This window comes from Patella vulgata, chromosome 2 (assembly GCF_932274485.2).
Source record: "Patella vulgata chromosome 2, xgPatVulg1.2, whole genome shotgun sequence".
NCBI classification, from domain to species: Eukaryota; Metazoa; Mollusca; class Gastropoda; family Patellidae; genus Patella; species Patella vulgata.
In genome coordinates, this window is record NC_065880.2 from 81,193,173 (window position 1) to 81,332,620 (window position 139,448).

Here is a 139,448-nt window from a genome sequence, read left to right on the forward strand (position 1 = left end):
GGTTTCCATAGATTACAGTAAGTAACAAGCCAACAGTGAGGCTGATGTCCCCCGCCGAAATAGGAAAATAATTAGAGGACACATATAAATTTATCACAAATTATCTTTTACAAAGTATTGAACAATCAAACAGTATATCTTTACTTATAGTCTAACAATCAAAGTAGGAGAGTTATTGTTTTCCAAAGTCTCGACCAATCAAATTGCGTATCGCTCTGCTTACCCTGAGCAGAAAATGCTCATTATCAAACTTAGTCAAGGTATTACTGTAATGAAACTATACACCAAGTTTCATCAATCTCACTTAATTAGAACTAAAGTTATCGTGTCCCAAAGCATCAACCAATCAAATTGCTTATCTCTGCTTACCCTAAGCGGAAAATGCTCATCTTCGAACTCCATCAAGGCATTGACCTAATCAACACATACACCAAGTTTGAACATTCTAGCTCAATTAGGAAGAGAGTTATCGTGCCCCAAAGTATCAACCAATCAAATTGCTTATCTCTGCTTACCCTAAGCGGAAAATGCTCATCTTCGAACTCCATCAAGGCATTGACCTAATAAACACATACACCAAGTTTGAACATTCTAGCTCAATTAAAAGTTATCGTGTCCCAAAGCATCAACCAATCAAATTGCTTATCTCTGCTTACCCTAAGCGGAAAATGCTCATCTTCGAACTCCATCAAGGCATTGACCTAATCAACACATACACCAAGTTTGAACATTCTAGCCCAATTAGGAAGAGAGTTATCGTGTCCCAAAGCATCAACCAATCAAATTGCTTATCTCTGCTTACCCTAAGCGGAAAATGCTCATCTTCGAACTCCATCAAGGCATTGACCTAATAAACACATACACCAAGTTTGAACATTCTAGCTCAATTAGGAAGAGAGTTATTGTGTCCCAAAAAGTGTGACGGACAGACAGACGGACGGACAGACAGACGGACGAACCCATTTTAATAGTCCCCTGCTTTCTTCGAAAGGCGGGGGACAACAATATAGCCAGATTAACAATGGACATTATTCAAGAAGATTTCAAGTACCAGAACTTAAACTGTTGGATTTTCTAAATTCAACAATTAGTACCCTCCACTGAAAACTGATTTATGATGACAAATTATTCTGGTTTGCATAGACTTAAAATTACTGCTTTAAATTGAAGAATATTACACTAAATACTGCTTTAAGTTGGGGGATATTACACTAAATACTCCTTTAAATTGGGGGATATTACACTAAATACTGCTTTAAGTTGGGGGATATTACACTAAATCCTAAAGTATGTAATTCAATTTCTGAGAAACACATTTCTTAGAAATGAAATGAAATGGGGTTTAACGTCCTACTTTTCTGCTCCTAAACTGGGCTAATGAAGACGGGCATACGCCATACGGTGTGCTATGAGGGAAATTTTGCCCGGTCAGCGGCGCTACGGCCTACTCTTATATCGAATTCCAACTGCCAAGGGATATTTTACGTGCACGCCAATATGTATGCGGAACTCGGTTTTTCGTCCCATCCAAACGACTAGACAGCTGTCCTTTTCCACATTTCTTAGATTGTAACACGAAAATGAAAATACAATATTGACTGGAGTAAGACCACTACTGTGTCGTTATGTTTTTAAAATAAAGTTTTTTCGTCCCATAGCATTAAAATAATACTTATGGAGTTTTATAAACCTGTCAATGGGTTTGGAATTATCTCTGGTGAAAAAAATTCCGTTTAAAGCACACTGCGATACTGTATACCGACAAACAACAAAAAGGGTACTATATACCGAAACATACAATAAATCAATACCGAATAAAACTGACCTAACCTACAAAAAGTGGGGGAAAAAATACATATTTTTAAAAAGAAAATTGAAATTAACATTTATTTTAGATATTATCCTAACCTTTCTTTCCCACTTTCCCAGATTAAGTTTTCAGATTTATTAATCTTTATTTTAATGTATACATATTGGCAGAATAACACAGGCTATAAATATTTTAGAAACAACTTCCGGCTTTTGTTTGTCTCTGTTTACCGTAGTTTGCAACTTCATCCACCAGAAATACATTGGCAATTTTATTTATTTCCATCTCAATTTCGATGGGCCAACATTTTTATAACTATAAATCGTATTACGAACCAAATTCGTAATGTTAAAAACAAATTAAAACTGGTTTGGTTTCAAGCATATACACTTAAAAAATAACCATACTGTTTATTTACGACCTATTTGTTAATTGAGAATGTTTATGCACATATTGTGACAACGCAACATTTTGCTTAAGACAGAAGGATGGGTTATTGATTGTAGGTTTAAAAGTCTGTATTTGAGTGCTTCGTGATGTTTCAATTCCGCGTCTTTCCCGGCCCTATGGTTTTCTCAAATTCTCTAGCTATAGTCTGCTGGAGTATATATATAAAGAATAAAGATATACACTTAAAATACAGATGTGATGTCATCCTTTGATGTTGGCGTATCATTATTTCAAATAATTGTACGGGCAATGTGCCAAGCGTACATTATTTATACTAGTTAAAATTTTGGACCCATGTGGCGTATTTTGACAGTTGATCAAGTACACAGTTTTGAAAGGTAGCTAAGGTTACCTTGATCCAGGTTCTGTTTCCTGAGAAGTTGTTATGTGAGACTGTAAACGGATATGCCCAATCTCTTTGCAAGAGATGGATAGAGAACAACCTAAAAACAAACAGGATTTTTTTGTACAATCAGGGGCAATAATCCATAAAGTTATGGTCTGAAATGCCCAAATATCAAAAGAGACTGAGATCTTTGGGATATAAAGATATGTTTTAAGTTTCATCAAAATCGGATAAAAATTGTGACCTCTACAGGGCCCACAACCATCGTAGCATACTTTTACACAATTTGCGTACAAAGTGCTACCATTTTGTCCGGCAGTTTCATTTCGATTTTCCCGAAATTCTAATTCAACCTTCATTATGGTGGAATGGTGATATATTTAAACGGTTTTTAAAATCGGAAAAAAAATTGTAACCTCTAGAGAATCCGCATGCTAAAAATGCGATTTTTCGAACAATCAGGAGCCATAATCCAGGAAGTAACGGTGTAACGTTGATATATTCGAACGTTTTGTTTTTAAATCGGATAATAATTGTGACCTCTAGAGGGACCACAAGCTAAAAACGCGACTTTTCGTAAATCAGGGGTCATAATTCAGGAAGTTACGATTCGATATGTAAAAAAATAGACAGGGACCAAGATATTTGGGTTATAAACATGCATTTCAAATTTCATCAAAATCAGATGAAAATTGTAACCTCCAGATGATCCACAACCCTGATACACAATATTTTGACACTATTTGCGAACGAGGGGCGGCCATTTTGTCAGTCAGTTTCTGTCCGATTTTTACGAAATTCGAACTCAGTCATCCTTAGGGTGTAACGGTGATATATTCAAACGGTTTTGTAAAACGGATAAAAATTGTGACCTCTATGTGGTCCACAAGCTAAAAACGTGATTTTTCGTACTATCAGGGGCCATAATTCAGGAAGTTATAGTCCGATATGCGTTAATATCGAAAGGAACCGAGCTCTGTGGGTTATAAACATACATTTCAAGTTTAAACCAAATCGGATAATTGTGACCTCTACATTGTTCACAAGCTAAAACGTGATTTTTCGTACAATCAGGGGCCATAATCCATGAAGTTATAGTCCAATACATGCCAATATCAAAGGGAACCGAGGTCTTAGGGTGATAAACCTATATTTGAAGTTTCATTGAAATCGGATAAAAGTTGCTATCTGTAGAGTGTTCACAAACTATTGTGGACAGGCGGGCGGACAGCCAGGGGCGACGACAATATACGTCCACATGAAAATTGACTGTAACTAGATAAGAGAAAAATAGCAAAAGTCCGTGCATTACCATGTTTTTATCAGGTATAGAATGAATAAAAACAACCGAACGTATGGACTATTTCTATTTTCCCTTATCTAGTGACATTTAATTACTTTTTTGAATTATCAGATATCCTCTGACAGCCTCACATAAACACCGTTTGGTCTTCGAAGAAATTATTAGTGAGCAGAAACTCGCCCGTGCATCTGTTATCACTCGTCACTTCAGTAACACGTGGTATTGCTGTGTACAAGAACTACGACTACCTACAGCTAACGCAGCAATAACACGGGGTATTGATGTGTACATGAACTAAAGCAGAAGTAACACGGGGTATTGCTGTGTACATGAACTGTGACTAAAACTCAACCAAGGGGTTGGATGGTTATAGCGTGTGCGTTGTAACGTAAGATCTGTCATTGAGTCAACTGGCGTGGTTTCGATTTCCCGGTTGTACCTGACAAGGAGTAGTGTCGTCTGTTCAACCCCGTGAGTTTTCTCCGGGTCCTCCGGTTTCCTCCCACTGCTAACGTCCCCTACGCGAAAGTGAATTAAAATGAACCATATGTTAGTCCCGAAATGACCTAGTTTGTGTCGAGTGGATGTTAAGCCCAATTTCTCTTTCTTACAATTCAAGCAGCAGTTACACGTGGTATTGTTGTTTACAGGAACTTGAGGCCAAATCACTGTTTTATCTCTTGATATCTTCAATTAATTAGATTAGTACAATATTTTGTATTTGAAATACACATTGGCGTGCACGTAAAAGATCCCTTGACAGTTGGAATACGCAAGGAACAGTTTAATACCCATTTTGTGCTTATATCGAGAGTGTAGTGCGATATGCCTTTGAACTATTCAAAAGTGGTTTAATCCCAAAAATTGATTACTCACAAGGATATATATTTTCATTGGGAATCCTAAGACACATCTTGACACAATTTTGGCGGTAATGTAAACACCCCCCCCCCCCCCCAGGTTGTGTCCCCAAAATCAAATATCTACCAATTACAGTCCTCAAACCTTTTGTGCTCGAGATTTTAATTAAGTCTTTGCTATCTCTTGGACCATTACTGTTTTGTTCATTTAATGTATTTTACCTTAAATAAATAGTAAACACAGTTATGTTTCAGCTGAGGTAACACGTGGCGACAATTCAAGAGACTAGAGCAACCAAGATGATACGCATAACAATATAATTAGGATAGCCACACAATGCGCGGAAATACATTCAAACAAGTTTGCCACGATAGTTATAGACTATTATCACCCAATAACACATTCTACAGTAGATGTCGCTTGTGTGATATATTTCATAATCTACTGCGATATCTCCTAAGGAGATATCGCTTTACATGAATTTGATTGGTCAGTTGAAAAGGAACTATTGTTATTCAGTTGACCTTGATGGAAACACTGGGTCAATATAAAAGACTTTGCAATGGTTGAATTGCTGTCAAAGTGAAAGTGAAATCTACAGCAAAGAATTATATTTATCTATTTGTGCATGTAAGAAGGGATTGGGTGATAAATAAAATCTCCTACTAGTCTTTTTTTTATATATAAAAAAAACTGGTAGGAGATTCTCTATTTATCCGAAAGCGAAACTTGGTTGGTCAGCATTTTAATTCATTAAAAAACTGCAGATTATATCGCGTTTAGAAGACTTATGGCAAAGCGTGGAAAACGTCTTAACCTCCACAACGAAAGGTCGCTGAAAATCGCCCGGGCTCGTCTCTATTGCTATGAACCAAATCCGGAACCAGAGTCTTAATTAAGAAGGTTTGGGGGCAAAACGTCATTTAAGGCGAAATGAGATAATACAAAAATAAAAAAAGCAAATATATTTTTATGTATTTAAAATCAAAACAGTTTTAAAAAAAATTCAAGAGTAATACAATTATTCTAAAATGTGAAATGGAAAAAGTAATTAAGCAAATGTGAAAAAGAAACAATAACAATGTTATGTACAACTAAGCTTCTAATTGATTCTGTGTGGTTATATATGAATTGATAAAAGAGATATTGCCCGGGCAGCGGCGTTTCGGCAAACGTCTTACTCACTGTGCAATTATAAAATTGTACGAAACCATCACTCGAAAACTAAATGAGAGCTGTATTATCACCATATGTATAGTAGAGTATATCTGTGTTCAGACTGCTATAAAATGTTTAATTAGAAATTCTATACTATTTAGACTTTATTTAAAGAAGCAAGTTGAGTTTCTTCAGGTAACACAGGGGCAATGTTTCAACCACAAAATAACAGCACACATTTTCTAGCAACATAAACTCCTTAATTGAGAAGTAACATATAAGTAAATGATGATCTATTACACACACGATAATAAAAGATGTACTGTTGATCCTAGCCTGGATAACCTGATCTAATACGTCAGATCCACCCAAAGTCACGGTTATAAAGTCTTTAGTAGTCAGACGAATCATAATAGTTGTCAGAATAGTAGTCCGGTTCATAATAATAATTCCCATCATAGCTGTCATCAGAATCGTATCCACCATAAATGGGAAAAGCACTGGATGCCATCAATGCAAACATTAGTCCAGCAATATTATCGGTCCTGTCGTCGTCATCGTTTATTACAAGAGTAAAGTATTTCTCGGGTATCAAGTCTTTCATGACGACATAATCTTGTAGATATTTTGGTAAACCAACTTGAGATATTTTACTGCTAATTCCTGGTCCGATACAGTTTCTGATTTCTCTTCTACATCTTGACTTCAAACTTCTGGATTTACAGAAACCACGGAATTCATCAAGTTGTTTATCTTCAGATTCTCCCAGTATCGGATTATATGTGGAACACGAAAAACCAGTATTTAAAACTGATAACAAAATAATGGTCTCTATTTCACTCTTCGGTGCACCACTTTCAAAAAGAATTTTAGAAAGCATCAAGACATCGGGAAATTGAAATTTATCTTTGACCTTTGAAAGATCCAAACCTTTGAGAGAACAATTTTCTGTAACAAGATACCATATGAGATCTTCATTGTTTTTTTCCAGTAACCATTGGAATAACGTTTTTCCGTCCTCTCCTGGAGTATCAAGAGAGACGTGACATTTTTTGATCAAAAGTAATTTTAGACAGTTTATCCATTTCTGACCCCTACCACGACCAACCATTAAACCATGTATAGCTGATCTTCCATGTGTATCAGTTTTATTAACATCCGCTCCAGCTTGTAGTAAACATTCTAAAATAGATCTATTACAGTTTCGTGCTGCAGTCATCAAAGCCGTCCTTCCATTGTTATCACGCTGATTAATATCAGCTCCAGCCTTCATCAAACTTTCGAAAATCGATCGATTGTTTACATTCATAAGTGGTGTTACTCCAATATTGTCACCGTGATTAACATCTGCTCCAGCTTTCAGTAAACTATTTACAATCTTTTCGTTATTCATTTTGACGGCAATCGCCAATGCTGTATTTCCATTATTATCAACATGGTTTACAGATGCATCAAATGTCAACAAATTTTCACACTGAATTTCTTTTTGTTTTTCAACCGCCACCATCAACGCCGTTTGGCCATTGTTATCACAAATATTATAGTCGGCACTATTCTGTAATAGAAGTGATAAAATAGTTTCATCCTTGTTGTCAATAGCAAACATCAACGCCGTTTTACCACCCTGGTCTTGTAGGTTGATATTACAGCCAGCTCTGAGCAGTTCTTTTACCATAGCTCTAGGTCTTCTTTCTGCTGCCACCATCAAAGATGTTTTACCATATAAATCTGTGGCATTCAGGGTACTCTCTGCTTCACTTCTCAAATTTGAATATTTAAGTAAAACATCTAAATTCAGTGTAACATCTAAGAGTGCCACAAGGTGTATCGCATTTCTACCAGATCCATCCCTCGGTTTCAGATCGGCACCAGCTTTTAGCAAAATATTTGCCATAACAGTATCATTATTCGTAACTGCTATTATCAATGGGGTTTGATGTCGAATCGTATCGCAGTGGTCTATATCGGCACCAGCTTTCAATAAATCTTCGGTAATAGACCTTTCTCCATTACGTACTGCCATGGTCAAGGCGGTTTGTCCATGGACGTCACTAAGATTCACGTTCATTCCATTCTGTAGTAACAACGTTTGTATTATTTTCTCCTTGTCGTGATAATAAGTATGATATCTCGAATCTTCTATAGCTTTGTGCAACGCTGTTTTTCCTCGTAGATTTTGGTGATTTATATCACAGTCTTTTGTCGTCAACAATTTCACTAATTCTAATTTACCTTTTTCGGAAGCAAGAGCGAGGGGATTATCCCCATTTCCGCCAACCTTATTGACATTGATGCCGTGTTCAATAAGCATCGAAGCCGATTCATAATCTTCAGCAATTATTGCTGTGCACAACAGCTTATTACATTTATGTATATCAGCCCCAGCATCTATCATTATCTTAACAATATCTGCTGAACTAGATCGACCTTTCTGATGGTAGTAAAAACCCAAATACTCTAATACAAAACATCCTTTGTTATCCTTAGCGTTCACAAATGCACCGTGGTCAATAAGTTGTTTGACTAAAACTTGGTTATCAGTTTGTATGCATTCCATTAAAGGTGTAACACCGTTTTTATCAGGGGTGTTAACATCACACCCAGCTTGAATCAGTATTTCAGCAATAGTCGTATTACGGCTTCTTATTGACACAATTAATACAGATTCCATGTCGTCGTCTACTTTAATATTGACATCACAACCTGATTTAATTAACGACTTCACCATCTCTTCATTTTCTTTACAAACTGCTAAATACAGCGGAGTTTTATTGGATAAGTTCAGTTTGTTTATATCAACCCCTTTCGTTATTAATAGCTGAACACATTCATCGTACGAATCTGACATATGGCCACTTTCTGCAAGACAATGAAAAAGAGTACCTTGATGGCTTCCAATATTAATTTCTGCTCCTCTTTCTGCCAAATATATTACCGTTGTCACCATACCCCTTTCAGCAGCCAGTTGGATGGGCGTTTTCCCATCAATATCTTCTAGATTAACATCCGCCCCTGACTCCACCAATAATTTTACACAATCAAGAACTCTCTCCGGCTTCCTTTTATCTAAACCATATTTCCACAAACTGTCCTTTCTGCCTATACAATAATGTAGGGCAGAATATCCACGATGTGTTGTCTGTTCATTTATTGTATTTATTAGTTCGCTCTTCAACAAAATCTTCAAACTGTCGATGGTTAGTTCATGGCAACATAACATTAATAACGTTTCCTCTTTTTCGGGGTTTTGATCTGGATATTTGAGTTCAAGAAGATATTTTAACACCTCGACACTATTGTTTAGGACGCACTTAGTGAGGGCACTCCAGTTGTATCTTGATGTTGAATGTGCAAAATACGGAGGTATTCCTTTGGATTGGAGATATTTAACACCCTCAATAAAATCAGATTTTATTGCCGCCTCTATCAGTTTTATATTGGTCTCAACATCTACAAAGTTGTTAGAAATTCTGACTGACGTCAGCAAGAATTCAACCATAGGCAGACATCTGTTCTTAAGAGCAGCCTCACAGAGTTCTACCCATATCCAATTTGGCAAACGGTCGTACCCCCATTTCATATACTCCTGAAGAATTCTTTCTGCCTCAACTGTATCATTTGTATTTACAGCCTCTCTTAACCTGCAATTACAATCAATGTTAAAGATAGGTTACCATGCAACAAAACACCAACACAAGAGAGCTTTCTGAAAAACGAAAGAAGGCGATTAATGTTATCCAGATTAGAACAAGCCAGCTGTGAGGCTAGTGTCATACGCCGAAATAGCAAAATAATTAGATGACACATATTAATTAATCGCACATTTATTTTTTTCTAAAGTATCGAGCAATCAAACTGATTATCAACTATACACTAAGTTTCGTTACTCTCTATCAAATAGAATCAGAGTTATCTTGTCCCAAAGCATCGACCAATGAAATTGCTTAGGTCTGCTTAGCTTTAGCTCGAAATGTTTATCATTGAACTCAGTCAAGACATTCAACTAATGAACATCTACATCAAGTTTAAACATTCTACCTTAATTAGAAGCAGAGTTGTTATGTTCCAAAGCCTTGACAAATCAAATTGCGTATCGCTCCTTAGCCTAAGCAGTAAATTCTCATCATCGAGCTTAGACAGGGTAATGATATAATGAGTTTCATCGCTCTCACTTAATTATAACTGAAGTTATCGTGCCCCTAAGCATCAAATAATACCATAAGCAGACTTATCTCTGCTTACCATAAGCAGACAATGTTCCTCATCGAACTCCCATCAAGTCATCTCTCTGCTTACCCTAAGCAGAAAATGCTCATCTTCGCACTCCACCAAGGCATTGACCTAACAAACACCTACACCTAGGTTGCATATTCTAGCTCAATTAAAAGGAGAGTTATTATGTCCCAAAAAGTGTGACGGACAGACAGACGGACGAACCCATTTTAATAGTCCCTGCTTTCTTTGAAAGGCGGGGTACAATAAGAGTTAAAGAAATAAAATGGTGAAATACGGGGTCGACTCCACAAAATAATAAACCGAATCTTAGTCGAGGAAAGACTGACATTAAATAGCATGTCATGACCGTATGATCATACATGGTACCAATTATATATATCACGTGATAGGATAATCTCATGCTAATGACAATTGGACCCAGCTTACAAAATATTCAGACGCTGTCACCCACGAATGAATGTTAAGAGGTTTGTTAGGTTGAAATCTAGGGCGGAAATTTCATTTTTATTGGTCTCTACTTCCAGTTTGTGTATCTAAAGTTTTCCATGAATAACATCATACGTGCTTTTCAGCAAGGGGTTGCCAAATGTTGCTCCATCTGTGGTAGAAAGTGTTCTACCCAACGAAAATTTAGGACAAAGTTAGGGCCGGCCTAAGAGACGGGAACTAACATTAAAGTCAATGTGGAAATCAATGGTGATCTATGGCCAAATAGAATGTACCACCATAGCAATTTTGCGATCATATGTTATAGTCGTGTTACAAGCCTAACACATAATCACAAAACAGTTCTGTTTCAGAGATATTAGCATTATTATTTCTTGTGTATGTTGTGTTAATAGCATTATTATTTGATGTGTATATGTGTTGTGTCATTTGATGTATGGCAGGGGCTTAGAGCAGTTCATATGTTTACATTATATGTACATGTATACAGTATAATCGAATGGTACAATTGGTATATGTATAATAGAATATTTTAAGTGATACAATTGGTACATGTTTAACATTAATGACCAACTTACTGTTGACTGTATCTCTGTGATTTGCGCCAATATTCCTCTGGTTCACATCCACTCATTGTAACACGTTAAACTGAACACAATGTAAATAAGTCAAATTATACCGTGGTAAATTGGTTACAGCAAATCTTGTTTAGACCTACCAGTAGTCTCGTATTACCTACCATAAACAGTCACCTGTAACACCTGGTTACGACATAACATATAGTCTCGTATAACCAAACACACATGATTTCATAAAATTCTATTCATAACCATATAATTAATACTATGTACTTCAATTTCTAGGAAACACTATTCTTAGAATGTAAAGTGAAAATGAAAGTATAATATTGACTGATCATTTTATAACGTGGATTCATACATGCTACAATTGTATTAGCTGGTTTCCTTTTTTTTTGTTTTTTTGTTTATATATCAAGCTAAATAGATCTACAGAGTGTTCATTAAACTTTGAACTTAAAGTAAGTTGAACACCCCAGTCAGAACAAAGGGGTCAGTGTGTAAATCTATTTTGTTCAGCTCTGGGTCTTGCTTTATAACTGTAAACGCCAGGGAAAATGTTTCAGTCAAACATAGGGACAAAATTGAAATACGTCGTACATTCCGCGAAAGGAACAATAAGATCGGCAATTCGGTCAAAATTATAAATTCGACATTAATTAACTCTCGATGCCATCTTTAGCCTATGAAAATAGTCTCGTATAACAATATGCATTTAAAATGAAGAGTGTAACATGCCTGTGTGATTAGGTAAACGAAATGTATATTTACAGCTAAAGTATGTAATTTAATATACACTGAAAAAACACTTGTGTTGGATGTCAACACAAGTACTTGTGTTAAAACTAATCTACACAAGTTATGTGTTGTTTTGCATTGTATTAACACAAACTTGTGTCGATTTATAAAATCTTGTGTTTTTTTCATATCATTAACACAAGTAATGTGTACCTTCCAAGATTTGTTTTCTTTTTAAAAAAAAAACTCCATACAAAGTCTGAATTCGGGAGTCGTCAAGTTTTAAGAAAAGTAATAAAGGGCTTAATTCACATCTCGAAAATCACATGCTGTTCTTCACTGGAAGGGTGTGAGTACCAATTAATCAGACAATTGCCAGACAGACTTGAATGTTAATTGATGTTAAGTTGTCTGTAAAGTTAAAATGTCTGTCTTTTTTTATTGACCCAATAAACTGATAGATCAAATGAATATATAGTGTACATGTGATTTTCAGCACCCTGGTGTTTTCAAAAATTGATTCAATGTACAATGAACAAAAAAAATGAGTAAAACTCTTAATAATGTAATTGGTTGATGTAATCGAAATTGGACAGTATTGGTTAACTGAAAAGTAACCAATCAAATTTAATTGATCATCCACGTGTATCTCATAATCGACTTATTGATATAATGGTTCTCCAAGTTATCTATACTTTTTGTCTGCGATATCACTTCGGTGGAAGCGGACGTAAAATACAACTAACTAAGAAGAAGTATCTATACTTTAGTCATTGCGATAACTTCTTTCTTTGATATTATATCAGCGACATTCGGTTAGATAGATGTAGTGAAGTTAGCATCAACAGCTAGGGTGCTTTAGCCGTGATATTTTAAAAAAAATTATAATGGTCACATAGAATACCAGACCGCAGGTTTGTAAATTTTTACAAAAAATAAAACCGTGTATTTAATTTAGCATGTATATATTGCTTCTATGTATATAATAATTCGTTCGGTTAAAACAGTCAGATTTAGAACTACTGCCACTGACTGCACCGGAAGTCTATTTATATAATGGCGCCACAAAGAAAATTTTTTTGATGTGTTCTAAAAGTGTTCCGCTAATTCAGCAATCTAATGAATCTGTCTTAATTTTTCTGAAATCGTGCTTAATTATTATTAGGTAATCGGCGCTACACCGTTGTTCAAATACTTATAATTGAAAGAAACCCCCGACTAGGACCAGCAGGTAAGAATCTGTCTTGATTTTATAGTAATACCCGGTTGCAATTATTGGCCGCCATCTTTGATTTTTATAGACGTTCGGGCAAAAGGAGAAATGTATATCCAGACATGGACTATAGCTAGATACTAACTTTTGTGTTAGTTGTTTAGTTGAAATGTAATCTTATTTCTGTAAAAGAAAAAAACAACAACAAACAAATCAGCCTTTTTTTTATATCAATGTCATCAATGTGTAGGCCTAATATTAGACTTTCAATGTTAGCATGTACTACACAAAGAAAAACAGGTAACAGAATTTCATTTCCTTTTAATATATTTTTTTAATAATGGCCAATAATTGTTATTGTATGTAACACGAAAAGTATTTATCTCTGTAGAGAGAGGGCGCCGGGCGAGTAAATGGGGTTTAAAGTTCACTAAATTCACTTGACACAAACTATGCCATTCATTTCCTTGTATTAAATTGGTCGAATCAAGTAGGTCCATGATATATATATGTCCTAGAATCAAGTAGGACAGGTAGTCTTCTTCCGCCCTTTTCTGAACACTGTCTCATTCTATTGCCATCTGTGTATGTTGTGTTATATTAATTCTGCATAATTAACTCTAGTTAACCTAGTTAACTCTATAATAATAAATGAATTTAATATATAAATAAATAAATAAAATATAAATAAACCAATAATATATTTGTAGTTTAATATGTTTTATCTTATCATTACAGGCAAAGCATGAAGCCAAAGGAAATGTTTTTACCAAGGCATGTTCCTCAATAGCGGAGAGAGTTTTATCCAGTGTCGGTTCTGCAGAAGAACCCATTCATAGCAGACCAAACATTGCAGCACTTGTAAGGTCGCTATAAAGAACCCGACAGACTCTGCGACCAAAAGATCCCACTGACGTGTCGTCAAGCGTAAGTACTCATGCAATTAAATACCCATGTATATAAGAATTTATTAACATGTAATTAAATGTACAATTTTATTTATTTATTAACATGTACTTAAATGTACTTTTTTATTTATTTTTTGTTTTAGCTTGACGAAGATTTCATCGATCATAGTGCACCGGGATTTTATCAAAAAAGAGTAAAAGTTGGGGAAAGGTGCCATCACATTTTTTGTACTGATAGACAGATGCAACTACTCGCACGCGCAAAAACTTGGTATATGGATGCAACTTTTCGGGTGGTGAACAAGCCATGGTCTCAGCTGTTTTCCATACACGCCTTCATTAAGACTGGAGAGACCACCCGACAGTTACCATTGGTGTTTTGTGTAATGTCGGGTAAAAGCCAAGACGACTATTATAAGGTAAATAGCACTTACTGATTGAATTACTATTAATAGTAAAAAAGGACTATTATTTGGGACCTTGAAATTGTCACAAATGGGTCGCACTAACAGCGACATTTGTTTCAGGCATATTTGTTTCATCGGTGACACGTCTGAATGCAACGACAACAGCCTGGTTGATTGATTTGTTGATTGGAGTTCAGATGTCTACATTAAAATCGACCACTTTCAGGTTGCCGTATTCACGGCCAGGCAAGACCGACTTGAAATTTTTCTGGGGGAGACAGGCCCCAACAAATCCCCCGACGGTGCGTTTCACGACTTTGGCGCAAGACGGTGACCTTGAAGAGACGTCGAAAACCATTTAATAGACATAGTAAAAGTCATATCTTACGAGATTATCGCTGGTCTTGTCAGAAAATGCTATTTTATATATGACCAGTTTGTGTTTGAAAAATTTAATTATTTATTCTCCCACCATTAAAGCACACTAATTACGAAATATCGCTCTCAGAAACTTCATGGTTTCTTTTGCAATTTGTTTGGGGTAAGACGTTATATAAATAATATCAATCTGTCTACCACACAAATTTAACAGATACAAATGCATGTTATTCCACAGGTAGACAGACAGGGCCTCCTTTGAAGGGACTCAGTGAAGGGAACGCGGTTGGTTTAGAGTTTGTCTGACCCCTTTGAATATTTGCGTCTCATCTCCAATGAAAACAATCATGTTGCTCTCATGCTGTTCTCAACCAGAATCAAACATATATCGTACCTGAGATTTGTTAGCATGTTCCACACAACCCAACATTTATCGGCACCGGGATTAAGGGTGTATATCTTTGTTTCTAACGCTTATTGGGAATACGCCACGGAAACTACAATAAAAACTTATTTACAAAAACATTCTAAAGAGGGAAAACTGACATATTTCAAGCTTTACTGTATTTAAAGAAATAATTTAAATCAGCCGGCTGAAACCCCGTCTCCGCTATTTGTTCAGTCATTCTTTAGGTACAGTGCCAGTTTCCACCGACAATGATATTGCAAACAAGTGTCCAATCTATAAAAGCATACATTCCTACAAAATGTTTCTTTAGTCAAGTGAAACAATAAATACATAACTATGCGAGGGTGTGGTGAGTAAATTCGTGGTAACGTGAATAGGCTAATGTGACATAGAACAAGGTCACATTGATGTTGACAAATACGTAAGACGATATGAACATCAACTAAAAAGATATGTAATGTGATTCAGCTGCAAGGTGATATATGCATATATGCAGCATAGATAATTAAAACTTCTATTCAAGTTAAACCAACTGTATCTATTTATTTAAGTCTTACGTCGAGCTGAATACATTTTATGATTTATTTTCATCTATTGGTGGTTAACAGTGTGTAACTAAAAACTAAAATTGGATCTTATTATTGCCAATGATATAATGTACATGTAATAGCAAGTGTATATATATTTTTTGTTCAGTCTGTACACAGTAACATATCTGAGAACCATATTATTATCATTTCTGCCCAAGGCTCCCTGTGCCTTATAGTTAGCAGTGATACAAGGCAATTACCAATTTTCCATGTTCTTGGCCTGAAGAAATAAAATAATAAAAGTCAAGTTTTTATTATTATGCAAGTGGAAAAATACAATTATTCATAGTATGATTTGAATAAATACAACTGATTTGAAGTTGGAATTATTATTTGTCTAAGATGACTGGGCATTTACAAATTGAAATAGCTACTCTTCAATAAGAAAATACATTAATATTTTTCCCAATTCACCTGGATTTTATTGTAGGTCTTTGTACGTGAAATAGCTTTATTTAACGTCCGCTACCACCGAAGTGATATTGCAGAAAATTAACAAATTCGGATTCCCTTTTAAAGGAAATTGACTGCACTATTGCTGGATTGTATTATATAGGTCATGTCAGTTTTTTTCAAAATGGCGCCCAGAACACAAAACAAACATTGCAATTCAGGGCTGACTGGTGTCGAGGCTGTATCCTAAGAATGATTTTTTGAATATTTAATCACACAGAAACACAAGTATGCACATGCAGTTATGATATAATATTAAATTAGCTTACCTCAAATACCTCGAAATATACTGTTTGGTCAGTTTGTCCGCCCGCCATATTTCTATTAGTCGCACATTCTTCGGCCAATTAAAATGGACGTATATTTTGTTTTAACCGAAACGAAAAATTTGCGTTATAAATAGTAAACGAGCTTGATTGACAGACCACTGCTAATGTTTTTTCGTGAAACGGTATAACACACGGCCGCCATTCTCGATGATTGACAACTCACATATTTCCTCATCCACCAAAGAACCGTTAGGTTTCTTTGAACATACTGTAATAACATTGGGATTATCAGTTAATCAGCTTTAATTATCCCGCTTTGATCGTTGCCATTTCTTATATTTTCCACAAAAAAACTTTGCCTTGTACGCACTAATTTATCAATTGGTATTGCCATCTACGACAAGCATGTCAACGTGCAGCTCACGGATTATCGTTAACAATTTCTAGGGGCTTGTAAAAAAAGATTGCATGTCGTGTAAATATTTATTTTGTTTTTTGTGTAGGTCATTTTCAAATAAATTCATCAGCATATTATTCGTTTTAAATAAATATAAAACTTTTATGAGGAACGATGATTATCAAAGAACCGTAAGTGCAACTAATGTTTTATCGTTTGGTTGAGCCTTTTACTAACCACGTGTTTCATGTTAATAAATATTTTCTTTCGTGTTTTGTTTGAATTGGCCTATTTCTAATAAATTATCCCGAGTCCCAAACGTCGTTAACCCGAGTCCCAAACGACGTATACCAGAGTCCCAAATGTCGTGGTCATATTTTTTTGAGTCCCAAATGACGCGAGTCCCAAATGATGTGAGTCCCAAATGACATGTAATCAACCTAGAGTTGTTGTTAGTGTTTGTCGGATAGATCCTTTATACTTACTGGCGCTAGGTAATTTCGAGGCTAATATTGTTCAATTTTATTTGAATGATTTGCTTGCGCGTACCGTAGGAGTGTATTAGAAACAGTGTTTGCGCAGGTTCGAGAACGGCTGAAGAACATGAAAACACTTTCATGAGTCTCGAACATGAGAGAACGGTATCCATGGTAACAAGATGAATTAAATTCATACAATCTGTTACGATAACTTGTTTAGTATTTACTTCGCTATTAAGCATAATTTTGATAAATTATGACACCGTTTTACTCCTTTTCAATTCTTTGGATGACGATTACATCACCTTTTGATACGCTCTCGTCCGTAGGTTTGTCCATTGTCTACAGAACTGATTATTTTAAAATTGATATGTTGTTTATTTTAATGAGATGAATCCTATTTAATTTCAATAATTTCTGTTAGTTTCTTCTGGAGTTATGGCCCTTGTTTCACTTTGTGAAATTCATTTGAATCTTTTAAATTAGTGAAACGAAGACATCTATTAAATTTCTGCGATTTCTGTGAATTATGTCTAGAGTTGTGGCCCTTGTTTCACTTTTTCGAACCTTGTGAAGGCACGAACAACAAAATTATCATCCGATTTGTATGAAAATTGTATGCATTATTTAAATTAGTAAAACACAAAACAAAAAAATCTGTCAAATTTCAACAATTAAGGCCCTTGTTTCAGTTTGTAGAACCTTTGTAAACCCACAAACGACAAAAATTATAATCTTGTATGAAATTTTCGTGTAAATGCCCAAATTACCTACAAAAGAATGAATATGCGACAATCCCTGTTGACTGCGCAAACGATTAAACTGCTGTGGGCATATGTTTCGTTGCCTGGCAACCTAACTTACTTCATGTTATACTGGCCACATACTACATCCAATTTTCGAACGGTATTAAACTTCTAAATTAATAAATGCACCCATGATGCTGTTTTCTCAGCAGTTATCGATGCGTCGACCTTTGTAAACCCACAAACGACGAAAATTATAATCTTGTATGAAATTTTCTTGTAAATGCCCACATTACCTACAAAAGAATGAATATGCGACAATCCCTGTTGACTGCGCAAACGATTAAACTGCTGTGGGCATATGTTTCGTTGCCTGGCAACCTAACTTACTTGATGTTATACTGGCCACATACTACATCTAATTTTCGAACGGTATTAAACTATTAAATTAATAAATGCACCCATGATGCTGTTTTCTCAGCAGTTATCGATACGTCGACCATGTTTGTTCTCCCTCACACTAGCTATGAAGTAGTGTGGGATTTGAGAACGGGAATGTGTTCGTGAACGTTCTCTGCACCGGAACACTGTTTCGAATACACCCTAGGGGTATTTAGGAAAGGGAGGAAACCGGAGGACCCGGAGAAAACCCACAAGGCTGGACAGGCGACCCTTTTCCTAGTCACATTCAAGTGGGGAATCACATAATAATGGTCTATTTCAAATAAGATATTTGCATATAAAGAAAGAAGGCTTACAGCCTCTTTCAAATGTGATATTTGCATATAAAGAAAGTACAAACTTAAATCGTCAGTGCTGGATAAACTAGCCAAAGGATTTGGCTGAATCAATTGGCGCTAAACTTCACCTAGTTTATCCACTGACATACGCCCGAATCAAACATGTTTGATATATTTGGCCGAATTGTATTTGAGTGGTGTGTCCGCTTCGCCGAAGCATTCGTCTGATTTTAGAATTCATTAGCCAATCACCACTCATTCATATCGAGTGGGTATCGCAAACTAGCAGTCGAACTGTGACACGGGTGCTACAGCCAACAAATTCCAACTACCATACTATCGGCTTAAATGCACGCCAATGGGACCTCAGGTTTTGTGTTCCATTGAAACGACTAGAAATGAAATGAAATGGGGTTTAACGTCCTACTGTTTTGCTCCGAACTGGGCTAATGAAGACAGGCATACACCACACAGTGTGCTATGAGGGAAATTTTGCCCGGACAGCGGCACTGCGGTGTATCGAATTCCAACTGTCAAGGGATCTTTTACGTGCACGCCAACGTGTACACGGGACCTCGTTTTTTCATTTCATCCGAATGACTAGACAGCTGTCCTTGTCAGGCCCTCCGTCCTGCATCACTGACAAGGGGGAACCACGCCGGGAAATCTGGGTGAACTTTCTCGGCCAATGCAGGGATCGAACACCCGACCTCCAGGCTAGCGAGCCAGCGTCTTACCCACTTAGCCACCATGACGACTAGGCATGGAATCCATGCTGAAAAATTCAAATGAGCTTTCTCGGTCAACACTGGGAGCGAACCCGCAACCTCCCGGGTACCAAGCCAGTGCCTTACACACTAAGCCACATGACTCTCTTCTAATTACTGTGACAGTCCAGTCACATGACAATCAAGGGTTATTAAAACAGATTTTCAAGGCTTGGGTAAGATCTTCGGGATTCAAATGGTTTTAGATATCACACAGTTTGTATATGGTAAGGTATCTTAAACAGTTTATTACATGTCACATATTCATATTTTTCAGTTTCCATATTAGATGCCATAGCAAATCAAAGATCATATAATAAAATAAGTCAAAAAACCCAAATCTGGAAAAAGAAAGAGCTGAAGAAATGGTGATTTGAGCACCTATGCTTTCTCATAGGTGTTTTTGGAGGGTGAGTGTTCAATTCTAATAGAAAAGATTGTTGTTATGGTATTTTAGAATCTCACCATAATGTGTTTGGCACAATATATCCCGGTTGGAGCTGATGTGACATAAACCTCCATTTCATTTCATTGTTTTGAAATTTAAAATTCAGTTTAGTATAGTAAATTTGTACACGTACATGTATGTACACAAACAGAATCTTACTTGTGTCCAGATACATGTAGATATGACTGTCTCATCTGTGGGGGACCACGGTGGCCAAGTGGGTTAGACACTGGCTCGCATATTTTAAGGTCGCGGGTTTGCAGTAAGACATTGCAGTACGGAGGACTGGGCTAATGAAGTTGGGCATATGCCATACAGTGTGCTACGAGAGAAATTTTGCCGGGTACCGTGACCTTAAGGCCTTCTCTTGTATCAAATTCTAACTGCCAGGGGATCTTTTACATGCACACCAATGTGTACACGGGACCACGTTTTTTTGTTCAATCTGAATGACTAGACAGCTGTCCTTGTCAGGCCCTCCGTCCTGCATCACTAACAAGAGGAAACCACGCCGGAAAATCTGGGTGAACTTTCTCGGCCAATGCAGGGATCGAACACCCGACCACCAGGCTAGCGAGCCAGCGTCTTACCCACTTAGCCACCATGACGACTAGACAGGGAATCCATGCTGAAAAATCCAAATGAGCTTTCTCGGTCAACACTGGGAGCGAACCCGCAACCTCCCGGGTAGCAAGCCAGTGCCTTACACACTAAGCCACATGGCTCTCTTTTAATTACTGTGACTCTCCAGTCACATGACAAACAAGGGTTATTAAAACAGATTTTCACGGTTTAGGTAAGATCTTCGGGATTAAAATGGTTTTAGATATCACACAGTTTGTATATGGTAAGGTATCTTAAACAGTTAATTACATGTCACATATTCATATTTTTCAGTTTCCATATTAGATGCCATAGCAAATCAAAGATCATATAATAAAATAAGTCAAAAAACCCAAATATGGGAAAAGAAAGAGCTGAAGAAATGGTGATTTGAGCACCTATGATTTCTCATAGGTGTTTTTGGAGGGTGAGTGTTCAATTCTAATAGAAAAGATTGTTGTTGTGGTATTTTAGAATCTCACCATAATGTGTTTGGCACAATATAGCCCGGTTGGAGCTGATGTGACATAAACCTCGATTTCATTTTAATATTTTGAAATTTAAAATTCAGTTTAGTATAGTAAAACTGTACACGTACATGTATGTGCACAGACAGAATCTTACTTATGTCCAGATACATGTAGATATGACTATCTCATCTGTGGGGACCCATGGTGACCAAGTGGGTTAGACACTGGTTTGCATATTTTAAGGTCGCTGGTTTGCAGTAAGACGATGCAGTACGGGGGGCCTTACAAGGACAGCTGTCTAGTCGTTCAGATTGAACAAAAAAACGTGGTCCCGTGTACACATTGGTGTGCATGTAAAAGAACCCCTGGCAGTTAGAATTTGATACAAGAGTAGGCCTTAGGGTCACGGTACCCGGCAAAATTTCTCTCGTGGCACACTGTATGGCATATGCCCAACCTCATTAGCCCAGTCGAAGCTGAACAGTAGGACGCCAAACCCCATTTCATTTTATTTTTTTCATTTTGTCTCATCTGTGACAAAGCAAACCAACACATTACAATACAATTTAATTAAATTAAAACTTTCGTCTATTTAAATATTGAATCGATTTAAGTCAACTAAAACATAGTATGTTTTTTTTTCTCAGTTAACTACATCAGAAAGATCAAGACAGTTGGAAATGGCTATTCATATTATGGAAACTTTTTCTCACAGAGCTTGATAATCAGGTAAAATGTAAGTAACATACATATTTGTATTTTTAATCATCAACTAGTTCTATACACTTGATTGGTAATCTAGTTATTCTTCTTGGGGCAATGCCTAGGACTCTCCTATTCAAGTCTTGGCATTCTTGATTTTTGACAATCACATCCATTGATTTTCTTCAAGTTGTGATAGACCCTATGTGTATTTTTACAGTAAATAGCAGTATAAAAATGGACAATATTTTACTTTTCAAATAGATTTTAATAGGTAATATCCAATTTGTTGTCGATGGAAATAAAATATAATAATCTGCCTGGGTCTTACTGGACAAGACACAATAAGTGTTACCCAAAGATGAAACAAAATAGAGACTCAGTCTCGATGTGGCAAAATAAATTGTTTATTTAAACATTGTGAACCATAAATAGTAAGAAAGTATTCTTATTGCCTACTTTTTATTTTTTAGGCTGGAAGATTATTTGATGTATGATAACAACAAGAGATCCCAAGCATCAATTTATTTTATAATTCTGGAAAAGAATGCATTTGACCCAATTTTTGAATATTTTTTTTTGTTTTTACTGTTAAATATTCATCCCAAACACAATTAGATTTTAATTCTCTACAGAAATTTATGTATAATATAGAATGTAAAGTGACATATAAATCACTTAGAATTTGGTCGGAAATCATAAAGTATTTAATAGGCATAGTCTAGAAACCAAATGTAGATCAAATATACCCAGAATTACAAAAAACCTTGACCTACATTAAGGTGACTTTCCCTTGCTTATGAAATGAAATAGGGTTTAATATCCTACTTTTCTGTGTTATTATGGTGATTCTGCCCTACAACCTACTCTTATATCAAATATTTCAACTGTCAAGGGTTGCTTAAAGGGAACCCAGGAGGGCCGAATGGTTAACACACGCACATTGGATCAGAAGGGTCTGTCATTGAGTCAGATAATTCAATTGTCAAGGGTTCTTTAAAGTAAACGCAGTGGGGGTAGTTTCAATTCTGGGCTTATACCCAATTATCCCTTGCCATGTCCTACACTACTGACGTGTGGGAACTATGTCGGAAAATCCAGTTGAAATTTCTCGGCCAATGCACTCACTGAACCACAGTGGCTCCTCCTTGCTTTTGACTTGTGATTATTTATATATAGTTTGTACATATTATTTAATGTTTGCGATTTTCTCTGATATTTTTTTATTTTTCAATCCTGTAATCTTGATGCTTTGCTCCTTTTATGTACAAAATATTCATTTTGTTTGAGGAAAAGGTTCTACATCATTTTATTACGCCTGCAAAATAGTGCATTTTTCTTTTGTTAGTTTTCTGTGTATGCTAGTTATTTCTAGATGCCTCACAAATCACTTGTAATATGACTTTGTAGCACTTTACAGTTTCTGAAAGTATTTCAATTTAGTGCATAATTAATCTAATTAGGGCTTGGTTTGGATGTTATTAAATTTAGATATATTTGAATTATATATTTTTGGGGTATGGGGTAGGGATCTTTCTTTTCTCAGTTCTTGTTTTCGGGTAAAGACAAAAATTAAATAGCTATTTTGTATTTTGTGATGGGGGGGGGGGGGGCAAAGTATAACAAAATTTTTATTAGTATTAGAATTATATCTCTGTTTTTCTGTTAACATTTCAAATGTACACCAAGGAACTGATGGCCATCAAAACTGCACTGGAATGGCTAGCTACGCAAACACACCAAAAAGCTGTAATCCTGTCTGACTCCCTGAGTAGCATCAAATCTAAACAGGCAGATCATAATCCACTAAGTCAGGGACCACAATAAAAAAAAATTAAAAACAGTGGGAGGGAGGTGATCCTTGCATGGATCCCTTCTCATGTCAATATCTTCGGCAACGAGCAGGCCGACAAGCTGGCGAAGGAGGGTTTGTCACTAAATGAAATAGACAATTTAGAATATAGCAGTCAGGAATTTGCAAGCATAGCAAAAGAGAAGATTAAAGATAGGTTGCCAGGCAACGAAACATACGCCCACAGCAGCTTAATCGTCCGATGGTGGTCTACAAGGGTAATGTTACACAATTGGGGGGATATATAATTGCATACCCTCACGAACTCAATTAGCAATCTTATCACAGGGCTAGCAGACAGATCACAGGTGGTCAAAAGATGGCAGTAAACATGATAAGTCTAACAGACAGACAAAGGTCGTTAGGAAGTCATTAATCATCACAGCTATCCCGAGTTACGCAAGATCTTGAATAGTAAAGCAATCTGCACGGGAAGCTTAATCTGTTATTATATAATGACCAGCTGCCAAGGGATCACTATAGGGATAGGGGTTATTATATTTTTCATAGCACGACATGTCAGTAAACACCGTTTGGCCAAACGGTATGAAAAAAGAAAGGACTACCGGGCAAAACAAATGGTGGCAAATAATGCCAATAGTGGATCTACACAAAGCAGGGAAAATTCTAACCCCTCGCCATTATCGGAACCGGAACCTGGAACAGAAGAAGTAGAAGTAAAAGAGGAAGGGCATCAATTGTACCCTTCCCTACAGTTAGCTACGACAGCGAAGTAGCGGTCAAAGAAGACGAATACTCTTTGTACTTCCCTGCAATTAGCAAGTGAAGTAGTGAATAAAGAAGCATACTTCTCCCTACAGTTGGCTTGCAGGATGGTGTTTTGCGCCTTATTCGCGCATCTATCTGCGTGTGTGAACATCAGACCAGAGTGCCTCATAATATGTGAATAATTAGAATAGTGTGTGTTCGTGGTTCCAGAGTGCAAAGTAGTTTGTGTTCGTGATTCCAGACTCCACCATATATGTGAATAATTAGAGTAGTTTGTGTTGTGTGATTCCAGGATCTCGTTTGATTTTTTGTTTTTTTGCATCGACCCACGTGTGTGACGGGTGTTGTATATATAACTTTTACGTTCGTGTGTTTATCATTTTCCTTTTGTTTATAGACAATTTTGGATATTATGACATTTTACAAATGCATATATAACTTTTAAATTTGTGTGTTTCATTTACATTTCCTTTGTTTCTTTTTAAACATTTTTGTATACATTTTACAAATGTTTATCTTCTTTTCTTTTTCTATTTTTTAGTTCCATTTTATTCATATTGTAATTAATATTGTAAACAGTTTTAAAAAGTTATGCAAAATAACTTTTCTTTGGCAATGTGAGGAATGTTACACAATTGGGGGGATATATAATTGCATACCCTCACGAACTCAATTAGCAATCTTATCACAGGGCTAGCAGACAGATCACAGGTGGTCAAAAGATGGCAGTAAACATGATAAGTCTAACAGACAGACAAAGGTCGTTAGGAAGTCATTAATCATCACAGCTATCCCGAGTTACGCAAGATCTTGAATAGTAAAGCAATCTGCACGGGAAGCTTAATCTGTTATTATATAATGACCAGCTGCCAATCCCGGTCATAATATAATCCGAAATATAATACCTGGAATTAGTTGATTGGCCAATAACTATATGTCCGTCCAGGTTATTAACCCTCCCCGACCGGATACTGACCAATCAGGTTACGGTGCATGGGTGTGGTATCGAGACTGCAAGGCTGGACATAGATTCGGCCCAGTAATTAAAAGATCAGACAAACCGTTTGAGAAGCAGTCGAGGCCAGAGAGCCGAGCTGGGAACAAGACGGCAACCAGACGAAAAACCCGGTCTATATAAGTAATGTAGTAGAACTGTTGTATATGTGAAAAAGAAGAAATAAAACCATTGTTTGAAGTTATACCAGTGTTGTCATCAAAGAACCCGATTTAAGAACCAATACTGTCACAGTTGTCACATATTTATTCTTTTGTAGGTAATTAGGGGAATTTAATAGACAATTTCATACATATGACATTATAATTTTCGTCGTTTGAGGGTTCACAAGGTTCTAAAAACTAAAACAAGGGCCGTAACTCTGGAAGTAATCTACAGAAATAGTTGAAATTCGACAAGCGTTTTCGTTTTACTAATTCAAATAATGCATATAAATTTCATACAGATCGGATGACAACTTTTGTCGCTCGAACGTTCACAAGGTTCAACAAAGTAAAACAAAGGCCATAACTCTAGAAGTAATTGACGGATATTGCTGACATTCAATAGGCTTCTTTATTTCACTAATTTAAATGATGCATATGAATTTCATACAGATTAGGTGATAACTTTTGTCGTTCAAGCGTTCACAAGATTCAACAAAGTGAAACAAGGGCCATAACTCTAGATGTAATTAACGGAAATTTGTTGAAACTCAATAGGCTTGTTCGTTTTACTAATTTAAATGATACATATAAATTTCATTCAGATCGGATAATAACTTTTGTCGCTAGAGCATTCAAAATATTAATTTCAAACAGATCGGATGATAACTGTTGTCATTAGAGCGTTCACAAGATTCAAAAAGTGAAACAAGGGCCAGAACTCTACATGTAATGAACAAAAATTGCTGAAATTCAATAGGATTCTTTGTTTTACTGATTTCAATGATGCATATAAATTTCATATAGATCGGTTGATAATTTTTGTCGTTAAAGCGTTCACAAGGTGCAAAAAAGTGAAACAAGGGCCATAACTCCAGAAGAAATTAACGGAAGTTCGTGAAATTAAATAGGCTTCTTCATCTCACTAATGCAAACAACATATATCAATTTCAAAACAATCAGATGCTAAATGTACTCTGTAGAGTGTTCACAAGAAATTGTGGACGACGGCAATATACGACCACATTTCCATGTGGGCGTATAAAAATGCATGGAAATCCCGTCTAAACAAGAATGCACCCATCGCTATCAAATAGATAGCAATCGTGTAGACAAGGTTTACATTAATCATCCTTCAATCATAATATGCAAACTCATCACGAGGCTTAAAACAATAGATTACACCTATATACCAATCAAATGGCCGTGTGGACATCTTGCAACCACTTCACATCTACTAATCGACTGCAATCAACTTAAGAAAGAACGCCAATCAATGATGGAAGAACACTCTGTCTCAATTCTCCCCTTTCTCTACCGCCAGACGATAGATACTGGACATCTCAGCTTGTCTGGGATTTCATTGAGGAAATAGGTATGACAAACACATATAATGATAAAACTAATCAATTAAAATAAACTCGTGGGGCTGAGCGCTAAAAGATTCCCAAGAGGACCTACGCCAACCGCCCTACACTACTAATAAAACTTTAACAAAACAAATAAAATGATATCCGTAAGCTAGGTAGTACGCAACATGTCTCCTACAGAGAAGCGTAACCCATCTGGCAACCAAACTAATTAATTAAAAACACAGAGCAGGGCGGGACGCAAAAAGGTCCCCACGAGGGAAACGTTCCGCCCTGCACAAACCAATTAAATTAACCTAAGCAGGGTGGTGCGCAATAATGTCCCCAAAAGAGGGTAACGCAAACAACCTTGCACCCCATATTATTATATTATATCAAATATATACTTAAATAACGATTGATTGTACATCCATGTAATTTCTTATAATGTTGTATTGTACTTACAAATGAAATTGAAATAAAGTTTTTTTTTTTAACTATTTACGATTAAGAATGCCATATTGAATTTATTACTTTAATTTACTTTACCCTATTTTATTTTTATTTTTACTTTTACTTTACCATTTTTTTATTTCTTTTTCCTAATTAGTTTATTATTAGTTTCTAATGGAAGAATGGACCAGGCCATACACTCACCAACAAGCCGCAAGGAAGAGTTGCACCGTCCTGCCATTCAACCGGACAAATCGACCAGACCGACGAAAACGACCCAAATATATATATATATATATATATATATACCGTGTCTAAATGTTCGTCCAAATTCATATCTGCTTTGTCAAATGTCCGTATTGCGTGCATGTCTGTAAATGTTTGTGCTCGTCTAAATGTTTGTCCATATTCATGTCTGTTTTGTCACAAATTCGTCTGTTTATCAATGTCTACTGGCACTTCGTTATTCTTTGCATCTGTTATCTCATGTCTCGTCCTGTTATCTATTGTCTTCTGTACGTATATATAAAAACCTAATTATCCTTTTTTCCACTAATCACATTGTAAATATTTCACTATGTATATATAACATGTAATTGTCTGCGATATCACCTCGGTGGAAGCGGACGTTAAATAAAGCTATTTCACACACATATAGTGTCGTGAATATCCTTGTTCTGGCTTATAGTGTGCCAGGTTTCCGTATATGTTAATAAGTCACGTGATATCCTACATTTGCATATGAAAGTTGATGCTGTACGAAAAATGCTATGTAGAAAGCGTGAAGGACAAATGGGATGTGGCAGAGCGCAAATGTAAAATGTAATGAGAGAAATGTTAAATGTAGACACGTCAAAAAAAAAGCATTTTCCCACAAAACATTTGTCATTTAACACTAAATATTTGACGTTTTACATTTAACTCTTGCCTTAGAGGTATTTTGTCTTCATCTTTATCGGTATTAGGACAAAACATTTGTCATTTAACACTTAACATTTGACGTTTTACATTCAACTCTTGCCTTAGAGGTATTTTGACTTCATCTTTATGGGTATTAGGACATTGTACTTTTTACATATAATCAATGGAAACGAAATTGTCGCAGAGCATTTAATATTGGCAGCGATACCCATCCATAAAACTATTGGAATTTCTAAATAAATATACGAATTCAACAATTAGTAGCCTACAATTAAAAACTGACCTGGTTTGCGTAGACTTTTTTTGCTTTAAATTGGAAGATATTACATTAAATTCTAAAATGTGTAATTTAATTTCTGAGAAACACATTTCCTGAAATGTAAAGCGAAATGAATATTGGCTGCAGTAAGACCATTACTTTCGCGTTATGGTTTAAAAATAAAGTATTTTCGTTTAATACAATTAAAATACATATTTATGGAGTTTTATAATCCTTTCACTGTGTTTGGAATTACCTGTTAAAGCACATTAAGAAACCATCAAACAACGAAAAAGTACTATATACCGAAAAGAAACTAATCTATCCTAGAAAAATGGAAATAAATTTGTATTTTAAATATGTAAATTAACATTTATTTTGGATATTTTCCTAACCCATCTTTTCCACTTTCCTAAATCATCTTTTTAGATTTATTAATCTTGATTTTCATGGTGATGTATTTAAACGGTTTTTAAATTCGGAAAAAGTTGTGACCTCTAGAGAATCGGCAAGCTAAAAATGCGATTTTTCGAACAATCAGGGGCCATAATTCAGGAAGTTAAGTTCGGGTATCCGCGATTATCAAAAGGAAATGAAATGAAATGGGGTTTAACGTCCCACTGTTCTGCTCCTAACCTAGGCTAATGAAGACGGGCGTGCTATGAGGGAAAATTTGCCCGGGCAGCGGCACTATCGCCTACTCTTATATCGAATTCCAACTGCCAAGGGATCTTTTACGTGCACGCCATTGTGTACACGGGACCTCGGTTTTTCGTCCCATCCGGACGACTAGACAGCTGTCCTTGTCAGGCCCTCCATCCTGCATCACTGACAAGGGGAAACCACGCCGGAAAATCTGGATAAACTTTCTCGGCCAATGCAGGGATCGAACACCCGACCTCCAGGCTAGCGAGCCAGCGTCTTACCAACTTAGCCACGTGGTCCCTCTATCAAAAGGAACCAAGATCTAAGTGTGTAATGGCGATATATTCACACGTTTTTTTTTTTAAATCGATAATAATGGTGAGCGACCACAAGCTAAAAACACGATTTTTCGTACGATCAGGGGCCATAATTCAAGAAGTTATGTATGAAAATGGGAAGTACCAAGATATTTTGGTTATGAACATGCATTTCAAGTTTCATCGAAATCAGATGAAAATTGTGATCTCCAGGGGGTCCACAACCCTGGTACACAATATTTTGACACAATATATTTGCGAACGAGGGGCGGCTATTTTGTGCGTCAGTTTCAGTCCGATTTTTACGAAATTCGAACTCAACCATCCTTAGGGTGTAACGGTGATATATTCAAACGGTTTTTTAAATAGATAAAAATTGTGACCTCTATAGGGTTCCACAAGCTAAAAACGCGGTTTTTTTCGTAGAATCAGGGGCCATAATTCAGGAGTTTATGGTCCGGAACCGAGATCAGTGGGTTATAAACATACAAATTTAAGTTTAAACGAAATCAGATAAAAATTGCGACCTCTACAGTGTTCACAAGCTAAAAACGTGATTGTTCGTACAATCAGGGGCGATAATCCACGAGGTTACAGTCCGACACATGCCAATATCGCAAGGAACCGAGATCTTAGGGTGGTAAACCTATATTTCAGGTTTCATTGAAATCGGATAAAAAATTGTGGCCTGTAGAGTGTTCACATGAAATTGTGGACGTATAAAAACGGTGAAAGTATTGTTCGTCTCCAAACAGCAATGTTTACATTGTAGCCGTTTTGATAGCCTCGTTTGTCACGCAATTAGTTTTTCTGCAATTTTCTGCTATGCACTAGTTAATTGGAGCTCTGTTTAAAGAATTTTGAACAGAAATTTACTTTCACTACGGCAGTGTTGAGTGGGATTAGGTCTAATAAAACGAAACACTGTGTGTAGAATGCACAAACGTGTGGTATTGGTGTGTACATGAACTACGGCTACAACTAAAGCAACGGTACTACGCGGCATTGATGTGTACAGGAACTACGACTATAACTAAAGTATCAAGAACAAGTGATATTGCTGTGTACAGGAACTACGACCACAGCTAACGCTTCAGTAACACGTGGTATTGATGTGTATAGGAACTAAAGCAGCAGTAACACACAACTACATCAGAAGTAAGACGTGGCATTGTTGTGTACATGAACTTAAGGAGAAATCAGTGTTAATAATGATTTCGTCAAAGTACAAAAAACTTTAAAACACAAAACTGGATATCTTCCATTAATCAGTATTTGTGTGTAGTATTTTAAATACGTGTTAGGAATGATTTGTTTCAAAATAAAAAAAAAACAATTTAAGTACTCACCTTCAGATATACGAAATATTTATCAGGATTATGTTTACGTGAAACCATAATGGATTCTTTAACTTTTTGCTAACAACAAACTGAGGTCGTTCGTCATTTAGTAAATTATGTTGCCCTTCTTCCATTTGGCACACTTGTCTCCATTTTTTGTTTCATACCCTATGCTATAGCAAAACCCGATGGCGTGAGCCACCAAATGGTGATATTATTGAGCTACTCAGGAATATTAATGTTGCCCCGGATGCGGTGGGGGTAAAGGTAGTTTAATACCTTGTATTGAGGGTATGTACTGAAATATGCATTTAAGGCAGATAGGGCGCGGCCCACCATTGGTGACCATTGCCCTGCTCGGAAGCCCCCGTGGCCGACCTATGGTGTCATTTCACCTACTACTATGCGGGTTAATTCATAAAATTTACCTCCCAGAAGGAATCATATTGGCTTGGTGGGTCCCACGAAACAGTTTGATACACATTTTGTGCCTGTACTAATATTTGCATTTAAGGTAAATTGTGACCTTTGAACTATTCAGAAGTGGTTTAATCCCAACAATTGACTACTCAGAAGGATATATATTTTCATTGAGAATCCTAAGACACACATTGACACAATTTTGGCGGTAATGTTAATAATGCCCCGGGTTGTGTCCCCAAAGTCATATATCTACCAATTCCAGCATTCAAACCTTTTGTACTCGAGATTTTAATTAAGTCTTTGCTAGCTCATGGAATATTACTGTTTTGTTTAATAAATGTATTTTACCTTACATAAATAGTAAACAATGTTAGGTGACCGGAGAAACCAACATGATAGACAAGACAATATATTTAAGATAGTCCATGAGCTACAGGTTTGCCACGATAGTTATAGATTTTTATCCGAAAGCGAAACTTGGTTGGTCACCATTTCAATTCATTAAACAATGCAGATTCTATCGCGTTTACAGGATTTATGGCAAAGCCGTGTAAAACTCTATAGCGGAAGGTCTAGGAAAGCTGCCTATACCCCCCACAACGAAAGGTCGCAGAGCGCTGAAAATCGATCGGGCCCGCCCCTATAATGTTATGAACCAAATCAGGAACAACAGACTGTAGCAATACTACATCAAAAGTCTTACATTTAGGGGGCAAAACAAAACCAGCGGCTGTCAGGCAGGATACGCCCACATTTTGCAAGAGATGGATAGATAACAAGCTAAACAAAGGCGATTTTTCGTACAATCAAGGGCCATAATTCAGAAAGTTACGATCCGATATACGCGAATATCGACAGGAACCAAGATCTTTGGGTTATAAAGATATATTTCAAGTTTCATCAAAATCAGATGACAATTGTGACTTCTAGAGGGTCCACAACCTTAATATATTTACACTATTTGCGTACGAGGGGAGGCTATTTTGTCCGGCAGCTTTGCGTACGAGGGGAGGCTATTTTGTCCGGCAGCTTTGGTCCGATTTTCACGAAATTCTCACGCAGCCGTCATTATTTTGTAACGGTGAAATATTCAAACGTTTTTTTAGTCGGCTAAAAATTGTGACCTCTAGAGGGACCACAAGCTAAAAACGCGATTTTTCGATCAATGAAGGGCCATAATTCAGGAAGTGACCATTTGATATGCACGATTATCACAAAGAACCAAGATCTTTGGGGTTTAAACATGTATTTCAAGTTTCATCAAAATCGGATCAATATTGTGGCCTCTAGAGGGTCCACAACCTTGATATACCATATATACACTTTGCGTACGAGGGGTGGGCATTTTGTCCGGCAGTTTTACTTCGATTTTCACGAAATTCAAACTCCACCATCATTAGCGTGTAACGGTGATATAGTCAAAAGTTGTTTTAAATCGGATAAAAAAATTGTGACTTCGAGAGGGACCACAGGCTAAAAACGAGATTTTTCATACAAACAAGAACCATAATTCAGAAAGTTATGATCCGATATGCGTGCATATTGACAGAAACCAAGACCTTTTGGGTAATAACTATGTATTTCAAATTTCATCAAAATCGGGTCAAAATTGTGGCCTCTAGAGGGTCGACAACCTGAATATACCATATATTTACACTATTTTTGTACGAGAGGCGGCCATTTTGTTCAGCCATCATTAGGGTGTCACGGTGATATTTTCAAACGGTTTTTAAATCGGATAACAATTGTGACCTCTAGAGGGACCACAATCTAAAAACATGATTTTTCGTAAATCAAGGGCCATAATTCAGGAAGTTAAAATCCGATATGCCCGAATATCGAAAGGAACCAAGATCTTTGAGTTATAAACATCAAAATCATATCAAAATTATGACCTCTAGAGGGTCCACAACCTTGATATAGCATATTTTTTAGACTATTTGCGTACGAGGGACGGCCATTTTGTCCGGCAGTTTTGGTCCGATTTTCACGAAATTCGAACTCAAGCGTCATTACAGTTTGACGGTGATATATTCAAATGTTTTTTTTTTTTAAATCGGATAATTATTGTGACCTCTGGAGGGATCATAAGCTAAAAACGTGATTTTTCATACAATCAAGGGCCATAATTCAGGAAGTTACGATCCGATATGCGCAAATATCGAAAGGAACCAAGATCTTTTGGGTTATAAAAATGCATTTCAGGTTTCATCAAAATCAGATAAAACATGTGACCCCTAGAGGTTCCACAAGCTAAAAAACGTGATTTTTGGTACAATCAGGAGCCATAATCCATGGAGTTATGGTCCGATATCGACAGCAACCGAGATCTTTGGGAGATAGACCTATATTTCAAGTTTCGTCAAAATCGGATAAAAATTGTGACCTGTAGAGTGTCCGCAAACAAATTGTGGACGGACAGGGGCGACGACAATATACGTCCACATGAAAATGTGGGTGTATAAAAAGGCGAAATGAGTTAAAAACAAATCAAAAGACAAAGAAATTATATTTTTATGTATTTGAAATTAAAACACAGTTTTAAAAAAATTCAAGCATAATACAATTATTCTAAAATGTGAAATGGAAAAAGTAATTAAGCGAATGTGCAAAAGCAACAATACCCATGTTATGTAGTCAGCACTGTTTCAATTGACAGTAAAACTAACGCAGGTAATCTATTCTGTTGTATGTATTTAAGCTGACCACCGGGTTGTAGAATCATGGACCTTATAATACATTATAGGTCCATGGTAGAATTAAGGTGGTATTGTATGTGTTCCAGCTGACCGACCAAAAGGATCGTTCCGTTACTTCGCGTAAGATGGGTGTTGGTTCTCATAAGAAATGAACCCAGAAAGTTCTAACAAGGACATGTGATTTACAAAAGTTGTTTTAAACAAATGAGGTTCGAACTATTAAAAGATGGTTGGGGCGGGGGCGTTCATTTGCCCCCAACCCCCTTCAAACTTAGCTTTTAATGGATTCTGTCCGGTTGAGCGGCGTCTCGTCTTATTCACTGTGCAGTTATAAAATCGTACGAAACTATTGCTCGAAAACTAAATGAGAGCTGTATTATCACCATATGTATAGATCTGTGTTCAGACTGTTATAAAATGTTTAATCAGAAATTCTATTCTATTTAGACTTTATTTATAAACGCAAGTTGGGTTTCTTCAAGTAAAACAGCGGCAATGTGTCAAACACAGTCTCCTTTCAAATACAAAATAACGGCACACATTTTCTAGCAACCTAAACTCCTTAATTGAGAAGTAACATATGAGTAAGTAATGATCTATTACGTACACGATAATAAAAGATGTACTGTTGATCCTAGCCTAGATAACCTGATCTAATACGTCACATCCGCTCAAAGTCACGGTTATAAAGTCTTAAGTTAGACTAATCATAATAATTGTCAGAATAGTAGTCTGGTTCATAATAATAATTTCCATCATAGCTGTCATCAGAATTGTATCCACCATAAATGGGAAAAGCACTGGATGCCATCAATGCAAACATTAGTCCATCAATATTATCGGTCCTGTCGTCGTCATCTTTATCGTTTATTGCAAGAGTAAAGTATTTCTCTGGTATCAAGTCTTTCAAGACGACATAATCTTGTAGATATTTTGGTAAACCAACTTGAGATATTTTACTGCTGATTCCTGATCCGATACAATTTCTGATTTCTCTTCTACATCTTGACTTTAAACTTCTGGATTTACAGAAACCACGGAATTCATCAAGTTGTTTATCTTTAGATTCTCCCAGATTATATGTGGAACGCGAAAAACCAGTATTTAAAACTGATAACAAAATAATGGTCTCTATTTCACTCTTCGGTGCACCACTTTCAAAAAGAATTTTAGAAAGCATCAAGACATCGGGAAATTGAAATTTATCTTTGACCTTTGAAAGATCCAAACCTTCGAGAGAACAATTTTCTGTAACAAGATACCATATGAGATCTTCATTGTTTCTTTCCAGTAACCATTGGAATAACGTTTTTCCATCCTCTCCTGGGGTATCAAGAGAGACGTGACATTTATTTATCAAAAGTAATTTTAGACTGTTTATCCATTTCCGACCCCTACCACGACCAACCATTATTGCATGTATTGCTGATCTTCCATGTGTATCAGTTTTATTAACATCAGCTCCAGCTTGTAGTAAACATTCTAAAATAGTACTATTACAGTTTCGTGCTGCAGTCATCAAAGCAGTCCTTCCATTGTTATCACGCTGATTAATATCAGCTCCAGCCTTCATCAAACTTTCGAAAATCGATCGATTGTTTACATTCATAAGTGGTGTTACTCCAATATTGTCACCGTGATTAACATCTGCTCCAGCTTTCAGTAAACTATTTACAATCTTTTCGTTGTTCATTTTGACGGCAACCGCCAATGCTGTATTTCCATTATTATCAACATGGTTTACAGATGCATCAAATGTCAACAAATTTTCACATAGAATTTCTTTTTGTTTTTCAACCGCCACCATCAACGCCGTTTGGCCATTGTTATCACAAATATTATAGTCGGCACTCTTCTGTAATAGAAGTGATAAAATAGTTTCATCCTTGTTGTCAATAGCAAACATCAACGCCGTCTTACCACCCTGGTCTTGTAGGTTGATATTACAGCCAGCTCTGAGCAGTTCTTTTACCATAGCTCTAGGTTTTCTTTCTGCTGCCACCATCAAAGATGTTTTACCATATAAATCTGTGGCATTCAGGGTACTCTCTGCTTCACTTCTCAAATTTGAATATTTAAGTAAATCATCTAAATTCAGTGAAACATTTAAGAGTGCCACAAGGTGTATCGCATTTCTACCAGATCCATCCCTCGGTTTCAGATCGGCACCAGCTTTTAGCAAAATATTTGCCATAACAGTATCATGATTCGTAACTGCTATTATCAATGGGGTTTGATGTCGACTCGTATCGCAGTGGTCTATATCGGCACCAGCTTTCAATAAATCTTCGGTAATAGACCTTTCTCCATTACGTACTGCCATGGTCAAGGCGGTTCGTCCATCGACGTCACTAAGATTCACGTTCATTCCATTCTGTAGTAACAACGTTTGTATTATTTTCTCCTTGTCGTGATAATAAGTATGATGTATCGAACCTTCTATAGCTTTGTGCAACGCTGTTTCTCCTCGTAGATTTTGGTGATTTATATCACAGTCTTTTGTCGTCAGCAATTTCACTAATTCTAATTTGACTTTTTCGGAAGCAAGAGCGAGGGGATTATCCCCATTTCCGCCAACCGTATTGACATTGATGCCGTGTTCAATAAGCATCGAAGCCGATTCATAATCTTCAGCATTTATTGCTGTGCACAACAGCTTATTACATTTATGTATATCAGCCCCAGCATCTATCATTATCTTAACAGTATCTGCTGAACTAGATCGACCTTTCTGATGGTAGTAAAAACGCAAATACTCTAATACAAAACATCCTTTGTTATCCTTAGCATTCACAAATGCACCGTGGTCAATAAGTTGTTTGACTAAAACTTGGTTATCAGTTTGTATGCATTCCATTAAAGGTGTAACACCGTTTTTATCAGGGGTGTTAACATCACACTCAGCTTGAATCAGTATTTCAGAGATCGTTTTCCGTCGTCGTCGTATTGACGTCATTAATACAGATTCGTCGCCTACTTTAATATTGACATCACAACCTGATTTAATTAATGACTTCACCATCTCTTCATTTTCTTTACAAACTGCTAAATACAGCGGAGTTTTATTGGATAAGTTCAGTTTGTTTATATCAACCCCTTTCGTTATTAATAGCTGAACACATTCATCGTACGAATCTGACATATGGCCACTTTCTGCAAGACAATGAAAAAGAGTACCTTGATGGCTTCCAATATTAATTTCTGCTCCTCTTTCTGCCAAATATATTACCGTTGTCACCATACCCCTTTCAGCAGCCAGTTGGATGGGCGTTTTCCCATCAATATCTTCTAGATTAACATCCGCCCCTGACTCCACCAATAATTGTACACAATCAAGAACTCTCTCCGGCTTCCTTTCATCAAAACCATATTCCCACAACCATTCCTTACCACTTATACAATAATGTAGGGCAGAATATTGACGATGTGTTTTCTGTTGATTTATTGTATTTATTAATTCGCTGATCAACAAAATCTTCAAACTTTCAATATTTAGATGTTGGCAACATAACATTAATAACATTTCCTCTTGTTCGGGGTTTTGATCTGGATATTTGAGTTCAAGAAGATATTTTAACACCTCGACGCTATTGTTTAGGACACACTCAGTGAGGGCACTCCAGTTGTATCTTGATGTTGAATGTGCAAAATACAGAGGTGTTCCTTTGGATTGGAGAAATTTAACACCCTCAATGAAATCAGATTTTATTGCCGCCTCTATCAGTTTTATATTGGTATCAACATCTACAAAGTTGTTAGAAATTCTGACTGACGGCAGCAACAATTCCACCATAGGCAGACATCTGTTCTTAAGAGCAGCCTCACAGAGTTCTACCCATATCCAATTTGGCAAACGGTCGTGCCCCCATTCCACATACTCCTGAAGAATTCTTTCTACCTCAACTGTATCATTTGTGTTTACAGCCTCTCTTAACCTGAAATAATAATCAATGTTAAAAATAGGTTGTCATGCAACGAAACACCAACACAAGAGACCGTTCTAAAAAATGAAAGAGGGCGATCAACGTTAGAACTGATGTGCACATTCCTATTAAATTCTCAAAACACAGAATACCAGTCATCAATACGTATGGTTTCACAGACGAATTTTAATATTTGATAAGCACACAGTATTTTAATACTATGCATAGTTTATGTTGTCAATATGTTGTGCAAATCGGGCTTCTAAAAATCTGAAATCTATACACTGAAAAAACACTTGTGTTGGATCTCAACACAAGTACTTGTGTTAAAACTAATCTACACAAGTTATGTGTTGTTTTGCATTGCATTAACACAAACTTGTGTCGATTTAGAAAATCTTGTGTGTTTTTTCATATCATTAACACAAGTAATGTGTACCTTCCACGATTTGTTTTCTTTTTAAAAAAAAAACTCCATACAAAGTCTGAATTCGGGAGTCGTCAAGTTTTAAGAAAAGTAATAAAGGGCTTAATTCACATCTCGAAAATCACATGCTGTTCTTCACTGGAAGGGAGTGAGTACCAATTAATCAGACAATTGCCAGACAGACTTGAATGTTAATTGGTGTTAAGTTGTCTGTATAGTTAAAATGTCTGTCTTTTTTTATTGACCCAATAAACTGATAGATCAAATGAATATATAGTGTACATGTGATTTTCAGCACCCTGGTGTTTTCGAAAATTGATTCAATGTGCAATGAACAAAAAAATGAGTAAAACTCTTAATAATGTAATTGGTTGATGTAGGCCTAATCGAAATTGGACAGTATTGGTTAACTGAAAAGTAACCAATCAAATTTAATTGATCATCCACGTGTATCTCATAATCGACTTATTGATATAATGGTTCTCCAAGTTATCTATACTTTTTGTCTGCGATATCACTTCGGTGGAAGCGGACGTAAAATACAACTAACTAAGAAGAAGTATCTATACTTTAGTCATTGCGACAAATTCTTTCTTTGATATTATATCAGCGACATTCAGTTAGATGTAGTGAAGTTAGCATCAACAGAGTGCTTTAGCCGTGATATTTTTAAAAAAATTATAATGATCACATAGAATACTAGACCGCAGGTTTGTAAATTTTTACAAAAAATAAAACCTTGTATTTAATTTAGCATGTATATATTGCTTCTATGTATATAATAATTCGTTGCGTTTAAAACAGTCAGATTTAGAACCACTGCCACTGACTGCACCGGAAGTCTATTTATATAATGGCGCCACAATGAAAATTGTTTTGATGTGTTCTAAAAGTGTTCCGCTAATTCAGCAATCTAATGAATCTGTCTTAATTTTTCTGAAATCGTGCTTAATTATTATTAGCTAATCGGCGCTAAACCATTGTTCAAATACTTATAATTTCAAGAAACCCCCGACTAGCACCAGCAGGTAAGAATCTGTTTTGATTTTATAGTAATATACCCGGTTGCAATTATTGGCCGCCATCTTTGATTTTTATAGACGTTCGGGCAAAAGGAGAAATGTATATCCAGACATGGACTATAGCTAGATACTAACTTTTGTGTTAGTTGTTTAGTTGAAATGTAATCTTATTTCTGTAAAAGAAAAAAACAACAACAAACAAATCAGCCTCTTTTTTATATCAATGTCATCAATGTGTAGGCCTAATATTAGACTTTCAATGATTCAGAAGTTTCTCTACAGTTTCGTTATTTTTTTTTCCAGTCATTGATGTTAGCATGTACTACACAAAGAAAAACAGGTAACAGAATTTCATTTCCTTTAATATATTTTTTTAATAATGGCCAATAATTGTTATTGTATGTAACATGAAAAGTATTTATCTCTGTAGAGAGAGGGCGAGTAAATGGGGTTTAAAGTTCACTAAATTCATTTGACACAAACTATGCCATTCATTTCCTTGTATTAAATTGGTCGAATCAAGTAGGTCCATGCCATATATATGTCCTAGAATCAAGTAGGACAGGTAGTCTTCTTCCGTTTCCGCCCTTTTCCTGAACACTGTCTCATTCTATTGCCATCTGTGTATGTTGTGTTATATTAATACTGCATAAACCTAGAGATGTTGTTAGTGTTTTTCGGATAGATCATTTATACTTACTGGCGCTAGGTAATTTCGAGGCAAATATTGTTCAATTTTATTTGAATGAATTGCTTGCGCGTACCGTAGGAGTGTATTAGAAACAGTGTTCACGCAGGTTCGAGAACGGCTGAAGAACATGAAAACACTTTCATGAGTCTCGAACATGAGAGAACGGTATCCATGGTAACAAGATGAATTAAATTTATACAATCTGTTACGATAACTTGTTTGGTATTGACTTCGCTATTACTGTGTGAACCATCGTAAATTTTAAACGGATTTCTTCGATTATGAACAAACTACTTAACTTTGGTTATTATAAACTTACCTGTGTGTTTGTAATGAACCCCCATTCGATAAAATCCATTGCACAACTAATTATCACAATGAGGAGAACAAGTTCTCTCTTGAAAAATTTGAAAATTTACTTGTAATTTCGACAGAGTCGATGTCAACAATGTCTTCGTGACGTATTGGTCGAAATACCTGTTGCAGGGGTTGGTTAACATTGAAAGATAGTTTGACAGCGCGATCATTTTGATCGTATATGGGTTTGGGCGACGAAAAATATCAATTGAAGGCAATTACATAGGAGATTTATATGGAAACCATTGATCGCCAGTCTATCAAATTTTCTTTACAATTAAAATATCACTGATTGCACGGATACTCGTAAAAATAAAGTCATGTATAAACTATAAATATCCTATCTTCTTTATGTTATAAATAATTTAACAAGGATCATGAAGCTTACCTCCGAATTCTCTGAGTGTATTTTTAATTTTATACGCATTCTTTCGATCGAATAATAACCGCTTCAGTAACATATATAATGGTATATAATGCTACTAAGCCCGTATGACCCCGTAAGAAGCGGAACATTCATTCTCGATTCGACAGTTTTGACCGAAGTGTGATAAAGCCCGTAAAACGAATGTATAGTTGTGTTTGTGCGGCATGCGTGTTCAAAAGTAAATAATCCCAACCGAGTCGCTAATCAAATAATTAGAACAAAATATTTCAAAAAGTAAAGCTATAAAATTTGCAGAGATTTTACTAGAATGTAAAAGACGGTAACTAAATACAGGAATGCGGGTAGTTATGTGTGCGAACGCTCAAACTCAATGGCAATTGTCGTAGGTATCCAGACCACTCAGACCAAAGACTACTCGGACTAAGACCAGTCGGACCAAAACAAGACCAGTCGGACCAATTAAATTATATTATAAGGCTAGACAATATGCTATTTATTTATTATTAAATCACAATACAAAGAAGCAAATTATTCTTATACGGAATTCTTATATTTAGAGTTGTTTAGTTCAATTTTGTGTACGGAAAATAAATCAACGATTAGTTTTAAAATAAATTAATAATGGTGCCAAAAAAAATATCAATCTAATTTTTCTTATTTACTCTTGCAATGAGACTCGGTATGTCCAGACTTTTGACAGTTTCTACATATACATGTATACTGTTCTTGTCTGATAGCCTAATTTTACTTTTTCCACATTCGCGGTATCACCAGTGGTTTCATTCCGTTCTACCCCACTAACCCCTGGGTTACTATATACATGTATGTGGGGGGGGGGGGAGACACGTTTTCAAGTTATCCGCCTTTGATGCGTTAATATAAACAGCACATAATAATACGAAGACCGGACGTTTATATGCCCCTTTTTAAACGTGACTACAAGTGTGGTTCTCGATATTTTGCGATTTGGAATACAATTAGCAATTTATTCAAATAACACTTTATTATTGGTTCGAGTAGTCATATTAAAATAAACACAATTATCAATTTTTTAAAATAACACTTTATTATTGGTTCGAGTAATCATATTAAAACAAACGCAATTATCAATTTATTAAAACAACACTTTATTATTGGTCCGAGTCGTCTTTCTGTTGGGTCCGAATAGTCTTTTTGTGTGGTCCGAGTAGTCTATTTGTTTGGGCTGAGTGGTCTATCAGTTGGTCCGACTGGTCTTGAACCGAGTGGTCATGGATTCTTGTCGTAATTGTACTTGAATTTCCTATGCTGTCACCCCTAATACGAAATGATATCTTCCACAGAGTGACGTAACCATCTTCCGCAGAGTGACGTAACCATCTTCCATATTGGTATTTTTCTCTGGGAAAAGTTTGTGATATTTCAATTTTTCAAGAGAGAACTTGTTTTCATCGTTGTGATAATTAGTTGTGCAATGGATTTTATCGAACGGGAGTTCATTACAAACACACAGGTAAGTTTATAATAACCAAAGTTAAGTAGTTTGTTCATAATCGAAGAAATCCGTTTAAAATTTACCAAGACTGAGACAGTAAGCATAATTTTGATAAATTATGACTCCATTTTACTCCTTTTCAATTCTTTGGATGACGTTTACATCACCTTTTGATACGCCCACATGGAAATGTGGTCGCATATTGTCATCGCCCTCGTCCGTAGGTTTGTCCGTCGTCTACAGACCTGATTATTTTGAAATTGATATGTTGTTTATTTTAATGAGATGAATCCTATTTAATTTCAATAATTTCCGTTTCTTCTGGAGTTATGGCCCTTGTTTCACTTTGTGAAATTCATTTGCATCTTTTAAATTAGTGAAACGAAGACGTCTATTAAATTTATGCGATTTCCGTGAATTATGTCTAGAGTTGTGGCCCTTGTTTCACTTTTTCGAAACTTGTGAACGCGCGAACAACAAAATTATCATCCGATTTGTATGAAATTTGTATGCATTATTTAAATTAGTAAAACACAAAACAAAAAAATCTGTCAAATTTCAACAATTAAGGCCCTTGTTTCAGTTTGTAGAACCTTTGTAAACCCACAAACATCGAAAATTATAATCTTGTATGAAATTTTCTTGTAAATGCCCACATTACCTACTAAAGAATGAATACGCGACAATCCCTGTTGACTGCGCAAACGATTAAACTGCTATGGGCATATGTTTCGTTGCCTGGCAACCTAACTTACTTGATGTTATACTGGCCACATACTACATCCAATTTTCGAACGGTATTAAACTTTTAAATTAACAAGCCAACAGTGAGGCTGATGTCCCCCGCCGAAATAGGAAAATAATTAGAGGACACATATAAATTTATCACAAATTATCTTTTACAAAGTATTGAACAATCAAACAGTATATCTTTACTTATAGTCTAACAATCAAAGTAGGAGAGTTATTGTTTACCAAAGTCTCGACCAATCAAATTGCGTATCGCTCTGCTTACCCTGAGCAGAAAATGCTCATTATCAAACTTAGTCAAGGTATTACTGTAATGAAACTATACACCAAGTTTCATCAATCTCACTTAATTAGAACTAAAATTATCGTGTCCCAAAGCATCAACCAATCAAATTGCTTATCTCTGCTTACCCTAAGCGGAAAATGCTCATCTTCGAACTCCATCAAGGCATTGACCTAATCAACACATACACCAAGTTTGAACATTCTAGCTCAATTAGGAAGAGAGTTATCGTGCCCCAAAGTATCAACCAATCAAATTGCTTATCTCTGCTTACCCTAAGCGGAAAATGCTCATCTTCGAACTCCATCAAGGCATTGACCTAATAAACACATACACCAAGTTTGAACATTCTAGCTCAATTAAAAGTTATCGTGTCCCAAAGCATCAACCAATCAAATTGCTTATCTCTGCTTACCCTAAGCGGAAAATGCTCATCTTCGAACTCCATCAAGGCATTGACCTAATCAACACATACACCAAGTTTGAACATTCTAGCCCAATTAGGAAGAGAGTTATCGTGTCCCAAAGCATCAACCAATCAAATTGCTTATCTCTGCTTACCCTAAGCGGAAAATGCTCATCTTCGAACTCCATCAAGGCATTGACCTAATAAACACATACACCAAGTTTGAACATTCTAGCTCAATTAGGAAGAGAGTTATTGTGTCCCAAAAAGTGTGACGGACAGACAGACGGACGAACCCATTTTAATAGTCCCCTGCTTTCTTCGAAAGGCGGGGGACAATAAATGCACCCATGATGCTGTTTTCTCAGCAGTTATCGATGCGTCGACCATGTTTGTTCTCCCTCACACCAGCTATGAGGTAGTGTGGGATTTGAGAACGGGAACGTGTTCGTGAACGCATTCCAGACTGCTTAAGTCCGACAAGAACCCATTCTCCGTCCGTTCTCTGCACCGGAACACTGTTTCGAATACACCCTAGGGGTATTTAGCAAAGGGAGGAAACCGGAGGACCCGGAGAAAACCCACAAGGCTGGACAGGCGACCCTATTCCTAGTCACATTCAAGTGGGGAATCACATAATAATGGCCTATTTCAAATAAGATATTTGCATATAAAGAAAGTAGGCCTACAGCCTCTTTTCAAATGTGATATTTGCATATAAAGAAAGTACAAACTTAAATCGTCAGTGCTGGATAAACTAGCCAAAGGATTCGGCTGAATCAATTGGCGCTAAACTTCACCTAGTTTATCCTCTGACATACGCCTGAATCAAACATGTTTGATATATTTGGCCGAATTGTATTTGAGTGGTGTGTCCGTTTTGCCGAAGCATTCATCTGATTTTAGAATTCATTAGCCAATCACCACTCATTCATATCGAGTGGGTATCACAAACTAGCAGTCGAACTGTGACACGGGTGCTACAGCCAACAAATTCCAACTACCATACTATCGGCTTAAATGCACGCCAATGGGACCTCAGGTTTTTTTAGATATCACACAGTTTGTATATGGTAAGGTATCTTAAACAGTTTATTACATGTCACATATTCATATTTTTCAGTTTCAATATTAGATGCCATAGCAAATCAAAGATCATATAATAGAATAAGTCAAAAAACCCAAATATGGAAAAAGAAAGAGCTGAAGAAATGGTGATTTGAGCACCTATGCTTTCTCATAGGTGTATTTGGAGGGTGAGTGTTCAATTCTAATAGAAAAGATTGTTGTTATGGTATTTTAGAATCTCACCATAATGTGTTTGGCACAATATAGCCCGGTTGGAGCTGATGTGACATAAACCTCCATTTCATTTTATTGTTTTGAAATTTAAAATTCAGTTTAGTATAGTAAATTTGTACACGTACATGTATGTGCACAAACAGAATCTTACTTATGTCCAGATACATGTAGATATGACTGTCTCATCTGTGGTGGACCACGGTGGCCAAGTGGGTTAGACACTGGCTCGCATATTTTAAGGTCGCAGGTTTTCAGTAAGACAATGCAGTACAGAGGACTGGGCCAATGAAGTTGGGCATATGCCATACAGTGTGCTACGAGAGAAATTTTGCCTGGTACCGTGACCTTAAGGCCTTCTCTTGTATCAAATTCAAACTGCCAGGGGATCTTTTACATGCACGCCAATGTGTACACGGGACCACGTTTTTTTGTTCAATCTGAATGACTAGACAGCTGTCCTTGTCAGGCCCTCCGTCCTGCATCACTAACAAGAGGAAACCACGCCGGAAAATCTGGGTGAACTTTCTCGGCCAATGCAGGGATCGAACAACCGACCTCCAGGCTAGCGAGCCAGCGTCTTACCCACTTAGCCACCATGACGATTAGACAGAGAATCCATGCTGAAAAATCCAAATAAGCTTTCTCGGTCAACACTGGGAGCGAACCCGCAACCTCCCGGGTAGCAAGCCAGTGCCTTACACACTAAGCCACATGGCTCTCTTCTAATTACTGTGACAGTCCAGTCACATGACAAACAAGGGTTATTAAAACAGATTTTCACGGCTTGGGTAAGATATTCGGGATTCAAATGGTTTTAGATATCACACAGTTTGTATATGGTAAGGTATCTTAAACAGTTAATTACATGTCACATATTCCAATTTTTCAGTTTCCATATTAGATGCCATAGCAAATCAAAGATCATATAATAAAATAAGTCAAAAAACCCAAATATGGGAAAAGAAAGAGCTGAAGAAATGGTGATTTGAGCACCTATGATTTCTCATAGGTGTTTTTTGAGGGTGAGTATTCAATTCTAATAGAAAAGATTGTTGTTGTGGTATTTTGGAATCTCACCATAATGTGTTTGGCACAATATAGCCCGGTTGGAGCTGATGTGACATAAACCTCGATTTCATTTTAATATTTTGAAAATTAAAATTCAGTTTAGTATAGTAAAACCGTGAACGTACATGTATGTGCACAGACAGAATCTTACTTATGTCCAGATACATGTAGATATGACCATCTCATCTGTGTGGACCCACGGTGACCAAGTGGGTTAGACACTGGTTCGCATATTTTAAGGTCGCGGGTTTGCAGTAAGACAATGCAGAACGGAGGGCCTTACAAGGACAGCTGTCTAGTCGTTCAGATTGAACAAAAAAAGGTGGTCCCGTGTACACATTCGCGTGCACGTAAAAGAGCCCCTGGCCGTTAGAATTTGATACAAGAGTAGGCCTTAGGGTCACGGTACCCGGCAAAATTTCTCTCATAGCACACTGTATGGCATATGCCCAACCTCATTAGCCCAGTCGGAGCTGAACAGTAGGACGCCGAACCCCATTTCATTTTTTTCATTTTGTCTCATCTGTGACAAAGCAAACCAACACATTACCATACAATGTAATTAAATTAAAACTTTCATCTTTTAACTGTCGAGTCGATTTAAGTCAACTAATACATAGTATGTTTTTTTTCTCAGTTAACTACATCAGAAAGATCAAGACAGTTGGAAATGGCTATTCATATTATGGAAACTTTTTCTCACAGAGCTTGATAATCAGGTAAAATGTAAGTACCATACATATTTGTATTTTTTATCATCAACTAGTTCTCTACACTTGCTTGGTAATCTAGTTATTCTTCTTGGGGCAATGCCTAGGACTCTCCTATTCAAGTCGTGGCATTCTTGATTTTTGACAATCACATCCATTGATTTTCTTCAAGTTGTGATAGACCCTATGTGTATTTTTACAGTAAATAGCAGTATAAAAATGATGGACAATATTTTACTTTTCAAATACATTTTAATAGGTAATATCCAATTTGTTGTCGATGGAAATAAAATATAATAATCTGCCTGGGTCTGTTACTGGACAAGACACAATAAGTGTTACCCAAAGATGAAACAAAATAGAGACTCAGTCTTGATGTGGCAAAATAAATTGTTTATTTAAACATTGTGAACCATAAATAGTAAGAAAGTATTCTTATTGCCTACTTTTTATTTTTTAGGCTGGAAGATTATTTGATGTATGATAACAACAAGAGATCCCAAGCACCAATATATTTTATAATTCTGGAAAAGAATGCATTTGACCCAATTTTTGAATATTTATTTTTTGTTTTTACTGTTAAATATTCTTCCCAAACACAATTAGATTTTAATTCTCTACAGAAATTTATGTATAATATAGAATGTAAAGTGACATATTAATCACTTAGAATTTGGTCGGAAATTATAAAGTATTTAATAGGCATAATCTAGAAACCAAATGTAGATCAAATATACCCAGAATTACAAAAAACCTTGACCTACATTAAGGTGACTTTCCCTTGCTTATGAAATGAAATAGGGTTTAAGATCCTACTTTTCTGTGTTATTATGGTGATTCTGCCCTACAACCTACTCTTATATCAAATATTTCAACTGTCAAGGGTTGTTTAAAGGGAACCCAGGAGGGCCGAATGGTTAACAAACGCACATTGGATCAGAAGGTCTGTCATTGAGTCAGATAATTCAATTGTCAAGGGTTCTTTAAAGTAAACGCAGTGGGGGTAGTTTCAATTCCGGGCTTATACCCAATTATCCCTTGCCATGTCCTACACTACTAACGTGTGGGAACTATGTCAGAAAATCCAGTTGAAATTTCTCGGCCAATGCCTTATACTCACTGAACCACAGTGACTCCTCCTTGCTTTTGACTAGTGATTATTTATATATATTTTGTACATATTATTTAATGTTTGCGATTTTTTCTGATATTTTTTTATTTTTCAATCCTGTAATCTTGATGCTTTGCTCCTTTTATGTACAAAATATTCATTTTGTTTGTTGTTTTTTTTAATGAGGAAAAGGTTCTACATCATTTTATTACTCCTGCAAAATAGTTCATTTTTCTTTTGTTAGTTTTCTGTGTATGCTAGTTATTTCCAGATGCCTCACAAATCACTTGTAATATGACTTTGTAGCACTTTTCAGTTTCTGAAAGTATTTCAATTTAGTGCATAATTAATCTAATGAGGTCTTGGTTTGGATGTTATTAAATTTAGATATATTTGAATTATATATTTTTGGGGTATGGGGTAGGGATCTTTCTTTTCTCAGTTCTTGTTTTCGGGTTAAGAAAAAATTAAATAGCTATTTTGTATTTTGTGATGTGGTGTGGGGAGGGGAGGGGGGGGGGGGGCAAAGTATAACAAAAACTTTATTAGTATTAGAATTATATCTCTGTTTTTTCTGTTAACATTTCAAATGATGTCTATTTAGTTTTGATTTGGTGGTGTTAATTTATTTTTCCTATCATTTTATAAATAAATAAATAATTTAACAAATAAAATTATTACCTCATTTATCAAACTTTACAGGTTAAACAGAGCAAAAGGGGTGGGGGCTGCATGGGAAAGATTGCTAAATTGAGGGAAAATGAAACACAAGTTTTTGTTGGTGGTTATACACAAGTTTTTATGAAACCACACAAGTTTCAGAAATTTCAACACAAGTTTCAGAAATTTCAACACAAGTTTCAACACAAGTATTGTGTAGAATTTCACACAAGTTTCAACACAGGTTTGTGTTGTTTGGTAAATTTTAACACAAGTCTTGTGTTGTTTCAACACAAGTTTGTGTTGTTAAATAGAGACACCTAACTTGTGTTGAAAACAACACAAGTTTGTGTTGTTTCAACACAAGTTTTTTTTCAGTGTATATATATCGGATTTGAATAACTAAGATTGGAATAAGAGTTAAAAAAATTAATGGTGAAATACGGGGTCGACTCCACAAAATAATAAACCGAATCTTAGTCGAGGGAAGTCTGACATTAAATAGCATATCATGACCGTATGATCATACATGGTACCAATTATATATATATATCACGTGATAGGATAATCTTATGCTAATGATAATTCGACCCAGCTCACAAAATATTCAGACGCTGTCACCCACGAATGAATGTTAAGAGGTTTGTTAGGTTGAAATCTAGGGCGGAAATTTCATGTTTACGGGTCTCTACTTCCAGTTTGTGTATCTCAAGTTTTCCATGAATAACCTCATACATGTACGTGCTTTTCAGCAAGACGTTGCCACATGCTCCATCTGTGGTAGAAAGTGTTCTATCCAACGAAAATTAAGGACAAAGTTAGGGCCGGTCTAAGAGACGAAGACTAACATTAAAGTCAATGTGGAAATCAATGGTGATCTATGGCCAAATAGAATGTACCGCCATAGCAATTTTGCGATCATAGATTATATTCGTGTTACAAGCCAATCACTTGACCACAAAACGGCTCTGTTTCAGAGATATTAGCATTATTATTTAATGTGTATGTTGTGTTAATAGCATTATTATTTAATGTGTTGTGTCATTTTATGTATGGCCGAGGCTTAGAGCAGTTCACATGTTTACATTATATGTATACAGAATAATCGAATGGTACAATCGGTATGTGTATAATAGAATATTCTTAGTGATACAATTGGTACATGTATAACATTATTGACCAACTTACTGTTCTTTGTATCTCTGTGATTTACGCAAAGAATCTTCTGGTTCACACCCACTCATTGTGACAAGTTAAACTGGGGACAGTGCAAATACCATGTTGAATTGGTTACAGCAAATCTTGTTTAGACATACCAGTAGTCTCGTATAACCAGCAACAGTAACCTTGAAGGATTTCATATGTCTGTTTGATCAGGGCAAAATTCTATTCATAGCCATACTATGTAATTCAATTTCTAGGAAACAATATTCTTAGAAAGTAAAGTGAAAATGAAAGTACAATATTGACTGGAGTAAGACCACTAAATATTCACCCTACATTCATCAACATTAATTTTATATGACATAGATGGACCCTGGTCATTTTATATCACCATTAGCTGATTTTTGTTTTTGTTTATATATCAAGCTAAATACATCTATGGAGTGTTTATAAAACTTTGACCCCTACCCCCATACACACACACACAGAGCCGCCCACACAGACGCACACACACACAAACATTAAACTAAAATTAACATCAGTTCAAAATGGAAAACATATGCAATAATAAAAAAAAAGTATTTTTATAATGCGCTATGCTCCATCCATAACATGCATGTTCAAGGCGCAACACAAATGAGTCGCATACACATGAAAATTACTACTCTAGATAATATATTTTGGGTATGGGGGGGGGATGACTTGGGTAGGCGAAAACAACCCGGTACCACGTGGGAGTATAGAATTCCAAATAATCTCTGACCTGTTTTAAAAAACAATATAATTTCAAACCCTTTACTACTATTTCCACTAATTTTATGGATATTTGTCAAAAATATAAACTCTATAGAGTGCGAAAAAGTAGGATAATCCATTACTTTTATCAGCAAGGGGGAATAACTCTGAAAATAACTCGGCACAGACTTTACTACACGGCCACTGATCACCAATGATTTCCCCATTGACTTTAATATTAGTTTTCTTCTCTAAGTTTCCCAATTTTTCATTGGTTAGAACGCGTTCTACCACAGATGGAGCAACATATGACAACCTCTTATCCAAAAGCACGTATGAGGTCAGTAAACATGTAAATTTCCGCCCTACATTTCAGCCGTATTTTTCAACCTAACCATCTTGTGTCCGGTTTTGGTAAATATTCATGATTTAGAGGGGAACGGAGGACAGGGTTAACAGGTTGGTTACGGTGATATGTACGGCGAATAGTTACATGTTTTAGTATGCTACTTCACGTTTGTGTATCTCAAATTTTGGTGGTCAACCTCATTTAAATTTTGGTGCAAAGACATGACCATTTGTTTCTCTGTCTGTATTGAAAAGCATTCAGCTCAACGAAAATTTGGGGAAAGTTGGAGCCTGGCAAAGAGAACAGAATAACATTGAAGTCAAAGGGGAAATTAATGGCAGTCTGCCTTCGAATAACAAAAACGGGGTCACCTCCCCTTAATTGTTTGACGAGTAAATAATTATTGAATTATCCAATAACACATTTAATAATTTGGGTGTTAATTTTATCAGACCACATCGGAGCAAGGTTCGGACAAGTATAACAATTCGTAACAAGACAAGGAATGGTAGGACAGCAAGTGAAGGGTTTGGTCATGAGAAGTGAAAGGCGTATCCCAAACTAATTATTTGATTCTCAAAAAAGTCGAGTGGAGTATAGGGCTTTCTCTTCCACACGCGACGGGTGGTGGTCGAATGGTGCATAGTGCGGGCGGGAGGTAGGGTGGGTGGGCTGGGGTCGAGTAGGGGTATAGGCTTTCTCTCACCCATGCGACGGGAGGGTGGTCTAGTGATGTATAAGGATTTGGAGCATGCTTATCCAGTGTAGAATAAAAGAAATAGAACGATTTATATAACAACCATAACACCGAAATCATTTTGAAAAATCATGTTCCTTGATTTTATGGAAGGCCTTTTCCCGGAAATTTGACCAGTCTGTAACATCAAACGACAATGTGGAACGAAGATTATGGGCGATATTATCAAGACGAAAATTTGCACCATCTTATAATATGTGTTATCTACATATTATTTTAATGTGGCTCACTATAATCCTGATGTTCTCCGAAATATTCCTATGGGATTTTCGAGTGTGGTTTCCATTGTCGTTGATGCAAGACGGGGTGGGTGGGGGTGTGGCTGAAAAAGAAAAAACATCTAGTTGTTCGGATGGGAGTAAAACCCGAGGTCTCGCGTACAGGTACCAGCCTTCATTCGTCTCTTTCATTTCCCCGGTTGTCACAAAAAAGTATGACGCCAAACCACAATTCGTTCATTCATTTAAGGACACGTGATTAATATTTAATTTTAATATTGATAAACTGTAGCCTACATTACTGTGACATTGTAATATAATTATGAGGGGGTTTTGTTGGGTAGATTTTCTATAGTAGGCCTATAGAGATATTTCTATGACATTCCTTTTATCGTAAATAACTGAATCAATCCCTTAAAATTTACAACTAGCTTGGTTCAAGCAGGTTTTATCGGCTTCTTGGTTTACATTCAATTGCGTCAGCTAACAGCAGTTACGTGACTGCTAATAATAGCGTTGTCACGCGGGGTGTATTATCACCAACCAATCCGATCGCTGTATTTCTGCTGGGTAGACATGTTTTATACATAGCAACATGACGTCACTGTGGATATAAAAGAGGTCGACATCTCGTGATCAGTGGAACAACACTCTGTGAGAACGAGAGCAAAACAACCCATTACCGGACGGTTACCCGGTGTACACCGTGGACAAAATGGCCGACTGGAAATGGGTGTTGTCGTCTATTCCGAAAGAACTTCCTTCGGATTTACAAAGCTTACTTCGTTTCTTTCTGGGGCTTTCTAACTCTGGAAAACTTCACGGAACAGTCTGACTGGTCCCGGTCTGAGGTAATACGTCTGTAGCGCCCCCGCCATCGCTGATTTCAGTGCTATGGGGGTAGACGTGTTAACCAAGGACCTCACTTGGATTGACTAAGACTAGAACAGTTATATATTTTATACAGGTGTTCAGCTTTGTTAATTAACGTGAGGTCTCTGGCTTTAATCTACAATAATCTACTTATGAAGGTGAGTTTTTATTTAGTTAAAAGTTGAAATCAGTTGTGTTTATATGAGAACAACCTTGTATCACCTGATCAGATCGATAAACAGACCTATTAGATCGATAAATACTACCAGTAGGTAAACGAAGTGTTTCAGTCGAATATAACGGTAAATTTAGGCGATGAATTAGGGATAATATATTTAAGAATGTTGGCTAATTATAGCCTACTGCGTGTGATATGCGTCAGTGGGCATACACGAGCCGTGTACAGGTGGTATATTATAGGTTTATATAGATATTGTACAGTAACTATACATAAGAGTATAGCTAGCCGTGTAATATATAGGTAACATACAGAGATTAGCGGTATATCTATAGGTCGATATTGTGTCCTGTTAAAATGGCGAAGGGGGTGGGGTGTAGGATATGTAATAGGCTCTGATACACCACGATAAAAAAAAACAATAAAGGAGCCCGATTGGTTAAACACAGGGATTGGCATAAGTGGGTTGTTGTTTTCTTGTGAGAATATATAAGATAAGTAGATGCATAATATGAACAGAGCTAGATCTCAATAGTATAAGTTGAACAGAGTAAGATGTCAATAGATGTATAAGTTGAACAGAGTTAGATGTCAATAGTATGTATAAGTTGAACAGATGTTAACATAAATATAAAAGTTGAACAGAGTTAGATGTCAATAGTATATTGTAGTTGAACAGAGTTAGATGTCAATAGTATATATATATATATATTATATAGTTGAACAGATGTCAATAAGGTAAGTATACATATATAAGTTGAACAGAGTTAGATGTCAGATTTTTAATTGAGAAGGTAAGAAACGGAGTAAGCTTGAAATCTGGATGGTAAATTCTATATCGGTGTACAGGACAACATCCATGTCTAGTTACCAACCCCGGCGAGATATTTTTCTTCGACACAGATGTTTCCGTTCCTGTAGTTGTTTCCGATATACTAATGTATTCAAAAGACGACGTCGATGTTTTATTTGTATATATTTTAGATATGAATTTCTTTTAAAACAAAACATATTTAAAATAAAATTAATCTCTGAGCTGTTCCTCCTGTACTGTGTGGTAGTACAAATAATGTTATACCGGTCTGCAGAAGATATTGTGTTCATACCCTCTCCCTTATCTGACACGTTATACCTTCTATATATGCTGGGTAGCAGTGGTAGACGAATTCTCGGGACACTGGATGGTTGGTTAGCATGCATGAATGTCCCGTGTTGTATCTGTTATTCCCAGTCTTGTCAGATGTGGCGCTGTCTGACTGACGGAGGGAAAAGGATACGGTTGGGAAAAAATCGAGACAAACCATTGTCTTTTACACATGGCGTTTAGGTAAAGGACAATCTGACAGCTGCAATTCAATGACAAGTAGACAGACACGCCACTGTCCGTGCAAAATTTCCTTCCCTTGACTTGGAATCGCAGTTTGCCGCACCTAATGATTTATTTCAAACGAACCATTCAATGCAATACCCCGGAATATACCGTAATATTCCGGAATGTACCGTAATATGGCGGATAATATCGATTGTCCTATGAAATTATGAATATCAAATTCTAAAGTAGCGCAGACAGAAATTGTGAAAAGAAGAAAAATGAGTATTTGGCACGACACTCGTTACAGCAGGGTGTGGGAGTATGGGCACGGGGGTGGAGAGGTGCACCCAATTAAAATGTTCCAAACCTTTTCAGTCGGGGCAGCATTTATAGGAATATGTCTTTGAGTTGCAAATCTTGTCAACCACTTCAATTTCTTAAGTATGTACAGCCGCTTCGCATACGAGTAGAAAAATCTTCCATTTTATTTACGAAGTGATACCAAAGTCCATTCTTGTACGCCCCAAGACTTAAGTATCCATGCATACATACGGCCTAATATTCAATTATACGACCTAGGAATCAAATATAGGTCTTATTAATCTTAAAGAAAGTCAACTTTAAGCGAATTACACAAAGCTCATGGGTTTATGTTCTCTTGATAAGACTGTAATTGGTTCTCTACTTAGGTCTGCATTATTAAAACACAGATACATATTCACTCCGGGGGGGGGGGGGGCGAATGGTAGCGCGTGCGCACTGTAACATAAGGTCTGTCATTGAGTCAACTGGCGTGGTTTTGATTCCCCGGTTGTACGTGACAAAGAGTATGGTCGCCTGTCCAACCTCGTGGGTTTTCTCCGGGTCCTCCCGTTTCCTCCCACAGACAAAGACCCCTACGCGCAAGCGAATTGTTGAAATAAAATTGAACCATGTGTTAGCCCCGAAATGACCTAGTTTGTGTCGAGTGGACGTTAAACCACCTCTCTTTCGAATTCATTAATTAGTTGGGGATCACGTGGCTAAGTGGGTGAGACGCTAGCTCGCTAGCCTGGAGGTCGGGTGTTCGATCCCTGCATTGGCCGAGAAAGTTCATCCAGATTTTCCGGCGTGGTTCTCCCTTGTCAGTGATGCAGGACGGAGGGGCTGACAAGGAAAGCTGTCTAGTCGTTCGGATGGGACGAAAAACCGAGGTCCCGTGTACACATTGGCGTGCACGTAAAAGATCCCTTGGCAGTTGGAATTCGATATAAGAGTAGTGCCGCTGTCCGGGCAAAATTTCCCTCATAGCACACTGTATGGCGTATGCCCGTCTTCATTAGCCCAGGTTAGGAGCAGAACAGTAGGACGTTAAACTCCATTTCATTTCATTTCATTTCATTCATTTCATTTCATTAATTATTTACTCACCAAACCATTAAGGGGAGGTAATCCCGTTTTTGTCATTCGGATGCAGACTACCATTAATTTCCCTTTTGACTTCAATGTTAATTCTGTTCTCTTTGTCAGGCCCTGACAAGGACAGCTGTCTAGTCCTTCGGATAATACGAAAAACCGAATGCACGTAAAAGATCCCTTGGCAGTTGGAATTCGATATAAGAGTAGGCGATAGTGCCGCTGCCCAGGCAAAAATTCCCTCATAGCACACAGTATGGCGTATGCCCGTCTTCATTAGCCCAGCATAGGAGCAAAACAGTAGGACGTTAAACCCCATTTCATTTCATTTCTTTGCCAGGCTCCAACCTTTCCCAAAATTTTCTTTGGGCTGAATGCTTTTCACCACAGACAGAGAAACAACTGGCCATGTCTTTGCACCAAAATTTATATGAGGTTGATCACCAAAATTTTGAGATACACAAACTTGAATCAGCGTACTAAAAGCATATTACTATTTGTCGTACGTATCACCGTAACCAACATGTTAACTCTGTTCTCCTTCCGCCTCTAAATCATGAATATTTACCAAAACTTGACAGAAAATGGCCAGGTTGAAATGTAGGGCGGAAATTTTACTGGTCTCTATTTCCAGTTTGTGTATCTCAAGTTTTCCATGATGAACCTCATACCTGCTTTTGAGCAAGAGGTTGGCACATGTTGCTCCATCTATGGGAGAAAGCAGTCAACTCAACGAAAATTTTGGAAAAAGTTAGAGCCGGTCTAAGAGGCGAGACTTGACATTAAAGTCAGTGGGGAAATCACTGGTGATCTGTGACCTGTCTGTGTGTGACTGATGTGTCTTACTTTTGAAGATATGAAGACTAAATTCTCAGAAAATATATATAAGATATCTTGACGAAAGAAAATTAAAACAAGTTCAATTTAAAAAAAAATAAATAAAAGTTTGGAGGAAAAATGTGATTGTACTGAAAATGTCAGCTTGTATTTCATTTCTAAGAGTAATGCCCAATTAATGCCCAATTTTGGCTTATTCAGCCTTAGAAAGGCGAGATCAAGTGAACAGTATTGTGATTTCACAAAAATTCGTCTAAAACTCTGGAATATTCACAGAAAATCTCCAGATTCCCCCCCCCCCCCCACGCCAATTTCTTGTAGAAATTAAACCTTTCATGACTACTAAAATGAGTCAAAATTATTCCACAAGAATTATTCCCGTGGGTTTTAGCTAGGATCTGTTACGGGCATGCGCGTTAAAAGATATATATTTTATGATAGTCTGGAAATGCCACAGCGTTTTGGAACAATGGCCGTGATAATGGAACTGTCAGGCCGTTGAATTATATTGACAAGGAGGGGGGATGGATGGCTGAATGGTTAGCACGTGCGCGCTGTATCATAAAGTCTGTCATTGAGTCAACTGGTGTGGTTTCGATTCCCCGGCTGAACGTGACAAGGACTAGGGTCGCCTGTCCAACCTCGTGGGTTTTCTCCGGGTCCCCCGGTTTCCTCCCCCTGCTAAAGACCCCTACGCGCAACCGAATTATGGAAATAAAATTGGACCATATGTTAGTCCCGAAATGACCTAGTTTGTGTCGTGTGGACGTTAAACACCATCTCTCTCTCTCTCTATTGACAAGGATGTCACGAGAAGAACCATGTCCTGGGTAACACCTGTAAGACTGATAAGGAAAGTGTGGCTACTCGTTCGAATAGCTTTACACCAGTAAAACGCTCCCTCGCTATCCAAGAGGTCTAGGTACTGGCCTAGCAAATTCCTCGAGTTTTCCAGTGCCAGTTCCTCTAGCCTTAATGCAAGAAAATGTCTAGGTGTTTGGATATGACGAAAAACCCAGGTCTCGTTTGCACTTAAAAGATGCAGTTGAAGGATGGAATTCGATATAAGAGTAAGTAGTAGTGCCGCTATCTGGGCAAAATAACTCCTATAGCGTACTGTATAGTTAAACGAAATTTTGAACTATAAAAAACGAAACGAAAGTTGATCTGTTTTAATCAGATTGGATAAGGGAGAGGGTATGAACACTATATCTTCTGGATATCGATATAACATTATTTGTACAACCACACAGTACAGGAGGGGGATCACGTGGCTAAGTGGGTAAGACGCTGGCTCGCTAGCCTGGATGTCGGGTGTTCGATCCCGGCATTGGCCGAGAAAGTTCATCCAGATTTTCCGGCGTGGTTCCCCCTTGTCAGTGATGCAGGACGGAGGGCCTGACAAGGACAGCTGTCTAGTCCTTCGGATGATATGAAAAACCGAGGCCCCGTGTATACATTGGAATGCACGTAAAAGATCCCTTGACAGTTGGAATTCGATATAAGAGTAGGCGATAGTGCCGCTGCCCGGGCAAAATTTCCGTCATAGCATACTCTATGGCGTATGCCCGTCTTCATTAGCCCAGCATAGGAGCAGAACAGTAGGACGTCAAAACCCCATTTCATTTCATTTCATTACACAGCTGCCATTTAAACAAATCACAGAGATTTATTTTATTTTAAATATGTTTTATTTTAAAAGAAATTCATATCTAAAATATATACAAATAAAACATCTACGTCGTCTTTTTGAATACATTTATAAAACGGAAACAACTACAGGAACGGAAACATCTGTAACGAAGAAAAATATCTTGCCGGGGTTGGTAACTAGACATGGATGTTGTCCTGTACACCGATATAGAATTTACCATCCAGATTTCAAGCTTACTCCGTTTCTTACCTTCTCAATTAAAAATCTGACATCTAACTCTGTTCAACTTATATATTTATACTTACCTTATTGACATCTGTTCAACTTATACATACTATTGACATCTAACTCTGTTCAACTTATATATTTATACTTACCTTGTTAACATCTGTTCAACTTATACATACTATTGACATCTAACTCTGTTCATTATAGATCTTTTCGTGATTTTCTTACAAGAAAACAACAACCCACTTACCCTATTCCTCGTGTTAAACTAATCAGACCCCCCCCCCCCCTCTTACTGCTTTATTTTCATCTTATCATGGTGTATCAAAGCCTATTATATATCCTTCCCCTACCCCCTCCCCTTCGTCATTTTACTAACAAAATACTTTATAGAGACTTATATTTTTGTCAGCAATATCGCTTCATATTATAGGTTAAGTGTGTGCAATATAATATACTAAATATTTCTAACAGGACCTTGTCGGTGATGCAAGACGGTGGGCCTCACAAGGACAGCTGTCTAGTCGATCGGATGGAACGAAAAAGCGAGTCCCGTGCATACATTGGCTTGCACGTAAAAGATCCCTTCACAGTTGGAATTCGATATAAGAGTAGGTCGTACTGTCGCTGCCCGGGCAAAATTTCCCTCATGGCACACTGTACGGCGTATGCCCGTCTTCATTAGCTCAGTTAGGGGCAGAACAGCGGGACGTTAAACCTCATTTCATTTCAATTTTAACAGGGCACAATATCGACATATAGATATTATACTGCTAGTCTATGTATACATAGTTACTGTACACTATCAAGACAGATTCTACATACACGGCTAGTCTATATGTATGCTTACTGGCGTATACCACACGTAGTATAATAGTCAACATGCTTAAATTATAATAATATTACCCCTAATCAATCACCTCAATTTACCGTTATTCGACTGAAACACGTCTATTTATCTATCTGATCGGTCTGTTTATTGATCTGATCAGTCTGTTTATCGATCTGATCGGTCTGTTTATCGATCTGATCAGACGATACAAGGTTGTTCTCATATAAACACAACTGATTTCAACTTTTAACTAAATAAAAACTCACCTTAAGTAGATTATTGTAGATTAAAGCCAGAGACCTCACGTTAATTAACAAAGCTGAACACCTGTTTAAAATATATAACTGTTCTAGTCTTAGTCAATCCAAGTGAGGTCCTTGGTTAACACGTCTACCCCCATAGCACTGAAATCAGCGATGGCGGGGGCGCTACAGACGTATTACCTCAGACCGGGCCCAGTCAGACTGTTCCGTGAAGTTTTCCAGAGTTAGAAAGCCCCGGAAAGAAACGAAGTAAGCTTTGTAAATCCGAAGGAAGTTCTTGCGGAATAGACGACAACACCCATTTCCAGTCGGCCATTTTATCCACGGTGTAGACCAGGTAACCGTCCGGGAATGGGTTGTTTTGCTCTCGTTCTCACAGAGTGTTGTTCCAATGATCGCGAGATGTCGATCTCTTTTATATCCACCGTGACGTCATGTTGCTATGTATAAAACATGTTTACCCAGCAGAAATACAGCGATCGGATTGGTTTGTGATAACACACACCGCGTGACAACTCTATTATTAGCAGTCACGTGGCTGTTATTAGCTGACGCAATTGGATGTAAACAAACAAGCCGATAAAACCTACTTGAACCAAGCTAGCTGTAACTAAAGGATTGATTCAGTTATTTAATATAAAAGAATGTCATAGATATATCTCTATAGGCCTACTATAGACAAACTACCCAACAAAATCCCTTCATAATTAGACTACAATTTAAAAGTAATGTAGGCCACAATTTACATTTGATCGACATTAAAATTAAATACGTATTTTATAAGATGGTGCAAATTTTCGTCTTGATAATACAATCGTACATAATCTTCGTTCGACATAGACGGTTGCTGTTCTAGAATTGTATATTAATCACGTGTCCTTAAATGAATGAACGAATTGTGGTTTGTGTTCTTGGCGTCATACTTTTCTGTGACAACCGGGGAAATGAAAGAGACGAATGAAGGCAGGTACCTGTACGCGGGACCTCGGGTTTTACTCCCATCCGAACAACTAGATGTTTTTCTTTTTCAGCCACACCCCCACCCACCCCGTCTTGCATCACTGACAATGGACACCACACTGGAAAATCCCATTGGAATATTTCGGAGAACATCGGGATTAAAGTGAGCCAAATGAAACTAATATGTAGATAACACGTATTATAAGATGGTGCAAATCTTCGTTCGACATGGTCGGTTGTTGTTATAGACTGGCCAAATTTCCGGAAAATGGCCTTTCTTAAAAGTCAAGGTGCGTTTCTTAGTAAAAGTCGGTAACATGATTTTTCTTAATGACTTTGGTCCTATGGTTGTTATAAATCATCGAATCCCCTGTTGTACGTGACAAGGAGTAGGGTCGCCTGTTCCACCTCGTGGGTTTTCTCTGGGTCCTCCAGTTTCCCCTACGAATTATAGAAAAAAAAATTAAACCATATGTTAGTCCCGAAATGACCTAGTTTGTGTCGAGTGGACTTTAAACCCCATTTCTCTCTCTCTCTCTCTCTCTCTCTGTTTTAAATTCAATGTGTACACTGTCTGTATATCACGATGCTAATTAGGCATCTGACTACATCAACCGGTTGGTTTGGGGGTTTGAATGGCCGAATGGTTAGCACGCGCGCGCTGTATCATACGGTCTGTCAGTGAGTCAACTGGCGGGGTTTCGATTCCCCAGTTGTACGTGACAAGGAGTAGGGTCGCCTGTCCAACCTCGTGGGTTTTCTCCGGGTCCTCCGGTTTCCTCCCACTGCTAAAGACCCCTACGCACAAGCGAATTATTGAAATAAAATTAAACCATATGTTAGTCCCGAAATGACCTAGTTTGTGTCGAGTGGACGTTAAACCCCATTTCTCTCTCTCTCACATCAAACGGTTGGCAAGTTATTGGAATCAGGAATGCTGTTTGGCAATGAGACAGATTGCACAACAGTTTGGTCACTATCCCACAACAATCAGTCGATTATAGCAGGAACATAAATAGACTAATGCAAGAAAGGACTGGCAAAGCACAACTGAATTTGAATGAACTACACAAGTAAAATATTAATGGTGGAATATAAGATTTATCTCCCTTGAATTGAGATAGGAAGCAGTTATTGGCCCCACCCCCGCCTTTCAAAGAGAGCAGGGGACTATTAAAATGAGTTTGTCCGTCCGTCTGTCTGTCTCTCCGTATCTATGTCCCCCTGTTTGTCCATTTGTCTTTCTGTCACACTTTTTGGGGCACAATAACTCTCCTCCTTATTGAGATAGAATGTTCAAACTTGGTGTAGTTGTTTATAAGGTGAATGCCTTGATGGGGTCCGAAGATAAGAATTTTCTGTTTAGGGTAAACATAGATCAGCAATTTGATTGGCTGATGCTTTGGGGCACGATAACTTTACTTCTGATTAAGTGAGAGTGATCAAACTTGGTGTATAGTTTCATCACGTCAATACCTTGACTAAGTTCGATAATGAACATTTTCTGCTCAAGGTAAGCAGAGCGATAAGCAATTTAATTGGTCGAGACTTTGGAACACAATAAGCAATCTGATTGGTTGATGCTTTGGGGCACGATAACTTTCGTTATAATGAAGTGAGAGCATTGAAACTGCAAATATAGATTCATTATATCATTACCTTGACTAAGTTCTATGATGATAATTTTCTGCTTAGGCTAAGGATCGATAAGCAATTTGATTGGTCAAGACTTTGGAACATAACAACCCTGCTTTTAATAGAGGAAGACTGTTTAAACTTGATGTTGATGTTCATTACGTGAATGTCTTGACTGAGTTCAATGACTCACATATCGCGCTAAAGCTAAGCAAAGCTAAGCAGGGAATCGAAACCGCGTGTTGGACAGCAATCACTATACTACATGAACGCTTGGATATCGCTAGTCAGTCAATCAACCAGATGAGTATACAGGGCTGGTTGTATAATCTGATGGACCAAATTTGGGAGGCCCGAAGTTACAGGATATGAATACATTGCTGGATAATTAGGCCTATATTCATTCATATTTAAAACTATGCTTTACTTCAAAATTAGTAATTGATTAATACCTGAAAATAGCCACACCTGTCAGTCCTGTTGTCAGATTTCCTGAAAAATATTTAAGTTCGAGAGCTATGGGACCCCTTTCTAGTGCGGGGCCCGATTTGCGAAATTGGTCAAATATGCTCCAAACCGGCCCTGCAAGTATATCTATATTAATTTGATAATTTAAATATAATGTGGACGGTTAAGATAGGATCACGTGACAATGATAAGATAATCCAATGTAAATATGGGACATTCAATGAATCAGACATGGCGACTGTGTATTTGTTACAACTTTTTGCCTTGTTGTTTTGTTTAAATGGAGTTGTTCCTGATTCCAGGGAAGTGAGTAAGTAGAATTAATGTAAGGGGGGTAATTTGTATTAATATTTTACCTTAATATTAGTACTGACGCTAAACATGACCACGTTTTGTGGATTTTAGCACAATATAAAGGGGCATATTATTATTCATGTGATATCGTTGGTTGAATTTGTGGTAGACGAGATACTTAATATATGATAGCTTGTACTGAGGGGATAATCGGTTAGGGTGGGGTTGGGCGGGTGAACTGTAGTACAACCTCTTCACCCCCCCCCCCCACCGTATCTCGAGGTTCAGTTGGACTGCATCCTATCTCGAGTTTCAGCTGTACTGCATCATAACTCGAGGTTCAGCTGGACTACACCCTCTTCATTCTACCTATTTACCTCGAGGTTCAACTGTACTGTATCTTATCGCGAGGTTCAACTGGATAAAACACCCTCTTGTCAGTGGTGCAGGACGGAGGGCCTGACAAGGAAAGCTGTCTAGTCGTTCGGATGGTATGGAAAACTGAGGTTCCATGTATACATTGGCATGCACGTAAAAGATCCCTTGGCAGTTGGAATTCGATATAAGAGTAGACCATAGTGCGGCTGCCCGGGCAAACTTTCCCTCCTAGCAAACTGTATGGCGTATGCCCGTCTTCATTAGCACAGTCGCAGCAGAACAGTAGGACGTTAAACCCCATTTCATTTCATTTTTTATCAAGCGGGCATTATCTTAGATTGCTTGATAGTTACAGGGTGATTACGAAATACATCGTATTTATAAGTGCACAGTTCACTTAATAGGTACTCCATGAAATCGTTCAATGTCATTCGTCTTAGTCTGTGTCGTTTCGTTCTAAAGCCCACATCACACACTGCGATTTCCACATCACACCTTTTGTTTGTGGATCAACTATTTATAATTACTTCCGCATTGACCTGTGGGACATGTCTTGCTTTGTTCACCAAGTGTTCACATTACAAATGGCACGGGAATTGAGCCCACACTTTCACGGTAAGATACCGTCATCAATATAAATTGAAATGGAACAATATTAAATTCTAATCCGTGTTTTTAATATCGAATATTAGAGCAATACACCTTTGAAGTTAGTGGGGTTCGATGACCGAATGGTTAGCGCGTGCGCGCTGTATCATAATGCCTGTCATTGAGTCAACTTGCGTTTTATTGAAATAAAATTAAACCATGTTAGTCCCGAAATGACCTAGTTTGTGTCGAGTGGACGTTAAACCACATCCCCCCCCCTCTCTCCCCCCTTTGAAGTTATTGTAGAGTTTTGTTTTTGTTTTGTATATATATATATATATATTACAGAATACACCATTGAAGTTATTGTAGAGAATTCTCTTTTTTTCTTTTTTTGATATATTACAGAATACATGAACACACTATGTGGAGAATTGGTCATAGTAAAAAATGCTGTCAGGTTTATACTAGAACCATATATGGTCATGAAAATGCCAGAAGATTGTGAAGTCCATATACAAGCTTTTTCTGATTATTATATTTATCAAGATAAGATCAACATAGAGTTATCTTTCCTTGGGTTAAATATAGCATGTGAACAAGGCTCGGTAGAGATTCTACAACTGGGTGATTATGATGATAAATTAGCTTCAGCAAGTAAGTTTATCTAGACGTATGATTTAATTAATTACCTTAAATAAGGGAAAAACTGCCGTTGACAGCGAGAATTCGAAGTTGGAAGTCCTTTCTGAATCACTGCATTTCCGGCTACTTATCTGCATTTCCGACTACTTGGCGTTAATTTTGCTCTCTTCCGGTTATCTGACGTCATCTCTGCACTTCCGGTTACCTGACGTCATCTCTTAAATATCATATTGCAACTTTCTTTCAATTGGTTGTACGGGAGCGAACATATTCCATGTTTTATTTAATCATCTGACAAATATTTATTTTATTTATCTTATCTGGCCAAAATGAGCAACCAGCGTAAATTAAAAACAAAACCTTGAAGATGACCCTTGGAAGATTTGTAGAAACTTTAAATCACTTTAATTTCTTTCAGGTGGGGATTCTATTTGTGGTGACGAAATTCCAGAACAAATTTACCGATCCACGGAAGAAACAATAACATTAAAATTTCACAAAATCTATCCGCAAATGTACACAGCTTCATTTGAAATATTAGCCACAAAAATAGATAAGGGTAAGTAACTTGTGAAGTAAGATTCACAAGTTGATCTTCGTTATCATTTCCCAATACGATTAAAATACAGGTCTATACACTTGTATTTCGTTTCGTTTCTCTTATACTGTCAATGGCCTACACTATGAAGATCTGACCGGTTATAGTGGCTTTTGACCCTATGACGTCAGACATTTGATTAACCAATCCGTGTTGATCTTTCTGGTGGGTTACCCACAGATCCTTGCCCCTCACGCCAAAAACTCGCCTTAACAGACCGCGTCATTGGCTAATCCCTCATATCATCCAGAACGCGGGTTACGTTACACCTCTTCCAGTGTGAGAGAGAGAAATGGGGTTTAACGTCCACCCGGCACAAATTAGATCATTTATGGGACTAACACATGGTTCAATTTAATTTCAATAATTCGCTTACACATAGGGGTATTTAGCAGTGGGAGGACCCAGAGAAAACCCACGAAGTTGGACAGGCGACCTTACTCCTTGGCACGTACAACCGGGGAATTGAAACCCCGCCAGTTGACTCAATGACAGACCGTATGATACAGCGCGCGCGTGCTAACTATTCGGTCATTCCCCTCCCCCCAGATCCTAGTGTAATAAAGATTACATTTTCTTGATAATTTTTTTATTTATCTGCTAAATCCACGCTATAAATTACTCAAATGGATTAGTTCACATACATTTAAAGCTAAATCTACCTATTACAGGTTTTTATTTTGGCATCAAATGTTATATAAATTTTTATTTAGACATGTATTCACATGCCGAGCCTATCAACGCTCTAGAATATGGGATGGCAGAGATTTAAACCGATCGATATGCGATTGTTATTTAGTGATTTCATTTAAAAGTTGATAAGCGAGACTACATCTCGATTAACAAGTAACATTGCTACGGTAATAAACAATATTTGCTACATCTTGTCAAAACTTCAAACAGTAATAACTTGGCTTAGAATAAAGTAATTTGAATGAAATTTTCAATATATTAATTTTAAATTATCTTTTTTGGAACTAGTGATGCAACAACGGTCAGCTCTTTATCTAAATCTTGCATAATGTCTCTTTAATTAAGAAAACAATAATCAAAATATCAACGATAAATTTTCTTCTGGTTTTTATCCAGTCGAATTAAAAAGAGGCTCATCAAAAGATGTCAGGCCAAATTATAAGTGGCGCTGGTTTGTGTTGACTTTTTCCTAAATATCGAATGTAGAGAATGCTGAACGTTATTTTTTTTTTTTAAATCATCACATGTAAGTACTGAATAGAACTGAATTCTAATTTAATAACTGGTATTCATTTTAGATTTGTCTTTAATAATTATTTAAATTTCGAAAATCACTATCAGACAGACTTTAAACTTTAAATACAAAATAGGATGCAAGAAATTACAAAAGGCCGTACCCGCCGTGTGAAATCAGTAGAAATTAGTGTGAACATTAGAATGACATCAGGATTCGTTCATTTTAACCATTATTTGGCCTATACTATTTCCTGGCCCAGGCTATTAATATTGACATTAAGCTACTAATGTCTATGTCGATCAGGACGAAGGAACGAATGGTTTAAAGCCTGTTCTTTAGATCGTCAGTTTTGTCATTGAGTCAACTGGCGTGGTTTCGATCCCCCGCTTGTACGTGACAAGGAGTAGGGTCGCCTGTACAACCTCGTGGGTTTTCGCAGTGTCCCCAGGTTTCCCTCAACAGCTAAAGAGCGAACGCACAAGCTAATTATTGAAATAAAATGGAACAGTCTGTTAACTATGAAATGAGCTAGTTTTTGTCGAGTGGACTTTCAACCCATTATTTAATGTTTTCTACTTACAGGTGCTTGTTATGAAGATTATGGTGGATTCTTGTGCGACAACCAGGCGTGCGTTGATCGAGATGTACTGTGTGATGATTATAACAACTGTCGTGACGGATCGGACGAGTCAGATAGTGAATGTATCGGGTTTTGGACCACGGCAGCGATATCTGGTGTTGTAGTCGGATCAGTTGCCGGAGTTATCGTTCTTGTTGTCGTGGTGATTGTGTTTAGGAAAATTAGATATGGCAGTGTGCGTTAATAAGGGCTACACCCCAACCCCGATTTTTGTGAAATCTTCCAAGGACACTGGCTTTCAACAAGCAACAATATCTATTAAGTAAATTCCATTCCATTTTCGTATAGATTCTTTTTTTAAATATTTATCCTATAATTTTTATATCATTCTGGTTAATTTTACCCCTAAAAAAACCCATCCACAGTTACACATCATACACACCAGTCAACAAAACACACGCTAGTCACGAAATTAGCAAAATACACACGTTACCAAAATACACACCAGTTACCAAAATACACACCAGTTACCAAAATATATACCAGTTACCAAAATACACACCAGTTACCGGAAGTATAACGCGACACTAGTCGTTTACACACACACACACTTTTCTAATTGTTTTAAAACTATAGACGTCAATGCCTAGACATCAGACGCCCTGATAGACAACAGACGCCCTGATATCTAACAGTCTCTCTGATGGACAACAGTCTCTCTGATAGACAACAGTCTCTCTGATAGACAACAGACTCCCTGATAGACAACAGTCTCTCTGATAGACAACAGACTCCCTGATAGACAACAGTCTCTCTGATAGACAACAGACTCCCTGATAGACAACAGTCTCTCTGATAGACAACAGTCTCTCTGATAGACAACAGACTCCCTGATAGACAACAGTCTCTCTGCTGGACAACAGTCTTTCTGATAGACAACGGTCGCTCTGATAGACAACAGTCTCTCTGATAGACAACAGTAGACATCAGACTCTGATAGACATCAGACTCTCTGTTAGACATCAGTCTCTCTGATAGACAACGGTACTTTTGAGAGACACCATTAGTTCGCATGGGCATCATTTATATGTGCGTGTATTTATCTCATTTCGCGCATCTTTTACATTTTCCTCATCAGTTTATAAGCTCGTCTTACTTTGTTTTGTTTTGTAAATAAAAACATTACTTTTTATTCAACTAGTATTTTTGGTAGAATTTTATGAAGACGTTGGACTATGACTTTGTAAATAAAATAAAATGAAATGAGGTTTAACGTCATACTGTCCTACTCCTATACTGGGCTAATGAAGACGGGCATACGCCATACAGTGTGCTATGAGGGAAATTTTGCCAGGGCAGCGGCACTATCGCCTACTCTTATATCGAATTCCAACTACCAAGGGATCTTTTACGTGCATTCCAATGTATACACGGGATCTCGATTGTCAGGCCCTCTGTTCTGCACCAGTGACAAGTGGGAAACCACGTCGGAAAATCCAGATGAACTTTCTCGGCTAATGCAGGGATCGAACACCAGACCTCCAGGCTAGCGAGCCAGCGTCTTAACCACCGAGCCACCGTGCCTCCCGACTTTGTAAATAAGATATGACAATAAAACAAAAGATATATCCAAAGATATAGTTTATAGTATTTTATGAAAAATCTTTAATATTAAATCAATATAAATGGAGCTGATGGTGAATCGGTGAGCATGCCTCTCGCATATCAATAGTGTGTGTGTGGGGGGGGGGGGCGAATGGTTAGCACGTGTGCTCTGTATCATAAAGGTCTGCCATTGAGTCAACTGGCGTGGTTTCGATTCCCCGGTTGTACGTGACAAGAAGTAAGGTCGCCTGTCCAACCTCGTGGGTTTTCTCTGGGTCCTCCGGTTTCCTCCCACTGCTATAAATCCCTACGCACATGCGAATTGTTGAAATAAAATTGAACCATATGTTATTCCTAAAATGACCTAGTTTGCTTATCAATGGTGCAGTACGGAGTGTCTGCTATCGAAAGCCGACTGGACGTTCGGTACGGAGGGTCTGCTACAGAAAGGCGATTGGACGTTTGGATTCGATAAAAACCTTAGATCCCTTGTATACCACTGGCAGTATATTATAGGTCACGTGACCGCTGATTCGTGCTTCTGGTTAAGAGGGCAAATAATCTCTGGATCAAAAATCACCAACAAAGTTACCAAAGTAATTTCATTTTATCATAAAAGTGAATACCTTTCTACAACATTATTAGTTGCTGGTCTATATTGTTGGGGCCTTAAAACTTCGTCTGTTATCGTGGGCGTTACACCCAGCAACGATATCTGATTATACAGGTGACATTCTATGGAATTCCTTTTACTGTTTATTATTGAGCAACGTTTAGAAAAACCTAGTCGAAACGTCGCTTAGTAATAAGCAGTAATTGCATTCCATAGAATTGTGACCTGTATACTCCATGCCATTGAAACAAGATATCTGATTAACCACTGCTATAGACTTATGTCGGTTTATTCCATGGCAGAAGAAGAAAATGAATTTAAAATACAAAACTCTACACCTGTCCTATTTAATAGGTACTTGATTTCTATGTCCTTGAATAGTACCAGGACATCCAGCTATGGGAACTTAACTCCCCTATTCTGAATAAACCTAAAACTTTTAAGCATTGTCGACTAAATTCGCTTCTGTGACCACCCCTCATTAGCATCATAGTAAATCCACCGTTACCCACGTGTAGTCGAAGAATCCCATAACTTTTCTAAAATTCAGTCTAACAAATTGACAAGAGAATTTTCCAGGGTTTGACAATCGGATGAAACCTCGGATATTTCACCCTTCCGATGTACTAGGTCAGTCGTCTTATATAAATGAATGTTGGGTATGAATAATTCAAGGATGTTCTCGACGCAAGCCGATATTTTTACCGTGGACGTTGTAATCGGTACTCTTTACTTGTTGACTACATAAAATGGGGTTTAACGTCCTTTTTTTTTAAACAACTACCGGACAGCCATACAGGGTGCTATGAGGGATAGTTAACACGGACAGTTATACAGAGTGCTATGAGGGATAGTTTGTCCGGACAGCCATACAGATGCTATTCGGGATAGTTTCCCCGGACAGTCATACATAGTGCTATGAGGGATAGTTTGCTCGGACAGCCATACAGACTGCTATGAGAGATAGTTTGTCCGGACAGCCACACAGCGTGTTATAAGGGATAGTTTGTCCGGGCAGTGCTATGAGGGATAGTTTGTCAGGACAGGAATACGGAGTATTATGAGGGATAGTTTGCCCGGAGTGTAGTTATTGAACTTCAACTATCAACGTCATTATACGGGCCATCCAACCGACTAGATGCTGTCATGTAAATAAGAATATGTGATGGTGTAAGATTGGGTGTTGTCTAAATTCTAATCCATGTCATTATTAGTCACATTCAAATCTAGATACGAAGATTCGTTGTGTTTAATCAGATTCCAGATAAGCTACCTATCGAAGTCATGTGATCGACGATAAAATACCGGAGTTGCTATCCATTATAAACTTATCAAGATGGCAGGCGACATGTGACCCAAATTAATAATTCAAAATGTCTGCCTTTACTCTTTGTATGATTGCGTTCTTCGTCAGTTTGATTGTAGTTTCAGCATATGTTGAAATACGTAAGTCTCGAATTTTATATATTTTTATTTAACGGATATTGTTTAAAGTACATAAATGGGCACCGAAAGCTATGAGATATGGCTACATTTGTCTCTGGATTCTATTTAGACATATAGAATAAGTGTTTAAGCGGAAGTGAATAAATTAACACTGTGTTTACGTGTAAACAAAAGCCGAACTAGACCAGTATATTACTTGAATCTGTCTACAAACTAAGCAGAGTTGTTCAATTCCATGCAGACAAATAAACTAGTTGAGTCACTAAAAGGAATATCAGTCAAAAAGAGAGTGAGAGAGAGAGAGAGAGAGAGAGAGAAAGCTAGAGAGGGGTGGGGTTAAACGTCCACTAGACACAAACTGGGTCATTTTGGGACTAACATATGTTCAATTTTATTTCAATAATTAGCTTGCGCGCATAGGGCTCTTTAGCTGTGGGAGGAAACGGGAGGATCCGGAAAAAACGCACGAGGTTGTAAAGGCGACCGGGGAATCGAAACCACGCCAACTGACTTAATGACAGACCTTATAATACAGCGCGCACGTGCTAACCATTCGGTCATCCCCCCAAATAAAGGATAAACATTTCGCATCCTTTGACTAAGCGATAAACAAGTTGCCACCAAGTGTTGGATACTATATTTTGATTTTTCTCTTTTCTATCCGATAAAATCCAACATATGAGATTGTCTACCATTGATATTTTTATTTTTATTTTTATTTTCTTATTCAAATGTTAAATAATGTAGCGTGGATGAAGCCGTGAAAATTCAGATATGACGACCAATGCCTCGTACGTAAAAATGGTAGCTGGCTTTTTTGTAGCGTGGCTCTGATGTTCAGAATGCCAATGCCTTTGATGATTTTTGAAATCTATATTTGAGCAGGTGACATGAATGTGAATTGTGGTAAACCTGTTGTTATACGAGATTCTACTGTAATACGTCTAGAGGAAGGTAACTCAGGAAGTATACGTGCTGACTGTGAAGTTACTCTACATACAGCGGAACATTATACACCCCTATCTAACAGAGGATTTAAAGTTAATGTTATAGATCTTAATCTACCTTGTGATGTCGGCTCTGTTAACTTCTTTTATTACGACAACCATGAATTACAGTGTAAGTTAAACTTTCAAATTAATTATACGATTGGGTGGGGTTAGTCGAGCTGGTCTTACGCCTGCCTTTTTATCATATGTTTGGAATTGGGGGAAGTGAAGTGGAATGAATGTCAAGCTTGTTATGAACAAGGGGTTGGCCACCTTTCCAATCTCGGGCTTCCGCCCATGCACTGCTAGACCCCAAAATGGTACTACTTCTTTAGCTCCAAATCAGTTTACAGACTCTAAGTCATTCTTTTAGAGGGCTCGTCTCCAGTTTTTAGAGGACTCGCCTCCAGCTTTTAGAGGGTTCGCCTCCTGCTTTTAGAGGGCTCACTTCAGCTATTAAAGGGCTCGTCTATAGCTTTTATGGGGCATATCTCCAGCTTTTAGAGGGCTCGCCTCTAGTTTTTAGAGAGTAATCGTAAACTATGACAAGAAAATTTTTATTTTGGTTTTTTTAAAATGTTAATTTTTCTCCAGTGATGCCTCTTACCCGACTGATTAAGAGAAGTGTTTCCAGTCGTGTGGTTTACCCTTGTCAGTAGTGCAGGATAGCTATCTAGTCGTTCGGATGGGACGAAAACCCGAGGTCCCGTGTATGCATCGGCTTGCACATTAAGGATCCCTTGGCAGTTGGAATTAGATATAATAGTAGGCCATAGTGCCTCTGCCCGGGCAAAATTTTCTTTCATAGCACACTGTCTGGCGTATTCCCGTCTTCATTAGCCCAGTAAAGGAACAGAATAGTAGGATGTTAAACCCCACTTCATTTATTTATTCGCTTCCAGTCGTAATAAACATATATATTTGTTGACCATTCTAGGGGAGTTGGGTGGCCGAATGGTTAGCACGAGTGTGCTGTATCATAAGGCCTGTCATTGAGTCAATTGGCGTGGTTTCGAATCCCCGGTTGTACGTGACAAGGAGTAGGGTTTCCTGTCCAACCTCGTGGGTTTACTCCGGGTCCTCCGGTTTCAGTTTCCTCCCACTGGAAGAGTGGGACGTTAACCCCATTTCATTTCTATCACATGTAGGAAGGGAGATAACCGTTAAATAGGGCAGAAAAACGTTTATTTCACGGTGAGAAATGTTTTATTTTGTTTTTCAGCCAGCAATGCCGTTTGTGATGACAGAATACCTATATTAAATTTCAAATCCCAGTATATGATCATTACACTTTATAAAGTTGATCCTAATCAATTTTATGGTTATTTTAATTTTATAGTTACCAATACAAATTATGGTAAGCAATCGACATTAAGTATATTAAAAGAAAAATAGCTGTTGTTATCGAGACGACGCTAATTCTCTTCAAAGATCCATATATTCGGGTATGACCGGGGTTCGATCCCGGTATTAGCCGAGAAAGTTTCCGAGGATTTCCCTTCGGGGTTTCCCAGGGACGAAAACTGTGGTCCAGAGTACACATTTGCAAGCTAGGCCTACAAGAAGTCGACGTCGTTGAAAAAATGTGTTCCGCGTAGCACTATGTATGGCATTGTTCCGCGTAGCACACTGTATGGCATATTTGTTCCGCGTAGTACACTGTGTGGTATTATTCCGCATAACAGACTGTATGACATTGTTCCGCGTAGCACACTGTATGTGTATGGTAGCACACTGTTTGGCATTATACATCGTAGCACGCTGTATGGTAGCACACTGTATAGCATTGTTCTGCGTAGCACACTGTATGGTAGCACACTGTATGGCATATGTCTGTATCCATTTACCTGGTTGGTGCAATCGTATCGTCGTCGTCTTTATCATCATCATCATCATCATCATCATTATTATTATTATTATTATTATTACAGGTACGTGTAACAGTAACCAGACTGAATGTGCTAATGGCGGTTGTATTGATAAGAGTTTACTGAAAGATGAATATGACAATTGTGGCGACGGCTCGGACGAGAATGGTGGAATACCCACACACGAACAAATCGAATTGGCGGCATCGAGTCTCCATATTTCTTTTTATCAAATATTTGTGATTTTGTTGACGTCATTGTTTTATTGTTTTTAGTTATGTCATCTGTTCGTTATGTCATCACATTCCTACTGTATCATATTCATCATTTCTGTCCAGCCAAATAAACTTGTCTTCCATAGTCACATGGTTTCTTCTTAACAATTATGTTCCGGAAAGCTACGGACGCCGATTTGATATGTTCCGGGACGCTACGGACGCTGACTCGGTATGTTCCGGGAAACTACGGATGTTTCTCAGGATTTGTCAGTCTGGTTTGCAGGACAATCGCATAGGATGAAGCACAGAGGTTCCGTATATAGTAATGGTCACTCGTTAAAGATCCATCGACAGTTAGAGTCGACACAAACCACCTCTGTCTGAGCAAACATCCCTCCATTGAAAACTGCACGCCGTATGCACGTTCTTATCATCCCGATTGGTACAGATAAAGGTCCGTTCATACTACATCCGTATCCGTATCTGTAAATACGTGCGTGAATACGTACTGGTATACTTTAGTCATTTTTAGACAACTGCGTCCGTTAAGCCGGATTGATTGCTCCTAGAGCGTATTTTTGTAAAGTGCGTCCGGCATTTCGGCTAGTGAGCCGAGCTTTAGCCAATCAGCGAGTACTTTCCCCTTATTACATCATCTCCCCAAATATAAACTCAATCTCTGAGAGACAATTCAGCCTTGAAAGCCGGACGTTTTCGCGTTTTCTATTTGAACGGCAAAACGCGGATATGGATGCGGGTGCGGATACGGATGGGGATACGTTTATCGATACGGGTGTAGTATGAATAGACTTTAAGTAGGACGTCAAACCCTGATTATTATTTTTCTCTGCCATGTTATTCAATATAATGTTATAGCAACAGGAGCTGGGGCATGTTTGGGAATTTGAGCAGCGAAGGGGCTAGGAATGGTCCAGTTATGTGGAGATAACATCAAAGTTTGGCGTGAGGTCCGGGTGATTAGCCGAGAATTTATAAAATCAAAAGCTCTGGGATATTCCTGCTCATTTAGGTACAATGTTCGACGTTATTTTGATGACTGTAGGAGACAACAAATTAGGGGGGGGGGGGGGGTTAATGTGGGGAAAATTATGTCATAATCTAGTTGGCAAAATAAAGTGCGCGAAGTCTAGTAAAACACTAATTTTACTTTTCTGTTTATCATCTAGTTGGCAAAATTTAGTGCCCAAAGTCTAATAACACACTAATTTTACTTTTCTTTTAATTGAATCTAGTTGCTTGACTCACGAGCTTAAATAGCGGAAAAACGCATCTGCGGCGGTTAAATTTTCCAAACTTCCTCTCCAATCGGCTCCATGAACTAAACGATTGATTGGTTGTTTGTAGTTCAGGTTAGCAACCTAAGTTAGGCTATATTAGACCACACTGAAGTTGCTGTATCCACGGGCTGGAAAAGCAGGAAAACGCGTATGCGGCCGTCAAGGTATCCAAGTTTACTTGCAGAGGCTCTACATGGCAAGCTCCGAGATTTCGTTGCTGGGTTTCAATAATTCGCTTGCGCGTAAGGGGTCTTTAGCAGTGGGAGGAAACCGAAGGACCCGAGAAAACCCACGAGGTTGGACAGGCGACCCTACTCCTTGTCACGTACAACTGGGGAATCGAAACCCCGCAGTTGACTCAATGACAGATCGTATGATACAGCGCGCGTGCTAACCATTCGGCCATCCAACCCCCCCCCCCCCCAAACTTATGAAGGAATGCCGGTTGTTAGAAGATCCAGGTCTTCAAAAGTAAACGCGATTAGAGACTACTGGAATTGGTGGACCAATGAAATGAAGTTGGGCATACGGTTTTAATTTTATAAACCATCCATGCTAATGAAGGGAGACATCAATTAGGGAAATATTGGCACTAAAAGGGAGATGGAAATATTGCTACTGACAAAGGGGAAAACATCCCTATTCCCACTGACAAGGGGAGGGGGAGGGGGACAAAAGTATAAAAGAATATAGGATATGATAATATCACAACAGTTTGTTTTATTTTATAGAATATTACCTTGTTATCATCTCGTACAGTTCTCTTTCATATCTCTCTTACTATACAATCTATACAGGATTACCTCCCTTACATAGCTCAATATACATGGTAATCTCCCTTTAACATATATTCTGGCTGACTAATGTACAAAAGACTGGGGAGATGTTTTTCTTTATGTACATATGAACACTTTTTGAACACAGAATATTCATATAGCCTGGTAATAATACACAGTAGTTCTGTACACATTGAAACTTTCTATAAAAACAATCTACTGCAGCTTGACAGAATATTTATATATTTACATTATTACAGTACTACATACAAGCATCCAGGCAGGTGTCATGCATTTATAGCCGACATCAGCATGGCTGATTAAGCCTCTATATAAGCAGAATATATATATACTTTACAAACATAATTACACAAAAACAGAGGATTCTGGACCTGCCTTATAGGCCTATAGAAAGGAATTCTAATCATCATTTAATTCAAGACTGAATAAAACAGGACCAGAATTATCTGTCAACTTAACTTAAACTACAATGATAGGTCATTAACAAAACAATGAATATCTCTTATAGGGTAGTGTGCAATCAGTTGCTATATTTCATACTTTTATTATTTTTATTCTTCAATAAAAAATAATATAAATTCTGTAGGCCAACATAATCTTAATGTTTTATTTGCATAATTCTTAAATTATGATTCTAAGTTTGAAATATGAATAAATTTAGATATAAGATTTTCTTATACTGTGACAATTTAGAAAAAAAGTAACCAAAAGGTTTTAGTAGCCTACTCTACTATCATAGTATGAAAATGGTACTTATTACATTTTTTGAGACTGACATATGGTTTTAGCTTGTTTCTGCCATAAACAACTTTATTTCTGATTCAACACTACCCTCAGTTTTTTATTCCATTTGATGGACAATAAAATAAAAGTATGATCTGGACATCTGTATTATTGAAAGTCGACCAGTTGAATTCCCATTTAACATTTTGTTATCAAATCTTATTTTGTTTCATTCTCCATGTTGTATTTAACATTTTTATCCGTCAGGGTGGGTATATGAATGCGCCAAGGTATATACACCATTACTTCATATCGTTATCAGCTCTGCTAAATCACATCATAATATTGGTTAAAATGTGTCGGATTCGTTAGATTAACGTCGAAAAAAGCCCCAAATAAATTCGTAGTCCAAATCTTGTTTCCAAAATTAGGATACAATTCATTCAAGAGGCTCTTGGTTTTTAGTTTCTCTTGTCCTTCACGGACTCTTGTATTTCTTTTGTTTTTCTCTTTTAAGAGTTTTCCTCGTTTAAGATTTTACAAAATGTGGAATCCAACTAGGACTTTTTGTCCCCATCCCCCACCCTGGTTTTTTTTAAAAAAATAAAAAATAAATAAAAAAAACAGCACTTTTTGTTCTAAAATTTGCAAATCATTTCAATTTTAAAAGACTCAGTTTCTTTAATTTAAAATCTGAAGCAGTTTCAACAAAAACAACAAATTTAAGCCTTGTTACCTAATACAACTTCCAAAAAACTTCCAAAATAAATTTGACTTCGGCAACAGTTTGTTGGCTTTTGAAATCCAGCAATTGGCTTCTGAAACAATTTGTTGTGAATTTGGAAATAGGCTGGCATAGTTTCTTAACAACTGAAAAAAACTTAACAATTTTAAACATAAACCGGGGAGTTAGGGTCTGGGAGGGGACACGGATGGCCAGCATCATCAAAAAATCGTCGAAATGTGAATTCAAAGAAAGCATGTTCGGGATGTTTGCCATTTTCCATTTTGGAATCAAGTCTTCTCATCAAATCTTCTGAGTCGCTGTTCCGTAATTTATCCGGATCCACTGGATCGAAGTTGGACGTGTCCGTAGCGTATCGAATCTTTGGAACAAAAGGTGCTATTTGTTTTCTCAATCCATCCATGTTGATCGAAGCGAAGAATTTATGATTTTTGACTTCTGATGCCCCACTGACACCCAGACGTTCCTCGGCCCCACAGAGTAATCTTAAGATTAGATCTTTTGAATCTTGCGACAGTTTGGACTCTGATGGTATCTTTAATGTACTCTTCCAGTTGATAACCTACAATCAAAAATTAGAATATTTTTTTTCAGAAAATACAATTTGACTTCTTTTTATCAGAATCATTATGTTTAGGAATTGAAATTTGACACGTGTAATCGTGGGCATGTTCGTGAAATAATTGAAATGAAATGAAATTGAGTTTAACGTCCTTCTGCTCCGAACTGGGTTAATGTAGACGGGCATACACCATACAGTGTGCTATGAGGGAAATTTGCTTGGACAGCGGCACTACAGCCTGTCAAGGGATCTTTTACGTGCATGCACGGGACCTCGATTTTCCATGCCATCCAAACAACTAGACAGTTGTCCTTGTCAGGCCCTCCTTCTTGCAACACTGATAAGGGGGAACCACACCAGAAAATCTGGCTGAACTTTCTCAGTCGATGCAGGGATCGAACACTCGACCTTGGCTCTTTTGAATGTGATAAGCAATTATTACAGTAAACCCTTGAAAATAATCCACAAGCAAGAAAAGGAAGGGGGCTTGGGGCTTAACGTATCGTCAACGTGAACACAATACCTTGGTGATTTTGAGACTGATATATAGGTTTGTTTCCACGCACATGTGCAGTTATAATCTATTCTTTATTGATTGCCAATTGCCAAAGGTTCTTTTATATGAATGCTAATATGTGATCGGTTGATTGCATTTTTTCTATCTCATCTGAGTGACTAGACAAAATTTTCTTGTCTGCCAAAGGAACGACCCTGGAAATAGTCAGAACGGGGCTTGAAAAATCCCAGTTCTCCTTGAATGAGATAAATAGATTATTACCCAATAGAATTGGTCTACTACTATTTTCTGATGTTTATTATAAACCTGATATTAATACATATAGGTGTATAAACAGAAAGAGAGAGAAATGGCGTTTAACGTCCACTGACACAAACCAGGTCATTTTGGGACTAACATATGGTTCCATTTTATTTCAATAAATTGCTTGAGCAGCATAGGGATCTTTAGCAGTGGGAGGAAACCGGAGAAAACCCACAAGGTTGGATAGGCGGCCCTACTCCTTGTCACGTACAAGCGGGGAATCAGGTGTATAAACAATGGACATACCTTTTGTTGTGTTTCTATAGGTGTATGAGCATAAAATGGTGGATGTCCGACTAACATTTCAAATAATATCACACCAACGCTCCACCAGTCACAAACTGAAGAATAACCTGAAATTATAAATATTAATATTGATTGAGAGAGAGAGAGAGAGAGAGAGAGAGATTTATAATCCCACTAAATCATACTTTTTTTATTTTGAGTGAAGCCTGTATTATTACAGGCCCAGGACTGAACAGCTGGCACCCCCAGATACATTTACTTGAGATTTGATATTTGTTGTTTATTGTTGTGTGTAGTGCAGTCCTCCAACCACCTGCTACACATAATTTAATAATATAAATCTAATTGATTCAACTTTACCTTGTCGCAAGAGGACCTCCGGTGCGATATAATTGGGTGTACCAACTAATGAGTGAGCCAGACATCTTTGCCGTTCTCGGTTTCGACGACGTTCTAAAGGTTTGAGAATTTCACAGCGACAATGTTCATCTAAATTACAGCTACTGACCTCCATTGAATCTTGTCGAGCATGACTTCCGTCTGAAAATATAAGAATATGGTGAGTACAGATCCCAATTTTCACTAATTTATAAAATAAATAAATGCAAGAAAGACAGAGAAAGTGGAAAACAACAATGTGATAAATAATGTCCGTAAGTAAGAAATAAAATTGTGTCCAGCATCTTGTGAGATAGAGATAGGGTTTAATGTCCACTCGACACAAACTAGGTCATTTCGGAACTAACACAATGTTTGATTTTATTTCAATAATTTGCTTGCGTGTTGGGGTCTTGAGCAGTGGGAGGAAACTTGAGGACCGGGAGAAAATCCATTAGGTTAGAGAGCAACCCTACTCCTTGTCACATACATGTACAACCGCAGAATTAAAACCACGCCAGCTGACTCAATGATAGATCTTATGATACAGCGTGCACGCGGCTAACCATTCAGTCATCCAACCCCTCTCCAGCATCATGTAACGCGGCACAAAAACAACTATTTCAATGCAGTAGCCTAAAACTGAAACTCATGCACTTACATGTAACCTAACCCCCCACCCACCTTGTCTTACCCCCTTCCCCTCCCCATCTTTTACAAACTTTTCTAGGGTTCCTATCTTTTAATTGTAAAAAGGGGTTCTTGGGTCAAATCACCATTAGTTAACATACATGTACATGTACATGTACTTTTAAACAAATGAAATGAAATTGGGTTGAATGTTCTAGTATTCTGCTCTGACTGGCCTAATGAAGATAGGCCTGCCTACGCCATCCAGTGTGCTACGAGAAATTTTCTTTGCCTGGGCAGTGGCACTACGACTAGGCTCTAATATCAAATTCCAACTGCTAACCGTTCTTTTACGTGCACGCCCATGTGGCCCATCCAAAAGACTATACATTGTCCCTGTGCCAGACCCTCTGTCCTGCACCAATCAATTACAGATACATCATGTACATGTAGCGATGGTACTACAAATAAAGCATGAGAGAGTACACAAATGGAAACGAAATGAAATGAAATGGGGTTTAACGTCTTACTGTTCTGCTCCGAACTGGGCTAATGAAGACGGGTATAGTGTGCTATGAGGGAAATTTTGCCCGGACAGCTGCACTACGGCCTACTCTTATATCGTATTCCAACTGTCACGGGATCTTGGACTGCAGGCAACCCAAATGAAATGAAATGGGGTTTAACATCCTACTTTTCACTGGGTTCCTGAAGACAGGTGTACATGTACGTCATAGAGTGTGCTACAAGCATCTGTCTTGCCAACACACACCATGTACATTCATCTGTATTGCCAACACACACCATGTACATTCATCTGTCTTGCCAACACACACCATGTACATTCATCCGTCTTGTCAAACAAGTTATTAAAACTTCTGACATTAAGGGTTGAGATACAATACATCCCTTGCTCAATTTAATTTACAGTCACACACTTAATTTCTACTTATATTTTCATATGAAGGATAGTCTGTTTAAAATGCATGGTTTAATACATATATGTAGCTACATGTAATAACAATTGGCTTTAACGAAATAGGGGGTTGGATGGCCGAATTATTAGCTCGTGCACATCAGGAGGGCTGTCATTGAGTCAACTGGTGTGGTTTTGATTCCCCGGTTGTACTGACAAGAAGTAGGGTCACCTGTCCATCCTCGTGGATTTTCTCCGTATTTTCATCGGGTTCTCCGGTTTCCTTCTATTGATAAAAGACACTTACGCGCAAGCGAATTATTGAAATTAAATTGAACCATATGTTAGTCCGGAAATGACCTAGTTTGTTTCGAGTGGACGTTAACCCCCCCCCCCTCTCTCTCCCTGCTTATCAATGGTGCAGTAGGGAGTGTCTGCTATATAGAAAGGCGACTGGGCGTTCGGTACGGAGGGTCTGCTACAGAAAAGCGATGGATGTTCTTATTCGACAAAATCCTCTCTCTCTCTGACTCTCCCTCGCTCGAAACATGGTGTTATACTGCCATCCAATTCAAAATCTCAACCATACATGTATTTTGCTTACATGATAGAGAGGGGTGAAATGGGGTTTAATTTAATGACCACTTGGTCATTTCGGAACATGGTTCAATTTTATTTCAATAACTCACTTGTGCGTAGTGGGTCTTTAGAACTGGGAAAAAACAGGAGGACTTGAGAAAAACCACGAGTTTGGACAGACGACCCTACCTGATTCAATGACAGACCTTATGATCCAGACTGTTAACCATTCGGCCATCACCCACCTGCCGCCCTAGCATATCTCATATTACATGTATTAAGTCAATTACCGGTATATCAAAGATATACATGTACTGTAATATCATCGCCATTCATAAATCAATTTTAAGTGATTTTCGGTGAAAATATTTGAAATACATGTACCTTATTCTATCCAATCTGATTAAAATACAGATCTATATTTCATTTCGTTTTTTTATACTTTCGATGGCCTACAAAACATGCAAATGTGACTGGTTGTAGTGGAAGGTCGCATCAGGGGTCGTAAAACCGGCTTTTGACCCTATGACGTCAGACATTGATTAATCAATCAGCGTTGACGTTTCTAGTGGTTTACCAACAGTTACGTGCATAGCACGCCAAGAACTCACCGTAACAGACAGTTTCATTGGCTAACCAGAACGCTGGTACCGGGTAGTAAAGACAAGTAAAATGAAATTTTGAACTATAAAACGAAACGAATTAGGATCTGTGTTTTAGTCAGATTGATTCTATATCCCAAGCCTGTTCAAATTAAAAAGTGAATAAATGACCTACCTTTTTGATAATATTTCGAATTATGGGTCCAGCGAAATCCTGTACATAATCCAAAATCTGTGAGTTTAATATGCCCATCCCGGTCGATTAGAATATTATCTGGTTTAATATCACGATGTATAAATCCCATTTTATGAACACTTTCAATAGCCAGAACTAATTCAGCTATATAAAACCTTGCCAGGCTTTCTTCCAAGATCTCCATTTTAATTAAAAGACCCATCAAATCACCGCCTGGTACATAATCCATTACGAAATATAAGTTATCACGATCTTGAAATGAATAGTATAATTTTACTACCCATTCATTGTCTGCTTCCGCTAAAATATCTCTTTCCGCTTTCACATGAGCCACTTGATTGCGTTTTATCACATCATTTTTACGCAGTGTTTTCATAGCATACAGAGTTTTCGGGTCGCGTTTACAAACTAAAGTCACTTCACCAAATGCCCCCACCCCTAAAGTCGTTATTTTATCGAACATTAATTTGTCCATTTTTGCACGCTTTAAGCGGATATAATTTGATTCTTTTTGATGCAACATGCGACGCATCTGAGTCGCAGCTTCTTCTGAAAGTCCAACCTTTGTCATCTCGTTTTCTAGTTGATATCTGCGATGCAAACGTTGGTCGTGAGATTTTAACACATTTTCCACATGCTGCTCCATGAAAAATTTGAAAGCTTGCGGAGAATAATTACGAACTTTTGTATCACGTCGTAACTGATCTCGTTCTCGCGCTTCCGGACGTCTTTCTGGAATCGGCGACATACAACGATGAGTCTCTTGACATGACGTGTCAGACGACACTGTATCGGTGTCAGTGTCGTCACCTTGTTCTAAGGAATGTTGACAGTTATTACAGTTATTTTGATTGTTTTTGAGTCTATTTTGCGGAGGATTCCGAGATTGGGGCGGAGGCGGGAGTGGAGGGGGTTTTTCCGACGAACCGTTCTCCAACCACTGATGATTAGACATTGCATTGGGATGAACTATTGTGGAGGGTTGTTGAGCATTAGATTGATTGGTGTGAACAGATGACATCTGTCCGGGCGGGATGGTAATCATGTGATGGGGATTAGGGTAAGATGACTGAAGTTGAGGGGCCGGCTTCATACCATGTGGTTGTAAAGGCACTCGTGGAGGTAACGGTGGTTGACCTTGACCTTGTAAATGTCCATAAGTAGCATACGATCTGCCAGGGTAAGGAGGAGGGGGTTTGTCGGGTATATCAGAATTAGTTGACGGAGATGAAGTTGTAGATAACACAGAGAGCGGAGATTGATTCGTGGCCCGTGATACGGGAGAATCAGATCGTGGTGTTGAACCAGGTGTGTCGGGCCAGGATCTTGGTCCATAAAAATCATAATTAGGTTGTAGACCTTGCTGCATGTTCTGTATCTGAACACTCTGTATGTGGTTTTGTGGATTATTATGGACTCCTGCAGCTTGATTTTGAATATGGATCTGTATTTGAGTTTGTTGCGATTGTATGGCCGCTAACTGTTCTGGCGTCAACATGTTCAGACCATTTTGTCGTTTAAAATGAATCTGGACATTATGTAAGTTATTATTATTATTATTGTTGACTTGTTGTGCCGTCATATTTTGAGCGACAGAGTTTCCATTAACTTGAGTCTGAACTGAAGATATGTAGTTGGGTGTAGAAGAAGCTGGATTGTTTGCAGGGGGCACAGTTGGTACCGTTGCTGTTTGAGGGACAGGTTTCTGAACTTCTTTACTTTTTACAGAGTGCATGATAATCGGTGCGTGACTGGTTCCCCAGGCCCGAACTGCGGCCGGAACAGGAGAAGGAGCCACTGTCACTTGTTTAGGTAAATTAAGTTGAATCTTTCCGTCATTGGAAGTGGGAATCTTGTTCTGCATGTTGCCATGGATGTCATACTCCGCAGCAACTTGTGATGTTATCAAATGAGAATGTTCATGGTGACCATTACCGGGAATATGAACTACATTTGGAGGTTGTCTTGATGGAGCTTGACTGAATTGATTCTGAGCGTGTGCCATTTTTATTGTCACGCGTGGTGCAGTGACGCCCGATGACTGTGATATGGTATTGGTTGTACCATTATGAGTGAGAGTCCCTCTCTGTAACTGATGAGTCAGGGGGCGAGACTGTCCATTATGCCCGTAAACTGATCGACTCAATGAAGTCACCGGATTCATACTTTGTTGAGGAATTATGGAAGCATTGCCGTTAGGACTTGGGGTCGGAGATGGAGATTGTTGTTGAACAAAATGAGAGCGGAATAAAGCCTGTTGATTGGCTGCTGTGTTCTCTCTCGGTACGCCTGTCGGAGACATGAGCTTTATCATATGTTGAACGTGACCAGCAGGAATAACGGCTGGTTGAGATGCTGATTGAATGCCACTATTTATCTGGCCTTGAAAAGGAACCTGAAGAAGGTCACCTGGTGGCGGTGTCTGTCCTCTAGGTGGCGTTAATGGTGGTGCTATTGGCACTCTAGGCGGTAAAGGAGGAGGAGTCTGGTGTCCGTTAGCCATTGGTTTGAGGTTCTCTATAATGAGATGACGCTGAGGATGTGTGTTAAGTCCGGGACTATCTGAACGTACACTGTTAGTATCTGATGCAGCAGGACTACTTGGACCATATTTACTTTCAAAACTTTGTTTACGATTCACCTTTGGATATTGTCCAAGAGCTGGAAAATAAAAAGAAGAAAAGTGTAAATTTATTTGATTTGTTAAAACTGTGCTATGTGTGGGTTTACACGATTGTTGCTTCAGAACCTCTCATTACCTTCAGTTTCACATGATTTCAGAGCCCAATGTCATCCCCAATGTCACATAATTACATGTAACCTCAGAGTCTACCATTGTCCCCAATGTCAATGCTGAGCATTTAAAGAAAGAGCAAAGAGAAATGGGGTTTAACATCCACTCGACACAAACTAGGTCATTTTGGGTCTAACATATGGTTCTGTTTTATTTCAATAATTTGCTAGTGCGTAGGGGTCTTTAGCAATGGGAGGAAACTGGAGGACCCGGAAAAACCCACAATAGAAATCCACTACACACAAACTAGGTCATTTTGGGACTAACATACGGTTCTGTTTTATTTCAATAATTTGCTAGTGTGTAGGGGTCTTTAGCAATGGGAGGGAACTGGAGGACCTGGAAAAATGAGTTTAACAGCCTACTGTTCAGGAATATAATAGAAATGGGGTTTAACGTCCTACTGTTCCGGAAAATAACAGAAATGAAATGGGGTTTAACATCCTACTGTTCTGGACTATAATAGATGCAAACTATCAAACTCAGTAATCTTGTTCCATCAAGTATGAAATAAAATGTGGTTTGACACTCTTTTTTGCAGCACAAACCTGGCTAATGAAGATGAGCATACGCCATGCAGCACCAAACTGGCTAATGAAGATGAGCGTCATGCAGCACTAACTTGGTTAATGAAGATGAGCTATGGGGGAATAAAACACTGGAGCCTCAACTGTGGCTCTGTGTTTAATAATCAAGGAGAGTAGAATGACTGACCTACCTGATGAAATTTTACTATTCCCATTCCTGCCTTCAACATGTTTCTTTAATCTGGACATCACCGCCTCAGCAGTTTCAACACTTCTATTATTACATAATTTTAATGCTCTACTGGCTATCTCCTGTAAAATATCAACAATAATAACATTAAAGGGACATTATGTAAGATTTGGATAAAGAGCTGAGAGTTCTCGCTTTAATAATTAAAACTAGATAATGAAAAGGAGATATGTTAAAAAATTTCAGTCAAATTAATTCGCTCTGAGCCTTGTTATCGTTGTTAGAAGAATAGTGTAGGCTTGATTGTCATTGCTACCTTTGTTATGATGATAAACAAAGACTCGATTATCCATTTTTATCTTAACGCATTTAAATCTATTGAAAATCTAGACTATGCGATGGCATTGAGAATTGATTATGTTCTTGTCAATGTCAATTAATAATTTATATAACATTTCAAGCCTAAAGAAAGACCTGAAATAGGCATATATAGCTCTTGCATAATGTTTAACTAAAACAAGCCTTCAATTTCTGGATTCAAGTTTGAATAGAAAGTGCAGCAGAACCAAACCAAAAAGAAACAAATAGAAATGGAGAAGAGAAATACACCGCATAAACGTTTATTCTGATATGTTGGGGCGGTTTATTGTGGTATGTTGCTTTAAGGTTTATTCTGCTATGATGGGGCCATTTATTCTGCTGTATTGGGGCTTTATAAGGTTTATTCTAGTATGTTGCAGCCATTTATTCTGGTATGTTGGGGCCGTTTAGCCGTTTTTTCTGGTATGTTGGGGCCATTTATTCTGGTACATGTATATAGAGGCCATTTATTGTGGTATGTTGGGGCCATTTATTGTGGTATGTTGGGGCCGATTATTCTGGTATGTTGGGACCATTTCTTCTTGTATGTTGGGGCCGTTTATTCTGCTATGTTATAGCCATTTATTGTGGTATGTTGGGCTTGTTTATTTGTATAGTTTCTATATCCTACATACCATGAATATCAACCATATAGAAAGTAAACAACAATACCTAGTCTACTTCATCAATAGTCAACTATCAAGGTCATGGCTATTTATAACTTCTTAAACATTCTTTATAGTCATAAATATTATCTAGAGAGGGGCAGATCACTAGAAACATGGAATGTTGTATCTTCTCCATTGTCGGCCTCTTTTGGGAGTAGGGTAGACTAGACCAGTTGGGGAAGTCATTTTCATAAATTTATATATGACTCATGAGTTCACAAAGTATTCTCAGACTTAATTTATGAATTTACTCAATCACTGTTTATGAGAAATATCTTTGATCCAGAAACACAAAACATTGAACATAGTTTCTTATTGATGTATTTGATACATTAAAACAACAGAATTTGTTATTTTAGTTAAAATAAGGCCAACAATTTTGAGTAAATTCTTAACTTAAGTCTGAGTATACTTTGTGAACTTGGAGTCTGGAATAGGAGGGCTTGAATTATTTTGTTTGTATTAAACAGGTAATACTTTAGTAGAACTACATGTAGTGATGCACATACATGTATTAGCACCTATATTTAACCTCTGTGAACGCAACCCAAGTTGATTAAGTTTCAAAATGTTGGTTTTGGTATGGAATGCTATCATTTATTGTCAAATCAATGAAATAAATTCTACATGTATACACATATATGAAGGTTTTCAAAACAAGCTGTAAGTACAAACAAGTCCCTGACATTATTGATTATTAATCGGCGGATGGTCGACAATTATTGATATTTTTAAAGCAGTATCGCCTGCTAGAACTACTGTGATAAAGGTTTACATACATGTACATCAATTTGTTTACCGGTAACTACAGTTTTTACATTAAAATATATATATATTAAATTGTTTGATCCCTGCATTGGCCGAGAAAGTTCATCCCGATTTTCTGACTTGGTGTCCCCTTGTCAGTGATGCAGGACGGAGGGCCTGACAAGGACAGCTGTCTAGTCCTTCGGATGAGACGAAAAACCGAGGTCCCGTGTAAACATTGGAATGCACGTAAAAGATCCCTTGGCAGTTGGAATTCGATATAAGAGTAGGCGATAGTGCCGCTACCCGGGCAAAAGGAGTAGAACAGTAGGACGTTAAACCCCATTTCATTTCATTTCATTTATATATACATTGTATTAAAGTAGATAAAGTACAAGTACGTCTATGTTTAATGCATAAATAAATAAAAAATATGTCCAGGTAAAAAATTCTACATTTTACTTCATTCTGACATACATTAAATTATATAAGCTACTGTAGCTGTCTGCCTTCTATAGTATAGGCATCTTCAGATATTAATAATGTATACATGTATATATAAAATATTGAAAATACCATACATGTACATTTAAAATGTTAAAATGTTATTAAACCAGTGTTGAAATCAGTTTGCTTCGGCATACCTTTTATATTGTTATCGTTTACCATGAAACAAAGTAGTGCAGTTTTGCTAATAATTTTGGATATATACATTCTTAGAATGATAGATTACCATGACAATGAATTATATATAATATTAGGTAATGTAAACAAAAAGTAAAATACATTTATATGTGATGTACAGTAACCCTTCCAAACTATTGTCTACATTAATTACACTGTGTTTCTCAATTAATTTTGTTGTTGGTTCACGGAATTTTATGGAATAATGTTTTCTACCAATGTGAATCTACCAAAATACATTTTACATTAGACTGTGTTTCCCACAGTTCATTAAGGAATGGCATTTTGCCACTCTTCTTAGCATTCTTTTAAACTTAGAACTGCCATCCTTGAAAACTGAGCTACATGTACCACACTTGAAATTGATTCCCCGTCTTCATTAGCCCAGTCCGAGCATAACAGTAAGACGTTAAACCCCATTTCATTTCTTAAAATTGATTCAGACTTATAATTTGTAACTTATTTACTTGCAAATGTTTCTTGAAAATTAATACAGAGATCGAGAAAAAGAAGAATTTCAGACTAGAGCACACATTAATAAAAAAATCATGAATTATTGTAATGAGTTGGAAGCGTTAGTCCCTGAAACTGGATTACATGGTTATACTTTATTTACAGTAGTCTTGTCTAGTTTGTTGCCTGCAGATTACTCTACTATCTGTACAAGATGGAAAGAGAGAGAGAGAGAGAGAGAGAGAGAGAGAGAGAGAGAGAGAGATGGGGTTTAACTTCCACTTGACACAAACTAGGTCATTTAGGGACTAACATATGGTTCAATTTTTTTTTAATTCAATAATTCGCTTGCGTGTGGGGGTCTTTAAAAGTGGGAGGAAACCGGAGGACCTGGAGAAAACACATGAGGTTGGACAGGCGACCCTACTCCTTGTCACGTACAACCAGAGAATCGAAACCCTGCCAGTTGACTCAATGACAGCGCGCTCGTGCTAACCATTCGGCCATCCACCCCCCACCCCCTATAAGACTCAGAGATAGAGATAGAGATGATGTAAGTAGGTGTAGATATGCCTGTATACCTGTATACCAGGTGTGTATTTATAGATCTATGACTCATGTTCTTACAACTCTATTAAATACCTGATTACATATAGTACAGGTAGGGTATATACATGTAGACATGTACTGCAGGTATGGGTATACAGGTTCACAGACAGCAAGTGGTGTATAATAATACTCTCTCTCTCTCATACTAATATATAACCACACATATCTAATATCTAACTTTACTTATACATGTACTCTATATAAACATGACGTGGTATCAGGTGGTCTTACGTGGTATCAGGTGGTCTATAAGATTGTTAGCTGAAGTGATATCAAGTGGTCTATGAGATTGTTAGCTATAAGAAGTGATATCAGGTGGTCTATAAGATTGTTAGTTATATGAAGTGGTATCAGGTGATCTAGAAATAATAACATACATGCACCCTTCCTCATACACAGCACCTACATATACCTGTAGCCTCATACACAGCACCTAGACATGTACCCTGTCCTATACACAGCACCTATGTATACCCTGCCCCCATACACAGCACCTACATATACTCTGCCCCATGCACAGCACCTACACATAACCGGCCCCATACATGTACTGGTAACAGAGTAAAATGTATCCCTACACTGAAGTATAATATAAGACTGTGTTGTTGGCTGTTTTTTTTTTAAATGAAATGAAATGGTACAGTCTACTCTGCCAGGGATCTTTAACATACTTTATTTCAAATTCCTACTGTCAAGTCTTCTTTTACATTTATAGATGGCAGATGGGACTTCAGTTTTTCACCTCATCCAAATGTCTCAATGCTTTTCCTTGCATGGCATCCTGAATACCACGCCCCACAGTGGACAGAGTGCACCCTGAAAATCACCCCACCCAGCCTCCTGAATAACATAGAATGATAGATGGCACCCTGGATCCACCCCACCCCCACCCCCAACCTGTTGAATGGATAGCACAGAGACTTATAGTGATATTGTATACTAAAAGCATGTCCTGTAATCAGAGAGATTCTATATATAGACCAGACTAGTCATCATCTCAACACAGCCATTATTTTTTTAAGCATAAATTATGCAAGAGCTAAATCTGCCTATTGTAGGTCTTTCTGTATGCCTGAAATGTTATCTTAATTATTAATTCGACATTAAATAACTTATACAGACCATAATCAACTCTCGAGGTCATCGCTAGCCTGTGATATAATTGAAATACATTTTTTGAAAATTAACTAAATTGAAAAATGGATTGTTTTTTATTGTACCGACTTTAGAAATGATGATCGAGGTTAGCCTAAAATTCAAAAGCTAATATCTTGGTTCAGAGTGGGGCAATTTGACTGAAATTTTCAGCATTTTCTATTTACGTTAATTAATTTTTAACAATTATAGTGAGAACTGTCAACTCTTTATCTTGTTTAAACCAGTGTATATCTCATACTACATGTACATCTACTGTCAACTTATACACACTACAATACTGTAGATGGTATCAGATGTTCTGCCACAAGTGTATCACAAGAACAATAACATGTACATTTACACAGATGGTAACCAATTGGTGAAAATTTCTAAAATTAGTATTTCTGGAATGGGAATTCCACAAAGATTCCAAATATTTCCTTATTTGACATGGGTGAATTTTGAAGTGTGAAGATCTATTGATGTTAAATTTGACCTTGTGGAATGTGTGACCTTGAGATTAACATTCATGAAAAAATTAGCCAAAGATGTTTTCTACACAATATTCAAAAATTGGAGGTACATGTATAGTATCAATTATAAGCCTGTAAAATCATAGTCATATATCCACACATGATGCTAGCCGTAAGTGTCCACTATGCTGTACAGTTCCGGGCCTGTAGTGATACAGATTTCACTCAAAATTGAAAGACAAACAATCAGGAATATAACCCAGAGAAAAAAAAATTGTGTAATACTAGTAGGAGTCATGATCTGCTACATGTAACTAGTCATGATCTGCTACATGTATATGTGCCACATGAAATATGAATGTAGCATATTGAAGTAAACAATAACCTTATACAAGTAACCATATTGGTATAGTCTATGTTATAGTGAGAAACATTTTAAGTGTTCAAAAGAATTTAGGTAGATTGACTTTAAAGTAAGAGCATATGTTCCATTTACCAAACAGAAGGAATTGTACTCCTGTGACATGTAAGTAATCCCCTAATTAGCCATATGGTGTTATTTCTACTCAAGAATCCCTGGGAAGTAATTGTAGCCCCTGGACAGGAAGTGTAATCCCCTATTTAGCCATGTGGTGCCATTTGCAAAGAAAGTCTTGATACACCTACTGTTACATGAATAATTTATGATACAGCGAAGCTTCTATCAAAATGTAAGTATGCATAAGAAATCTTTCAGTACCTTGTGAGTAGTTCCATCTAATTTGTTACTTGATGAGTTAATTTTTAAGATATTAACAAAATTTAATTGATATGAATAGACATTGTACATTATAAACTACCTCCAAAACTATACCAATTACAGAATAATTTCATAAAGCATGATTTAATATTAGTGCTAGTCGTCGCCACAATCTTCTCTCTGGCTATCTTATTAAAAAAAATAGGGGGTTGGGTGCCCGAATGGTTAGCATGTGCGTGCTGTCATTGAGTGACAGGGAGTGTCCAACCTCATGTGTTTTGTCTGGGTCCTCCGGTTTCCTCCCACCGCTAAAGACCCCTACGCGCAAGCAAATTATTGAAATAAAATTGATTCATGACCTAGTTTGTGTCAAGTGGACCTTAAACTCCATTTCTCTCTCTCTCTCTCCCAGTTTGTGTCAAGTGGACCTTAAACCCCATTTCTCTCTCTCTCTTAAAAAATTATCACATTTTGAGGAAATATCAAAGGTATTTACTGCCTTAATTGTTATTTTACAGGGAAAACTGCAGTTTTCATCAAGATGCAAACCCATGTCATAACCACGTTCACACAAGAAAAACCGCAGTTCGAAATGTTACAAATAAACAAGAGCTCAAAGTATTGAAGTTGCGTAGTAGGCTGGACAGTGCTAACATTAAAATCATTTGCAGTCATCATGAACAAGAATTGTTAACAAAATATTCCGTGCTTCAAAGGAAGTGCTGTGATCCTTTCAATTATCATCCGAACAAAGCAAGGACAAAATCGCTTTCCGTTGTGAGTTTAGAGAGGTATGATAAATTGTCCAATCCTCCAGAACTACTTGTTCCCGGTGTTAAATTATGCTGTGCCTGTCTCATACAGCTAAATCAACTTAAACAAATTCAAACTGAAATTGATGAAGTACCTGACGAAATGTCGGGTTGTGCGACTGATGATAACGAAGAAATGAGCACAAGTTCTCCTGAAAAAAACACAGACACTTCTTTTGTAGATCTTAATGCTGCATCGGTTAATCTAGATGGAACCCCAGTCAAAACAAGACGAAAAACGAAAGGTAGGAAAAAGCGGAAATCTGCTACAAAAGTCTTAAAAAGGTCCCTTGAATTCACATACATGTATGATGTGCCACTCGAAAGCAGCAACTCCGAATCTGATGACGAATCAGACATGAAAGATTTGACATTGTTCAGAGCAATGTTTGCGGAATTGAAAGACAAATACAGGAATTCTGATAATTATGCAGAACGTGTTCAAATATTGACATTGTCACCGTTTACAATAGAAAGGACAATGCGAGAATTCGGGGCGACAAATTACCTGGTGAAAAAGAGTCGTGCAGTGAAAAAAGAAAAGGGCATTCTTGGGCAGTGTGACAGAAACAATACTGAAACGGACATGTTTTGAATGAATGTAGCAAACTTCAAGGCCAGTAATAAAATGGTGTACAATGTACCTCAATAATGTTATTATGTATTATACATTATTTATCTAAAACACATCCCACATGAAAATGTTATTGTTTTGTTACCATAGTCACAAGAAGATTATTCAATACATGTATACCAACATGCTGTGCTCAATTCCCAATACACACTTGAGTGGTTGTCTTTAGCCTTAGTTACATGCACGGCAGCCATCTTATCTTACTTCAGCACAGAGAGACCTGTGATATTAGCAATAGATTTGCGGAAAACAGCTGGTTTTCAGATTAGTAAAATTCATTTTATCCATAAACATAAAACATTTGAGATAAAAGTAGACTTTCATCTCATAGGGCAAATCAATAGATCACTTTTTATTCAAATCAATAATTTGATTTGACTGCAATTGATTTTTGTCGTACAAGAAAATATGTGGGTACAATGTCAGTACTGTGGAAGTTTGATTGTCAAATACAAGTATGTAATACTGTAATAAAACATATTCTTGAGGTAAAATATGTAATACTACAATAAATCATATATTTGAGATAAAATACATGTATGTAATAATAAATCATATTTTTGAGATAAAATATGTAATAATAAAATGTATTTCTGAGATAAAATATGTAATACTGTAATAAATCATATTCTTGAGATAAAATATATAATATTGTAATAAATCATACTTGAGATAAAATATGTAATAAATAAAAAATATTTTGAGGTAAAATATGTAATAATAAATCATACTCTTGAGGTAAAATATGTAATATGGTTAAAAATAGCCATTGATCCAGGAAACATTAAAAGGAAAAATTCCACAAATATTTGCTACCAGGTGTCTGTTACATTGTATATTGATAACAGATGGTGTTGAAATACTGGGTTGCACTTAATGTTTATAGTATAGAATCATACAACTACTAGAGTTATAGAATATTATAACTAGGATACAACTAGAGTTATAGAATATTATAGCTAGGATGTAACTAGAGTTATAGAATATTATAACTAGGATAAAACTTGTGTTATAGAAAATTATAACTAGAATACAACTAGAGTTATAGAATATTATAACTAGAATACAACTAGAGTTATAGAATATTATAACTAGGATAAAACTTGTGTTATAGAATATTATAACTAGAATACAGTATGACTGTACATGTCTGGTAGTGGTACATGTACATGTAGAGACAGAATACGGTCATAACTCAGGAAAAGAATGGATTTATTTTAACTGTCTTGTCAACAAAATACTTTGGTCATTCTTGGATAAACATACAATGTGCTCGGGGAGGATTCCATCTGGGCAAAAAGTCCCTCAAACATGCAGATGTACATGTAGCACACTGCATGGGGCCTGCTAATCTTCATTAGCCCACTTGGCGCAGAAAAGTGAGAGATGTGAAAGCCCATTATATCTATATAAATGAAATCAAAGATGTGTGTGTATGTTTGATCATCATGCTTCGTTGCCACGATCCAACAAAACATATATGGTATCAAATTAACCAGCATGATACTGTGAATGTTTTAAGGCCTGGGTCCCAGGCGAATCACTCTCTCCAACCCCACATGTGATATCAAATTAACCAGCATGAATTTTTTAGGCTCCCAGGCGAATTGAGCCAGGTATTCTGCTAGTATTTCCTAAAAAGAAGACTTGGACAAATAATACCCTATTTAGATTACATCTTGACCACAGAGAACAATAAATGTTTGATTATTTGTGTTAGAATAGACTACCTGTACTATTATAGTACTAGGGTTAGGAGTTTTTTTTGTAAACAATATTTTATTCAGGTTGTCTGAATGGCATTGGGGAACAGGCATAGCCTATGTAAAACCCCTCTCCCTAAATAATTTATATATATATATATATATATATATAATATTAATGCAAATGGGTGTATATACATACATGTAGTTAAAATGGCAAACACATAGGGTTAGGGTTAGGGTTCACTACTATTATATTACTAATACTAGTACATGTACATGTATGGATCAATGAATTGTCCATAGTACTACATTGTATAATCATTGATGTATATACATGTATACATTGTATACACAGTTAAACAGCCTGAGGTGAAATGTTCATCAATTGAAACAACTAGTAATATTTCCAATATAATCAATAAACAGTTTGTGCTACTTGTTATTTCCTGGAGGGTTTTTTATCATCAAACAGGTGAAACAATGTTGTCTATTTAATAATAGTCAATCAATGTATAAACAATAACTTTAGGTTTAGTATAAATATTGTATTATGCTATTAAACAGTGAAATAAATACATGATATACACAGTATGTCTACTATTACAGTTCGTCCTAAATTTTTGGGACCGAAATCGCGACGACACAGTGAAACAAAAAAATGCTCAGAATTCTCTTAGATTTTGCAATGAAATTTCGCTTATTCTGCGGCAATTTTTAGCTAAGATTCGCATAGAATCCACCCTGTTTCCCGTGGAATACATCGTGTTTTGCCATGCTTCCTGCAAGGAATTAGCGAGCTTTTCGTCGGCTTTTCCCACCTGCTTTTATACGGTAACCGTAGTGTCGTGATTTCTGGAAGGCCCTTCACTTATTTGTATTTTCTGATGGCTGTAAATGTTATTTTACGGCATTTGTAAGTTCTACAAGTTGATTTCAAGGTACATGTATGTTAACCTTGGGCGAGGAAGCTAGGGTCGAACTAAAACTGTCTATAATTATAAATATATTTAGAAACATTCCAGCGCCTCTCCTTTGGATGAAATACTGTACATGTACACCTTGGCCGCTTCCCTGCAAAAACATTGGATCAAATCTATTTTGTGGCTTCCTCTGGCAAGTTTCTTAGGAAACACTTGTCTACGATATCACCCTTGGTGAAAGTGGACATCAAACTTCAGAAACAAACGAAATATAAACATTGCTAGGAAACTACCCATCTTCAACCAAAACTGCCCTCTTGTATACCAACAAGCCAACAGTGGGGCAGATTTCCCAATGAATTAATTGTACATTTATCTTTTAAAACAGTATCAAGCCATCAAACTGATTATACTTAGTCTAAGCATAAAATGTCCATGGTCTAACTCAGTCAAGGGTTTGAATTAAAGTACCTGGTAGTGAAACTATACACTAAGTTTCATTACTCTCCATCAGTTAGAATCAAAGTTATCTTGTCCCAAAGCATTGACCAATGAAATTGTTTAGCTCTGCTTAGCTTTAGCAGGAAAATGTTTAATCATCTTGAACAATGAGATATGCTTCGGAAATTAAACTTCATTTCCACATCCCTCCTTAACTTCATTCAACACTGGACAATGGCAATCATGTTTGATCCAACTCCCTTTTCTATTTCCGTCACTTTTACATTCCATCACTTTTACATTTTAGGGTTAGGGTTAGGTTCAGGTATTTAAGATTAAAACCCATAAATTTAGGGTTAGGGGTTTAAGATTAAAACCAATGAGTAAGACAAAATCTTCAACAACAATGAAATATTGAGTCATATCAAACATGAATGACAATATAATCTACATGCATATTTACACCTGTCTGCTAAATTATGTAATCCCGGGAAATAAAACCTGAGCACAAAAGTCATCAATTCATTTAAAACATGTAATCATCTATTTAAATACAGTAAGATAAAAAAAAAAATCTTTCCTGTTGACAATAGAAATATAAAACTAGGACCAGCTGTTCACATGCTTTATTGATTTCATACAAAAAAGAAAAAACAAATTTAGTTGTTTCCTCCAGAAAAATGGGGGAACTAACCACCAAAGGCATGTGGTTCATTTGTTCAAGAACCTTTTATCCTTTATTAGGAGCAAGAATAAAGAATTGGTAAAAAAAATAAAAATAGGGGTCAGAAGTGGTTAAAGGTATAGAAACAATTAATCGTTCTTGTCAATTCACTTGATCGGTAAATAATCAGGGGTCAGTGACCCCATTTTAAGGGAAATTTACCAATTGAAGTAAAATATGTTTATAAGGGTATGATGTATTGTATGGCTGACAGTAGTTCTACCTCATAAAGTATATCAAGCGAGGTTTTTTTTACCTGTGGTTCTTTGTTCCCTAATCTGTTTGAAGTGACCAAGGTGTATAGAAGGTGTATATAATTAATCCTGTGATAGGAACAGGTATTTATGGAATGTGGTGAATACAACTACTTGACCATAACTACTTTAATACCTAACTGGCTGATCATTTACACCAGTCATTGTTTTTTAAGGCGAGCAATCGCTGTCGAGCACCTGTAGCTCACCTGATTGTTGACCAAGGGGAGTTTTTTTTCCCTCCCATTAAAATTGAAAATCGCTCTCCTTTTAAACATAGTCATTGGGGTTTATTATCATTTATGAAACCAGGAATGACCCCATTACATGCAGTTATTGATCTTAGAACCATTTCCCATGCACATAACTAATCACTCTTCTTAATATCAGATCACTCTCCTTAATTTCTAAATCACTCTTCTTATCAAAACTGGGAGAGTTTTTTGAGGGGAGCGATTTTTTCAATTTGTTGATTGAGGGGAGCCTTTTTGGGCTCTCCTCTGAAATATAAACAACAGCAGTCGTTGTTTTTTGTATTTTAGAGGAGAGCCAAAAAAGGCTCCCCTCAATCAACAAATTGAAAAAATCGCTCCCCTCAAAAAACTTTCCCAGTTAAGACGAATGATTTAGAAATTAAGGAGTGTGATTTAGAAATTAAGGAGAGTGATTTAGTAATTAAGGACAGTGATTAGCTATGTGTATGGGAAATGGTTCTGAAGATCAATAATTCTATGTAAAGGGGTCATTCCTGGTTTTATAAATGATAATAAACCCCAATGACTTTGTAAAGGAGAACGATTTTCAATTTTAAGGGGAGGGAAAAAAGCCTCCCCTCGGTCGACATTCAGGTGAGCAACAGGCGCTCGAGAGCGATCACTCGCCTTAAAAAACAATGACTGCAACAACGACTGTTTACACATACTTTAAACCTCAAAATATTACAAAACCTGGTGGCAGAAAATATTCATCATGGCTGATAATCATCGGTGAAGCATTTTGAAGATCGATAATCGATACAGATTTAAAATATCGATAATTGTGCAATTATAGGTACAGGTAGTCACTTATGAGAAGAAATCCATAAAAGATGATCCTTATCAAGGTATTCTTTGCAATGCATGTTTGGGCCTAGCTCTCTTTAACTGTATTAAACAGAAAATTTATTCAACACGCGTTTTGTTTTTCATGCGAGATGCCTGCCAGTGCCACAAGGTAAAATTGCCAGTTCTAAGAAGTGTCACCGCTTATGAAGAGAGCAAATAGTTCCTCATGACGTAACCCAAAACAAACTGTAAGTAAAAACTCTTTCCTGATATTATTAATTATTGATCTGGAGATGATCAGTGATTATCGATACTTGAAAGCAGTATCGCTTGCCAGCCCACGGGGAAAGGGGGAGGGGGAGGTCATTTTGGGCCTAACATATGGCACAATTGCATTTCAATAATTGCCTTGAGCGTAGGGTTCTTAAACAGTGGTACATATTTACTGGACATAGTCTAATATACTTTTTAATAGGTTTTATCTTTCAATTGTTTCAGTTTATCGAATTACATGTAATACATTTATGGTTTGCCTGGCATCTGGCATCAGCGATCAGTCTTGTTCTGGGCTTACATGTATGACCAACTTATTCATTGATTCCCATACCTTTGTTCTATTTCATTGTTTATCCAGTTTTACAGTCTAATAAAATATTTTACGTATCTTGGTTTTCAATACATGTACATATCCAGTTTTACAGTCTAATAATATATTTCACATTTCTGGATTTTCAGTTTATTGAATTAATATATTTACGATTCCCCTCGTCCAGTTTTACAGTCTAATAATAGTTTTTTTGGTTTTTTTTTCCCTCAGTTTATTGAATTAATCCCCTTGTCCAGTTTTACAATTACAGTCTAATAATAGGTTTTATCTTTCATGATTTTCAGTTTATTGAATTAATTTATTTATGGTTTCCCTTGCATCAGTGATCACTGTCAGTTAGGGCCTATTAGCTATAACATGTTGTGGTAACTGATAATAATAGTGTGACCAATGTCCACTCTGTCAGTGTTTATGGTCAATAAGCTGGTGTGGAATGTCTGGAATGTCACCTTTAGCCTGTCAACATGTGTTTTAACAAGCTCAAATTATTTTAATGGCCTTTGAACACAGCCACAGGGAGTTTAAAGGAATTAGAAGTACGTAGACCCCTAGGGGATATTACTTTATATATCTACAAGTACATGTACAATCTTGACAGGAGGATTTATATACATATACCTATAAACTTTGTAGGCCTTAAACTGTACATTGCCACTATTAGAAATAGTTTAACTTAAAAACACCATCAATAAGATTTTGAACCTCTCTTAAACTATCATCCCCCTCCGTTAAAATCTGATAAAATTATATTTAAAACAATTAAGTCTTAATTAAATCCTTGGTTGTTAACAGAGTTTTATTTAGATGGTAGGACAAAGCCACATTTTAAGCTAATAGGGGGATAATTTTAATAAATTGTGGCCCAATATACCAATACTTAATTGTAAGACTGCATTTTTTATTGTGTTTTAATATTTATTTTGAAATATTTACGTAATATCATTCAGTGAAAAAAAAAATTGAATTCAGAATTTGGAAATATGATCAGATGACAAATTCTATTGCCATATGATTTGTAAGTCATTTTATCATTCGGAATTGCCTAATCACTTGCATTATAAACATACATTTTTAAAAATTCTTTACATTTTTAAAAATTCTTTACATTTTAAACAGATTGCTGGAAGGAAGTGAGTTCATTATTTATGATTAAGCTCTGAGCTGATTCGGATCTTGTATTTGTATTAGTCAGGTGATAGATAGCAAGATACTTCCTCACCTGTTCAATTTACCTTGTAATATTTTACCTGTTAGAATCGGGTGGGGAAGATACATGTACATACAAATCTATAGATAGACATCGAGTCACTAGTAATACTTTGTATACATGTACCTGTATTAAATCACACTATTCTAAAAATGTCTCATTTTGGGGGCTTAGCCTTGATTGAAGGCTACCTGCATGCCCTAAAATACATGTAAGTGGATGAACATGTCCGGCAGAAATTGACGGCTTGGCTTTCGTTGGACTGCTCGAATTGCCTTTCAAGTTTTTTCAGACAAAGTTTTTGTAAAAAATTAGGTCAAAAACTGTAATTTCTTTATTTATTTGAATCGATCGTTAATTATCAGACTCAAATATCAAGGCCATAAAATGCTATATATGTGATGTATTGATATCAATGACCCTAGTCAAAGTGTAAACCTTCATCCATATACAAGTCCAAGCGGTATTACAACTATAAGACAAATACTTTTTCAATATACCGGTACTGGTACTAGTAGTACTACTGATAATAAAAACTTAACACCAATATGTACTGATATAAAAAAAAACCTGTAATACCAGTATGTACTGATATACATGTAATAAAAATAATACGGCCAACAACTTTTGGGTGAACTTTGACATCTAAAATGTTATTTAAACAAATCATAAATTTCATTTTCATGTCATTTCACATTTGCTGATTATGCAATCTAACACCGTAACGTGTCACTCATTACAGACATTATACACTAGGCCTGGGATATACTCACTCATTACAGACATTGTACACTAGGCCTGGATATACCCACTCCTTACAAACATTATACACTAGGCCTGGATATACTCACTCATTACAGAAATTGTAAATGAAATGAAATGAAATGGGGTTTAACGTCCTACTGTTCTGCTCCTATACTGGGCTAATGAAGACGGTACAGAAATTGTACACTAGGCCTGGGATACACTCACTCCTTACAGAAATTGTACACTAGGCCTGGGATACACTCAATCATTACAAACATTATACACTAGGCCTGGGATAATGTATACTCACTCATTACAGACATTATACACTAGGCCTGGATTTAAAGACTCTAACATCCATACATTGTACACTAGGCCTGATTATAAGACACCTGTTGTCACAGACATTGCCAGGCACAAGATCAAGTTTCAGCAGGAACAATTTGGAACCTGTCATTTTATCAGTCATTTGATCAGTGTTTGTAGCAATATCAATTGCTTGAAATGCCTTGTATATATTGTGTATATTGTCCACTGGTTTGTCTTACATGTATAATATATCTTCTTTGATTGGCATTTAGTAATTGAACATATTAACACAAGGTACAATTTTATGGATACACAGCGTCGAAATGTCGCTTAATAGTAAACCCAGTAATTGTGTATCCATAAAATTGTACCTTATGTATTATACATGTAATATACATTACCATCATTGATCGATTACAGTCAACAATGAACAGTAAATATGTGAAAGAAGAATGTAATTATATGTTTTAATAAATCTTACCTCATCGTGACCTAGATGAACAAGCTGTGACAACATCTGTCTATTCACGTCTATATCTCCATTTACGGTCGAACATGCACTACTTGTACTGCTCGTGTCACTACTAACGGTCTGGTACGGTCGTAAACTCTCCGCTATCTCCGCTAGCGCCTTCTGGTGGTAGTTTAACCGGGTCATTTTCCCACTCGTAGATTTATCCAATAAATTGGGCGTACTTTGCGATAGTTCAATATTAGCTTGTAATGTATTCCTCTCATCCCCTTCCGTTTTCCGCAAGTGACTTAAATTGTCGCGGATTTCCTGCAACATTTGACGGTTATTGCCGACGAACGTAAAGAGTAGCGGTCTTCTACCCGACGAGTCTTCTTCTCTTCGACTCATAGGGAAATTCCAAACACACGAAATTAACTACAGAAAAAGATCCTAAATCCTTGGATTGATACATATATACAAATTGTACATGAATCCTGTACAAATTGTCCATTATACACCCAGTTTACATGGTTATATCTATATACTATCCCTATATTCCCTGGTTAATATACACTATAACTCACAGTTGATACTGGGGAAGATATGATTCAACTGGGCAATATAACCATGGTATATACAGTGATATATCCTGAACAAATAACTGACTAATGCACACTTCTTCTTCACACTTTGTTGAACTTGAAGGTTTCCTGACAAGGTTGTCAATAACATAAAATAGTTCCGGGGAGATTCAAGCGAAAAAAATATAATATTCCACCACATAAAATGGGATCAAACAGTGGTGGTCCTTATTTGGTGCGATGTCAAATTCCTTTCCGGTTTGACGTCGATTTACAGAGCTTTTTTCTAAATTCCTTTTAGCGGTCTTTTTCACACTTACTAGACCTTGGCGCACACTGAAATTATAAAGTTAATAAACAAATTAAAACACAGTGTAATGACATCATACATTTTGTACTTATATCATTATATTTTTCATATTTCTTTTTCATCCCATTGCTGTTTTTGTCATGAATGGGTCCGTGGACTGACTGCTTTGGATAAAAGATAGTATTCTGTAATTGTTTCAGTCTGCCTAATTCAAGAAGTATAGTCCTTTAAAGTAGCTAAGTCTCTAACTCAATATCATCCAAAATCTTCGACATTGAAAACACAAATTATTTGTCAATTTAAATCAACATTGGTCTTGAGATCTTACAGGGAAAAGATGGGCTTCTGATATCCAATATTCAAGACAAAATAAACATTTTTTTTTACCATAATGCGTTTCAGCGCCATTTGGAACAAGGGACTCAAAGAACGAGGCTAGACATATTCCACAAGTCATGTCAAATGGTGACGCTATATTCTTATCTGGAGAGCATGCGCAATAAAAACAATCAGTGTAAACTGGAATAACCAGACGCTAAAGATTGTCATTTAATTGAGACTTTGGCGCATATCACCGAACATAACTGATTTGAAATTACAGTAAAAACAGACAGAAATGAATGTAATTCAGTCTATATACATTCATATTTCATTATTATATGCGACCCATTTGTGTTAATTTCTAGGTCCCAAATATTAGCAATTTAGCTCCTTTAAATTCTTGTAACATTCCAACAAGACAAGACATTTTATACAATTAGCCTAGCTAGTACTGTGCATATAAACATAAAAACAGTTTAAAAATGAAGTATAGAGTCTGATGACCATTGTAAGAGTTACATGTAGAGGTGTAAAATACCCCTGTACATACTCTGATGATCAAGGTAAGAGATAAGAGGTGTAACATACCCCTGTGGAATGAATCTACAGTCACATAAAATAAACATCATACAAATCTATCAAGTTCAACTGTTGGGTACGTACTTAAATCAAAGAAACCAGGCCTATTTTATTTCTAACATTACAAGAAGGATATATAATACAATTCAATACTATGTATATACATGTACATGTATGTCATCTTTCAAAATCAATTACTTAGGTACATGTATACCCATAAGACCTGGAATTATCGAACCCTTCTTGGTCCTGATGCTAGCTAAAACTTGTTTATATTCTTCCTATAATCTTATTATATATTGATAATTATAATATATGTTTATATCATTTATGTTTCTTGCTTATGGGAAGCCGATTTATATAAATCTTTGGCTTGTTTTGGTATCCTGTGAATAAAATATTGTTTAAAAAAAAAAGACCTGGAATGTATCCTAGTTGTGCACTCTGCCTTGTTTAACACATAATTCCTTAAAACTGTTTTAAAAAATTGTACAACATCTGATATTGTGTGAACTGTACACACCAGTATATACATGTATATATAGACCAGGTTTAGTCTGTTGATTTGTATCATTCAATGTTCAGTGAAAGATAAAAGCAGATTAAAGAAAGAAACTTCAAGGTTATTGTTTGGCCCCATTAATCAGATCAACAAAAAAATTCTAATTAATCCCATTTAATCAACCCCTTGTTCATGGATCATCAACCATTCAGCTCTGTGATTAAATTATCCCCAAACCCCTTTTAGACTAATTATCTGCAGTAGCAGTAGGGTTTTTTTTGATAATAAAATATTGTTCATTAATTGGGTTAAGAGGATTTCTCAGTTCTGAAATGATTACTTGAGAATTTGTGGATTTAATTATACCATACTAATGAGTTAAAATCTTGAAATGTTACTCTATTACATGGAAATATTTTGTTAATGAACTAATAAAATAAATATATGGTGAATGAAATGTTATATACATGTATATTGGCCTGTAATTATTTTTTTGTTTCTTCTTCCGAACATTCGACCGTCTCTTTAAAAATTACCTGTGACATGGTTGCGCATTCTTCTATCGAGGGCATTTGTATATAATACTAGTCATCCAGGGATACGTTTGCACTGCAACTTGCATGCTTCACAATATAAAAATAGCCAAAGTTTTAAAACCCTAACACACCAGAATTAAAAAATAATCAAAATAAGACATTTGCGCGACGAGCCAACACGGAATGGTTTTAACTTTAATGCGCATCGCTTGAATGAATCTGAACCACCTTGCCAACTAGCATGATAGTTGATACGTAGAGAATTTGTAACATTTTTTTTCTTTGATCAAGTGAGTTATTTGGTGGAAATTATCAAGTCTGTCATGTTGACATTCCTGTAATATGAATCCAGCGTGCATATATAGTATACTAATTCACAGTGGGAGTTATTTGCTCAAATAAATACCTATGACACATATCTATGTAATAAGAAAGAACCGCGTTTGACAAGCAAGTCTGTTTCGGCGGCCATTTTATTTGTTATCATAGACCGCTACATAGCTAACAGAAAGTCACCCAAAATCTACCTTAACACGGGTAAAGTTGGACAAAAAATACACCCAACTGTAGCTTAAATCATGTAATTTTATCACAAATAAATTAGTAATAGTTTCGATAATACTTACGCGAAAAACTTCGCTGATATTCCTAACCCTGAACTCTCCCTTCAACGACTAAGGTTTTAGACTAACTTACAATATGGCACGAATGAGGGGTGTTAGGTTGTACATATTTAACTGACCTCGTTCTGGAATATTTCCAAATTAGAATACCACATTTAAATTTTAGCTTTTTAGAACAGAACCAAAATACTGAGAATGGCGGACTGACGGAACTAGATAGTTAGTTTTCTAATTTCCATTTTGCGGACATTGAGTAAAATGATACACACCTGTGCAACCCTGTTATTGAATAGACCCGTCTCGACATTGGGAGTTATAACGTGATTGACATAAGCCACGCCCTCCAACATTGTTGACATTCCAAAGTGAACTGGCCCGCTATATTTTTATATAGCTAGACCACGTGAGCAGAGAATATGCCACTCAAAAATAGAAGAAACAATTTTCTCATTGAAGGGGGGTATTGCGTGCTCCGTGTTTACAAAATATGACCCCATTCGACACTAAAAAGAGTCAACGGAGCGGATTTTAAATATTTAATTACGCATTTATATTGAGAAACGAAATGGTTTAGAATATTGAAACCACGACCTCTGGTTGTGTTTATGATAATTGACTTTAACTTTTCATGTAGGCCTACTGTGTTGTATAACCGTATACTGTATACTCCGCGTATATACACAAATTTACTGTCTTGATCTACTGTTAATTTTAGGGACAATTTTAGCCGGGGATTGGGGGTATAGCGAAATGTTCTATCCATAGGGTACCGCCTATAGTTGTTCGTACATAATATTAAAATTTAGAATCTGCGAGTACGAAATACAATATAGATTTTTCAATGTAGAATCCTGAAATGAAAAGTGCTATTAGGTATTCTATCAGCACACCCTGTCTCATACACAGAAGCTACTTACAGCCCCACACAGCAGCATATTTATAACTACTACAATACAAAGAGTAAGCATACATTTCTTCGGTCACGTCGAGCGGGGTGGGGGCGAATGGTTAGCGCGTGCGCGTTGTATCATAAGGTCTGTCATTGAGTCAACTGGCGTGGTTTCGATTCCCCGGTTGTACGTGACAAGGAGTAGGGTTGCCTGTCCAACCTCGTGGGTTTTCTCCGGGTCCTCCAGTTTCTTCCCACTGCTAAAGACATCTACGCGTGAGCGAATTATTGAAATAAAATTGAACCATATGTTAGTCCCGAAATGACTAGTTTATGTCGAGTTGACGTTAAACCCCATTCTCTCTTTCTCCTCGTTCACGACTTATATAACTGGCTGGAGCAACAGGTGCGAGTGCGCCCAGACAAGGTAATAATCTCTACTGATTCGCCGTCAACGAAAGACCTTTTTTGCGATACCCATTGAACCGATTATTTAAGTTAACACATGAGATAATTATATCTTGTATTCCATATAATTATAATTAATTGTGTCATCTGTTAACCAATGAACCGATTCGAAACAAACAGAAGGATATTTGGACGTTATTATGGCTCAATTGTATTAGGCCACTGGTGTACACAATCAATAGGCATTCACTGAGAATAGAGAATACACAGATAGTATAATATACATATACTCGATATACAATATGCCATACTTAATATACAATATACAATATAACATACACAATATACATTATACCATACTTAATACTCAATATACCATACTTAATATACAATATACCATACTCAATATACCAAACTTAATGTACAATATATCATACTCAATATACAATATACCATACTTAATATACAATATACCATACATAATATACAATATACAATATACCATACTTCATATACAATATACCAATACAATACTCAATATATAATATACCATACTCAATATACAATATAATATTCATTGGACTATATCATACTCGATATACACATTATGAATATACAACATACACTATATCTCCTGTGTTTACAATATACATCGTAATAGGTCAAATTAAATATCAAACAAAATCCTGCTTTCTTAACCTTCCCCTTTTCACCAATTGCGTACTATTGAACAAATAATTACCGAATGATAGAATAAATCCCAACCTAGTTATATTTTTACCTCCTTCCCAAATATAACACAAAATACACACCACCACCATAGTCTACTATGCTTGAAACTATCATTGTCCGATCGACGCAAGCTAAATCATTTAGGGACTATGGTTCAATTTTAATTCAATAATTCGATTGCGCGTGTGGGTCTTTAGCAAGGAGGGGGGGACGGAGAAAATCGATGAGGTTGGACAGGCGACCCTATTACTTACCACGTGCAAGTGGGGACTCAATGACAGACCTTAATCTAACGCGTTAGTGTATAACTTATTCGCCGCCACCTTAAACAACATTATACGTAATAATTATCTACTGTGGAAACTGTAATCAGTATAATTCAGTTCAACATCTAAACAGTTTATGAATGACGCCATTCCACAGAATAGATCTAATTTAATTTCGTCAATAAAAATTAATAAGATAGCAGTTATATTATTTTTTACTCAGTAAGTTTATCTTCTGTTTTTCAGATTTCTTTAGTCACGGTGGCTCAGTGAGTATGACACTGACTTACTAAATAGGATGTCGTGGGTTCGATCCCTATGTTGGTCAAGTAAGTTCCTCGGGATATTTCAGTCTGGCGCAAGACGTATGGCTTGGCAAGACGGAGGGCCTGGACGCGTAGTCTTTCGGATGAGACGAAAAAACAGATTTGCATGAACAGGTTGGCATGTATGTACAAGAATCCTTGACTCTTGGTATTCGACAAAGAGTAGGCAAACCTTCCACTGCCCAGGCAACATTCTCTTGATGAGCATTGCACCGATATGATTGTTTGTTAGTCTCAAAATAATCGACGTATTGTGCCGGACAGACAAATTGGCCGACGTACTGTGCCGGAGAGACCGATTGGCCGACGCATTGTGCCGGAGAACTTGGCCGACGTATTGTGCCGGAGAGACAAAATGGCCGACGTATTGTGTCAGAGAGACGTTAAACTCTATTCCATTCACAAAATTCGAAGAAAATGTTTGAAAGACAATTCCATCATTGGAAGCCACCGCCGGACAAATTTTCGCCCATATGAAAGACAATTCCATTATTAGGAGCCACTGTCCGAACAAATTGTCGCTCATATCAAAAACAATTTCATCATTGGAAGCCACTGTTCGGACAAAATGTCGCTCATAGAATACTGCATAGCCTATCCCCGTCTTCACCACTAGTCCGCTTGTTGTAGAACAGTCGGGCGGGCGTTAAGATCCTACTCTTCTTGACCAACCGGGCTAATGACGACGGCAATTTAGAGGGAGACAGTTTAGTTTACTACACCTTTACTACACTCATAATATTATTCAGACGATTATGCAATTTCATTTTCTCATTAATAAAATGTAAAACTAAATATTGAAGTTTTTATAACTTTTAACATTTTCCGTTAAAGTAAGTGTGAGAGGGGCTATACTATATACCGGAAAACATTGCCGCAGTGAGAGTAATAGGGTGGATGTTTGATCCTACTGACCAGTTAGAGAGAGAGAGAGAAATGGAGTTTAACGTCCACTCGACACAAACTAGGTCATTTCGAAACTAACATATGGTTCAGTTTTATTTCAGTAATTCGCTTGCTTGTAGCGGTCTTTAGCAGTAGGAGGAAACCGGAGGATTGGGAACCACGCCAGTTGACTCAATGACAGACCTTATGATACAGCGCTGACCATTTGGCCATCCAACCCCCTATGCTGACCAGTTAAGTACACGGCATGGACGTGTATGTTTGATTCAACCGACCAGTATAAACTAAAGATCAGTATTGGTGTATTAATTATTTTATTCTTTAAATGGCATTTAGCGATCAGGGAACAAATTAACAGAACACAGTTTTTATGGGATACAATCACTAGTTTATTCTAAAAGCACGACGTTTCGACAAGTATCCTCTTTTGTGCTTGATAACGATAAGAGGATACTTGTCGAAACGTCGTGCTTTTAGAATAAACTAGTGATTGTATCCCATAAAAACTGTGTTCTGTTAATTATTTTAGTTTCAGGTTTGATTGTTGAACACAAGATGTTCGAATCTAAGCCATAATCAATTTGATTAAAATACAGATCTATATTTCGTTTCGTTTTGTTATACTTTCGATGGTCTCTACTACATGAAGATCTGATCAGTTGCAGTGGAAGGTCGCATCAGGGTTCATACTGGCGGCTTTTGACCCTATGATGTCATACATCAGCGTTGATGTTTCCAGTAGGATACCCACAGTTCCGCGCACCCCACGTCAAAAACTCACCGTAACAGACCGTTTCATTGGCTAATCCCTCACATCATCCAGAACGCGGGTTATATAATAACTCTTTCAGATCCTAGTGTAGTAAAGACAAGTAAAACGAACATAGGAAGCCATTCACACATTATAAATCAAGCGTTAGTTTTCATCCAAATAAAATAGATAAATGAGATAGCGTTTAACGTCCTACTGTTCTGCTCCGACTGGGCTATTGAAGACAACAAATACATAACTAAAGAACTCTAACATTTTACTTTACGGTAGAAATTTGAAAACCGAAACTATTTGCAAAAGGTGAATGGTGCCTGCAATTACAGCAGTGGTTGGTGTCATGTACACGACAGAATATGCCCACCGTTTGCTACTGATGCCACTTACCTCCCCTGGATGATTCCCTGGTAAAGTCCACGTGCTATTACACAGATGTGACGTAATAATAATTATATCAATTTAATCTGCGACTGGGTGATAATGTTGACCACTATATTTAGCAATATTTTGACGAGGTTAACGCTACAAGTGCACCGCCAGAAATAACGCAGAGTCCTCTAAATAGTTTATTATGAATTTTACAATTAGATGACCAAATATGGTTAGTATTAAGACATTCCAAATAGTATTCAATAATCAAAATTCCTTTAGACAAGGTGTCGATCTTGAATGCATACCACACAGGTTCAATATTATTGTTCACGATTCATTGACTGAAGAACATTGTTACTAAATATAGAATTAAACAGCGACTATTTATAAACTAAATGAATATCTTTAACCAATATGAATAGGATTAGGTCAATGGGGTTCCCAATAGAATAACCAAATATAAATTGCACGAATTCCTCCTATACCATAAATATCTCACACATAAAGAGATATGGCTTTAGAATAATGCATATTATTGTATACAATTGCACAAATTCCATCTGTGCAGAAATTATTTCAAGGGACGATATGATATGTCAACAACCTCAGGGTTTTAGACAGATGACAAAATAATTTGTTGGTTTTATTTTTGGACAAGTTTATAGATCTGGGCCCTGTTTCTCGAAATCTTAACTAAAGATAAAATCCAAATTTTAATAGATACTTCAATTTTGATTGGCTAAGCACTAAAATCAATTTAATATTATCCAATCAAATTACTAAAATTTGGATTTTATCTTAGTTAAAATTTCGCGAAACAGGCCCCGGACTATCACACACACTGGTCCCAGGTCCAGTTTAGATTATTATAATAAAATGAAATGGGGTTTAACGCCCTACTGTTCTCCTCCGACTGGGCTAATGGAGACGGGCATGAACCATACAGCTTGCCATGAGGGAAGTTTTGCCCGGGCAGCGATACTATGGCCTACTCTTAAATCGAATACCAGCTGCCAAGGGATCTTTTATGTGCACACCAATGTGTACGCGGGACTTTGGTTTTCCGTGCCATCCGAAGGACTAGACAGCTGTCCTTGTCAGGCCCTCCATTCTGCACCACTGACAAGGGGAAACCACGTCGAAAAATCCCGATAAACTTTCTCGGCCAACGCAGGGATCGAACACGCAACCTCCATGCTAGAGAGCCAGCGTCTTACCCGCTTACCCAAAGTGGCTCCCAATATAGTAAAATGAAGGGGTTATACGCTGGTCCTGGGATCCCGGTACATACTGATTCAGGGTACAGTTCAGGATTTAATGGTTACATGTTAGAGGATTCACAACAACAACAACAACAACAAAAACATTAATAATTTGTTGGCCCAGACAGGAAGTTTCTATTAGGATTTTATGGAGAAATTATGATGACTACATTCACTGTATGTAATTGATGAACGAAATTCTTCCCCATGAATAAGATGAATGACATTCTGTATAGCCGTACAGGATATACACTAATATAAGTACGGAAACCCAGTGATTCGATAACTGATTCATCTGTAGATTAACATCTCTAATCAGAAATGATGCACTCCAGTATAAATTAAAGAGACAATATGCATCAAATAAAGGTCACAATTCTATGGAATACAATTACTCCTTATTACTGATCGATGTTTTGACTAGGCTTCTCTAGTCATTACCATTGCTTGATAATAACTAGAGAAGCCTAGTCAAAACATCGATCAGTAATAAGCAGTAATTGTATTCCATAGAATTGTGACCTGTATATTCCAGTTCAATTACTAAATGCCACTGAAACAAAATATACATCATCACTTGTCTGCGATATCATCCTCGATGGAAGTGGACGTAAAACTCCAGGAACCAACGAACGTATATCTTCATGAGAACTGCAACACATAGTGTGTTACAGTACGTGCCAGCGGATGGGTGGCCGAATGGATTACGCATGCACGTTAAATCATAAGGTCTGTCTTTGAATCAAGTGGCGTGGTTGCGATTCGCCTGTAGTACGTGGAAAGGAGTAGGATCGCCAGTCCTCCGGTTTCCTCCCACTGCTAAAAGACCCCTACGCACAAGCGAATTATTGCAATAAAATTGAACCACCATATGTTAGTCCCATTTAAGAACAAGGGGGATTTTGGGTCGAACGACTGAACGTGTGCGCGTTAGATCGTTATCTCGGGCATTAAGTCACCTATCCACCACTACTAAAGACACATACGTGGCACCAAACTCTATCTCTCTCACTCCCCCGCCCCCCCCCCCCAAGTACTCAAGTACGTACAGCAGAACTGCTACTCATAAACAAGTTGAAACCCCGAGATAATCAATGGCCAAGACAGACAAAGTAAGTAATAAACGCATATTGTCAACTCAAGGGAAAGACCGTAAGCGTTCACGGCTCTGAACAGGTTCGGGGTCCACAGTGGTGTCTTCTTCAATAGAAGGCCTGATCTCGCTTTACGCTTCAACTCCGTACATCGTTTAAAGATGTTGTAACACCCGTAAATTTTGCATCACGAACACGTAGAGGTGTAGGCTTGACTCAAAATGAAATCAAACTAACACCAAGGAAGATAATCCACACAGCCAGACCACAAAAAATTTCCAAGTCGATGTATCTGTGTAGGTCATGATTTGCTATGTCCCAGATTCCCCCCCCTCCACCCTTAGAGTCGTTTTACGAGTACGAGTCGACCCCAGTTTTCTGTTCCATGCCATGCAAATGACTAGAATCCTTTCCTTGTCTGACCCTCTGTCAAAATGTCCCTTTAAGCACTGAGAAATCCGTCTAACGGAAGTATTATTACCGCCCTAATTCATATTCTATATTCTTGTATTGTTTATTTCCCGAATTAATTCAGATCCGTCCGTCAGAAGTTGCGTCATCCGTATTGTTATGATTCATTACCCCAGCGTAAATTCTAATTAATGTATGTTTAAGTAACTCATCAACTGGGGGTAAAGGTCCGCTTCCACCGGGGTCGATATCACAGTCAAGATGTTAATCAATAATTAGCAACCTCGTGGGTTTTATCTGGGACATTCGGTTTTCCCCCACCGCTAAAGACCTCTACGTGCAAGCGAATTATTGAAATAAAATTGATTCGAATGTTAATCCCGGAATGGCCTAGTTTGTGTCGAGCGGACCCCCCACTCTCTCTCTCTCTCTCTCTCTCTCTCTCTGCGCAATTATTGAGTTTCTTCTTTCATGGTGCTCAGTCTGGTTTCCCCTTGTCAATGGTGTAGGACGGATGGATTGGTGAGGAGGAACATTATCTAGTTTTTCGTATTGGACAAAAGTCGAGAACCATCTTGCTAAAAGCACACGTCATAAATCGCTCGCTTCCGCTGTTAAATAGACAAATAACAGCTCTGTGAATGTTGCATAAGAGAAGTTAAACAAAGGTTTTCAAGACTTCGATATTTTGTGTGACGAAATATAAAAGAAATCTGTAGAATATTGCATTACAGAGAGTCAGGGTTGATCAGTAAGTAAAGCGTTGGTCCTCTAACCAGGGATCAGTGTTGGTCAGTAAGTAAGGCGGTGGCCCCACTAACCAGGAGTCAGTGTTGGTCAGTAAGTAAGGCGCTGGCCCCACTAAACAGGGATCAGGGTTGATCAGTAATTAAGGCACTGGTCCACTAACACGATGTCATGGGTTCCATCAAAGTGTTGACCCAGAACGTGGTTTCTGCTTGTTAGTAGTTGAGAATGCCGCTGTCCTGTTAACCCTGTCTTCATGAGCCCGGTTTGTGCAAAACAGAAATGAAAAGAAATGGAATGGGGTTTAACGTCCTACTGTTCTGCTCCTATGCTGGGCTAATGACCACTGGCATACACCATGCAGTGTGCTATGAGGGAAATTTTGCACGGAGAGCGACACTATCGCTTACTCTTATATCGAATTCCAACTGCCAAGGGATCTTTTACGTGCATTCTAATGTATACACGGGACTAGACAGCTGTCCTTGTCAGGCCCTCCGTCCTGCATCACTGACAAGGGAGGACCACGCCGGAATATCACGATGAACTTTCTCGACCAATGCAGGGATCGAACACCCGACCACCAGGCTAGCGAGCCAGCGTCTTACCCACTTAGCCACGGGTGCAAAACAGTAAGAAGTTAATCTCCATTTCATTTCATTTCGTTAAATTATACGAATATTTATAATGTGTATATAATTTCAACAACTAAAAGATGAATAATTTAAAGGTTCTTACAGCTCACATATCTTACTTGACTTTCATTCAATTGAACTATGAAATATCTATCTATCAAACATTTATCAATTGAACAGCGCGTGCCCGTTGTATCATAAGGTCTGTCATTGAGTCAATGGCGTGGTTTCGATTCCCTGGTTGTACATGAGACAAGGAGTAGGGTCACATGTCCAACCATGTGGGTTTTCACCGGGTCCTCCGGTTTCCTCCCACTGCTAAAGACCCCTACGAGCAAGCGAATAATTGAACCATATATTAGTCCCTAAATGACCTAGTTTGTGTCGAGTGGACGTTAAACCTTAATTCTCTTTCTCTTTCGACTCAGGAAACCCTAGGAAATTTATCAACACCGGAATCGAACCAGTGTTTGTTTTACTCAATGCGCCTATTTTTACTATTATAACAGTAAATCTAAATTCAACGTTCCGTGCATCAACAATACAAATGTGTTCTCAATTCATAAATTAGGGGGATCACGTGGCTAAGTGGGTAAGACGCTGGCTCGCTAGCTTGGAGGTCGGGTGTTCGATCCCTGCATTGGCCGAGAATGTTCATTCAGATTTTCAGGCGTGGTTTCCCCTTGTCAGTGATACAGGATGGAGGCTGACAAGGACAGCTGTCTAGTCATTCGGATGGGACGAAAAACAGAGGTCCCGTTACACATTGGCGTGCACGTAAAAGATCCCTTTACTTATTTGGTGCTATAAAATGTGAGGCTTGTCATATTGAAAATATTTATATGTGCCATAAAATGTAATTGACCATTACATGATTTTGGGAATGTAATTAATTACATTTCCATTACTCATTACTTTTGAAATCTTCCATTACTCATTACATGACCAGTATTTAAAAAATGTAATGATTACATTCCATTACCCATTACCCATTACCATTATCCCAACACCACTTGAACCGGTGGACATTGGCCGAGAAAGTTCATTCAGATTTTCCGGCATGGTTTCCCCTTGTCAGTGATGCAGGATAGAGGGCCTGACAAGGACAGCTGTCTAGTCGTTCGGATGGGACGAAAAACCGAGGTCCCGTGTACACATTGGCGTGCACGTAAAAGATCCCTTGGCAGTTGGAATTCGATATAAGAGTAGGCCGTAACGCCGCTGCCCGGGCAAATTTCCCTCATAGCACACTGTATGGCGTATGCCCGTCTTCATTAGCCCAGGTTAGGAGCAGAACAGTAGGATGTTAAACCTCATTACATTTTATTTCATTTCATTTCCCACTTGAACCGGCGGCGCTGGCTTATTTATATCGTTTGTAGTAAAAGTTCTCGATTCATCATAACAATATTATCCTTGAAAATAATTATCATAAATTATATATAGCTACCAAAGTGCATATAATACCTATCTGCGCGTGGGGTTGGATGGCCGAATGGTTAGCATGTGTGCGCCGTATCATGAGGCCTGTCATTGAGTCAACTGGCGTGGTTTCGAATCCCCGGTTGTATGTGACAAGGTGTAAGGTTGCCAGTCCAACCTCGTGCGTTTTCTCTGGGTCCCCCGGTTTCCTTCCACTGCTAAAGACCACTACGCGCAAGAGAATTATTGAAATAAAATGACACCATATGTTAGTCCCGAAATGACCTAGCCTGTGTCGAGTAGACGGTAAACCCCATTTCTATATATCTCTCTCCCTCTCTCTCTCTCTCTCTCCTATCTGCACTATTAAAAGTACCCCTATATATAGCTACCGAAGTACATATAACATCTATCTATTCTGTTACAATTACCCCTATATATAGTTACCAAAGTACGTATAATTATCAAGAACCTTCTACGCTGGTAGAATTACCGAAGTACATATAATTACAATAGTCTGAAAACAAGCATATTATTATATATCAAATAAATAAAGTAAAAAAAAAGAAAAAAAAAAGAGTTTTATGTAATATTGCGTTTACAAATTTTATATTATCACCCAGTGACAAACTTGGTATGGAATTCTACAGATAATATGATGGTGGCATAATCACAAATCACCCTGAAATTAATTTTAAATTTTCACTTTAATTCCATTCGTCGTGTTCGTCCCTAGTTGTGAATTCAGGGTTGGGCCGAGAGAAGTAATTCTGGATTTCAGGGGTGGGCCGAGTGGGAATCTCCTGGATTTCACAAGCACTGACCAAATTAGCCGCCTGTGAGGCTAATAAGAAAAGGTCTAGTCGTTTGGATGGTAACAAAACCAAATTCCAACCGTGTACACATTGGCTTGCGCATAAACACACATCTTGGAATCGAAGACGTGTAGTTGCCCGGGTAAAAATCTCGTATCTGACTTTGCACAAGTAACCACACAGAAAAGAAATCTCCATATGCTTGTCACAATATGTCGAGAACTATCTACGTTGAGAATATGTCTCTGTCCTGAATGGCTGCTATTTTCAAAACGCAGTGTTCTGATAAATCATGCGGTTCTATTACGATTCATACGAACGAAGACGGGGGGTTGGATGGCTGAATGGTTAGTCTGTTATTGAGTCGACTGGCGTGGTTTCGAATCCCCGGTTGTGCGTGACAAGGAGTAGGGTCGCTTGTCCAACCTCGTGGGGTTTCTCCGGTTTCCTCCCACTGCGAAAGACCCCTATGCGCAAGCGAATTATTGAAATAAAATTAAACCATATGTTAATCCCGAAATGACCTAGTTGTGTCGAGTGGACGTTAAACCCCATTTCTAAAAAAAAAAACAAAAAAAAAACGAACGAAGACTAAAAAAATATTTTCAATTTCATTGCAAATGAAAGTGGAATCGGGAGAATACTTGTCGAAATTCTCGATGCCTACTTAAAGGTCTTCGACTAAATTTCGTCGAAATGGGAATCAAAATGTCGATGAACTGGCTTCGTGTATGTTCTCAATTAGATCTTATTGTATAGTCTCTTTAAGCCTATGTATATCTTGTCCCGTTACGCCCGTGTATCTGGCCTCTTTAAGCCGATGTATCTGTCCTCTTTAAGCCTGTGTATATCTGATATCTTTAAGCCTGTGTATATCTGGTCCCTTTAAGCCTGTGTATATCTGGTCCCTTTAAGCTTGTGTATATCTGATATCTTTAAGCCTGTGTATATCTAGTCCCTTTACGCCTGTGGATATCGAGTCTCTTTAAGCCTGTGGATATCGAGTTTCTTTAAGCCTGTGTATATCTGATATCTTTAAACCCGTATATCTGGCCACTTTAAGCCTATGTATGTCTGGCCTGAATACCTCTGTGTTTACTATCTATAGTATGTCATTGTAGATAAAAACTTGACATATGATAAGAATGCAAGGGATTATCAAATATTTATTTACTGAGTACATTTCTGTGACATGGATTAAAGGGACGGCTCACAGTCCACATATGCTGGCATTTCTCAGGGTTTGATAAGAAACCATTTTCCACATTCACATAGCGAACAAAATAAATTAAATGGCTTTTAACATCATACTTTTCTGCACCAACAGGGCTAATGAAGACGAAATAACACTATGGTGTGTGCTTTTAGGAAGATGTTTCTCGAATTCCAACTGTCGATGGATCTTTATGTGCGCTCCAGCGTGTAGACAGGTTCTCGATTTTTGTCCAATACGAACAACTAGACAATGTTCCTCGCCAGTCCACCCGTCCTACACCATTGACAAGAAGAATCAGACTGAACACCATGAAAGAAAAAAAACCCAATAATTGCGCTGTGGTTGATATATTATGTTGGATTTGTTTTCGCCATTTGGAAAGTCCACTTATTATTGTTGTTAAATATTTTTTTTATATCACCTATCATAATATTGTGTTCTTGACTAACGATTAAGACTGTACATATTATAGCAAATAACATTGAAAGGAGTCATCGGTGACTGAGAAGTCCAACTACTTGACATGTCTGGTTTAGAATGTGGTTACGCCAATCTTGTCTGCGATATCACGCTAGGTGGAAGCGGACATTAAGCCTCAAGGAAGAAGAAGGGTAAGCCAATAATTAAACTCTTTACTCTTTATTTGGGCATAAAGATGTTTCTATTTGAGGACGAGAGCCGCCATTATATTAACGATAGCCCGAACAAAACAAAATCCCTAATATAATTTGAATTATAACTCATTCTTAATACCTGACTAAAATCCATTGTTATCAATTCTTAATGGGAAACGAATTGGTTTTGTATCTGAATTAACACTAAGACGTTTATATTTCCTTCCAGCTGTAAAATATTATTATTATTATATCAAGTTACAAGAATTGGGTTATTAACATATCTATATCGTAAATTGATACATTTATTAGATAAATAAATATAACTATGCGCTAGATTATTATATTTATGAGATAAAATGGTATATTTATGAGATAAAATGGTATATTTATGAGATAAAATGGTATATTTATGTGTTAAATTGATATGGTATAAAATAATATATTATGATATAACATAATACATGTAGTAAAACATGTATGATATGAAATAATAATATGTATGATATAAAATAATATATATATGATATAATTTAAACATGCATTATGCAAGAGCTAAATCTGCCTATTGCAGGTCTTTCTTTAGGCCTGAAATGTTTTCTAAAGTATTAATTAGTTATTAATTAACTGATCCAGGACTTAACCAACTCTCGATGGCATCAGATTTCTCCGATATTAAATAGATTAGAATGGTTCAGCGATACTTTGATTTAATCAAATATGGAGGACCGAGACTTAGCTTCGATCAACCAGTACGGTGGTTGAAATTATTGCACACGTCTGTCAAACCTTCAAAGGCTAATATCTTCGCTCGCAATAGAGTAATTTGAATGAAATTTTCAAATTATTCATTTTACATCATCTACTTTCGAACTAAAATAGCAAGAATGGCTAGTTCTTTATCTAAATCTTACATAATATATCTTTAATATATGTATGATATAAAATAATAAATGAAATGAAATGAAATGAAATGGGGTTTAACGTCCTACTGTTTTGCTCCGAACTGGGCTAATGAAGACGGGCATACGCCATACAGTGTGCTATGAGGGAAATTTTGCCCAGACAGCGGCACTACGGCCTACTCTTATATCGAATTCCAACTGTCAAGGGATCTTTTACGTGCACGCCAATGTGTACACGGGACCTCGGTTTTTCGTCTCATCCGAATGACTAGACAGCTGTCCTTGTCAGGCCCTCCGTCCTGCATCACTGACAAGGGGAAACCACGCCGGAAAATCTGGATGAACTTTCTCGGCCAATGCAGGGATCGAACCTCCAGGCTAGCGAGCCAGCGCCTTACCCACTTAGCCACCGTATAAAATAATAAATGTATGATATAAATTAATAAATTTGCGATATAAAATAATAATATGTATGATATAAAATACTCTATTAAGATATAAAATACTATATTATGATATAAAATAATATATTATGATATAAAATAATATATATTGTGATATAAAATAATATATTATGATATAAAATAATATATTATGATATAAAATAATATATATTGTGATATAAAATAATATATTATGATATAAAATAATATATATTGTGATATAAAATAATATATTATGATATAAAATAATATATATTATGATATAAAATAGTACATGTAGTAATACATGTATGATATAAAATAATAATATGTATGATATAAAATAATATATTCCTATTTATGAGGTAAATAAATTTATTTATGTCATGAAAATTGACATAATTATGATATTAAATAATATATTTGTGAGACAAATTAATATGTTTGTGAGTAAGTTTAATATGTAGTAATTTGATATAATTACGTGATAGCTTTTCTTCATCAGTTTTCTGTATTGCGTTCACAAGATTTAACAAATATATGTGCAAGTCTCACCGATAACTCCCGAAACCTCTTTTCTTCAATTCTGGGAATCCAATATAGCTTAATTTTCTTCCTGTGGAAATATCTGTTTATTTAGTGTGTTCTCTTTGTGTAAATATAATTTTTAAAATATCTGCCACTTAATTAGCGAGTCCAAAATATCTGTCACTTAACGTGTTCGAAATATCCGTCACTTAGCGCGTTCGAAATATCCTTTTGTATAATCCTTAATGTGTTCGAAATATAGAATCCTTATATATTATAATCCTTGAAATATCAGTTGATATGACCCCAAATTTGTTCGAAATAGCCATTAATATATAATGATGAGTTCAGAATCCGTACATATAATCCTTAATGACTTCGAAATATCCTTCAATTGAAATCTTTGGGAAAACTTCCTGAATTTGTTAGAAATACTTGGCGCTGGTATTGCAAACTATTGAAATAAAACTGAAGGAATATGATCCGGGCTATTAAGGAATTGACGAGGTGTGAAGGAAATAAAGGGTTATATAAACGACTTATCACGTAGATCTGTTACTTGATCTGTATTCAGGAGTCTTACCACAACTTTATCTTCCCATCACCCCTCACACCACTACTGTGCAATAATAGTACATAGATCACCCATTAATCGCGACTATCAATATCATTTTACTGGATAATGATGCCTAGTGACGAGCTTCTGACAATTAAATTAATTGAAAATATTTCGATGGAAACGAATTTTGATCAAAAGTGAACTCTCGATGCTCCTTTTCGACTACTGAAAATAAATATTTTGACTATATTTGCTTTCCATAAAGCAGTGTTTAACGGATGAGATTACGGGTTAATGGAAACGCTATTTTTGCCTGTGGTTAATAAGCAGACTATAATAACCGTGTCTATGTATATTAATTATACTGGATGATGATGTCTACTGTATCATAAAGATAATAGAATTCATCACATTCCTGAGATATGTATAGCGAGTGTTTATTAATATGAGATATACATTACACACAGTTACTAGATAACATACATATAGACTCACATAACACTTTTAGCTCTTGTATCATTATATTACTTCTACCTACTTGTCTTACCTTGGGTTCTTTTAACTCAGATCTTAGGCGCGGTGGTTCAGTGAGTAAGACGTTGGCTCGCTAACCTGGAGATCTCGTGTTCGATCCCGGTGTTCCATCCTAGCCCAGAAAGTTCATTGGGATTTTCCGACGTGGCTCCCCCTTGTCAGTGGTGCAGGACAGAGGGACAACGTGCAGTTGTTGGGATGGGACGAGAACCGATGCCCTGTGTTCAAATTGGAGTGCAGCTAAAGGATCCCTTGTCAGTTGTAATACGATATAAGAGTAGGCCGTAGCACCGCTGCCTGGGCAATATTTATCTCATCTTCATTAGCCCAGTTGGAGCAGAAAAGTAACACGTTAAACTATGTTTAATTTCACTCGGCTAGTTTGGCACCTTCTATCCCATATCGAGATATTGTGCTCGCTTTATAATATATAATATAATACGAGTTTAAACGAAGCTTTATAAGGTATAATATAATACCAGTTTAAACGAAGCTTTATAAGGTAAATACTAGTTTAAACAACACTTTATAAGGTATAATATAATACCAGTTTAAACAAAACTTTATAAGGTATAATACCAGTTTAAACAAAACTTTATAAGGTATAATACTAGTTTAAACAAAACTTTATAAGGTAAATACTAGTTTAAACAACACTTTATAAGGTATAATACTAGTTTAAACAACACTTTATAAGGTATAATATAATACCAGTTTAAACAAAGCTTTATAAGGTATAATATATAATACCAGTTTAAACAAAGCTTTACAAGGTATAGCTCCTAGTAGACCCCTTTTTTCTGAGCTGGCTCATCTTCGCCGTCTAAACAGGTCGGCTTAAAATTTATGGCATGCTCGTTTCATTACTTTTAGTTGAATGTGCAGTTTCTCGTTAGTATACGTCTGGCTGTGGTTGGCATGGTAAGTGTGAACGCCAGACTCTCCGGTAGTAAAGGCACCCAGTGTGTTTAAACCGGCTTATAACCGTTTGAGCGGTTTAATATATGATGGTTGTCATGGTGAGTATGAATGGTGTAACATATAACCAGATGCCATCATTAAATAAAGCTGAGATTAAAAGTCGGTTTGCTGTCCATAAATCCTTAAAATTTCACGATGCTCTACTTAAACGTCAAGGACGATATCTCTACCGTGTAAAGTGTCCTGTCTTTCTTTGTCTTTTTGTGTATGGTTTGCTATGGTTATGTCTGTGATAAATCCTGCACTGACTATAAAGATATGAATATATTATTACAAATATATCCCCCCCCCCCCGTCCTCACACACACACACAGTACCCCTCCTCTCCACAACCCGTTTCCCAAATGTAATTAAACAATCGCCTTGTTTTTTTTTAAATTCCCAGACATCCGTCTATTTATTGAAATTATTGCGATGAATTTCGATTTCCCGGTTGTACGTGCCATAGAGTATGGTCGCCTGCCCAACCTCGTGGGTTTTCTCCGGGTCCTCCGGTTACCTCCCACTGCTAAAAACCCCTACGCGCAAGCGAATTATTGAAATAAAAATTGAGCCATGTGTTAGTCTCGAAATGTCCTAGCTTGTGTCGAGTGGACGTGAAACTCCACTCTCTCTCTCTCACTCTCTCTCTCTCTCTCTCTCGGAAGTGTTAAAAGAAGGCAAGAGCGTCGTACAATCCACATACGGCGTTGGGTTTTCTCATGCCAAGTGGTTAGAAGTAAACAAACTGGTACCGAATGAATATTTCACTTGTAATCGACACAGTTTGTTATTCAGCTCTCGCGCAAACACTTTAGACGAAATGAAATGAAATGAAATAGGGTTTAACGTTATAATGATTTGCTCCGACTGGAATAATGAAGATGGGCGTACGTCATACAGTGTGCCATGATGGAAATTGTTCCCGGACATCGTCGCTACAGCCTACTGTTATGTGCACGACAATGTGTACACATGACCTCAGATCTTCGTCCTATCCGAACGACCATGCGTTATTCCTTGCCAGGCTCTCTGTCTTGCACAAATGACAAGGAAGGTGAAGCCTCGCTGGAAAATCTCAATGAACCTGGGCACTGCAGGTTAGCGAGCCAATGCCTTACTCACTGAGCCACCACGGCTTCAACTTTAGACGAATGAATGAATATAAACTCGTGTAGAGGTCCCGGCGTTTCATCTTAAACTCTAAAACGAAAATAAACTTTTATTGTCAATTTAACAAAAATAAGATACATGTATACACCGCTATTTCATCTTATTGTGGCTATATAAAAAGACTGGCAATCTATTAATAAAATGTTTCCAACATCGTTGTTAATTATGTCCATGTTATAAATAAACATTTTAATAGAAACTTCGTGACTCCATTAATACATTTATACATACTGCACTTAGCTACTTTAATAGTATACGTAAACCGGCCTTTTTAAGAACGACCATCTTTTCTCTTTTCTTACATTTCTCGTGATACGACAGACATTTTTAAGAGACGTTTTACGCGAATTCTGACGTCATTCTAAAAACAGCTTGAAATGTTACTTATATCTTTGGCATACAGTTGAATATTTTCGTCGAGTAAAAATTAGAAGATGTGATTTTAAGGTCAAGACAACATGGTAGAAGTGTAGCAACATCGCGAGTTTATATATAAACCATGGTAGATGTGTAGAAACAGTATTCATCCTGGATTTTCTTCTACGGCGGGGACTGGATCAGACGGGGTATGGGGTTGGGCGCTGAGAGATGGGAGGTATAGTTTGTTTAGACTACCTAGAACATTAGACTCCCATGGAGTATTTGGCCTTTTCATTGACCGAAATTCACAGTAAATATGTCGAAACAAATAAATGAAATGAAATGAAATGAAATGAAATGGGGTTTAACGTCCTACTGTTCTGCTCCTATGCTGGGCTAATGAAGACGGGCATACGCCATACAGTGTGCTTTGGGGCAAATTTTGCCCGGGCAGCGGCACTATCGCCTGCTCTTATATCGAATTCCAACTGCCAAGGGATCTTTTACGTGCATTCCAATGTGTACACGGGACCTCGGTTTTTCGTCTCATCTGAAGGACTAGACAGCTGTCCTTGTCAGGCCCTCCGTCCTGCATCACTGACAAGGGGGAACCACGCCGGAAAATCTTGATGAACTTTCTCGGCCAATGCAGTGATCGAACACCCGACCTCCAGGCTAGCGAGCCAGCGTCTTACCCACTTAGCCACCGTGATCCCCCCCGAAACAAATAAAGTGCGAAGTTCACGAAAATAGGGGTTCCCCTTGTCAGTGGTGCAGGGCGTGGGGCCTGACAAGGACAGCTGTCTAGTCGTTCAGATGGGACGAAAAAACGAGGTCCCGTGTATACATTGGCGTGCACGTAAAAGATCCCTTGACAGTTGGAATTCGATATAGGCCATAGTGCCGCTGCCCGGGCAAAATTTCCCTCATAGCACACTGTATGGCGTATGTCCGTCTTCATTAGCCCAGTCGGAGCAGAACAGTAGGACTGTAGGCTTGTTTTTGTATCATATTCTTTATGCTTTTTATATTGTATATTATATATTAAATATCGTTTAAACCAACTGTAAGACGTTAAACCCCATTTCATTTCATCACGAAAACAGATATAGTTTCCCTCGACACTCTCATATTAATAAACCTGGATACACAATTACTGAGTTTAATACTAAGCGACGTTTACACGAGGATACCCTCGTCTTTATCAAGCAAATGATACACAGATATGTGAATATAGACAAATATATACAGAATATGCAACAAAAATAAACAATCACATACAATTAAAACACCTTTGATTAGAGGGGGTGGGGGGCATTTACAAGTAAACTAACACAGCAGAAACTCTTACAAACATTAAAAGGGGGTGTTTTTATTTATTTATTAACACTATTAATGGAAAACCAATTAACCTGAGCTATAGATAGACACTAATTTACAGAGAAGTGTGTGTGTATGGGGGGAGGGGTGGGGGTATGAGTGAACAAGAGTATTCGCTGATGCAAGGGAAACCATAAATATATCAATTCAAAAAACAGAAAAAAAAATGAAAGATAAAGCCTATTATTAGACTGTAAAACTGGACGAGAGGAACCGTAAATATATTAATGCAATAAACTGGAAATCAAGGACTGTGAAATATATTATTAGACTGTAAAACTGGATATGTATTGAAAACCAAGATATGTAAAATATTTTATTAGACTGTAAAACTGGATAAATACTGAAATAGAACAAAAGTATGGGAATCAATGTGTAAGTTGGTATTAAGAGTCCCACATCACGGTTTAACTTGGGCTTGATGCGTTTTATATTGATGACCTCAAGAAGATTTTTCCTGGTTTTTTTTCTGGTGATAATTTACTGCAAGGATTCTTGTTTGGTCCCATAGAATTGTATGATGCCTGGTGTTAATAATAGGCTCTGCTACAGCTGACGGATTGGTGGAAGCTAGTGATTTGTGCTCTTTTATTCGTACATCAAGCGAACGCTTCGTTTCATTTTTCGTTGCACTAGCAGGTTATTTCGTATATAGGCCTACACCGATGCGTTGTGAAGGGTGGGTTGTTGTGTTTTACCATTAACTTTTAATAAATTCTGAATGGTTCTGTCCCTTGAGAAGGTGACGTCTATGCCCTCTTCGTGTTTCATCAACCTTCTGATCTGGTAGGAGATTTTGCCGTGAAACGGAATATAATTAGTCTGAGGCTGGAGTGTCTTTATTTGGCGTTCCAGACTTATTTTCATTCTCTATGGTGGTGGTGATGACATCATTAACCAGTTGGGTGTGGTAACTATTATTGTTTATGAATACGTTCTTTAAATGCTCTAATTCTGCGAGTAAAAAAAATTAGGTATATTTTAAAAAAAAATCAAAAAGAAAAATCAGTCAGTGCCACTTCAATCCAGAAGTAAGACAATACAAAAATTAATCTTAATCATGAAATGAATGCAAAACATTTCTAAAAAATTCTCGTTAACCTGAAAAAGTTTATATATTGACGTCATGAAATTTACGTCATTTTCCATGGTATATAACGAAGTACATAAGTAATTAACTATAAGTTCAGGGCAGAAAGAAGGTTATTTAGTGCATACAGTATGGTTAAGCTATGTCGAATGTTAGTATGTACCGGAGGAATGTGGCAAATTATGTACGCTTTGAAACATCGGTATTATAGATATTACTACTTGTTATCGTTGGAAATCAGAGTTATTCGAGAAAATTGTGGTATTTACTAGACGTTTATGTTTCAAAACGGAGGAGTTCGGTGTAATAATCACATTGTTTTGTTATTATTATACTATGTATTAAAGATAGATATTCAAGATATCGAATAAATTGTGGTATTTACTAAACGTTTATGTTTCAAGACGGAGGGGTTCGGTGTAATAATCTCATTGTTTTCTTATTATCATAACTCTGTATTAAAGATAGACAAAACTTAGATGTTTAATTAAGAGACATCGTTTAGTACATACAATACTTCTTACTTACATTAAAGAGAGAGAGAGAGAGAGAGAGAGAGGGGTGGGGGTGTAACTCACTGGTAGATAATCTCATGACATGTATTCAATCAGAATTCAATCAGATGGAATTCGATATAAGAGTAAGCCATAGTGCCGCTGCCCGGGAAAAATTTCCCTTATAGCACACTGTATGGTGCAATGCCCGTCTTCATTATCCCAGTCGGAGCAGAACAGAAGGACGTTAAACCCCATCTCATTTGTTTTGAGCTGCGTCATATAGTACCACCAACCCCACCTCCCTTCCTACGCCATGTACTATTGTTACAATATGTAAATACTCTCTAGCAATATTTCAGACATTCAGGTTGAATACTTGATTATCTATAATCTTGCAGCTAATACAATCTGATTTAATTAAAAATAACATGTAATGTTGATTTAATTTAACGGATAAACCATTTCAATAAACTTCACATTAAAAAAATCACATTGACGTATTCGGGATATTCTATCTTGGTTTTCTCAGATCAACGAATAGCTTGATAACGTTAAGAGAATACTCTACGAAACGTCGCCTTAAATACACTAGTAGCTGTATTCCATAAGTATGTGTTTTGTTGTTACTCTATCCAGTTACTAAATGCCATTTAAAGAACGAATATCTAATCATTCAGATGAGGCTAACCACCGAGGCGCCATGTATATTGTTGACAACCGAGACACCATGCATTCCGTTTATGTTGTTGTTCCTTTTCTTGTCCCCTACGCGCAAGCAAATTATGGAAATAAAATTGAACCAAGTGTTAGTCCCGAAATGACCTAGTTTGTGTCGAGTGGACGTTAAACCACCCCCCTCTCTCTCTCTCTCTCTCTCTCTCTCTCTTGTTCTTGTTCTTGGTGTTTAACGTCCGCTTCCACCGAAGGTGATATCGCAGACAGGTTGTCTTATTTTCATTTTTATTATCTTAGCGCACGTGTAGGGGGTCTTTCCTGTGGGAGGAAATTGGAGTACCCGCAGTTAAGAAGGAGCCCTATCTCCAAGCCACATACGCCAACGTCTCACCGCAAGCCAGAGGTGACCAGCCAGTAAGAGGCCGAAGCGCGACACTCTAGACCACTAGGCCATTCCGCCCCCCATGCTGTTTACCGCCAAGACACCATATATACAGTTCACAACCAAGACACAATGGATACGGTTGACAACCGAGAAACCATGTATACCGTGTATACAAGCTAATTTTTTTTTTTATAAAATCTATTTTTTGTACATTTCAAATGAGTTGTTATGCGGTTGGTGGGTTGATACTTGTAAAGATGCTTGAAGTTTTAAAGTGAATACCAATCCCTCTTATTTCAGAATTCTAAGTTCATAAGTTTAATTCGTATGTTTTCAAACGCTATTATCTATTCTAGTAGGTATGCTATTTAATTAAAGATTCTCGAATTTCTGTCGGTTAAATACAGTTCTGTAAAGAGTTTATCATTGGACGGTAGTGCACGTGTAAACTAAAGAAATAAATCCGATTAACTCTGCGGAATGTACACGCATTCTGTTTTTGTTCCACGATAGACAATCTATCAACTGGTAACAATGGAACTTGTCCTGTAAATGACTATCCTATAAATTACTGTCAATAAAAAGAGTAAGCGGTTATTTCTTTGGGTCCTACAAATCAGCAACAATAACGGATTGGGATATATTTTCAGTATCTCAAACTTTTGTCTATCAATTCTTGCAATGAAGTATAAGAATGGCAAGCATAGCATTTACCCCTGCCAATCTTTCTTGTGCCATATTTACTCTGTTCCATGTTTATCATTTTACCCCGTTCCATTGTTTACCCTGCCCTATGTTTACCCCTTTCCATGTTTACCCTTTTACCTTATTCCATTTTACCCTGAGACATATTTACCCTGTTCCATTTTTACTCCTTTATCCTGTGTCATTTTTACCCTGTTCCACTGTTTACCCTGTTACGTTTACACCTGTACCATTTTACCCTGTGTAATTTTACCCTCCATTTTTTACCCAGTAAAACAGTTTCTTTTTAGTATTATTAGCTGGTATGTACCTTTAAATTTGAGTGAAGACTGTACTCAACTAAAACAGTTTATAAAGGGTAACTCCATTACCACTGTTGGGATTTCTAACATTCTATTAGCCATACGACAGATGAATTTCAAAAGGCTGTATTCCTTACTTAACTTAAGTATTTTTCATCAAACAATGAAACGAGAATGTGTTTTAATCTTTTTGTCACGTTTTGTCCGCTCTGAACGTTGCTTGAGGTATAAATGACCCTGGTGACCTATGGGTGATGAAACATAGTCCACTGTCGTCATTTTATTTTTATTTTTGGACAATCTACTTATGTGAGGTTTCATGTCTACTCGACACAAAATAAATAGATGACACATATTAACTAATTGCACAATTATCTAAAGTATTCAGCAATCGAACTGATTATCTATACTTAGGGGAGAGAGAAAGAAAGAGAGAGAGAGAGAGGGGGGAGTAACGTCCACTCAACACAAACTGGGTCATTTTGAGACTCTTATATAGTTCAATTTAATTTCAATAATTCGCTTGCGCGCGGGGGTATATAGCTGTCGGAGAAAACCCACAAATGTGGAAACGGAACCACGCCACGTGACTCAATGGCAGACCTTATGATGTAACGCACACGCTTTAAACCATTCGGCCATCCACCCCCCGCCCCCTATTTTTACGGATAAATTCACATCATATTGATTATTTAACATTTAGAAATATCAATTGTGAAAATGAAATGGGGTTTCACTTCCTACGTTTCTATTACGTCATTCAATGTTCTACAGCAGCGAGGGGGGGTGGATGGCTGAATGGTTAGCACGTGGGCGCTGTATCATATAGCCTGTCATTGAGTCAACTGGCGTGGTTTCGAATCCCCGGTTGTACGTGACAAGGAGTAGGGTCGCCTGTCCAACCTCGTGGGTTTTCTCCGGGTCGTCCGGTTTCCTCCAACTGCTAAAGACCCCTACGCGCAAGCGAATTATTGAAATAAAATTAAACCATATGTTAGTCCCGAAATGACCTAGTTTGTGTCGAGTGGACGTTACCCCCCTCCTCTCTCTCTCTCTCTCTCTCTCTCTCTCTACAGCAGCGGTACGACCTACTCTTATTTTGAATTCGAACGGTCAAGGCTCTTTTACGTGTGCACTAACGAATGCACGAGACCTCAGTGCGACTAGACACAGTTCTTGCCAGCGCACCCCCCCCCCCTCCTTCCCGCCCTATACCACTGATATGAGGAAAGCACACTTAAATATCTTGAGGAAGTTTCCCGACCAGATAATCTCACGGCATGTATTCAATCAGAATGAAAAGAGACTCATCAAAAGATTTTACCCAACAGTTATCGGTATCACAAACTAGGACATTTCGGGACTGACATGTGGTTCAATTTTATTTCAATAATTCGCTTGTGCGTAGAAGTCTTTAGCAGTGGGAGGAAACCGGAGGACCCGGAGAAAACTCACGAGGCTGGACTCAATGACAGATCTTATAACACAGCGCGCATGCGCTAACCATTCGGCTATCCAACCCCCTCAGTATCACAGGCTGAACAGAATCGAACTATTCTTTTGTGAGGTTCAACTGTCATAATACGTAGCTTGCAACAGATTGGAAATCCCTCAAATTACAATCAGGATGATAAATTCCATGATCACATTCCCATCTATTGCACACCCTCTCAACACAAACTGGGCCATCAAAGTGCAGGTCAGTTGATTTAGAATAGCGGTGTTGATAGAGATGTGCTATGATTTCTCCGTTTCAACAGGTAGTCAAATTTCATCGCGTGACCCAGCCAGTGCGTTTATTCTGAGTACATAGAAAACGATTGAGCATCTACTTGAAGTGTTATTGGTTCATAAATAAAACAGTTACACGTTGCTTTGACGGCTTATTATCAATTAAGGGACGTAACTCTTCTTTTCAGTGCCAGTTATTGGCGTTACCTCCCCTTAAAGATCCGACTTTCATGTTATGTTTGAAATTACTATAGCTATAGCTTGCGGTTAGAATTCTATATTCAAATCCCGATGGCTCGAGTCACATGTTTTCCACACCCTTTCAACAGAAAAGTTTGGATCTTGCGTTTGTTTATGCATACCCTGTATTTAAAGATACAGATCCGAAATAGTCGGGATCCTGAATACCACAATTGAGGATGCCAGTGCAATGGCGTAGACAAGTGCCATTTCACACAATCTGCCAAAATAGTATTTTTTTTTCATATTTCCTCGCGTTTCTGGCGAACCGACGAATCTGATATATTTAAGTATTGAGAATTATGTGTTTGAAATTTGCGTTCTGTTATTATATCTGTGGACATCAAATAATAACATTCATTTGTGATTTAATATTTCATACATATACATCAGGACACCGAACGCCATTTACATAAATAGAGGATATTTGTCGTTTTGTCGTGAATAACATATTTTATTTCATCGAGAAGCAAGAAAACTTATATTTTCACGAATGCTACGCATAAACGTTTTCTTGCTTAGAGATGAAATAAAATATGTTATTCACGACAAAACGACAAATGTTCTATTTATTTTATGATTTTACAATCATTTTATATAAAAATAACTAGCCAGTGGAATAACACTTTTATTTCACTGATAAAACGCGGTATTCCACTACTGATCATAAAATAAATGTTATTATTTGATAGCTACAGAGGTAACAAAAGAACGCAAATTTCAAACGCATAATTCTCAATACTTAAATATATCCGATTCGTCGGTACTAAAATTGACATACTGCGATAAAACTGACAAAATGATAAAAATGAACAGGTTGTTAAGAAAATCTGTTAAACATGGAATCATTGGCAAAAAATCAAATGATCGTATTTATAAACAACGGCATATGTCCACGTCCACCTTATTGCACCAGTATCCTCAATTTTCCATTAATAAATAATTATATTCCAAATACCGAGGAAAATATATTCCTTTTTATTTTACCAAAAATATTACAATATTTTGCCAATAGACGCCCTTTTTATATATGAGCCGTGGTGGTCGAGTGATTAAGGTGCTATCACACTAGCCAGGAGGTACCAGATTCGGTCCCTATGTCAGTTGAAAAAATTTCTCGTGACTTTTCAAGGTAGTTTCCAATTGTCAATGATGCAGGGCGGCGTTTAGTTGTTAAAAGGATCTGCACGTAATTGAAAATTGGAATTCGACAAGGAAGAAACCCCACAATTCATGGCAAGGGTGCACTGATTACATTATAATCGACCTCAAGCCCCACCCTAATCTTCACCGCCACCTCACACACCCCCCCACCGTAACCGTACCGCCATCTAATACCCAACCTCACCCCACCGACATGTAAACCCCAACCCATGGCCATGCTGCCACCTTAATCACCTACCCTCACTCCCACCTCCATCCACCCCCAAACCCCACAACACAACCCTCGTCCACACCGCCATCTCACCATCATAGCCATCTCACCCCCACCGCCCCAACTCCTCCGGTAAGCCGACATCCCTTCACTTCCGCATGTCCGACTAGCAGTAGCCCTCTGGGTGATCACTTATGGATCCCATCCGTTGCGTCTTGGGGTAAACCTCAAGTCGTCACAGAGTAGAACACTCTTCTTGTCCCTCTTCCGGGGTCACATCATAATATCTAGGATACCAGTCTCACTCACGAAATCGTAGATTAACTCATAAACCTCCTGTCTGCCTACCCTAGAGTAGGTTTGAACATTAACAGCCGTGTTAAAGATACATTATGGGAGATTCGATAACGGTTTGGCAGTTCCCACTATAATAGTTAAAAACTAGATAATGTAAAGGCAATTTGCTGAAAATTTCATTCAAAATGATCCACTATGAACTGAGAACTAAGCGGTTGAAGTTTCCGGCTAGCCTTGATCATCATTACTAAAGTCAGTACGATAAACAGCATACTCTCGATTATCAATTTAATCGTTAAATCGTGAAGGAAAGTTATGCAGTAAATCGGCTCATAATCCACTAAAGATCGCAGGCTAGCGATGCCATCTACAGTTGATTATGGTCTTGATAGGTTAATTAATGTCTAATTAATAATTTAGATAACATTTCAGGCCTAAAGATAGATAGATAGATATTCTTTATTTCACAAACCGTACATAGATACAGTGTAGAAACAATAACATATTTACATCAACAAAATATAACATATATATACATGTAGGGATAGGATTTAACCAGGGGGGTGTAACCTTTGTGTTATAACCTTAATTAATCCGTGTAAACTATTTAAAACACAAAGAAAGACCTACAAACGCGTCACCATTCGGCCACGCCCCCACAACCTCAAATTTAATCATTTTAGAGATTATATAAAAAAAAAATCAGTCAATATTATACTGAATTCAACATCACTTTTTTCAGTGTCTATAGCCACACCTAGTAGTAATTAAATGAATTTCAGTGTTCGGTGACTAGTAATAAAATACAGTGTTATATGATTTATAATGATCCCGTTGAAATTAATTGTTAAATTTGATCCGTGTTGACAACCACACCTTGTTATAAAATATGTATATAAAATGAAACCTACTCGTCTTCAACTAACTGTCACGTGCAAGGGAATGTGTACGTCTGGACCTTGGACTTTCGCCCCATCCGAACGAATAGTCTGGGCCCTGTTTCACAAAAACTTAAATCTCCTTAAAATCGTCTTAAAACTAAAATTTCATAAGATAGATGAGTTTCACAAAACAATTTTAAAGTAGCTAAGTCTCTAACTCAATATCATCCAAAATCTTCAACATTGAAAACACGATTTATTTGTCAAATTAAATCAACATTGATGTTGTGATCTTACCAGAAGAGGGTAGGCTTCTGATATCCAATATTTAAGACAAAATCGTGTACCATAATGCGCTTCAGCCCCAGTTGTATCAAGAGACTCGAAGGACGAGGCCAAACACATTGCACCAAATCAAACGGCGTATGTAGACTGGAATAACCAGACGCTAGAAATATGCACTCGTTTGAGACAGCTGGCTTATTTTGCCGAACATAACTGATTTGAAATTTGAGTAAAAACGGAAACCATTGAATATAAATCAGTTTATATACATTCACATTACAGTATTATATGCGTTGCGACCCACTTTTGTCAATTTCTAGGTCCCAAATGTTAGAGATTTAGCTCCTTTAAGTATTTTAGTTAAAATCCACTAAAATAATATTGTAAGTTAAAATTTGACCTTAACTTAAAATAGTGGCGTTTCACAATCTATTTTAGGGACAATTTTGACTAAAATCAATTTTAACTTAGGAAAGCCGTTTCCCTCTCCTAACTTAAAATCACGACATTAACAAACATTGATTAGGGCTACGTTGTTAGACCTATTGCGACATATGGATATATTTGGAATAATGATAATATTACCAATGGCCCGGGTTACATAATTTTAACATACCATCATTCACTAAAACAATTCTCATTCATTTTCTTTTCATATAGCATGTGAAATACAGCTACGGTCCACCCGTTTATTTTATTGTAAGGCAATTTAAGCATTTAGATGACGCCCCCAAATTAGAATCCCAGAAAAGAAAAAAAAACACTCAAAACCCCAGTAAACAAAGCCCTTCGTTACTGTTTTATATATTACCATATGATTCAAGTATAGATTAAACTATTTTCAAATAATTAAGATAAAAAACGTTAAAAGAAAATCACTTCATAGCTGATGTAATGGAAAGAAGAGCACTCTTATCTAACTAATGTCCAAAAGAAAGTATACACTGTGCATTTCGTGCTGCATGCGGCATTTGGGTACAATATCAATCTGTTTCGCTTTTTTTTATTTTGCTTAGAAATATTGAGTTTGGACGCAAGAGACAAACCCAGTAAAGTTTTTTCAAATGTTTTTAATCAAAATAAAACTTAGTCATATTTTTAGTGTGTATACTTTCTTTTGGACATTAGTATATAAAGAAAATATCTTCGTGTAGGCCTACACAATAGTTTAATTTGGCCAACTTCTTGGTATTAGAAGGCCTTTTTGGCCTGAACAATTAGATATTGAGAGAGAGAGAGAGAGAGAAAGAGAGAGAGAGAGAGGGTTTAATGCCAACTCGACACAAACTAGGTCATTTCGGGACTAACATCTGGTTCAAATTTATTTCAATAATTTGCTTGCGCGTAGGGGTCTTTAGCAGTGGGAGAAAACCGGGGGACCCGGTGCAAATCCACGAATTTGAACAGGCAACCCTACGCCTTGTCACGTACATTTGGGGAATCGAAACCACGCCAGTTGACTCAACGAAAGACCCTCTAATACAAAGCGCAATATGTAGATACCAGTGGATGACCCGACACTGCACGGGTTGTGCCTATAACTTCGAAACTGAAAGTGGTAGACCAACACCAACGCTACCTAGCCCATGTTACTCCCCGGTCCGAGCTACCCCTATACACCAGATCCCCAAACCCTCAAAGGGTAGGTTAAGGAAAGAAGTCTAGCTTCAAAACAATACAGCTTTATTTTAAAGGAAAGAAGTCTAGCGCCAAAACAATACAGTTTTATTTTAAAGGAATACAGCTTTATTTTAAATGAAAAAAGTCTAGGGCTAAAACAATACAGCTTTATTTTAAATGAAAAAAGTCTACCACCAAAACAATACAGCATTATTTTAAAGGAAAGAAGAAGTCTAGCGCCAAAACAATACAGCATTATTTCAAAGAAAAGAAGTCTAGCGTCAAACAATACAGCCTTATTCTAAAGGAAAGAAGTCTAGCGCCGAAACAACACAGCTATACTTTAAATGAAAAAAGGTCTAGCCACAAAACAATACAGCTTTATTTTAAATGAAAGAAATCTAGCGCCAAAACAACACAGCTTTATTTTAAATGAAAGAAGACTAGCGCCAAACCAATACAGCCTTATTTTAAAGGAAAGAAGTCTACCGCGAAAAGAATACAGCTATATTTTAGAGGAAAGAAGACTAGCGCCAAAACAATACAGCTTTATTTCAAAGAAAAGAAGTCTAGCGCCAAAACAATACAGTTTTATTTTAAAGGAATACAGCTTTATTTTAAATGAAAGAAGTATAGCGCAAAAACAATACAGCTTTATTTTAAATGTATGAAGTCTAGCGCCAAAACAATACAGTTTTATATTAAAGGACAGAAGTCCTGCTCCAAAACAAGTCAGCTTTCCTTTAAATGAAATAAAATTAAGTGTAACTCCCTTCTGTTCGACCACCACTTGGCTACCGCAGACGGGATTGTTCTAGTATCCCTGAAAACAAATCAACACCAAAAATCCAATAAAATCGGCCATTAATATAAACCAAACTCGAGCCTTTTTAATATTAAATATTACTTGAAATATTCATTAAAGTTTTAATAAACTGAATTCTAGCTAGGTATTAAATTTAACTTGAAATATTCATTAAATGTCTAATGAACTGAATTCAACCTAGGTATCAAATTTAACTTGAAATATTCATTAAATGTCTAATGAACTGAATTCTACCTAGGTATTAAATTTCCACACAGATCATGTTATGTAAAATATTGGATTTAACATCATTTTAATGATCACCCGAAACTGGAACTGTACATCTCATATGTAAAGAAGCAGTAGGACGTTAAACCCCATTTCATTCACATCATCTGACAGAACCTGGAACCTGATTGGTGTGTTCTGAAACTGGAACTGAATATATGATATGTGTTGTGGAATCTGATTGGTCTAATGTTAATTGGGGGTCGATCCGTACAGTGTTTAAGTAATTGCATCCCGGATTTGCATCTCATACTTTGAACAGAATGTATAGTAAAACATCTCTGATAGTTTTCCTCTTGATTCTCGGCTTAGGTTGCCCAGTGATTAATTCTCATGTTTTTATTGGAGAGAGTGACGGCGCTGATCAAACATGGGAAACAACTGGTGACATTAGAGGTGAAGAGTATGTCACTGTGAGGGACGAAGATGCAGAAAGCCATGATATTGACAGTCACATGACCCACGTGCACCAAATGTCGAAAGCTGTACAAAAACTGGCTTCACAGGACACCCAAAGCGATGACAGTGGATATGGTGAGAAAAACGACGATTACATGTCCCACGAGGGATCTTTACTTAATATATGGCCTCACCAACCAATCATGATACCCACACTCAATACGGGCTCAGATAACTCCCCAGGCGGATATGTGTCCCAAATCAAGATAGCAACACCAATAATGGCTTCACATTACACCCAAAGCGATGACAATGGTGAGAAAAACGACGATTACATGTCCCACGAGGAATTATGGCCTCACCAACCAATCATGATACCCGCATTCAATACCGGTTCGGAGAACACCCAAGTCGGATCTATGCAAGAGGAGATTCGGAAGTTACCCGATGATTACGTGTCCCACGCGGGATCTTTCTTTAATATAGTGCCCAACCATGGGGTTCTGATAGCTTCACACGATACCTTTGGAAGACCCACGTCACAGAACAATGGAAATATTATGCCACGCTTACTGGAAGCCTTGGTCAAGTTTTACAATTATGACGAACTGAGCACTGACAGCCCGAAAACCGCACAGGATATAGATGTCGAAAAACCAGAAACGAAATTTGTGCTTTTGCAGTACCATGGAGTGTACATTGTTGTGATCATAATTAGCACCGTCTCTGCTATCGCACTCTCCATCGTTTTGTACAAGACCACGAGAACAGTACGCGCCGTACCTGGAAACAGAACAGCACATGTTGGGAGAACAATGACGAGCAAACCACCAAAAGAGGAGAATCACTACGCAGAATTCCCAAACAAAATCACAGCTTAATGTTTCAGGGAAAATAAACTCGGTACCTGAATTAATCTGTATTTTTCGTCAATCAGAGATTCATGGTTACTCTACCGATGAACATTTAAAGCCGCTAATCGTCATGTTGCGGAATGTGTTCCCTTTTCATGACTTAATCGACGTTAACATGTTCAAAAAATTTATTATTAAACATTTAATTAATGATGCATTGTTCAACAGACTAAATCTGCCCAATGCAGATCTTTCGTTCGGCCTCAAATGTTATATAAATCATTAATTAGACATTTATTCACATCCTAAGCCCACAAGCAACTCTCTAGACCATCGGATGGTGCGGATGTAAACGGATTAAAATACAATTGGCAGTTAAAAACGTAAATTATAAATGGATATCGAGACTTTGTTTATTATCGTAACAACGGTAGCAATGACAACCGAGGTTACACTGTTCTGCAAACGGCGATAACAGAAATTTGCAACATATTGCCTTGTTATTATCTATTTTTGAACTATTATTTTGAGAAATCTATGAGCAGACAGTAGAAATGTTCGATACAAATAATTGAACTTTTCACGACTGATCCCGACTGTGACCACAAGCACTTGAAGGGATTAAAATAAAACTTCTTACTACTGTTTGACTAGTATTACTAATAACATAAAGAGAATCACCCACCATATTGTTTTGAATCGTTGACCTCAATATATGATTACCTCAATTACTCCACGATTAAAACCACATTTCAATCGTAGCGCTAATCGTGATAGTGGGAACCAAGAATTTATCTAAACCTTACCTAATGCATCTATATATCCACAACAGATAATATCACAGCCTTGATTTAATCGGATTAAAAGGAGAACAATCAAAAGATTTTAACCAAAACATTTTGATGTTTCTGGATTGTTTACATTGTCTACAGAGGATGCCAAATTTTGTAAATACGTTGGGAATTGGGCCTTGTTTCTCGAAATCTTAACTAAAGATAAAATCCAAATTTTAGTAGATACTTCAATCTAATATTGTTCAATCAAATTAATAAAATTTGGATTTGATCGTAGTTAAAATTTTGTGAAACAGGCCCCTGATCAATTTGGGGACTGTTATCTTATTTAAAGATACCACTGTCGTTATATTGTAGTTTACAAGGACTTCAAATTCTCCTCAAATGACGATTAGCGGATTTAAATAGAATATTTTAAATCAAATACTTGCCGTATAAAGCTCGTCTCGCGTGCGGAAGCACAGTTGTGCTGTTTTTCTTAGAACAGTAATGTATATTGTTTTTCCTAGAAGAGTCGTGTATTGTTTTTCGTAGAAGAGTTGTGTTTTGATTTTCTTAGAACAGTAATGTATATTGTTTTTTCGTGGAAGAATCGTGTATTGTTTTTCCTAGAAGAGTCGTGTATTGTTTTTCTTAGAACATTTTGTCTTTTTGATATTTTTATTTGTTCTCTTGGTCAGATTTATGTTTAATCCGACACAATTGTCTGTTATTGTTTTTCGTAGAAGAGTTGTGTTTTGATTTTCTTAGAACAGTAATGTATATTGTTTTTCGTGGAAGAATCGTGTATTGTTTTTCCTAGAAGAGTCGTGTATTGTTTTTCTTAGAACATTTTGTCTTTTTGATATTTTTATTTGTTCTCTTGGTCAGATTTATGTTTAATCCGACACAATTGTCTGTTATGTGAAAGTTTACTGTTTCTTATGGTCATGAAAAAATGGGCCAAATTTAAGATAATGCCACACAAGTTAAACATACATTATGCAAGAGCTAAATCTTTTCTTCAATTGCAGGTCTTTCTTTAGGCCAGAAATGTTATCTAAATTATTAATTAGACATTAATTAACTTATCCAGACCATCACCAACTCTTGATGCCATCGCTAACCTGCGATATTTACTGGATTATAATCCGATCTGCTGCTCAACGCTCATTCATGATTCAATCAAAAAATGGTAAATCGAGACTATGTTTTTTTCGTACCGACTTTAATAATGATGATCGAGGCTAGGCCCAAAATTCAAGCGCTAAATCCTCTGTTCAGAGTGGATCAATTTGACTGGAACTTTCAGCAAATTCCCTTTACATTATCTGTTTTTTACCTATCATAGTGAGAACTGCCAGCTCTTTATCTAATCTGCCATAATGCATCTTTAATTATTATAGATAGTCCACTACTGATCTGCTGTAACGACTTCACATCATTGCTTAGCGTCGTGCCCTGTGATGCGATTTCAAAAGTCGATCAATCATGCCTATATAAACATGATTACCAAACACTCAGAATGTCAGTAGACTTACGAGTATCCACCATTGTTCAAAATGTTCACATCCTATAGCCTACTTTTCCTCTATTGACACATGTCAAAGGATCTTTTACGTGCAAGTACGATACCAATTCCTGGCAGGTCAGCCCCCGAGTTCACAAAGCATTCTCAGACTTAGTTAAGAATTTACTCAAAATTGCTCCCCTTATTTTATTCAAAATATAGCTCATTATAAAACTTTTGTTGTTTTAATGTATCAAATACATCAATAAGATACTATGTGCAAAGTTTTGTGTTTCTGGATCAAAGATATTTCTCATAAACAGTGATTGAAAGTT

At 37.2% G+C, this 139,448-nt stretch overlaps 3 protein-coding genes and 5 long non-coding RNA genes across 8 annotated transcripts; 4 read left to right on the plus strand and 4 right to left on the minus strand.

Annotated features, from left to right (window-relative positions):
* Nucleotides 1-5,728: 5,728 nt before the first annotated feature.
* Nucleotides 5,729-11,413, minus strand: LOC126810371 (serine/threonine-protein phosphatase 6 regulatory ankyrin repeat subunit B). Its single transcript, XM_056098534.1, has 2 exons — nt 11,190-11,413; nt 5,729-9,569 (listed from the first exon to the last, which is right to left on the minus strand). The coding sequence occupies exons 1-2, from the start codon at nt 11,243-11,245 to the stop codon at nt 6,320-6,322; spliced, it is 3,306 nt and encodes a 1,101-aa protein (XP_055954509.1). The 5' UTR covers nt 11,246-11,413; the 3' UTR covers nt 5,729-6,319.
* Nucleotides 11,414-13,691: 2,278 nt separating this feature from the next.
* Nucleotides 13,692-23,243, plus strand: LOC126810386 (uncharacterized). Its single transcript, XR_007675195.2, has 7 exons — nt 13,692-13,725; nt 13,879-14,067; nt 14,192-14,467; nt 19,961-20,093; nt 21,029-21,161; nt 21,852-21,940; nt 22,380-23,243. It is a non-coding gene; the product is annotated as an uncharacterized LOC126810386 (long non-coding RNA).
* LOC130010687 (uncharacterized) lies at nt 15,766-16,696 on the minus strand. The gene is made up of 2 exons (XR_008785969.1): nt 16,555-16,696; nt 15,766-16,052 (listed from the first exon to the last, which is right to left on the minus strand). It is a non-coding gene; the product is annotated as an uncharacterized LOC130010687 (long non-coding RNA).
* Nucleotides 23,244-33,848: 10,605 nt separating the features above from the next.
* Nucleotides 33,849-49,987, minus strand: LOC126812484 (putative ankyrin repeat protein RF_0381). Its single transcript, XM_056098535.1, has 2 exons — nt 49,812-49,987; nt 33,849-37,986 (listed from the first exon to the last, which is right to left on the minus strand). The coding sequence occupies exons 1-2, from the start codon at nt 49,865-49,867 to the stop codon at nt 34,755-34,757; spliced, it is 3,288 nt and encodes a 1,095-aa protein (XP_055954510.1). The 5' UTR covers nt 49,868-49,987; the 3' UTR covers nt 33,849-34,754.
* On the plus strand, nt 42,216-47,734 carry LOC126810390 (uncharacterized). The gene is made up of 5 exons (XR_007675203.2): nt 42,216-42,351; nt 44,896-45,028; nt 45,964-46,096; nt 46,780-46,868; nt 47,313-47,734. It is a non-coding gene; the product is annotated as an uncharacterized LOC126810390 (long non-coding RNA).
* Nucleotides 49,988-61,121: 11,134 nt separating the features above from the next.
* Nucleotides 61,122-67,971, plus strand: LOC126810387 (uncharacterized). The gene is made up of 4 exons (XR_007675200.2): nt 61,122-62,791; nt 64,150-64,398; nt 64,805-64,945; nt 66,777-67,971. It is a non-coding gene; the product is annotated as an uncharacterized LOC126810387 (long non-coding RNA).
* Nucleotides 67,972-70,300: 2,329 nt separating this feature from the next.
* On the plus strand, nt 70,301-73,646 carry LOC126810391 (uncharacterized). The gene is made up of 4 exons (XR_007675204.2): nt 70,301-70,438; nt 71,324-71,557; nt 72,650-72,784; nt 73,359-73,646. It is a non-coding gene; the product is annotated as an uncharacterized LOC126810391 (long non-coding RNA).
* A 1,860-nt stretch (nt 73,647-75,506) lies between these two features.
* LOC126810369 (serine/threonine-protein kinase LATS1) lies at nt 75,507-104,818 on the minus strand. Its single transcript, XM_050535394.2, has 7 exons — nt 104,700-104,818; nt 101,272-102,161; nt 85,518-85,638; nt 81,985-84,666; nt 79,065-79,244; nt 78,705-78,811; nt 75,507-77,638 (listed from the first exon to the last, which is right to left on the minus strand). Exons 2-7 carry the CDS (start codon nt 101,650-101,652, stop codon nt 77,222-77,224), a joined length of 3,888 nt encoding a protein of 1,295 aa, XP_050391351.1. The 5' UTR covers nt 101,653-102,161; nt 104,700-104,818; the 3' UTR covers nt 75,507-77,221.
* Between the last annotated feature and the right edge of the window lie 34,630 nt (nt 104,819-139,448).

Bases quoted from the DNA above. Each gene is read 5' to 3' on its own strand.
- LOC126810371 (XM_056098534.1), bottom strand. From the start codon at position 11,245: ATGAGTGGATGTGAACCAGAGGAATATTGGCGCAAATCACAGAGATAC. The intron at 9,570-11,189 runs GTAAGTTGGTCA...TTGTAATTGCAG, and splicing joins TCACAGAGATACAGTCAACA to GTTAAGAGAGGCTGTAAATA.
- LOC126812484 (XM_056098535.1), bottom strand. From the start codon at position 49,867: ATGAGTGGGTGTGAACCAGAAGATTCTTTGCGTAAATCACAGAGATAC. The intron at 37,987-49,811 runs GTAAGTTGGTCA...TTATTATTTCAG, and splicing joins TCACAGAGATACAAAGAACA to GTTAAGAGAGGCTGTAAACA.
- LOC126810369 (XM_050535394.2), bottom strand. From the start codon at position 101,652: ATGAGTCGAAGAGAAGAAGACTCGTCGGGTAGAAGACCGCTACTCTTT. The intron at 84,667-85,517 runs GTAGGTCAGTCA...TTTATTTTCCAG, and splicing joins GAATAGTAAAATTTCATCAG to CTCTTGGACAATATCCAAAG. The intron at 79,245-81,984 runs GTAGGTCATTTA...TTATATTTTCAG, and splicing joins TTCGAAATATTATCAAAAAG to ACGGAAGTCATGCTCGACAA.